The 105,338-nt window shown below is 39.5% G+C and overlaps 3 protein-coding genes and 3 non-coding genes across 13 annotated transcripts; 5 read left to right on the forward strand and 1 right to left on the reverse strand.

Annotated features, from left to right (window-relative positions):
• Positions 1-7,384: 7,384 nt before the first annotated feature.
• Positions 7,385-7,491, forward strand: LOC119732734. The gene has a single exon (XR_005271596.1). It is a non-coding gene; the product is annotated as a U6 spliceosomal RNA (small nuclear RNA).
• A 17,058-nt stretch (positions 7,492-24,549) lies between these two features.
• LOC119732729 lies at positions 24,550-24,656 on the forward strand. Its single transcript, XR_005271591.1, has one exon. It is a non-coding gene; the product is annotated as a U6 spliceosomal RNA (small nuclear RNA).
• Positions 24,657-37,124: 12,468 nt separating this feature from the next.
• On the forward strand, positions 37,125-37,231 carry LOC119732730. The gene has a single exon (XR_005271592.1). It is a non-coding gene; the product is annotated as a U6 spliceosomal RNA (small nuclear RNA).
• Positions 37,232-47,651: 10,420 nt separating this feature from the next.
• Positions 47,652-64,289, forward strand: LOC119732609. 8 transcript variants are annotated; one of them, XM_038206184.1, is made up of 7 exons: positions 47,652-47,823; positions 50,910-50,988; positions 55,574-56,267; positions 57,435-57,630; positions 59,070-59,209; positions 59,902-60,037; positions 63,368-64,289. In XM_038206184.1, exons 2-7 carry the CDS (start codon positions 50,926-50,928, stop codon positions 63,492-63,494), a joined length of 1,356 nt encoding a protein of 451 aa, XP_038062112.1. In that variant the 5' UTR covers positions 47,652-47,823; positions 50,910-50,925; the 3' UTR covers positions 63,495-64,289. The 8 variants fall into 8 exon arrangements, with proteins under 8 accessions (XP_038062112.1, XP_038062113.1, XP_038062114.1 ...); XM_038206185.1 differs by lacking the exon at positions 50,910-50,988 and having other exon boundaries at positions 47,653-47,874; positions 55,557-56,267; XM_038206186.1 differs by lacking the exon at positions 50,910-50,988 and having other exon boundaries at positions 47,653-47,874.
• A 4,229-nt stretch (positions 64,290-68,518) lies between these two features.
• On the reverse strand, positions 68,519-89,812 carry LOC119732612 (putative oxidoreductase YteT). The gene is made up of 13 exons (XM_038206192.1): positions 89,678-89,812; positions 87,459-87,639; positions 84,433-84,517; positions 84,121-84,194; positions 83,310-83,369; positions 82,092-82,256; positions 80,913-81,043; positions 79,312-79,366; positions 77,082-77,174; positions 75,853-75,981; positions 73,530-73,631; positions 71,163-71,336; positions 68,519-70,104 (listed from the first exon to the last, which is right to left on the reverse strand). Exons 2-13 carry the CDS (start codon positions 87,546-87,548, stop codon positions 69,985-69,987), a joined length of 1,278 nt encoding a protein of 425 aa, XP_038062120.1. The 5' UTR covers positions 87,549-87,639; positions 89,678-89,812; the 3' UTR covers positions 68,519-69,984.
• Positions 89,813-93,705: 3,893 nt separating this feature from the next.
• On the forward strand, positions 93,706-100,988 carry LOC119732144 (histone H2A.Z-specific chaperone CHZ1-like). Its single transcript, XM_038205544.1, has 5 exons — positions 93,706-93,886; positions 96,391-96,495; positions 96,994-97,143; positions 97,684-97,887; positions 99,485-100,988. The coding sequence occupies exons 1-5, from the start codon at positions 93,830-93,832 to the stop codon at positions 99,557-99,559; spliced, it is 591 nt and encodes a 196-aa protein (XP_038061472.1). The 5' UTR covers positions 93,706-93,829; the 3' UTR covers positions 99,560-100,988.
• Positions 100,989-105,338: the final 4,350 nt, after the last annotated feature.

A 105,338-nucleotide genomic window follows, 5' to 3' on the forward strand; every position in this document is an offset into this window, starting at 1 on the left:
GGACCTTTTACTCAAATCTCATCGATGGAACGTGGTAAATTTAAAATTCTTTTTGTAACATGTTTGTTAGGTGAAAGATAGATGCACACAATTTCATAAAATGTGTGACGTCATCATGACGTCATCAAAAACGTGATTTTGTGATTCACATATAAGGGTATGTCTGATCGTTATGAAACTTGGTGGGTAGGTAGGTATAGATAAAAGCATTCAAAATCTGAAGTGACGTGATCATGACGACATCGTCTGAATTTTTATGAATTTTTCAAATTTTAATATTTTCTTCAAATTTTGCAAAAAATATATGAAATACGGTCCGATCGACTTCAAACCTGGCACACACTTAGACCACCATCTGAAGATTCAGGACGAATCATGACGTCATCACGTGTCACTTGACATCATCCTAACACTGCATAGTTTAAGTCACTATATCTAGAGAACCTGAGGTCCGATTGGGTTCAATCTCGGTATGCAGATATTCCAGGAGGTGTTATAGACAAAAATTGCAGTGACGTCTCGATGACGTCATCATAAGATTTTATATGAATTATTCAATTTTTGGACCTTTTAGTCATATCTCATCGATAGAACGTAGTTAATTCGAAATTCTTTTTTGGCAAAAGATTTCTTAGGTCGTAGATAGATACAGGAAATTTAAAAAAATGTGTGCCGTCATCATGACGTCATGAAAAATTGGGTTTTTTTACATAGGATGGACACTTTTTGTATATAGAATACGCATGTACATGTTCATTCGACCTGGATGAAACTCCTTTACGGCAGTCATTACTAAAACGGTCGAAACAGCTCAGTGTTTGTCCACAAACACATTTCTAGTTCTCTTTTTTTTTTTTTTCTTCCACTTTTTTTCCCATAGGATAACACATGTTTTCGTTCTACAAGGCACTTTTGGACTTTCTTCAAATCCAATCGACTTCAAACCTGGCACACACTTAGACCACCATCTGAAGATGTATGACGAAACTTTTCGTCATCATGACGTCATCACATGTCACGTGACGTCATCCTAAAAGAGCATACTTTAAGGCCCTATATCTACAGAACCGGAAGTCCGATTTGGTTCAAACTTGGTATGCAAATTTCCGGGACGTGTTATAGACAAAAATTGCAGTGACGTCATGATGACGTCATCGTGTGATTTTATATAAATTATTCAATTTTTGGACCTTTTACTCATATCTCATAAACGGAATGTGGTAAATTTGAAATTCTTTTTGTAACAGGTTCGTCAGGTGAAAGATAGATGCAAAAAATTTCATAAAATGTGTGACGTCATCATGACATCATCAAAAACATGATTTTGTGATTCGCGTATAAGGGTATGTCCAATCGTTATAAAACTTGGTGGGTAGGTAGGTATAGATAAAAGCATTCAAACTCTGAAGTGACGTCATCGTGACGTCATCGTCTGATTTTTTATGAATTTTTCAAAATTAATATTTTCTTCAAATTTTGCAAAAATTATATAAAATACGGTCCGATCAACCTCCGAGAACCTGATGTCCGATTGGGTTCAATGTCGGTATGCAGATTTTCCAGGAAGTGTTATAGACAAAAATTGCAGTGACATCACGATGACGTCGTCATGTGATTTTAGATGAATTATTCAATTTTTGGACCTTTTCCTCATATCTCATCAATGGAACGTGGTTAATTCGAAATTCTCTTTTGCAAAAGGTTTGTTAGGTCGTAGATAGATACAGAAAATTTCAAAAAATTTGTGCTGTCATCATGACGTCATGATTTTTTTTTTTTTTTTTTTGCATAGGATGGACACTTTTTTGTATAGAATACGCATACATGTTCATTCAACTTGGATGAAACTCCTTTACGGCAGTCATTATTAAAACGGTCGAAACAGCTCAGTGTTTGTCCACAAACACATTTCTAGTTTTTTTTTCTTTTTCCACTTTTCCCCATAGGTTTTGTACACGTTTTTATTCTACAAGCCACTTTGGCAATTATTTTAAATCCGATCAACTTTAAACTCAGCATAGTTATTAACCATCATCTGAGGATGTATGCCGAAACTTTTCGTCATGCTGACGTCATCACGTGATTTATTATATAATTTTGAATATTTAATTTTTCCCATTGACTTTGTACACAGAAATTTAAAAAAAAATGTCAATTTTCAGAGGGCATTTTCGACTCTTTGCCCGTCATCAGACCGTAAGTTATAATGAAAAGACCCTTTTTCCTTAGAAAATTCCTGAAAAATCAACCATGGCAGTTTTTATATTAGTTTTTTACTTTAATTGTCTATTTAAGGGTAGGTCTAAAATATTTCAAAGCTTCGAGGCAATAAGCAAACTCGGACATGCCCCGCGCACGCTTAAAACTTCAGGTTGACAATACCTCTGCTTTAAAACATGCACAGGACGTCCACAATGTACAGTACATGTACATGCACGTACATTGTACGTTGTACATATCGTATGTCAGTCAGCCCGCGCGCAGCGCACGTGTTGCTGAGGTCAAATCCTGTCCACAGTGACCGTTTTAGCCGATTTCCGGCTAACTTTGACAGATTTTATCTTCATGCATAGTGATAGTCAGAGACGTTGATAAAAACAAATCATAATGCGGAAAGCCCTATCTTCTGTTGCAAACAGACAGAGATTTCTACTTATATGTCTATGGGTCCAACAGATAATCAATATTGGGAACAGCTCTGTGGTTGTTCACAACCACAATTTCTAGTTTTACTTTGTTTTTCTTCAAATCTCGGCTGATGACTACAGATGGTGCCCGACTAAAATTAGTGCAAAATATATGCAGTGGCGTATCCAGCGGGGGGGGGGGGGGGGGGGGACTTTGCCCACCCCCCCCCCGATTTTTTTTGACAAATTTTTTTGTCATCGATGTTTGAAATAAATGTTTATAGAGTTCGTCTGACATCAATCCCACCAAAGGAAACCTGCTCAACAACCATTACAATGCGGCTTGATAATGTCTGTATAGTATGCATGATAAGTTTTGAAGAGCGCCCCCATTTGAAAGATAAGTACCAGCCCCCCCCCCCCCCCACCCCACCCCTTTGTAAAAACAAGAGTTTGTAAACAAGCGCAGTGATAATGTCTTTATAGCATGCATAATAATGTTCATTTTTGAAGAGCGCCCCCATTTGGTAGATGGGTACCCTCCCCACCCCGCTTTTTTGATATTAATACGGCAAGTGTCCGGAGAACATGTCTACATTTCGGCGCAGATGTGTGGTTGCCCCCTGACATCAAAAGCTGGATACGCTGCTGAATGTATGAGAGCCCAGACAGGCCATATAAAGCTTATACTCGATCATAACCCCATCTAAAAACACGTTAAAATTGTGCAGCAGCAGGATTCAAGTCAAACCATTGAGTTCGGCGGTTTTGAGACATCATCTCGCGCATGGCTACGGCGACGCGCGCGCATACCAGAAACCGGAGACTTTGGGGGGGGGGGGGCTTTAGTAATGCTTGTTTATTTGGTATTGGTTTAGTGTCGTTCGGTGGGTATAGGCCCAAATTCGGGCATGGAGCTCTGTTCGTATATTTACCATGATTATTAGAACCAGAAATTGTGTTATCGATGTGTTCACGGTATTCCGCAGTCACGGATCATCATCTTGCAGTATACGGTTTGACTTTGATTCATGAACAGGCCGTATAGTTTATGATTAATAATAATACCGATTTCTTAAATAGCGCACGTATCTACCAACAATTAGGTACTCAAGGCGCTAGTTATTGTCTATTTTTAAAGACAGTTCAATGAAGTTTTATGAGAAATCCGAGACCAATTATGTAGAACCTTTTATAGGGTTTTACAAGGTGTTGCGGCGCATATTGCAGCCACTGCCAGAAATCCTTAAACAAACCACTTCCTTTAGCGATAAGTGTTGCTGGGTTATTTTAGCGTGCATTACAATAATGGTAAAGTGCCTTGCTCAAGAGCACGAGCACCATGTTCCCACCGTCAGGATTCGAATCCTTACCACGGCAACGAGTCAAACACCAAACCATTGGACCACAGCGCCCCAAATTGACATCACTGAGCAGCGGACCGCCGAACCAGGTATTATTCCTTTTTAAATTAATTTTGAATGTTTGATGATATGCTATAGAGTTGAATACTATAGACTAGGCCTATTTAAAATAAATATCTAACTCTATTCCGGTTGAAATGCAGGAATAGCAGAATCATGTTGGCTGTGAATTGTACAAATTGCAGAGAATGGAGACATTTCTCCTCTAATCAGTTCCCAGTTCATGCTTTATAAGTCCAAAGCAATCGATGGAGATCAGCAAACTAAACGACACTGAAGTAACATCGCTCAGGCGCAGAATGAGTGGCGATGTTCAGCCACCCAAACTTGCCTTGCAATTTTTGCATGCACTGCACCACACTCAAATCTGTGATAATTTGTTATCAGAACAAGTATGTTGCCAATCAAAAATATTTGTGTCAGTTCACATATTAAGGCAAAATAAACAATGAAAAGATGTTTAGCATCCCCACCTGCTTCCTTTTTGGAGGCTGCCAAGTCAAAAGTGCATGGCAGATTTTGAAAGAGTATTGGCATTTAAGTCTCACCCTCTTGCACCAATTAATGAAACTCGCTCAATTAAATTTTTCATGCGTTTTTTACATGATCTGAAATTTTGATTTGATTCCATCGGTAAACAGAGTTATTTTGGATCAAAAGAAGGGCATGTTATTCTTTGTACAAGAGAAAGACTGACATTTTCCCCACGGTTTGCTCAATGCTCATGGTGTTATTGTGATTATCACTGTGTGTAAATATAAATCCCAAGCGTCAAATTTCATTCTCCATCATGTATCGTGTGAATATATAGTTGGGATTAATAGTAGCAACTGTGTTTGTATACATCTACATGTAATTGCAACTATAGTCCAAGAATGCATATAGAAACAAAACACGTACGTGTGGTTTTATTGCCTTAATATAAATCTGTTAACACCCCCAGACTTAAAGACACCCGGGTGTATAAACGTTGTCTCATGGAGTTGATAAACAACACAAATCGGATGGGTAGCTAAGGTCGTCGACCTTTTGCAATCACATCAGGGCCGGCTCCACTGCTCTGATCATTAAATTATTCCAAGAAGCCAACTGCAGTCCATTGATTTCTTTCTTACTTAGGTAGGGGGTTGCCCTTGGGTACAGTCAAGTTAAGGTTGGTTTTGGGGTCAAAGGTCAAGGTCACCATGTTGACTTAAACTTAATGGTTTCCGGATGATAACTTGACTCCGGCTGAGGGGATTTTCTCTGTGTTGCTTCCATTTACTTATGAGGTTTCGTTTTCGTTGTGAATATTTTGGTTTTGGGGTTTTTTTTAACGATTTCTTCAGAGGTCGTAATGCAAAAAGCTATTCCAGCAAGCTGTCAGCTAGGATTCAAATGCAGTGGCGTAGCCGTGGGGGGGGGGGGGGGGGGGGACACCTTGCCGCCCCCCGAGTCGCCCCCCCCCCCCCCCTGAGATTTTGAGTTTCTAAAAAAAAATACATTGATCTACATGACGTCCCCCCATGAAATGTTCCAGCGCCCCCCCCCCCCCCCCCCCCCCCCCCCTGAAAAAATTACTGGCTACGCCACTGTTCAAATGGAACTTTTGAAAAGCGCCCTTGCATATAATTTTACCCATATGGCCTCTAACTGAAATATGCCTTCCTTCTCGAACCATTGCTGTGATTACATGAACAGTGTTGTTGTCTTGTGTATCGTTGTCACAACTTACTGATTGTAAAGTGTGACAAGAAAACACATATGTGGAGGATCCAGCTGTTCAAGATTTACAAAATTAGTCGACCCATTGCTCTACTTTGGTCGACCGAAGGTCACAACGCTATGGTTTCACTGCCGTAATACTACATTACGTTCATATGTGATGTTGATGTTCGATATATTATATTATCTTTCATTAACATTTCATTACACGCTCACAATAAAAAAAACAATATACTCATAATGAACTGTATGTCAATATTGTACATTGTGTGTACATATTGCAAATTATGCGCTGGGATCGTGCACGGAATTCTTTTGTGGTTAAGTTTATTTATTCATTTATTTATGTCTGAAATAATGTTGGTTTTCAGGCCTATTTTTCCGGTTGCTTATCATTTATTATTACTTGTATTTATTTTGTTATTGATACTTTTGTTGTTGCTTTTCTTGTTCATTGGATGGATATTTTTTTTTGACGTAGTTTTTCTCGCATGTCAACTGTATTTTTTACTTTTCTCTATCAGGTTTTTATTGCTTATTATTTATTTTTTATTTCATTTTAAATTATTTTGTTTACTGTATCAATCTTTCGTTCTGTGTTTTTATGTTGTTGTGTGGTTGTTGTTGTCTTGTCTTGTCTGTTTGTTTGTTTGTTTGTTTTGTTTCGTCTTGTCTTGTTTTGTTTCGTTTTGTCTTGTCTTGTCTTGTCTCTTGTCTTGACTTGTTTTGTTACATTTTGTTTAGTCTTATCCTGTCTTGTTTTGTTTCTTAGTTTGTTGGGGTGTTTGTTAGTTTTGTTTTGGCTTGTTTGTCTGTTTTTTCCCAGTCTTGTATAATCAGCAGTTGTTAGGTTTTTATGCCAATTATTCTTGCCTTTGAGAAAACTGTTGTAACTGTAATCTTTTAAATCTATTTATCTTTTTAAGTATTATTTTTAAGGCGGTCTTATTTTTCATTGAATTCTATACCTAATTTTTAATATATTTTGTTGTACCATTCAAGTTAGGATTGACAGGCTTTCGAGTCACAGTGTTTTATTATACTTTTGTCAATCCTGGCCAGCTTGGATTGGAGTGTTTTTGTTTAGTTTTGTTTAGTTTTGTGAATTGCTTGTTGTACCTTGTAATTTGGCCGAATAAATAATAATAAAGAATAATAACAATGCATGCATACATGTACAATGCACGCACATGTGTACATTACATACGAGCACGTGCACGTATTATGCACGTATTGTGTACACATATCTTACGTAGACCTGTGCATCGCACCTACGTTGTCGCACCGCATTGTATGCGAACTCGTACTCTGTATATGCGTAGTATCAATACGCGTGGACTCAGTGCGCATGCGTCGAAGCATTAAGTGATGTTTTGTTAAAGCGGAGCGCAAATTCGCGAAACGTTGGAGATTCGTTTTCAATTTTTTTCGTTTTTCCCCCTCGACTTTTAAACTTTTTCTACATATGTAAGACTGTTCGTGATAGAAATTATACCTTAAAGTATTTGATTGTTAATGCACGCTTCTTTAGCTAACATGTACAATTTTTATCGATTTTGCAGACATACTGTGACTTAAGAATGTGATGAATGGTGGCACATATAAGGAAGGTGAGCACACTAGTAAGTCGTGCTAGCTTCGGCTGCACATATACTAAAATTGGAACGATACAGAGAAGATTAGCATGGCCCCTGCGCAAGGATGACACGCAAAATCGTGAAGCGTTCCATATTTTTTTCTTCTCAAAATTGTCATTTTGTATTCCCACATATCAAAATTCTAAAAAAAATCATATTTTATCGTAGAATCAATGAAAAAGTTAAGGTAAAGTCAAATGTCAGCCTTCTCCTTTACAGTTTGCATTATTATCATCATCCCTGTCATCCTTATCTCAATATCACCCCATTTCTCTACATACAAAAAAATTAAATTATCACGCGTACATGATGACGTCATGACCACGTCGCCCTTCGAGACACCACTTAACTTTGGGGTCTTTCAATTCTTTGTATAAACTTTTATTGGAATTCGACTTTGTTTCATGTCAAAAGTGGCTGTTGTCGAAACTTTGTACCATTTGGGATACGAGATTTTAAAAAAGGTCTTACGAAAAAAATGCTTAAAGCCCAAAGAAGAAAAATCAGAGGAAAAAAACTAAGTTTTTTTCATGATGTCCAGGAAATCTAAAAAATCGTAACAAAAAATAATGGCCCCTTTTAATTAATTACCTTGAACAGCCCAAAAGAATAAATATATAAAAAGAAAAACAAAGTGAGAACAAAGACTACAGGTCACGGCGTAAACGCAGAGTGGTCGGGCCGGCAACTTTTCATTATGCCCAGTTAGGTCATGAATAATTTAATGTCGGAATAAGGGATCACGAAAAACGAACCTTTCCAGCACATGCATTACCAGAAATGTATCAAATTTCAGTTAACATTTTATGTATGTACAACTTATTTCTGGTTTGATGACGTCATCAGTCAAAAAAGGGAAAGTAAATACTGATTTAGTTCGGAGAGGACACATGTTCATTATGAAGTAAAAATAACATGAACATATGGAAAATACAAGTGCATGTATTAATAACATCTAACTTCCGGTTTGATGACGTCACAGCATTAAAGGTCTAAAGGTCAACATTTTAACGGACGTCATTAGTTGAGCTACGGAGAAAGTCATAAGACAGGAATCAAATGATAAAATAAAAAAGAAATATCAGGTTCAAATTCTCCCTACAGTAACTTCTGGTCTTATGACGTCATTATTTTTAAAGTTATATGTACATGACTAGTTGATAAAAAAAGTGAGGGGCGATTTGGTTAAATTTGGACGGATGGTTTTAAATTTAAAAAAAGAAAACCCTATTTGGTGTACCGCCAGAGGGCGCCCTTTCAAATGATGACGTGAGAATGCTGTTTTTGTGTCCTTAATTCCGTTCTAAACACTTCCATAATTTATTTGCTTGTAGGAAAGAGCTTCCGCTTTTGAGTTATATTAAATTTTTATTCTACTTCCGGTAACACCAGAAGTGAAGGTCAAGTGGTTTTGTGCCCGAGAATACGAATTATTGCCCGAGGCATTTCACAACCTCACGCAAAAACGAACACGATACTGTATTTAGTTCTTAAGATATGGCTGAAACTATTTTCACAAATTTGGCCCTTAAATTGCTTGTTATTCAATACCCGATTATGTCATGATGACGCAACAAAATTTTAATATCTTAGTAACATGGTATAAGTTCATACTATGTGTTATGAATATCCCGTAAATCGTTCGGAAGAAAGTTTGCTTTTTTATTTCAGGCTAATGTCTTAATTTTGAATTCACCTAACTGTGACCTTTCGGTTGTCCCGGAAGTAAAGGTCAAGCGAGTTCACATACACGACCAAAAAATGTGAATCAATTCATGGTCTATCTGATTGCAAGATGTGGAAATAGTCGATCGTTTTGTTCAAGAGTTATACGTGAAAAAGACGGTCATTCGTTTCAACGAAAATCGCTTGTAATTTGACACCCGATGACGTCATCATGAGGTCACGGTAATATGCACTACTCGGGATGAGGGTCGGTAGGTATATGTTGAAAGTTCATACCATTAACCGTTTAGGAGAAAATATACGGAGAAAAGTATCGTCCAGAACAAAAACAAAGAAACAAAGAACATTTATCAGAACAATTTTGAACAGTGGTTGGGTTGTGCCCGACCACTCAACAAATATTGTTTTGCAACTGGGGCCTGTTCGGAAAAGCCAAAAAATCCAAACAGAAACAATGTATTTCCCAACAATGGGGAAAAGTCAAAGAAGAAGAAATAAAGAAAGAAATTTCAAAACAAAAACAAAGAAGACTTTTTCGCACAAATTGCGGAATTCCGAATATCAAGTAGCCAAAATCTACACAAGACCTGCCAAAAGTGGGGCACTATAAAATAATAAAGGATAAAATACATCATACACTCTGCCGGGGTCACATGTCATGCAAATGAGAACATAATTATACAAATCGGGGAAACCCTGTACTCTCTACCTGATTCTGAACCTAAGGCCAAAAAAAAGTCTCCGGTTTCTGGTATGGAGCTTGTCCAAAAAGTGGTGCGGCGACGCGGTTTTTTTTTTTTTTTACCCGACTTTTTTGCTTCAAATGTCGGCTGATGACTGCAAATGGTGCCCGACTAAACTTAGTGCAAATATATGGGAGTCCAGAGAGGCCACATAAAGCTTATTCTCGATCATAAACCCATCTAAAAACACGTTAAAATTGTGTAGCAGCAGGATTCCAGTCAAACCAGTGAGTTTGGCGGTTTTGAGACATCATGTTTCATTGAAAAAAAAAACTTTTTCATTTTGCCGACGCGCATGGCTACGGCGACGCGCGCGCATACCAGAAACCGGAGACTTTTTTTTGGCCTAACCATGCGCCCTCGAATTATTTTCCAGATTAAAACATATCATTTATCAAAAAAATCTTAACATTATTTTGATCGAGATAAGAAATGTATTAAAGTCTTGTTAAATAAGATTCAGAGTAATGAACGTAGGCGTACTAAACTTATGGGGGGGTTATTACAATTTCTTGGAAAAGGGCAACCGCACAACCGTACTGAAATCTAAACGGGTCTTTCCCCCGGACACTTGGCGTTCGTAAAATCAAATTGGGGGGGGGGGGGGGGGTGTTTAGTACCATCTTTCAATGAGGGCGCTGTTCAAAGTGGACGATCATACACACATTTAAAGGGGCCGTTCAAAATTTTCATTTTTTTTTTAATTTTGAATTTTTTTCCCAGTTCTTTTGACCCTCCCTCTCACCCCTATTTTCGATTTGAAAAATTGATTTGTCATTAAAGTGGTGCGGCGACGCGGCTTTTTTTTGTACCTGTTTTTTGCTTCAAAAATGGCTGATGACTGCAAATGGTGCCCGACTAAACTTAGTGCAAATATATGGGAGTCCAGAGAGGCCACATAAAGCTTATTCTCGAACATAACCCCATCTAAAAACACGTTAAAATTGTGCAGCAGCAGGATTCCAGTCAAACCAGTGAGTTTGGCGGTTTTGAGACATCATCTTTCATTGAAAAAAAAAAAACTTTTTTCATTTTGTCAACGCGCATGGCTATGGCGCATACCAGAAACCAGAGACCTATTTTTTGGCCTAACTGTCAAGCAAAGCTTTTATAACCAGAACCAACAAAAACAAAACAGATTGTACTCTGATTGTACAGTAGTTCTCCATCAATATGGCCCGAACTATACGCCAGGTGTTTATTTATAAATGAATCATCTTTCTGTTTTTATCTTTTCAGGATTTCCACTGGCTCCCTCATACAGTGTCGGGATCACCTGTATACATCCTGTGCATCGGTTGTAATGGTCCAGTTTGGTGTGGTGCCTGGGATATTGTCTGTACCCCTGCATCCACTTGTCAGTCAGCCGATCGTACATGCTGCACTTATTGAGTATCAGTTGTGTTTGTTAATAGCAGCATTAGCCTATGAGCTCTTTGCATTGAGGAAAGAGAGTATCGACACCGTATTCAATTGTTTAGAGATGGCAAATTTGTGACCGATTGGAAAAGTGGCCTTTTTGGCCCCCCTTCAGAAAAAAATGAGTTTTTCATGTCATTTATTACACTACTATTTAAACTACTGTTTTTATGTAACATGTAAATCATCTCCTTTTTAAACTGTCAGCGGGTGAAACTTTGTGTACACCAGGCGTGTTTATTGACGGCAGCAGTACTATACAGTACAGTATTTTGAAACATTATGCAATCCCTTCTTTATATAGTAATGATGTCATGTTTTTAATTAAAAACCAACCTGAGAACCAACATTTCAAAGTTTAAATATGACTTGGAAATGGTTTCCATTATTTCATTTTTGGTGTAAACCAAATCATTATTGATAATAAAATCAATGCACAATTGATTTCAATTGTGTTAATAAGGGAATAAATGTGTGCTCTGGTTTTTATCACTCTGTTTAAGACCGCTTAGAGTCTGGGTGCTGTAATTACCCGAGCCGGAAGCGAGGGTAATTATCAGCACCAAGACTCTAAGCGGTCTTAAACAGAGTGATAAATACCGACCGAGCACATATTTATTCCCATTCATAAATACCTTTTCGGTAAAAAAAATATCAAATAATTCGTTCAAAAAATACCGATTTTGTTCAACAAGTTCCCTTCATGCTCTTTGAAACGTCCCTCTAGCAAATAATGGAGTGTTCAGCTGGCGAGTAAGATGTAAACAACCCTCTTATGGAGATTGACGCGCGCGTAGCATGTTCTGCGCGATGTCGCGAAGAACGCGCCTTGGGCGTTGCGTTTTGAATTTAGAACCGTAGATATAGAATAAAAAGACTTATCAAATTCTGACTCGCTGGTAGTGTTGCGCATGCCTACGTGAGGACTGTGAACGTTCAACCAATGAAACGGGGAGAGGCACTGGATATTAAGGAGTCCACATTTTATGTGACACTGGAAAAGTGTTAAAAGATATAGTCCATCATTTGTAATTTGTGCATTTTGTTCGTTTGAAGCAACAAAAGTGTTCAAAATCTAATGAAGATATTGAATAACTAACCTGATGAAGTTTCAGCTCAGCTTCAGCTGTATATTCCAAGAAAAACAGCATTCTAGGATCTCAATTTCAAATCAAAAGTTGCCGAATCATGTTTTGAATTGCAGCTATAGACCGCTTGCAGACGCGATCGATTATTGACGCGCGAAAGTGCGCGACGCCATGTTGTGGGACAAAATGTGCATGGATAGATATACGCTTGTCCCACAACATGGCGTTGCGCGCCTTCGCGCGTCGATTATCGAACACATCTGCAAGCGGTCTATACGCGATGTCGCGCACTGCTCCGACGAATTATAGCCACCGAGGGCGCCTTTGCGTCGTGCCAAAGCTTGCGCGCGCTGCGTCAAATAACAAAACGAACTACTAATTTAAATTTTCCTACCGTGCGTCTTAAGACGAACCGTTGGAAAGGCCTTCTTTCGTTGATTACTTCAAAATGACAGCTTGCCAGAAAGATTAATTTCACAGGGAGTTTAGTCCACCTACTATCTTTCAACCAAGTACGTTTTTTTCAAAAAATAAATGATGGACTATAGCTTTAAGACCAGCTAGCCATGTCTTTATCATCCGTTTAAGACCGGCCACGTGACGGTCTCTCGACCAATAGGAATGGCTAAACTGTCTGAGGTATTTATAAATTTGGTTTTAAAGACAACTCAATTACTCTTTATGTTGAGAAAAACATTATCATTTCATTTCGTCTGAACAACAGAAGCATGTTAAGCCAGATATTAAGCTATCAATCTGTTAACTTAATAAAGATCTAATAAAGATTATTAAAGTAATTTCCCACTGAAGTAATCTGTCTCTTTAATCACCGTAATTGCGTTTTAAAGCATAAAGATTTTTTTTACCTGTAGGACAAATCCCATACAAATGCCATTTTGAGTATCTGCTGGTACATTGTAAAAATGACCCCGTATTTCAAAGCTTTAAATAATTAATAGTAATGCAGTTCCAGCTGTCACAATGAAAAATATAATAGAAAAGGCGGTCAGAGATAATTGCAATCTAAAACATTGGTGTAGTAAAGTTCTGTATACATGTATACACATGGAAGCAAAATAGAGGCTCGGGGGGCAGCAAATAGTGTCAACGCCGATAGTCTACGCGTACATATACTGCATGCGTACAAGTTCGCTCGTACCCCCCGCCTTGCAAACAGGACACTGGGATACTCTGATGAGCTTCACAGAATCTTGTGAAGGAAGTGGCCTATGACCTATGTATAAAGCATCTGGCTGCAGCTGTTCAAGACCGCAGTTAGACAATGTGCGCAAATGCTATCCGAAAACTTCCTATAGAATTGCGCACATTCCATACCGGATGTGATTTCTGTTTCATTGCGGACCATGTGGACAACATTTTGAGCGTCGCATAATGCAATCCGACCGTTGGTGATTCGAAACGGAGCCTGAGCGAGTGACGGGAATTGTAAATTTACAACACAGATAAGTTTTACAGAATTTCCTACATTATTACGCTTTTCAACCAGAAAAAAACATCTCTATTAAAGCTATACATGTAGTCCATCATTTGTAATTAGTGCATTTTGTTCGTTTGAAGCAACAAAAGTGTTCACAATTTAATGAAGGATACTGAACAACTTACTTGATGAAGTTTCAGCTCAGCTTCAGCTTCATATTCCGAGAAAAACAGCATTCTAGGATCTCACTTTAAAATCAAAAGTCGCTAAATCATGTTTCGAATTGTTTTGAATTGCAGCTTTACGCGATGTTGCGCACTGATCCAACGAATTATAGCAACCGCGCCCGCCTGTGCGTCGTTCCAATGCTTGTGCGCGTTGCGCCGAATAACAAAACGAACAACTTTTCCTACGGTGCGGCTTCTTAAAGCTATAGTCAATCATTTGCAGCCATCCGAAAAGTAACTGGCGTAATTACTGTTGAAAAACAAACTTAGTTGAAAGATAGTAAGGGAACTAAACTCCCTGTGAAATTATTCTTCTGGGAAGCTGTCATTTTGAAATAATCAACGAAAGAAGGCATTTCCAACGGTGATTCTTCAGAAGCACCGTAGGAAAATTTAAATTAGTAGTTGTTTTGTTATTCAGCGCAGCGCGCACAAGTATTGGAACGACGCACACGCGCGCGCGGTTGTTATAATTCGTCGGATCAGTGCGCGACGCCGCGTAAAACTGCAATTCAAAACAATTCAAAACATGATTCAGTAACTTTTGATTTGAAATTGAGATCTTAGAATGCTGCTTTTCTCGGAATGTACAGCTGAAGCTTAGCTGAAACTTCATCAGGTTAGTTGTTCAGTATCCTTCATTAGATTTTGAACACTTTTGTTGCTTCAAACGAACAAATGCACTAATTACAAATGATGGACTATAGCTTTAAGAAGCACGGTCGGAAATGCCTTCTTTCGTTGATTCCCCTTACTATCTTTCAACCAGTATGTTTTTCAACAATAATTACGCCGATTACTTTTTTGGATAGCTGCAAATGATGGACTCGGGCTTTAAACTGGAATACAAGAGTAATGAATCGGTCTTAACGGCCGTTTCAAACCTTGCAGAGTCGTGACCTTGATGACGCGCAGGTCACTTGCGACGTAAAATCCAACCAATCAGAGCGTGAATTCATCAGAGTATCCCAGCGTCCTGTTTGCAGGGCGAGGGGTACGAGCGAAGCGTACAAGATGTAATTGACCTTTACCAGTAGATGGCAGCAGATACATGTTATGGTCACTGTTCATTCGTTGCCGGTGTCATAAGAAAATCGGGCTCGTATGAAAAGCCCCCCCCCCCCAAAAAAAAGTCTCCGGTTTCTGGTATGCGCGCGCGTCGCCGAAGCCATGCGCGTCGGCGAAATGAAAAAGTTTTTTTTTCAATGAAAGATGATGTCTCAAAACCGTCAAACTTACTGGTTTGACTGGAATCCTGCTGCTGCACAATTTTAACGTGTTTTTAGATGGGGTTATGATCGAGAATAAGCTTTATGTGGCCTCTCTGGACTCCCATTATACTTGCACTAAGTTTAGTCGGGCACCATTTACAGTCATCAGCCGACATTTGAAGCAAAAAAGTCAGGTAAAAAAAAAAGCCGCGTCGCCGCACCACTTTTTGGACAAGCTTCATACCAGAAACTGGAGCCTTTTTTTTTTGGCCAAATCGGACTCCTTTTTTCCCCCTTTTATTGGACCTCTCACGTTACCGGTCCCTGTCCTAATTATCTATGCATGAACATGCGCAATACCACCAATGAGTCCGTATTTCATAAAACCTAAATTCGTGCTACACCTGTGTATGCTAGTCTTGCAGAGTAGTTGTGCAACCATTAAATGTATCTGCTGCCCTCTGTAGACGAAACATTTTCGATGTTTTAGACAAAGTTTTCAGGAGACCCGAGTAAAAATCGGGCTTCAGTTTTGTTGTTTCAATCCTGTTTTGCAGATTGTAGTTGAGTGCATAATGCTGAACTTGGCAATGTATTTAGTACATAGGCGTATATAGTTATAATATTACTTCAGTCTTCCACAGAGGCTAACGTGTACTGAATAAACGATGTGAGACTTCACCTGCCACTGTGTGCATAAGGAGGATATTCGTTCACGTGGGTAGCGAAGCTTTGAGCGAGTTGCGTAGAATGTTCCCATCGCCAAGGACGTGCGATTGTATGTTGCATAAACTGCGCGCGCGCGTGTGCATCCGGTAATTTTGTAGAGGATAATTAATAACGGCAAGTAAGGATCAGGAATACTATTTCATTTAACACATTGAACACAAATTGTACAAAAGTTTGGAAATCATAAAATGCCTTCTAATATGTGTAATAACCACCGATCTGCAGAAGATTCTCATGCTTAAAAATCGATTAAATGATCGATATTTTGGGTATCAAATTAAATCTGATTTAATATCAAATTAGTGGTTTTTAATGACTTTGGGTTAATTTCCCTCCATTACATGGGTTAAATCAATCGGATAGATTTCTCAATAGAAAACTTGAATATGTACATTCGTGATCATCGAAACATTCCTCATACACATTATTCGAGTGTGGTCTTAGTTTGCACCAAGTTTGATGTCAATCAGATGAATAAAAATGTACAATTTTGTATGCGGAATAACATTTTGAATTTTCAAAAAATCATTTTAAGAAAATAACCAATGAAGTCATCATGACGAAATTTCGGATTTTGTGTACCACATTGTACAGTACTACCATTACCTACCTACCCACCAAGTTTCACGACGATCGGACTATCCCTTAGGCCAAGTAAAAACATGTTTAGCGTCCTGCTTTTATGAAAAAAGGGAGGAGGATGCCTTTTTTTGGTTTTCCAAAATGGCCGCCCGACCCATTTTCCAAAACGATCGGCCAGGCTATTTTTTAAGATGGCCGCCAGCTTTTTTAGTTTAACTTGGACACTTGGACTCAAGAGGAGTTAGATGAAACAGACGGAGAAGCCAAAATGATGTCACTGTTTAAAATTTATCATTTCTTTCGGGGTTATTGTTTCAATTTAAAAAAGAAAAATTAAAGGAGGCGGACTCCGAAAAGGAAGCGCGCGGGGACGCTGGACATGTTTGTTGTTTTGTTTGGCCTTGTATGTGTAAAAAAATATTTTAAAAAACGGGTTTTTTTATGACGTCATCATGACGTCACACATTCTGCAAAATAACTAACCTAAAGTTAAAAGAATTTTTGAATTTAGCATATTGCGTCCGTGAGATATGGCAAAAGTCTTAAAAACTTCAAGAAACAGAGAAAATCATACGATGACGTCAGAAGTGGAGTTATCTTTTTTTATTTAGCAAACAAACTCTTTATCCTGTAAACTTCAATAACAGTGAACAGTGAATAAACGAACGCTTAATAACACAAATAGACATGTACCATATCTTTGGTTTCATTCTAATTCTTTCCCTACTAATATAGCCAGAGACAAGAGTTCCTCAAAAGGATCATCTGTTTCCACGGTTCACCAGTTCAAGAGCTGTAAAGTGTTCGTGTGTGATCAAAGTTAAAACTGTAGTTGGGATCCACGCGTTGAACTAAGGTCCAAACGACAAGCTGGGGTCCACAACTGGTCCGGTTGACGGGCTTGAATCCAATCGATAGGCTAGTGACCAATCAGCAGGCTTGCAACCCACTGAACAGCTAGCAGAGATCCAGTCCAAGGGCTTGGACACTAAACCCGAGAGATAACATGACAAGTCATGGGTACATAATAATGTGTAGCACATTTGCCTTACTCAACAAGAGGTATGCCAATGCAGGAAATATCAAATGATTCAACTTTGCATGGCAAATGCATTACGATTTCCTAAAGCCTCAATGAAGCAGTTAACATTGTATTCACATTTAACTTGGGCTGCAAAACATTTCCTTACAATTTGACTTACAACTAGATTAAGAAACTTAAGACATTATAGTTTGATAGTCAAACTACTGGAAAACTTAACCCTGATAACTTCTTTTCCTGACATCTCACATCACTAATTGTACATACTTGCGTTAATAATACTAAACACATTTGCAGCCAGAAAACTATCAGATAGTACAAACGACGAGGGGGAAAAACAGTTTAAAAATGAGCTTTGGCATACGTGTATGACAACGTCTGTGTTTGGCTAAAAAAAGGAACATTAGCAAAAATCAACATCCAAAATATCAACTCTCCTACAATTAAAAACTGCAAAAAATGGTAGTACCAGGTTCAATTTAAACAATTTACACAAAAATTCAGTGAAGATGCTAACAATGACCACGGCCTTTGGCATGGTGTCATTAACCACGATTAATGTGGACACTGTACTTGAAACAATGTTTGCCCGTATAATGGCATGATATCTGTGGCATGACTTAATATATAACCATTTTTTAACATGACAACAACAAATGGAGATGGTTATAACATACTTGTAAATGGTGTATACACAACGCAATACATGTAAAGGCCGTTTCATACTCTGCAAATGCAATTGTTGACAAACGGCAAGTTTTGCACTGCACTTTCCCAAAAGTTGAGCACGGTTCAATTCCGGCGAATTTAGAAGAGAATGTTTCATGACGTCAAATTCGTTTTCCATTGGCCAGAAATACAAACCGGCCTTTACACTGAAATACAAAATCCTAAAATCATCACACAGGAAGTGAATGCTACATGAAGGAGTACGACGGTGGGGAGGGGCTTTTCCGGAAAAGCCAAATAAATAAAGTTGGGTTGCGAACAAATTGTTACAATTACAAAATTGCTCTACAAAATACAAAACCACGTGAAGAATTTCAACAATTTATATGATCATTGGATCAGTAACCCCATGTGCTGAATCTACATTTAGTGTGCAGGTACGTGTCACTTGGACCGTGAGATTTGGAAGGTCTAATTTGATCCCTTCATCAAACTGAAATCACGGATAACATGAAATCGATTTTCAACCCCATCAACATTTGGAATAAAAGCCACAATTAAATCCTCATCATATAAGCTCCCACTCCAATCATTGAAATAAGAACTATCCTCGCTGATACAAGGTGAGCAAGAATGTTGGCAATCATCAACGGAACTTTCTCACCCTGTGAATCACACTCATCACCCTGAGGCCGAGCTTGGTTTACAGTGCTCGAGTCATCGACCTCATCAAGAGGGAAAACATGCTCACGATAACGAGTTCCCTACTTTTTTCTCTGCCCTGAGTTTATGCATGAAATTTATCTTAGATTGCAGAATATTAACCTGGTCACTTATTTGTTTCAGCTGCAAGACCAACGTATTAACCAACTCAATTAAGTAATTCTGATTTTGGTTAGTAGATCTAACAATATCATTGTCATTTGAACTAACTTGATATACAACACCGTCCCAATCAGGAACAATCACGGGGTTACATGGTCTACAATGTACTCTTTCTGGGTCACCTACCAAACGTGACGGATCAAGTCCAGTTGGTTCAGACACAGGACAACTGAAATATTTATTTTCTTCAACAATATTATCAATAAAGGCTCTCAGGGATTCAACATTATTTACCAAGACTTCATATTGTGGCTATCCAAACCAAAGTAATACCTTCAAAGCTGAGTTAAAGAATCTCAGTTAATGTAAACACTGTGAATAACTGACAAATTCAAAATACAACTAGAGGTTGTAGGAACAACCACACGTTGTTGGGCCATGGATTACCGTAAACTTTGCCACACACAACTCAAAATATGCATGTTTAAATCCATGTTTGACCTTTTCGACATACCGCCAGAGGGCGGTTTAACAATTGATGACGTCACCTGTAATTTTTTTGCACAGTACTGCCTAGGCCAACCTCGTCCCCCAGTGCTTACTTTATTTCCAACCGTGTTTCCAATAGTAAACCCTGGATAGTAAACTTTCTTCCTGTATCCTGATTCGATATCGCAATTGGCTAGTAATGGACTTTTATCGTGTACTTGGTGTTGTTATTCACAACGTGCAGTACGTGTTTTCACGATCATTCGTCCACGCCTTCTCAGAAACATTCCTTTCCTTTTCCAATTTGTTCATATTAATATGAAATGTGATACTGCATGTTGTCTCGATAAGATCGTAACAGTTTAATTAAATAAATCGCGTTTTCGTAACACACGCTGTGCTCGCGCTGCGACAAATTGACTCTGTTTTTACCCCAGACACCGCATACAAAAACGAACGATAATGTAACGCACGTGCAGGCACCAGACTATTCCTCATTTGCATACGTGTTCAAAAATCTTGCACCTGCAAATGATCCAATACCAGGGTGAGAGAGCAGGTAGTGATGGGCGCGTACTGCTCGACACCCTGGGGACGAGGTTGTGCCTAGGCAGACACATCGTTGAAAGCAAGTTCGCATCTTCTGCCAATTTCAAATAATAAGGCACTTCCGGTTTCGACCGGAAGGAAGGGTCATGTGATTGTGCACTTAATATCAAAACTAAAGACCCTGCAGTATTGTATCGATTGCCATAAATAACAAAATCAAATCTGTAGCAGTTGATTTTATATTGATTTTCATAAAATAAATCTAGAAATCTTTGATTGCTTGTAATATGATACCTGATGAGTCATTGTGACGGCATTACCAGAAAGCTCAAGAGCTATGTTAACTGTGCTATATTATAGCTAAATCTTGATTAAATATCTTACGGTTGATTTTTAAGCAATTTTTTTAAGGTTTAAAGGCCTTTTCATTCTAACTTCTGGTCTGATGACGTAATCAATTATTTTTGCGCATAGGTCTTGTCTGCATTAAGGTCATCATGTGTATTAATTTTGAAGCGATTACCGCAAATTTCGCCACAGACATCTACTGAAAATGCATTTGGACATTTTTAAACCTGCCGCTAGACTAGTGGGTGCACCAAGTTTTCATGACGTCAACGATCTTTTTTTGGCAAGGTCAACCCAGCCAGACACTAATATCGTTGAAAGCAAGTTCATATCTTTTTTCACTTTCAAAATATGAGGCAATTCCAGTTTCGGCCGGAAGGAAGGGTCATGTGATTTTACACGCACAAGATAAATTGAAGATCATGTATTATCATGTTGATTTCCACAAAATTCAAGTTCCGGTCTCCCACGGTTGATTTTATATTGAATTTCAAAGATTAAATTTTTTTTTTTTGAATTGACGTCACGTGAACCATGATGACGTCATGATGACGTAATTGCAAAAAAGCACATCTTCAGTGGGTTGTGCATTCATGTATTGACAATTGCCGTTCATATATGTTTTCATTTTGACAAACAGTTCTGGAGAAGAATTTGCTGAGAATTTGCTGAGGACAACAAAAATAGTAAATTCTTACAATAACAATAGGTGTTGGGCTCAGGCTCAATACCTAAAAAGTTATATGTCCATGTATATAAGGCCAAAACAAAGAAAAATTTCGGTCTCTGGTCAGACCAAAGTTCCGGAATTGACGCGGGGACGCGGCTTTTTTTTTTTTTTTTTTTTTTTTTTCTCCTTCAAGCTGGGATTGTACAGACAAGGTGGGGTACTATTTTGCTTTTTTGGTGTCCTCATGTACATTGGTGTCCTCCATAATTTGCCTTGGTGCTCTTGATCATTTGCCTTGGTGCAATTTCCCATTCCTTGGTGCTCTTTGGTAAAAAAAATTGAGGAGGTGCGGCAATAGAGGACGCTGTTGGAGCTACCGCGGAACATTTTGGAAAAAAAAAATTGACGCGCATGAATAAAATCGACGCGACATGAATAAAATCTGATCAGAGACCTAACTAGATACATGCAGTGAAATGTGTATTCTCAACAATAACAATCCAGAGAAGGTGGAAAAACATGGCCACGAACTACTCACTAATCACAAAATGTCTCTTTAATGTACCAAATTGGTACCAAGTGGGTTAAAAAATATACAAATGACAGTTAACAGTAGGCCCATATGGTGTGGCAGGATACCAAGTCTACTTTTGCACCGATAAGATGTCGAGTTCCTCAAGGTCCAATAGTTGGTCCTGATTACTTTTTCTGATTAAATTCACCCAAAATTAAAACAATATAGATTAAAACAGACAGTGTATAGATAAAAAGATACAAAATGGAACATTAATCCCAAATTTAAGAAAAATTGCATTATCTTGTTTGAAAATGAAAATTGCTAAAATAATTAAGAAAACACAATGTATTTTGTTTTTCATTGGTAAGTAAGGCAGGTTCTTCAATGGTAAGTAAGGCAGACAGCAATATAAAAGTTTACTTACATTTTTACAAATACAAGTATATCAAGTTGATACAAAGGCCCTATGCTTGTACATTTCTAAGTGTAGTTATTAATAGTAAACTTCTTGGAAGCAGCATTGCCTGAAAGTCATTATGTCACTTAAGACCACTTAAAACCAAAACATGAACTACCTTCAGGTATCTTTAATATTTTCAATTTATAAAACCCTATCCCTTCCTTACCTTTAATATGGTATTTAAGCACCTACCCTTCCTACATTAATAAATGATATATTATTCAAGGAAAACACTTCAGATAATACATTACTCCACATGTACAGAATATTTGGCACCACTGACTAGTAAATATGAACCCTAGTCTGTTTTGACTTGTATAAATACAATCTTGGTGTATTAATGTATGAATTTCAATCAAACAATCTACCAAAACTATAGTCAATATTTTACAAAAACTCGGATATTCATTCTCATAAAACAAGGTCAGCCTCAAACCTCCATCTCCTTAAAACTAGAACATCTCTTTACTTATCGACTATCAGAAACCAAGGACCTCTTTTGTGGAACCACCTCAAACCAATGCCTATCTTTAGATCAATGAAACATTTCAAAACTGTCTTGAAACGTTGCTGTTGACAAATTCTAAATAAATACCCAATTTAATGTCCACAGACCAATTGTTGAAAAGGTATCATTATTTAGTTCCTGCAGCTTTTTTTTGCTCCTTTCCTTCTTTTTTTCTCTAATAAGTTATTCCCTTCTTTGTAATTTATGGACAAAAAAATATGTATGTATGTGTTTTTATACCATTGTAAATAGTTTTTGTTCATTGTCTTTTCAACTTAATAAGGATATTTACTTGATATAATTCAGCTTAGCGTATGTACATAATTATTCATTTATCAACTTATTTTGGATTTACTGGGTTCCAGATCTGAACATGTGTTTTATTTTTACTTGGACCCCTCGTTATTTGTGTTAATTATGTCTTTTTTGTTTGATATGAGTATAAACAATTACCATAACACAACCAAATATTATAGAGACATTGCCAAGCTGTATCACAGCTGATTCACAAAAACATCTCAACAGTGAGTACAGATGTAGTTCTACGAATTTAGATTTGCCTTGCACACAAAGCAGGAAAGCAAAATGTTGACAAATTCCACTTTGAACAAAATGGACAGAAGAGTATACATGTATTTCCTCATTGAATAACTCTTATTATTATTTAGATAAAATAACCCAGTTAATTACGAATCAGTTCGCGAAATACCCTGAGCGTTCAGGAGGTAAATCTTGTCTCTGTTGCAATCCCTACACATCCCTACAAAATGTTGATTTATTTTTAAAATTTCCGTCATGGAATATTATAGACTGCTACATGTAGGCCCAAAAGTTGGAGCCTCATCATGCACTCACATGGCAACAGTGAGTGGTAACTGGTAAGAGTGCGTGAATTTATTGCTGGAAAATCAGGTAGGAAAATGTACTCTTTCTCCAAAATACTGTCCTAAATTAGAGAGAAGATTAGGGTCAAAAATGTCACTATTTTGGAGCACCTCATTTATTTCAAAAATAACAAAAATTACTGAAGTTAACGCCCACAGGGGTGAGCTAAACTACACAATCCCCGAAAATGGTTGGCCCTTATTGCATAAATTGGTACTTACAGTACATGTACTTTGCTTTATGTGCCCGACTCAAATGTCGACATTTTGGCCGGTCTCGACTGGAGACCGGCCAAAATATCGAGACCAAAGGGTACCGAGACCACAGCTCCCTAGACCAGCAAAAAGTGGTCTTGAGAATTAGACCGAGACGGTCTCGAGATCTACAACACTGGTTCGAATGGTGGTCACACGTGTAGGAACCACTACCAGTCACATGAATGACTAGAAGCAAATAGTGATACGGGCAACTCAAAATAACTTGTTCAAATAATATGAAATACTCACAGAGACTTACCAACAGCAGCCACATTATGTCACTCATTATATAAATAGAATGGTGGGGTGGGAAAGATCCACCATCATGTCAAAAGTGTGTCGAAAGGCCAGTCACATCGCAGCGTAGCAACATGGCTACCCACAGCAAGTTCAAGTGTGCATTGGGCTTTGGACCAAGCATGGAGGCACGATGAAGAGCCTTCTGAAACGGGTTTTAATATTACAACTCCTCAGCTGGAAATCTTACCTATATTCCTACATTATACCTTATTAAACCATACTCATTAATCCGTTTTAATAACGGTCAAAAAGTGAATTACAGCATAAGGATAGCCTACTTCCAAAATTGTTTGATTATTGGGTCACATGCAAATGAGGGCATATGCAAATTATATGCAATAGGGGAAAACCCTTGCCCTTATTAGGTGTAGCCTTGCCCTTATTAGGTGTAGCGTGAAAACGTTTGAGATTCGTTATCATTTATCATACAATTGATATGTTTCTTCAAGCATACTGTGATTCCAAAATGTGATGAATGGTGGCACATATAAGGAAGGTGAGCACCTAAGTAAGTCGTGCTAGCTTCGGCTGCACATATACTAAAATTGGGACGATACAGAGAAGACATAGCTTGGCTCCTGCGCAAGGATGACTCGCTAATCGTGAAGCGTTCCACATTTTTTCCTCTTATTGATGTAATTTTTTGTCATTCCTATATGTCAAAATTCTGAAATGTACATATTTTATCTTAGTATCAATGAAATAGTTAAGGAAAAGTAAAAATCCTGCCTTATTCTTCTCGATTTGGAGGTGCAGACAATGAGTAGAAATTTCGAGCATGACTCGCATAAAGCGGCTATTTATGAAATGAAATTTGCGTGCAAGGGCGGATCCAGGGGGGCCAAAGGGGGCCTTGCCCCCCCCCCCCCAAAAAAAACGAAACCATTTTTTTTTATGTGACATCGCAATAAAGGCAGGCAATGAGTACACCACCATCTTTTCCTAAAAAAACATTGGTTAAAGTGGTCAGAAATTGCCTCAGATCGCACCACAGAGCATCTAAAATCCAACAATTTTTCGGGGCCCTTAAGCGGGCCACTTTTTTGGGAGACCAAATGTTTTTTGGCCCCCCCCCCCCCCCCCCAAGTTGTGTTCTGGATCCGCCCTTGTTTGCGTGGCGGTGATGTACATGTCAAACATTAGATTTTGCCCCTCACCAATTTATAAACACTGTATACTCTGTGTGTTACGTACCGAGTGAAAGTTGGACAAATCACTTGGGTGGGATTCGAACCCACGACCTCCTGCTTTCTGACCACTCGACCACCGAGCTTGTTGGGATGGTTGGCTATTTAAACTATTTAAGAGATGGAATTGGCGTCGGGGTGATGTTAATCAATATTTAAAGTTTGCCCTTCACCGACGTAAAACACTGTGAACTCAGTGTGTTACCTCTCGCGTGAGAGTTGGAAAAATCACTCAGGTGGGACTCGAACCCGCGACCTCCTGCTTTCTAGTGCAGACGCCTGACCACTCGACCACCGAGCTTGGCTGGTACGACTTTGATAAGCAGCGGGTATTACAATTAAATCATTTTTGAGAAGGGATTCGCGTCGGGGTGGTGTAGATCAATATTAGGTTTTGCCTTTCACCGACATATACACACTGAATACTCAGTATGTTACTTCCCGAGAAAAGAAATAACTCGAACCCAAGACCTCCTGCTTTCTAGTGCAGACGTCTTACCACTCGACCACCAAGCTAACGGGATCGGTTGGCTGGTTCGAATCTGATGGAGCAGCGAGTACCGCAATGAAACTATTCTTGAGATGCTTTTGCCCTTCACCGACGCATAAACACTCTACACACATTGATTTAACTCCTGAGTGAAAACTGGATAAAAGTCACTCGGGTAGGACTCGAACCAACGACCTGCTGCTTTCTAGTGCAGACGACTCCGTCACCGAGCATGTGGGCTCGATAGGCTGCAGTGGCGTAAATTGGGGGAAATGAGGGATGCCCAAAATTCAAAAATTGCCCGGCCATGGAAATTCGAAGGGGGGGAACTTACATTACACTAGGGGAACTCTTAAGGACACACAATTAGGCCGTTTTTTTTAATTACTTGGATTACGGAATCGCCGCCGGAAAAAATCGGAATTTTGAAAAAAATTAAAAAAATCGCCGCCGGAAATTGTCGATTCTGACTACCCCAAAAAAAAAAAAAAAAAAAAAAATGTGCCTATTGTACAAAAAACTCTAGATTGCGCGCTGTCCAGGCCTGTAAACCATAGTATTAGTACTGGTTTGATCGAACGACATGACATTTAGACTGGCGACGACTACAGACTGTGCCGTGCGGGCCGCGCGCAGCCATGTATGGTGCACATGGTGAGTCCGTGCACAGACCACACGTGGCCGTAAATAGTGTGCATGGCCAGTCGTACCTTTGCACCTTTTGTGTAAAATGTGTATTTCTATTGTTCTAAAGGAGATGTTTGGAAAGGCGTTGTTAGAAATATATACTTTAGATATTCTGAAATTACGGGTCACGTTCTGTTCAACAGTACATGTACAGTGAAACTATACCGCTCCCCCGTAGTGAATAGTGGTCTAGTCCTCTGACCTGTTTGGTGCATGCATGGAATCGGACAACCTAGCTAGCTATGCACTGTACTGGGTCACGTCATGTACGTTCACGATGCCACAGAACCCGGAACCTACAGTCTACGCGTTTGTTATGAGCCACGGTTTTTCATTTAGTTGCTGCCATTCTTTGTACACAGAGCATTACAAAACTCATAAAATATACGCCAGTACCAATTATTGCACAGGTTTGAAGAAATAAAGAAAGGAAAGGGCCGTTGGTCACTCCATGGTCACTATTTCTTTGAAACCGTGGTTTTGAAAATGCAGTGACTGTTCATTCTCGTGCCCGTTTTTGTTTCTTCATGTCTCTATGGGCGCCGCCATGTTGGATGATAGGGCGCCCCCATTTTTTTTTTTTTTTTTTTTTTTCATTTCCCGCTCGCCGCCGGAAATGGGGACCCAAAAATTCCGTAATCCAAGTAATTAAAAAAAAACGGCCTTATGTACACTCTGCTTTATTAAAGCGGCGCATTTTAAAAGCTTTTGTTCTTTATATCTTCAGTTTTCAGTGCTATTTTTGTTGTTGGAATGTCGAAAAATAATGACTACAGATTTTCTCATTACGAAAAAGTGAGAGGGATTCACTAGCCCATTCCCCCTGGTCAAAAAGTGTGGGGGATATATACCCCCCCCCCACACACACACACACACACACACACACACACACCCCCCCCCCCCCCCCACACACACACACACACATACTTGTTTCACATACCTTGTGTGGACTTTCCTTTCTTTTCGTGTAGTTAAGGAACACCAGTGGAAAAACTCATTTTTCTCAAACTGTGAAAACTCTTACAACCCAATTTTTTTTCAATGATTCCCTTTAGTGTTTCTCTTCATTCTGCTACAGATAAACCTAACCCAAAAATGCCTCTAAACCTGTTTTCCAGAAATGGGGAAACACTGTGTGGACGTGGGCAAGTCCACACAACGTCGGTGCTACCTACATTATGTGGACGTCTTTTGTTCGGAAGTCCACACTGCGTATGTAAGACAAGCTCACCCACACACACATACACACAGACCGGATTGACGCCCCTGGTAGGCTGGTTTGAATGTGATGTAGCAGAAGGTACTGCATTTAAACTAGGAATCGGAATTAGCGTAAAGGAGTGAAAAAGTTGGGGAAAAAATCACTTTGGTAGGATGTCATGAACCCACTGCTGAACATGTATACATCATATTCGAACCAGCCGGCCGATCCCGCAAACTCATTGGTCCAGTGGTACGACGTCTGCAATAAAAAGCAGGAGGTCGTGGGTTCGAGTCCCACCGAGATACTTGCACTAAGTTTAGTCGGGCACCATTTACAGTCATCAGCCGACATTTGAAGCAAAAAAGTCTGGTAAAAAAAAAAAGCCGCGTCGCCGCACCACTTTTTGGACAAGCTTCATACCAGAAACTGGAGCCTTTTTTTTTTGGCCAAATCTGACTCTTTTTTCCCCCCTTTTATTGGACCTCTCACGTTACCGGTCCCTGTCCTAATTATCTATGCATGAACATGCGCAATACCACCAATGAGTCCGTATTTCAAAAAACCTAAATTCGTGCTACACCTGTGTATGCTAGTCTTGCAGAGTAGTTGTGCAACCATTAAATGTATCTGCTGCCCTCTGTAGACGAAACATTCTCGATGTTTTAGACAAAGTTTTCAGGAGACCCGAGTAAAAATCGGGCTTCAGTTTTGCTGTTTCAATCCTGTTTTGCAGATTGTAGTTGAGTGCATAATGCTGAACTTGGCAATGTATTTAGTATATAGGCGTATATAGTTATAATATCACTTCAGTCTTCCACAGAGGCTAACGTGTACTGAATAAACGATGTGAGACTTCACCTGCCACTGTGTGCATAAGGAGGATATTCGTTCACGTGGTTAGCGAAGCTTTGAGCGAGTTGCGTAGAATGTTCCGATCGCCAAGGACGTGCGATTATATGTTGCATAAACTGCGCGCGCGCGTGTGCATCCGGTAATTTTGTAGAGGATAATTAATAACGGCAAGTAAGGATCAGGAATACTATTTCATTTAACACATTGAACACAAATTGTACAAAAGTTTGGAAATCATAAAATGCCTTCTAATATGTGTAATAACCACCGATCTGCAGAAGATTCTCATGCTTAAAAATCGATTAAATGATCGATATTTTGGGTATCAAATTAAATCTGATTTAATATCAAATTAGTGGTTTTTAATGACTTTGGGTTAATTTCCCTCCATTACATGGGTTAAATCAATCGGATAGATTTCTCAATAGAAAACTTGAATATGTACATTCGTGATCATCGAAACATTCCTCATACACATTATTCGAGTGTGGTCTTAGTTTGCACCAAGTTTGATGTCAATCAGATGAATAAAAATGTACAATTTTGTATGCGGAATAACATTTTGAATTTTCAAAAAATCATTTTAAGAAAATAACCAATGAAGTCATCATGACGAAATTTCGGATTTTGTGTACGACATTGTACAGTACTACCATTACCTACCTACCCACCAAGTTTCACGACGATCGGACTATCCCTTAGGCCAAGTAAAAACATGTTTAGCGTCCTGCTTTTATGAAAAAAGGGAGGAGGATGCCTTTTTTTGGTTTTCCAAAATGGCCGCCCGACCCATTTTCCAAAACGATCGGCCAGGCTATTTTTTAAGATGGCCGCCAGTTTTTTTAGTTTAACTTGGACACTTGGACTCAAGAGGAGTTAGATGAAACAGACGGAGAAACCAAAATGATGTCACTGTTTAAAATTTATCATTTCTTTCGGGGTTATTGTTTCAATTTAAAAAAGAAAAATTAAAGGAGGCGGACTCCGAAAAGGAAGCGCGCGGGGACGCTGGACATGTTTGTTGTTTTGTTTGGCCTTGTATGTGTAAAAAAATATTTTTAAAAACGGGGTTTTTTTATGACGTCATCATGACGTCACACATTCTGCAAAATAACTAACCTAAAGTTAAAAGAATTTTTGAATTTAGCATATTGCGTCCGTGAGATATGGCAAAAGTCTTAAAAACTTCAAAAAACAGAGAAAATCATACGATGACGTCAGAAGTGGAGTTATCTTTTTTTATTTAGCAAACAAACTCTTTATCCTGTAAACTTCAATAACAGTGAACAGTGAATAAACGAACGCTTAATAACACAAATAGACATGTACCATATCTTTGGTTTCATTCTAATTCTTTCCCTACTAATATAGCCAGAGACAAGAGTTCCTCAAAAGGATCATCTGTTTCCACGGTTCACCAGTTCAAGAGCTGTAAATTGTTCGTGTGTGATCAAAGTTAAAACTGTAGTTGGGATCCACGCGTTGAACTAAGGTCCAAACGACAAGCTGGGGTCCACAACTGGTCCGGTTGACGGGCTTGAATCCAATCGATAGGCTAGTGACCAATCGGCAGGCTTGCATCCCACTGAACAGCAAGCAGAGATCCAGTCCAAGGGCTTGGACACTAAACCCGAGAGATAACATGACAAGTCATGGGTACATAATAATGTGTAGCACATTTGCCTTACTCAACAAGAGGTATGCCAATGCAGGAAATATCAAATGATTCAACTTTGCATGGCAAATGCATTACGATTTCCTAAAGCCTCAATGAAGCAGTTAACATTGTATTCACATTTAACTTGGGCTGCAAAACATTTCCTTACAATTTGACTTACAACTAGATTAAGAAACTTAAGACATTATAGTTTGATAGTCAAACTACTGGAAAACTTAACCCTGATAACTTCTTTTCATGACATCTCACATCACTAATTGTACATACTTGCGTTAATAATACTAAACACATTTGCAGCCAGAAAACTATCAGATAGTACAAACGACGAGGGGGAAAAACAGTTTAAAAATGAGCTTTGGCATACGTGTATGACAACGTCTGTGTTTGGCTAAAAAAAGGAACATTAGCAAAAATCAACATCCAAAATATCAACTCTCCTACAATTAAAAACTGCAAAAAATGGTAGTACCAGGTTCAATTTAAACAATTTACACAAAAATTCAGTGAAGATGCTAACAATGACCACGGCCTTTGGCATGGTGTCATTAACCACGATTAATGTGGACACTGTACTTGAAACAATGTTTGCCCGTATAATGGCATGATATCTGTGGCATGACTTAATATATAACCATTTTTTAACATGACAACAACAAATGGAGATGGTTATAACATACTTGTAAATGGTGTATACACAACGCAATACATGTAAAGGCCGTTTCATACTCTGCAAATGCAATTGTTGACAAACGGCAAGTTTTGCACTGCACTTTCCCAAAAGTTGAGCACGGTTCAATTCCGGCGAATTTAGAAGAGAATGTTTCATGACGTCAAATTCGTTTTCCATTGGCCAGAAATACAAACCGGCCTTTACACTGAAATACAAAATCCTAAAATCATCACACAGGAAGTGAATGCTACATGAAGGAGTACGACGGTGGGGAGGGGCTTTTCCGGAAAAGCCAAATAAATAAAGTTGGGTTGCGAACAAATTGTTACAATTACAAAATTGCTCTACAAAATACAAAACCACGTGAAGAATTTCAACAATTTATATGATCATTGGATCAGTAACCCCATGTGCTGAATCTACATTTAGTGTGCAGGTACGTGTCACTTGGACCGTGAGATTTGGAAGGTCTAATTTGATCCCTTCATCAAACTGAAATCACGGATAACATGAAATCGATTTTCAACCCCATCAACATTTGGAATAAAAGCCACAATTAAATCCTCATCATATAAGCTCCCACTCCAATCATTGAAATAAGAACTGTCCTCGCTGATACAAGGTGAGCAAGAATGTTGGCAATCATCAACGGAACTTTCTCACCCTGTGAATCACACTCATCACCCTGAGGCCGAGCTTGGTTTACAGTGCTTGAGTCATCGACCTCATCAAGAGGGAAAACATGCTCACGATAACGAGTTCCCTACTTTTTTCTCTGCCCTGAGTTTATGCATGAAATTTATCTTAGATTGCAGAATATTAACCTGATCACTTATTTGTTTCAGCTGCAAGACCAACGTATTAACCAACTCAATTAAGTAATTCTGATTTTGGTTAGTAGATCTAACAATATCATTGTCATTTGAACTAACTTGATATACAACACCGTCCCAATCAGGAACAATCACGGGGTTACATGGTCTACAATGTACTCTTTCTGGGTCACCTACCAAACGTGACGGATCAAGTCCAGTTGGTTCAGACACAGGACAACTGAAATATTTATTTTCTTCAACAATATTATCAATAAAGGCTCTCTGGGATTCAACATTATTTACCAAGACTTCATATTGTGGCTATCCAAACCAAAGTAATACCTTCAAAGCTGAGTTAAAGAATCTCAGTTAATGTAAACACTGTGAATAACTGACAAATTCAAAATACAACTAGAGGTTGTAGGAACAACCACACGTTGTTGGGCCATGGATTACCGTAAACTTTGCCACACACAACTCAAAATATGCATGTTTAAATCCATGTTTGACCTTTTCGACATACCGCCAGAGGGCGGTTTAACAATTGATGACGTCACCTGTAATTTTTTTGCACAGTACTGCCTAGGCCAACCTCGTCCCCCAGTGCTTACTTTATTTCCAACCGTGTTTCCAATAGTAAACCCTGGATAGTAAACTTTCTTCCTGTATCCTGATTCGATATCGCAATTGGCTAGTAATGGATTTTTATCGTGTACTTGGTGTTGTTATTCACAACGTGCAGTACGTGTTTTCACGATCATTCGTCCACGCCTTCTCAGAAACATTCCTTTCCTTTTCCAATTTGTTCATATTAATATGAAATGTGATACTGCATGTTGTCTCGATAAGATCGTAACAGTTTAATTAAATAAATCGCGTTTTCGTAACACACGCTGTGCTCGCGCTGCGACAAATTGACTCTGTTTTTACCCCAGACACCGCATACAAAAACGAACGATAATGTAACGCACGTGCAGGCACCAGACTATTCCTCATTTGCATACGTGTTCAAAAATCTTGCACCTGCAAATGATCCAATACCAGGGTGAGAGAGCAGGTAGTGATGGGCGCGTACTGCTCGACACCCTGGGGACGAGGTTGTGCCTAGGCAGACACATCGTTGAAAGCAAGTTCGCATCTTCTGCCAATTTCAAATAATAAGGCACTTCCGGTTTCGACCGGAAGGAAGGGTCATGTGATTGTGCACTTAATATCAAAACTAAAGACCCTGCAGTATTGTATCGATTGCCATAAATAACAAAATCAAATCTGTAGCAGTTGATTTTATATTGATTTTCATAAAATAAATCTAGAAATCTTTGATTGCTTGTAATATGATACCTGATGAGTCATTGTGACGGCATTACCAGAAAGCTCAAGAGCTATGTTAACTGTGCTATATTATAGCTAAATCTTGATTAAATATCTTACGGTTGATTTTTAAGCAATTTTTTTAAGGTTTAAAGGCCTTTTCATTCTAACTTCTGGTCTGATGACGTAATCAATTATTTTTGCGCATAGGTCTTGTCTGCATTAAGGTCATCATGTGTATTAATTTTGAAGCGATTACCGCAAATTTCGCCACAGACATCTACTGAAAATGCATTTGGACATTTTTAAACCTGCCGCTAGACTAGTGGGTGCACCAAGTTTTCATGACGTCAACGATCTTTTTTTGGCAAGGTCAACCCAGCCAGACACTAATATCGTTGAAAGCAAGTTCATATCTTTTTTCACTTTCAAAATATGAGGCACTTCCAGTTTCGGCCGGAAGAAAGGGTCATGTGATTTTACACGCACAAGATAAATTGAAGATCATGTATTATCATGTTGATTTCCACAAAATTCAAGTTCCGGTCTCCCACGGTTGATTTTATATTGAATTTCAAAGATTAAATTTTTTTTTTTTGAATTGACGTCACGTGAACCATGATGACGTCATGATGACGTAATTGCAAAAAAGCACATCTTCAGTGGGTTGTGCATTCATGTATTGACAATTGCAGTTCATATATGTTTTCATTTTGACAAACAGTTCTGGAGAAGAATTTGCTGAGAATTTGCTGAGGACAACAAAAATAGTAAATTCTTACAATAACAATAGGTGTTGGGCTCAGGCTCAATACCTAAAAAGTTATATGTCCATGTATATAAGGCCAAAACAAAGAAAAATTTCGGTCTCTGGTCAGACCAAAGTTCCGGAATTGATGCGGGGACGCGGCTTTTTTTTTTTTTTTTTTTTTTCTCCCTCAAGCTGGGATTGTACAGACAAGGTGGGGTACTATTTTGCTTTTTTGGTGTCCTCATGTACATTGGTGTCCTCCATAATTTGCCTTGGTGCTCTTGATCATTTGCCTTGCTGCAATTTCCCATTCCTTGGTGCTCTTTGGTAAAAAAAATTGAGGAGGTGCGGCAATAGAGGACGCTGTTGGAGCTACCGCGGAACATTTTGGAAAAAAAAAATTGACGCGCATGAATAAAATCGACGCGACATGAATAAAATCTGATCAGAGACCTAACTAGATACATGCAGTGAAATGTGTATTCTCACCAATAACAATCCAGAGAAGGTGGAAAAACATGGCCACGAACTACTCACTAATCACAAAATGTCTCTGTAATGTACCAAATTGGTACCAAGTGGGTTAAAAAATATACAAATGACAGTTAACAGTAGGCCCATATGGTGTGGCTGGATACCAAGTCTACTTTTGCACCGATCAGATGTCGAGTTCCTCAAGGTCCAATAGTTGGTCCTGATTACTTTTTCTGATTAAATTCACCCAAAATTAAAACAATATAGATTAAAACAGACGGTGTATAGATAAAAAGATACAAAATGGAACATTAATCCCAAATTTAAGAAAAATTGCATTATCTTGTTTGAAAATGAAAATTGCTAAAATAATTAAGAAAACACAATGTATTTTGTTTTTCATTGTTAAGTAAGGCAGGTTCTTCAATGGTAAGTAAGGCAGACAGCAATATAAAAGTTTACTTACATTTTTACAAATACAAGTATATCAAGTTGATACAAAGGCCCTATGCTTGTACATTTCTAAGTGTAGTTATTAATAGTAAACTTCTTGGAAGCAGCATTGCCTGAAAGTCATTATGTCACTTAAGACCACTTAAAACCAAAACACGAACTACCTTCAGGTATCTTAAATATTTTCAATTTATAAAACCCTATCCCTTCCTTACCTTTAATATGGTATTTAAGCACCTACCCTTCCTACATTAATAAATGATATATTATTCAAGGAAAACACTTCAGATAATACATTACTCCACATGTACAGAATATTTGGCACCACTGACTAGTAAATATGAACCCTAGTCTGTTTTGACTTGTATAAATACAATCTTGGTGTATTAATGTATGAATTTCAATCAAACAATCTACCAAAAACTATACAGTCAATATTTTACAAAAACTCGGATATTCATTCTCATAAAACAAGGTCAGCCTCAAACCTCCATCTCCTTAAAACTAGAACATCTCTTTACTTATCGACTATCAGAAACCAAGGACCTCTTTTGTGGAACCACCTCAAACCAATGCCTATCTTTAGATCAATGAAACATTTCAAAACTGTCTTGAAACGTTGCTGTTGACAAATTCTAAATAAATACCCAATTTAATGTCCACAGACCAATTGTTGAAAAGGTATCATTATTTAGTTCCTGCAGCTTTTTTTTTGCTCCTTTCCTTCTTTTTTTCTCTAATAAGTTATTCCCTTCTTTGTAATTTATGGACAAAAAAATATGTATGTATGTGTTTTTATACCATTGTAAATAGTTTTTGTTCATTGTCTTTTCAACTTAATAAGGATATTTACTTGATATAATTCAGCTTAGCGTATGTACATAATTATTCATTTATCAACTTATTTTGGATTTACTGGGTTCCAGATCTGAACATGTGTTTTATTTTTACTTGGACCCCTCGTTATTTGTGTTAATTATGTCTTTTTTGTTTGATATGAGTATAAACAATTACCATAACACAACCAAATATTATAGAGACATTGCCAAGCTGTATCACAGCTGATTCACAAAAACATCTCAACAGTGAGTACAGATGTAGTTCTACGAATTTAGATTTGCCTTGCACACAAAGCAGGAAAGCAAAATGTTGACAAATTCCACTTTGAACAAAATGGACAGAAGAGTATACATGTATTTCCTCATTGAATAACTCTTATTATTATTTAGATAAAATAACCCAGTTAATTACGAATCAGTTCGCGAAATACCCTGAGCGTTCAGGAGGTAAATCTTGTCTCTGTTGCAATCCCTACACATCCCTACAAAATGTTGATTTATTTTTAAAATTTCCGTCATGGAATATTATAGACTGCTACATGTAGGCCCAAAAGTTGGAGCCTCATCATGCACTCACATGGCAACAGTGAGTGGTAACTGGTAAGAGTGCGTGAATTTATTGCTGGAAAATCAGGTAGGAAAATGTACTCTTTCTCCAAAATACTGTCCTAAATTAGAGAGAAGATTAGGGTCAAAAATGTCACTATTTTGGAGCACCTCATTTATTTCAAAAATAACAAAAATTACTGAAGTTAACGCCCACAGGGGTGAGCTAAACTACACAATCCCCGAAAATGGTTGACCCTTATTGCATAAATTGGTACTTACAGTACATGTACTTTGCTTTATGTGCCCGACTCAAATGTCGACATTTTGGCCGGTCTCGACTGGAGACCGGCCAAAATATCGAGACCAAAGGGTACCGAGACCACAGCTCCCTAGACCAGCAAAAAGTGGTCTTGAGAATTAGACCGAGACGGTCTCGAGATCTACAACACTGGTTCGAATGGTGGTCACACGTGTAGGAACCACTACCAGTCACATGAATGACTAGAAGCAAATAGTGATACGGGCAACTCAAAATAACTTGTTCAAATAATATGAAATACTCACAGAGACTTACCAACAGCAGCCACATTATGTCACTCATTATATAAATAGAATGGTGGGGTGGGAAAGATCCACCATCATGTCAAAAGTGTGTCGAAAGGCCAGTCACATCGCAGCGTAGCAACATGGCTACCCACAGCAAGTTCAAGTGTGCATTGGGCTTTGGACCAAGCATGGAGGCACGATGAAGAGCCTTCTGAAACGGGTTTTAATATTACAACTCCTCAGCTGGAAATCTTACCTATATTCCTACATTATACCTTATTAAACCATACTCATTAATCCGTTTTAATAACGGTCAAAAAGTGAATTACAGCATAAGGATAGCCTACTTCCAAAATTGTTTGATTATTGGGTCACATGCAAATGAGGGCATATGCAAATTATATGCAATAGGGGAAAACCCTTGCCCTTATTAGGTGTAGCCTTGCCCTTATTAGGTGTAGCGTGAAAACGTTTGAGATTCGTTATCATTTATCATACAATTGATATGTTTCTTCAAGCATACTGTGATTCCAAAATGTGATGAATGGTGGCACATATAAGGAAGGTGAGCACCTAAGTAAGTCGTGCTAGCTTCGGCTGCACATATACTAAAATTGGGACGATACAGAGAAGACATAGCTTGGCTCCTGCGCAAGGATGACTCGCTAATCGTGAAGCGTTCCACATTTTTTCCTCTTATTGATGTAATTTTTTGTCATTCCTATATGTCAAAATTCTGAAATGTACATATTTTATCTTAGTATCAATGAAATAGTTAAGGAAAAGTAAAAATGCCTGCCTTATTCTTCTCGATTTGGAGGTGCAGACAATGAGTAGAAATTTCGAGCATGACTCGCATAAAGCGGCTATTTATGAAATGAAATTTGCGTGCAAGGGCGGATCCAGGGGGGGCCAAAGGGGGCCTTGCCCCCCCCCCCCCCCCCCCCAAAAAAACGAAACCATTTTTTTTTTTTTTATGTGACATCGCAATAAAGGCAGGCAATGAGTACACCACCATCTTTTCCTAAAAAAACATTGGTTAAAGTGGTCAGAAATTGCCTCAGATCGCACCACAGAGCATCTAGAATCCAACAATTTTTCGGGGCCCTTAAGCGGGCCACTTTTTTGGGAGACCAAATGTTTTTTGCCCCCCCCCCCCCCCCCAAAGTTGTGTTCTGGATCCGCCCTTGTTTACGTGGCGGTGATGTACATGTCAAACATTAGATTTTGCCCTTCACCAATTTATAAACACTGTATACTCAGTGTGTTACGTACCGAGTGAAAGTTGGACAAATCACTCGGGTGGGATTCGAACCCACGACCTCCTGCTTTCTGACCACTCGACCACCGAGCTTGTTGGGATGGTTGGCTGGTTCGAATCTGATCAGCAGCGCGTACTGCAATTAAACTATTTAAGAGATGGAATTGGCGTCGGGGTGATGTTAATCAATATTTAAAGTTTGCCCTTCACCGACGTAAAACACTGTGAACTCAGTGTGTTACCTCTCGCGTGAGAGTTGGAAAAATCACTCAGGTGGGACTCGAACCCGCGACCTCCTGCTTTCTCGTGCAGACGCCTGACCACTCGACCACCGAGCTTGGCTGGTACGACTCTGATAAGCAGCGGGTATTACAATTAAATCATTTTTGAGAAGGGATTCGCGTCGGGGTGGTGTAGATCAATATTAGGTTTTGCCTTTCACCGACATATACACACTGAATACTCAGTATGTTACTTCCCGAGTGAAAGTTGAAAAGAAATCACTCGAACCCAAGACCTCCTGCTTTCTAGTGCAGACGTCTTACCACTCGACCACCGAGCTGACGGGATCGGCTGGCTGGTTCGAATCTGATGGAGCAGCGAGTACCGCAATGAAACTATTCTTGAGATGCTTTTGCCCTTCACCGACGCATAAACACTCTACACACATTGATTTAACACCTGAGTGAAAACTGGATAAAAGTCACTCGGGTAGGACTCGAACCAACGACCTGCTGCTTTCTAGTGCAGACGACTCCGTCACCGAGCATGTGGGCTCGATAGGCTGCAGTGGCGTAAATTGGGGGAAATGAGGGATGCCCAAAATTCAAAAATTGCCCGGCCATGGAAATTCGAAGGGGGGGGGGACATTACATTACACTAGGGGAACTCTTAAGGACACACAATTATGTACACTCTGCTTACATTAAAGCGGCGCATTTTAAAAGCTTTTGTTCTTTATATCTTCGGTTTTCAGTGCTATTTTTGTTGTTGGAATGTCGAAAAATAATGAATACATATTTTCTCATTACGAAAAAGTGAGAGGGATTCACTAGCCCATTCCCCCTGGTCAAAAAGTGTGGGGGATATATACCCCACACACACACACACACACCCATTCTGGAATTTGTATTCTTGTGGAGACATTTCTTTGTTCTCTTGTAGTAAAGTTTTCGAGTTTGAAATTGAAGTTTCAAAATGCTCTTATTTTAACCAGAATTAATTTCCTGGGCTGAAATTTTGACTAAATATCCCTTTTGTAAAACTCTTCCATTTGCGACAGATCAACCTACCTTGGAAATTCCTAGTTTTTGAGTGAAAAATCTATTTCGTGAAATTCTTGTGGAGACGTATTCATCTATAGAAATATTCTTGTGGAGACGTATACAATCTTTTGTTCCCTATTGTGTGCATGTCTCCGTAAGGTAGTCAATTCCAGCACACGTTGGCGGGTGTATCTTTGAAAATTATTTTCTCTAGTTTGGAAGACCGTATCTTCATGCAACTTTCAGGATTTATTTCCCTTATAATGATCCAAGTATGTGCTAAAAATTGTTGTGATATGTTCATTACTTTTCGTTGAAATTGGAAGAATTGAATCCTCACGAATATTAATAAGGTTCCTATCCATTATGGTGTGCTGTAAAAAGTTGGCGAAAAACCTCCTTCACGAGTTATTAATTGATAAATAACACCCTTTTTGCCGGCATCCATTGGTCAATACCGAGACCCACGCCAAAAACACGCCGAATGACGATAATGAATATGCTAATACCTAACGTTATTGTGTCGCTTGGCCGGAATCGGTCAACCGTAGCGCCTACGGCGCTTTGCTGAATAATGCACCTGGGTTGGGTCGGCAGAATATCCTCTTCGAAATTTTCCTTGGAGATGGTTCACGATGTAACGCTAGCGTTTACAACAACAGATTAAGCTGAAATTCGGAATATACTTAAATAATATAAGTGGTCAACTACTCGTGAAATAAGAATTTGGAGAAATTCTTAGAAATTGATATAAATGCATAGATTTGGGGCATGGGCGTCGCCAGGATTTTTTCTAGAGGGGGGCAAAAAAAATTTTTGCCAAAAAATGCTTGTATTTCTCAACACATTCTCAATTTATCAGTTTTAGAGGGGGGGGGGGGCAGGGACATTTTGCCCCCCCCCAACTCATTAGATTTACACCACTTTGTCTTTGCGCCTCCTTTTTTTTTTTTTTTTTTTTGCTTTTCCAGGGGGGAGCAAGTGGCCCCCCCCCCCTTGCCCCCCCCCCCCCCCCCTCGCGACGCCCATGATTTTGGCAACTTTTCGAACGATTTCTTCCAGATTCGAAGGTTGGCTATACCTGTACCCAGTATTGACGTTTCGGCATTGATGACCGCGATTTTTCACTGACAAAAAGTTTAAAATTTCTTCTTCCGATATATTTTAACACTTCAATCATACTGAGCATACTTCCTGAGAAACACAACGTTCAAATTGCCATGTTTTTGGGTGCATACATTTCATTGCTCCACTATAGCATCTAAGTACGTAATCGGATTAGCTTTGCTTATCAACGGCAGACGCTTTGCCTTCAACCACATGACTGTGATGTAAGTCGAGTATATTCCATAGTTATAGCGCCCTCCAGCGATTGGATGTTTTCTGCCCGCCTAAGATCACATTTCACACGTAGAGACTGAGAAAGGTTAGTCAGCAAATTCAAGGCCAAATTTCCTGACTAGACTATGAGGCATGGGAGTCGGGGCGTAGCAAGGAAATTTTTATTTATTTTTTTTAATTTTTTTTTTTTTTTTTTGGGGGGGGGGGACATTTCTTGAAAAGGGCACTTACCTCACCTCAATTTTCATCTATTGGAGTTTTCTTATCCCATACCTTGAGATAAACCGTTTTATATGTGTCGCTTGTTCGCCAATATCAAATGAAGTGGAATACAAATTTTGTGTGTGCTACGATTTCTGCCAAATGTATTATTTTGTTTGACCAGACTGAAACTTTCACAATGTTTAAAAAAAGTTGTGTTTGTGTTCTTTGATTCCTTTCTCTTCTCTTTCAGATACACATCATCCACACATATTGGCGTGCCTTTCTGCGTGAATGTATCAGCAACAGCCCCCCCCCCCCCAGCCCCCAGCCCGCTCCCCGAGTATGGCATTATAAAACGGAGATATTAATGAAATTCCCATGTATAAATTCCGAGTACACAATGAGTAGTTTGTTTGAAACTTGATTGCTCGTTTTACAGACATTGTGTCCTAGTGCATGTAAATTAGTTGCAGTTGTGTAGTATTCTTTGTTTTGACCTGTTTTAAAGCTCGTCTTTAACTCAAGCTTGTCCTTTTTTCACATGATAAGACATTAATATAAAATTTTTAACTAATTGTTATTTCTAATTAGTAGTTTCTTTAATATGCAATCTGAACATCTGACATGTGTTCACGACCATTATGTCCGTTTTGTCGATTACGTCTGACAACAGATTTTGACGATAATGCTACGTCGGACACAATGGGTCGAACATAATCGGCCGTCGGACACAATGGGTCGGACATAATCAGACGTCGGGCATATGGGTCGGACATAATCGCTGTCGGACTCAATGGGTCGGACATAATCGGCCGTCGGACTCAACGGATCGGATATAATCGGCTGTCTGACATAATGGGTCGGACACAATCGGTCGTCGCTCGTCAAAATCTGTTGTCGGACGTAATCGACCATACGGACGTAATGGACGTGAACACACGTGTAAATTGACCATGGTCGAGGCACTGTTAAGTTTTGTTGAATTCCATTCCATTTCTTATATGGCCTTATTTAGTTGTCATTTGATTCTCCAAGGGGTGCTTGTCAGAAGCCATGGACCCGTATCCCACAGTCATGATTCCGATCTGGAAAATAGCAAATGGGTACATACCACACAGAGAGGATAGGCCTACGGCTTTTTAATTATAATTATTCACTCTTTTTTTAGAACTAATTTACATTTCATAGGCCTACATGATCGTAAGAAAAAGAACGATCTGACAATGATACAAAAAGCTTAGTCGAAATTGAGTATAATTAAGTTTAAGGGGGGTCAATACATTTCGTACATACATCCCCTAAAACTGGAATGTTGGAATGTTCGGACTGTGATGACCGGCCTCTACAAAAACCTTACAGACATCAGCGACGTTAGGAAGTCATCACAGACAAAGGCCAGGAGATGGAGAGATGGGTGGAACATCACTCCGAACTCTACTCCAGAGAGAGCACTGTTTCCCCTTCAGTCCTTGATGTCATTGAGTGTCTTTCGACCATGGAAGAACTCGACGCTGAGCCGACTGCACAGGAGCTGAGCAAGGCCATTGACAGCTTGGCCGCTAGGCGCCAGGCAGCGACGGGATTCCCCCGGACCTTGTCAAGCACTCCAAAACTGGCCTGCTGCTCCCACTGCATGAAGTCCTCTGCCACAGGACATGAGGGATTCTAAGATCATCACTCTCTACAAGAACAAGAGCGAAAAGAGCGATTGCAACAACTACAGAGGTATTTCCCTCCTCAGCATTGTTGGTAAAGTCTACGCCCGGATTAATCTTATTCGTCTACAAAAGCTAGCCAAACGCGCCTGCCCAGAGTCCAAGCGTGGCTTTCGTGCCATGATCTTCTCACTCCGCCAACTTCAAGAGAAGTGCAGAGAACAGCCAATGTCCCTGTACGTCACATTCATCGATCTCACCAAGGCGTTTCATTTGGTCAGCAATAAAGGCCTTTTCAAGATCTTGCCAAAGATAGGCTGCCCATCAAAGCTGCAGAGCTTGATCGAATCCTTCCACACCAACACACTAACATGAAGGGGACTCACACGCAGCAGGAGCTTTAGACACTGATGGACCGCTTCCTTCTCCCAGGCCTGCAAGGACTTTGGACTGATCATCAGCCTAAAGAAGACTAACGTCCTGGGACAGAATATAGAGGCACCGCCAGCTGTCTCTATCGACAACTATGAACTGGACGTTGTCCATCAGTTCACCTACGTTTGGTCCACCATCACCGACAACCTTTCCCTGGACACCGACATTGACAAGAGAATTGAGAAGGCAGCAACTACATTCGCTCGCCTAACAGCACGAGTGTGGGAAATGACAAGCTGACGACGAAAACCAAGATGGCAGTGTACAACGCCTGTTTCGTAAGTATACTGCTCTACGGCAGCGAATCGTGGACAACATATGCCAAACAGGAGAGAAGACTCAACACTTTCCATCTCAGAAGCCTTCGCCGCATTCTAGGCATAACTTGGCAAGACAGAGTGACAAACGTCGAAGTTCTGTCCCGCGCTGGCCTTCCTAGCATGTACACCCTGCGAAGACATCGCCGACTGCGCTGGTTGGGCCACGTTCACCGCATGCAGGATGGTCGCATTCCAAAAGACATTCTCTATGGCGAATTGGCGACTGGGACATTTAACCAAGAGCCGCCCGCAACTCAAGTAAAGATGTCTGCAAGAGAGACATGAAGGCCCTTGACATCGACCCTGACTCCTGGGAGGGACTTGCAGTTTGCTGCAAGAGATGAAAAAGTGCCCTGAACTAACACCTCAAGAAAGGGGAAGAGAAACTGCTGAGTGCAGCGGAAGACAAGCGGGCCCGCAGAAAGGAGCACAGCAACTCTGACAGAGCTGGGACCATCCACAGATGTGACCTGTGCGGTAGAGACTGCCACTCTCGCATTGGTCTCTACAGTCACAGATGATGCTGCTCCAATAGGACAGAAAACTAGGATACATCACCCATGGTCATTTTCGACCGACGGAGACCTACTAAGAATACCGATTATAGACAATTTTCAACAACTGAAAACGGAGGACTCTTAAAAATTAATTACTGGTAAGGAGAAACGTGTTGCCAATTTCCACAAACGGAAGGCACTATTTCAACGGTTACTAAAGCGGAATCTGAGTTTTAGAGAATTCATTGCATTTCACTTCATCGTAAAAAAAAACATATCTTGACAATTTCCAAGATCAAAGCTTTAAGAGACCTCGTATTTCGCAACATCATAAGAAAGAATCCATTAGAGGATTTTGAAGAAAAATAACACGAAATCTGAATCTAAACTCAAGAGAACTCATTTCGTATAATTACATTGAAAGACAGGAACAATTTGACAATTCCTAAAAACCTAGATCAGAGTCTAAGTGTGACCAGTCATGTTTTTGCAACATACCGTCACCGACACCATGCACGAAGTAACACTCTACCGTGTTAAACCATATTTTTTTCGATTTTCATTTTTTTTTTTTTTTTAAACATTATTCATCAAGGCCTACCATTGCACGAAGTTTCAAAGCTTCAAGAGCTTTACTTTAATAATTGTGCTAAGTATCCATGGCAACTTTTGCGCAAAAGTGACAATTTTCGTTTTTACGAAGTAACACTCAAGTTCCATTTACCACTGCAATGCATGGCGCGCACTCTGCTCATAAGTGAGCAAAAACGTTTTCACGAAGTAACACTCTTCTTGTAATAAGTTGTATGAGCGCGCGCGCGCTGACCTGAAGTTTTACTTTCCTCGTGTTGTATACATTAAAGAGTGTTACTTCGTGAAAACGAAAATTTACAGTTTCGCAGCTTTTTCTGTTTCACGAACTATAAACACTCATCTTTTTTCTCTTATTTCTTGTTTATTTAATACACAAACGGGTGAAAAACAGCAGATTTAATAAATTCAATTCATCAAGTGTCCACAACGAGAAACCCAACTGAAAATACTCTTTCGTTTTGACGCAAAGTGTTGTTTTAGAAGGAGTTCAACTTTAGGCCAAAAAAAAAAGTCTCCGGTTTCTGGTACGGAGCTTGCCCAAAAAGTGGTGCGGCGACGCGGCTTTTTTTTTTCCTGACATTTTTGCTTCAAATGTCGGCTGATGACTGCAAATGGTGCCCAACTAAACTTAGTGCAAATATTTGGGAGTCCAGAGAGGCCACATAAATCTTATTCTCGATCTTAACCCCATCTAAAAACACGTTACAATTGTGCAGCAGCAGGATTCCAGTCAAACCAGTGAGTTTGGCGGTTTTGAGACATCATCTTTCATTGAAAAAAAAACTTTTTCATTTTGCCGACGCGCATGGCTACGGCGACGCGCGCGCATACTAGAAACCGGAGACTTTTTTGTTTTGGCCTTAGTTGCCTTTTTCTCCAATTGCTAGTTTTTACTGGTATGTAGATGGGTGTTACTTCGTGGTGTTGGTGATGATACAGGTCTCGGGAACATTTTTGTATGTAATCGTAATAATGCGTACATGTATACTGGGCGCATAGGCTGTACATTAGGATGAGCCCATGAGCCAAATCAGCCAATACATGTGAAAAGCATAAGTACCGCCCTCTGTTGTTACAGAAAACTTTTACAACAATAATCATTAACCACAGACTATTTACAGCAGTACACACCGGCCGGCCGCGAATTATGTTTTTTCCCAAACGAAATATGTTTCCCATCCTCTGATTGGCCCATTACATGCACATCTAATGTATTGTTCTCCACAACACAAATCCAAGATAGGCTTTACGTCTTGTGAGAAATGTTCCTTCCTCACTTCAGTTATTTCAAAGGTAAAATTCGAAGAAGTGAAAGAAAAACACGCTCACTGGAATTCGAACTCGGATCACCTGACTAGAAGGCAGGACTACATGTACTTCCAACCAGTCCACGAATCAGCTGTCAATCGTCAGTAATTTAAACACCATCATTTCTTATTGTATAACTTATTCTCCGAAGCCCTGGACATCATATATATGCATTACGCAGAGAGAGCGCCCTCTTTTGACATTGTCCGATCTCGTTTGGGAAAAACAATATTTCGCCGCCGGGCCGCGCTTGGTATAATCTGAATAGCATCTGATATCTCCTGACATGCAAATTTATGCAAGCCGCTCGCCAGCCAATCGGAGTCGACTTTACTAAATCATGACGTCATTTCATTCCCTAATCAGGACTAAAACTTTTGATTGGTCAAGTAAGTCAAATTTAGTGTTTTGTAATATAACAACAGTGCAGCCGGGAGCTCATTCGCTTTTAATGATATACAGAGCGCGCGCCGTGTCAGTATTTTTTTCCATGTCTATGACGCGCAACGGGTGAAGACCCGATAGGTCTATAGAGGGCGCCCGCTGATTGATCAAAATCTAGGAGCTCAAGAGGCGGGGTCTTGCCTAATTAATCAGCAAATCTGTTCACGCGATATAGTTAAGCAACCGATACCAAGCGTATATAGCACGGCGAATACGCTTGGTATCGGTTGCCCATACATCCGGCCAGCAAGCACATTATGACATTCTGGTATGGCTAGATGCATTCAACAGGCATACCCGAAATCCGTATGTTCTGACCTGCATTGCGTGTTGATACATAGCAAACTTTCGTGTTGCAACGAGGCATATTGCATTGCTGGAGGTTTGTACAGGTGCTACTCTGCTTGTGGCGGCATTTGTACTGGATGGTACTTCTATTCCCTTGAGGGCTTTTCCAAGGTCATGATTTCAACCAACGATCCTTTTGAGTGTTAGATTTGGGACATTAATTGGGTTCTCCCTCCAGGCAATCTTCGTCCGCCGGTTTGGGTTCAATGTCTTTCGACAGCTTTCCCGCTAGTTTACCTCTGGGTCCTAAGGTAACAGCCGACTCGCTATTAACTGCTCGACCAATGTCATAGAACCACGAGAGCCTGTTAGCATAAGCAGTGGCGTCGCCAAGGGGGGGCCAGGGGGGGCACGTGCCCCCCCCCCCTGGAAAACCTAGTGCCCCCCCGAGTGCCCCCCCCCCCCCCCCATCTGAGATTTGGGTTGGTAAAAAAAAATTCTGCGCGTTGTTAAAATCATAACCTCGAAAATAGCAATTTCTTGAGATATCTTCAGATCTAATTTAGCATCAAATGTGGCACCATTTTGCATCTAGCCCATCCTCCGTATGCGAAAATTTTCCAAAGGGGAGGGGGGCACCCCCTCCCCTTAGACCCCTCCCCCAGGACGGCGATCCGTATCCACCTAAGTGTCCCCCCATCAAATGCTGGTGCCCCCCCCCCCCCTGTGCCCCCCCAGACTGAAAAGTCTGGTGACGCCACTGAGCATAAGTAGTCGGGCATGTCCCACCTAGGAGTAGCCTACGAGGGGAGGTTCCTCGTCTAATATCCTGCTTTAAACATCCCAAAGGCCCTAAACCACCAAACTTACAACGGTAATATTGACGTCATGTTTGCAAGCTTGGGGGGTACGAGCAAACTGACTAGTTGCCCAAAAGTTTGATAAGGGTGCACACCGGTAAATAGGCCTAAATCCATCCGCCGAGCTCATGAATACAAGTTATACCCTCAAAATATTCTATATATTAGAGAGTTCTGAGCGCCGCAAAATGGGGAATTGAAGATATATTGTAATGAACCTCTGGCCCGGACTTGGGGCTTCCAATTTTGAGCATTTTGGATGCTATTGGGCTCGAAAGTGGCGCTAGTTTTGCCATGTTGTGGAGGGATCGTTTTTCTAGATAGCTACTTTTCCGCTTTGGGGAAAATAGGGGTCATCTTCTTTGGGTGAGAATATCTCGAAAAGTCAATGGTCAACCCACCAAAAAATGAAAAGAAAACGAAAGATGACATGTTGATCATCATTTTTCTGTGCAGCTTGAATACCTGTGAGAGTTCTGAGTATTTTTAAAAGAATTTAGAAGTGTGGGCATTTAGCACGAGTGTCTATGGGAATTTATTTGCAGGGTTGCATCCATAAGGTGGCGCTGTTTGTCACTGGTATCCACGTTTCTGCCCACTTTCTTCCACCCCATGGACTGGTATCCCGACGGCGATTTTTGCGCAATAATAATGGTACTGTCGTAGTCGCAGGTGCTTGCATGCTATTTTGCTGTGCATAAACACGTGTTCGTGCATGCAGCGCAGTGCATTCATAAAGCCAGTACTACTAGTTTTTAGTCGAAACAGTTGATTATTAGCTTCAAGAACGCGTTTCAAATCGATATTTTCAGTAAGTGTATGAAGAGTATTCGGAAGAATAAGATCTTCACAGACATTCAAGGTAACTGCAATATTTACAATAATTGTAGGGCTTATTTTAAGAATAAGACTGAAGAGTACAATTCTCGGGGTAATCATGGAGGCCATGGGGTACATGGCCTAATCATTACGGCGGCCGTTACTGTCTGGTTCCCAGACCTTATTGTATTCTACGTCAAAATCGTTGGCCGTTGGAACCAGACTATCAATTTTTTCTCGGATAATTTTTTCCTTAAAAAAAACCTCCTAAGCTACGGCGTACGGGTTATGAAGAAGAAAATAAAATCTAGTGTTAAATAAAAACAACTACTAGGAGATTGACGTGGATGGTTTTTGAACTGCCAAAAACTTGCCTTAAAATTGGATTTAAGGCGAAGTAAAAAAAACAACATGTTTAGCGTCCCCGCCCGCTTCCTTTTTAGAGGCCACCTCCTTTTTTTTTTTTTTTTTTTTTTTTTAAGACAAAAATTGATAAATTTTAACGATCTCTGACGAAAGAAATCGTATTTTTAGACTTTTATACCGTGCATAAAGCTGTGGAAATAGTCAATTAGCACGTGCGTCTGCACGAGAGTCTAATCATACATGTTCGGTTCTGCATTGTTACATCATTTTGGTCTCATTTTCTGTTGCATCGGTAACAGGTCATCTCGTACCTTGGGCAACTCGTACCTTGGACAACTCGTACCTTCAACTCGACGTCATTATACCGAGTCGTACCTTGGACAACTCGTACCTTCGGCAAGTCGTACCTTCAGTTAAGACGACTCGTACCATCACGCGTAAGACAAGTCGTACCGTCAATCTGGATAATGATCCGAGGCTGAATAAAGTGGACCGTAACTCATTGGAAGTGGACTGCTTATTAAAATAAAGGTGAATCTCTTTTTGGTATGGGCTCTCTTTTTCCAAAAAAGAGGAATTTATTTAGCGCGAAGCCGGCCGCGGCAGCTTACACGCACTGTGTGCGCGGCATGCACAGGCCCACGCGGCATCCGTGCAAAGTGACACGGTTCTTGCGCCGCGCTGACCGGTCAATATGGACGTCTGTGCACGGTGACATTGATGCAGTCTGCCGTTACGTTTAGAGACTTTAGGCTACGTGAAAATATTATGGAACTGATGTTTTTATCCAAGATAAAACCTTACCTTACCAACCTTACCATCATTTCTGCAATGAATGACCATCATTGAGATGATATATATATATATGAAGAAAAAAGTGGCGTCAGGTTGCAACATTTTTCCTATTATTGATCCCTAAAATCGCCTGAACTACTTTTTTCTTTTTTTCCCGCAAAAATGATAAGACGTGAATCTTGGACTGACAAATATTTCCAATTTTGTTAGGAAATACTAATTTTCATCCTAAACTATGTGTTCGCCGCAATTTTTTTTTTTTTTACAGATGAACCTGCGGTTTTCTGATGAACCACTGCACTGCTCGAAAGACAATTGCTGCTAGTCCACCATTATTAATTGATTTCATTTTAACAAGTCGGACCGTCCGTGCACGGTGACATTGTTCCAGTTTGCCGTTTTTCAACGGCATTTAGAGCCTAAGGCCTACTTAAAAATACATGTATTACGGAATCGATATATTTTCATCCCAAAACTATGTGTTTTACCGCTATTTTTTTTTTCAGATGATCTTGCAGGTTTCTGATGAACCATTGCGCTGCTCAAGAGACGATTGCTTGTCTGCTGTTCATCGATTTCATTTCAACAAGTCGGACTATGACGAAACATCTGGCCAAACCCCCGCCCCCAATTTGTAAATGTTTCGAATAAACCAGTTGATGAATAAACCAACTGTGAAATTTTTTTTACATTTGAGACTTTCAGACTTATAGCTAGGAAAGGACTGAATCATTTAAAAGTACTGACTGCTCTTGTATACTTTGGTTATTAGACTTCACAAGAAAACGCAGAAATTACTTTATTTAGACACATTAAATGTTTAAATTTGATTTTTATAAATTTTGTCGGTTGGTTTTAATAGAGTTTAATAAAGCTCGCTCTGGAAACAGGATGTTACGGTGGTTGGGCTGTATTGCATAATTAAACCACATCAAATCCGCATCTGAAGTTTCTCCACTATAAAATTCAATAGATGAGTGACACTTCTATAGATGAGTGACACTTCTATAGATGAGCGACGCTTCAATAGATGAGCGACACTTTGGGTGTACTTGTTAAACTAAAGGCCCCAGCATGAGAACATCATAAGCTTTGAACTCGCCGCATCGGTACTGGAGAGCGCAGAATGTGGAAGCGTTATACGGGGTCCTTTTTTTTGTCAACGGCCGTTGTGAATAGGACTTAAGTTACTATGATCTTGCCGTGCTCCCCAAGTACATGTACATGTAATTCCATTAAAAACAGAATGGCACTGCCGCGCACGCCGCGCAGCTTGCCCGCCGGCCACTTCCGAGTCACCGGCATCGGTACCGCGCACGACCAACCGCTGCTCGCGCCCTCGAAGACCGGCCCGCCAGGCCCAATGCGTAAAATAATGCTGCCTGACAAAGCCATTAGATCTTGAATGTGGTTCTGTGAGAAGGAAATTAACTTTGACTTGAAAAGAATCGTATCGTTTCGGAGTCAAGGAACCACACACTAAGTCGCGCACGTACAGTACTCTACTTTTTATTCTGATGGTACGAGTCGTCTTAATTGAAGGTACGAGTTGTCCAAGGTACGAGTTATCCAAGGTACGAGATGTCCAAGGTACGAGTTGTCCAAGGTACGAGTTGTCCAAGGTACGAGTTGTCCAAGGTACGAGTTGTCCAAGGTACGAGTCGCCCAAGGTACGAGTTGACTCGAAAGCGTTGCATCTTGCCCATAAGAAGCCAATAAGTCATTTCCTGAGTCCAAGTGGCGGCCATTTTGAAAAAAGCTGGTAACCATCTTGAAAAATAGCCTGGCCGCATTGTCTTGAAAAATGTGTCGGGCGGCCATTTTGAAAAGAAAAAAAAAAAAAAAAAGGGCGTCCTCCTTCCTTTTTGTCAAAGAGGCAGGACGCTAAACATGTTTTTTTTTTTTTTTTTGCCTAAGGTCTCAAATTTCGCAGATGACATGCTTGCAACTTTATCATTTTGATGTATGTGTTGTGTGGGCATTAATTAGCCTAATGGTGAGTAAAAATTTTGCACCTTTTTAATGCACTCACGGTCCCAGTCTGGTTGCCCAGCTGCTGCGTAATTTACAATATTTTCTGGAGCCTTCTTGGCAACTTTTCGGTCCAACTGAACAATGGCCTCGCGCAATACCTGACGGGATACAAACCAATATGCAGGGATCGTTCACCTGTCAATCACGCGCGCATGAGGCACGCCGCAGGCCCGGTGGTAGTCTGGTTCCCAGGCCTGACAATTATTCCCGATGCTCACGTCTAAATAAGGCTGCATCCGAATTAGCTGGAGTTACCCAGCCCTGAGTTTTATCATTGGGTTGTCATTTAGGGCTGGAGCGAGTTTTTCTCGAAAACGATAGTATAGGCAAACATTTTTGGAAAATGTTCAATTTTGTCCCCGTTACACACTAATTGCAACTGCAACTCACCCCAAACTTGCCTGGAATAACCATTACACAGGTCCTTGAAGTAAAAAACGATCCACGATGAAGATTCAGCCTACAATTGCAGTGAAAACAGGAGGAATAACCGCTAACCTGACAACCTTGCTGGCATGGCCAGGACCGCAATTGGTTTGTGCACACAAAAAATTGTGTACAATGAATGGCGGTCGATTAACAGGCACAGAGAGCGATCGCTGTCAACTACTCGTTTTGCCGGCTGCACTGGCTGTTGGCGCATGACGTCACGCGGAAGCGTAACACCCGATGACTGTTTCATGCACTATTGGTTGCGGTTCCAGTACCAAAGCTGTGATGCGAGTGGTAAACCTCATATTAGTGCATGAATCAGTCAACGGGTGTTACGCTTCCGCGTGACGTCATGCGCCAACAGCCAGCGCAGCCGGCAAAACGAGTAGTTGACAGCGATCGCTCTCTGTGCCTGTTAATCGACCGCCATTCATTGTACACAATTTTTTTTTGTGCACAAACCAATTGCGGTCCTGGCCATGCCAGCAAGATTGTCAGGTTAGCGGTTATTCCTCCTGTTTTCACTGCAATTGTAGGCTGAATCTTCATCGTGGATTGTTTTTTACTTCAAGGACCTGTGTAATGGTTATTCCAGGCAAGTTTGGGGTGAGTTGCAGTTGCAATTAGTGTGTAACGGGGACAAAATTGAACATTTTCCAAAAAATTTTGCCTATACTATCGTTTTCGAGAAAAATTCGCTCCAGCCCTAAATGAGAACCCAATGATAAAACTCAGGGCTGGGTAACTCCAGCTACATCCGAATCAACTGTCTAGAGCTACAATGTAGGTCTAGGTCCACGCCCATTGAAAATACGTGAGAATGCGCTGACAATAGACCTAGCCGTAGCTCTGAAGCCCGTTTCGGACACGGCCTCATCAGGAATAGTCAGAATCTTTTGGTCTGGGAACCAGACTACCACCGGGCCTGCGGCGTGCCTCGTGCATGTGTGATTGACAGGTGCACAATCCCTGCATATTGGTTCGTATCCCGTCAGGTATTGCGCGACGTTATTGTTCAGTTGGACCAAAAAGTTGCCAAGAAGGCTCCAGTAATAATCGTAAATTATGTAGCAGCTGGGCAACTGACACTGGAAGCAGGTTCAAACTTTGTTATTAAGAGGGTGAGTGTATTTTTAAAGCATAAATGAACTGGGTCTGAAGTCGCAATGTGGAAGTCACTTTGAAAACTTCGCCGAGTAGGTTCAGTGATGGCGGATGTGTGGCCTATGTTTACGGAGGCAGTCCAGTAAACTGGCCACATTTGGGGCTAAGTATAAATGTGACTCAAAAACTGGACTACCTCCGTATATTGAGTCACAGTGCCACATACAGCCTGTGCACTGATGGTCCCGTTGCTAGGGATGCCGAAAATCAATTAATAGATTGAAATTATTTTGTCTGCAGAAAATCAACCCAGCTATAGTATGACTACTTAATAGCACAATTCGATACCTTCAGGGGTCTAGATATCCAGATAAAATCATGGTAATTCAGCAAAGAATTCAGATGGTTTTGAAAAAGCATGGCGTCTCTGATATTAACCAGACTGTTTCCCGGCCACCCTAATAATAGTAAAAACTCAAAAGGCCAAGGGTCGGGGAACCAGACAAGAGCTTTAATTATCTACTGAGCGTGCGTCAACTTTGGCAAAATGCACCGCGGCTGTTGCATGTCATTCCAAAATATCTTTGAACTCTCTGCAGTGAAGCACGCTCTCTTATGTGAGCTCTTCATCCGCAGCCGCGTATTGCATCAGGGTACTTCATAGAGCTCCAAAGATTTCAGGCCCCAGTTAGTGGGTCTACACCACATCCAACGTCGTTTCTTGGCCACATACATGTACATGTAGATGAAGATTTCTAGATAAAGAAATGTGTTTTTGAACAGTTACGGGTTCCTCTATGACTATGTAGGCCTACCCTAACTTTTGGAATTTGTGTCGAGGATGAGAAGTACCCCTAGAACTATGTGTAATACCCATAGTTCTAGGCGTAGATGAGAAGATAATCTTGATCAAAATCGGTACCTAAATTGCTACGTCACTTTTTAGTGTGGGGGGGGGGGGGGAGAGAGTAACGCCAGGCCCGTCGCCCGTCAGTGGGGTGCTGTGGTTCAATGGTTGCGGTGTTTGACTCATGTGCCGTGGAACATGGGTTCGAATCCTGACCTTGGGAACATGGTGCTTGTGCTCTGGAGCAAGGCACTTTTCCATTATTGCTTTGTCCCTTGGACGGGACGCAAAGCCGTAGGTCCCGTGTGTTGTGTAATGCACGTTAAAGAACCCAGTAACACTTATCGCTAAGAGAAGGGGTTTGCCCCGGTGTTTCTGGCAGTGGCTGCAATATGCGCCGCAGCACCTTGTAACCCTTAAAGGTGCTACTGTACATAATGGGTCTCATATTTCTCATAAACTTTATTTACCTTTCTTTAATAATTGACATAATTTCCAGTTTCCACCGCATTGAGTACTTAATTGTTGGTAGAAACATGAGACTCGGGTAGTAGTAGTATTATTATTAAGGTGGAGGGGGCATGGTGGGGCTGGGCCCCACCAGGGTAAGTTGACCCCCTCAACGGCAAAAGCCAGTCTGGCTAGCCGCTACATGTACATTGTTAATTTTTTTCAGCCTCAGTATGGTGGTCAGTTAGTCCAGATGGACTCCCTTACTGAACTACCCCACAAGTATGGCCTCTGTATTGCTGCGCTGTTTTTTGTGTATTAAGATCCTATGGCGGTGTTTGCCTGTAGTCAAGGGTAAAAGGTAGTAAATGATGGTTTTCAGGTTTTTTCCCCACATTTTTCACAAAACAAATTAGGGTAGGGGTTGTCAAAATAGGGTTGGTAGGGTAACCGGAAGCAGAAGTATTTCTTTCTTTTTACTTTAAGTGTCCTTATATCCAATTGTTCAAGAAATTTAAGCAATGTTTCTGGAGTAATGCACACGTAAAACATCTGTAATGGCAGCCATTTGAATGTTAGAAGCAATGACCTCAAAGTTGTGACATTGTGTTTGTGGAAATCGATCTTATCAATCAGGTGCATAAGGTGCAATGCCACGGCTGTTTCTTGTAAAATGGATTTGCCCAGACTGTTTGGTTGCGCGCTTCTATCGGTTTAGAGATTGTAAAAGAAACAGCCGTCAGAAAGACAATATCGATTTGCATTTAACGTGACGTCACAGTTTTGGGGTCATTATATTAAAAATGGCTGCCATCAACAGACGTTATGTATGCATATGGACTCCAGAAAGATGCTTAAATTTCTCGAAAAATTGGATTTAAGGACAACTAAACAACCCGGAGGAAAGCTGAAACATAGAATACAAATAACCGTATGTATAAAAATGGAAACGCAGGTGTGTGGCGGAATGTGCTGTGCAGCAATACTGAGGCCACACTCGTGGGGCTACGTTACTGAGGGAGTGAAGTGCTCACCAGGCAATGTCCGGAAATTGGGCACCGAATTGACAGAATGTTACCTAGAACTGCATTTACAATGTACTTTAATGACCACTTACTAGTACTAGACTAGTATTAAAGTCTGTGCATCGGCCATACTGAGTAGACAACAACAAAAATTACTGAAATTAGGTTCTTTTTTCACCTGAATGATTGATTTCCTCTGAATGCAAAAATTAAATGCTTTGGTGAGTGAACCTGTATGCCATAAATCAGGCAAGTGGGCCTGATATTTGTCATGGGAGTTCACTCACCTAAGCATGGTTTTCTTCTTTTTTTGTGCTTATTTTACAACTCTGCTATGATACATTCCTTGTGGTGAAATCTGTCTCTTGATTTGTGGTATGAAGCGGCAGACGGCAGTTTTGTCATCAATTGTGATTCGTTTCAATATAATGTTAGTCTAACTGGCCTTCAATGAGCTTACTTCTTGCCATTTAACTTGCAGATATGCAACATTGAAAAGATTGACTTTGCAAGTTTTGAATCAGTGACATTATTAAATCTAGAAATGTTGTATTCGAGTAGTGTAAAATGGATTTCATCCTTACTTGATTTGATATATGTGATATATTTATACATGTACCCATCAATTTGCAATTTCTAAATCGCACATATGTATGCGTTTATTATTTCAAGGGTTCTTGCTTGTGTAGGAAACAGTTGTTTTAACTGTCATCACGATGCCCAGAGCAGGAAACAGAAAGGCACAAAAGAAGGAAGGTCACCAAAGCAGGGATAAAACGTCCTCCAAGATATCCGAGTCGCCTGAAGAACTCAAAGATGTGGGGATCTCTGGAAATAAAAACAGCCCTGGGAATACTGATGAACAAAACTCCCCTTCAGTAACAAAGCCTGTAGTCAAACAATCACAAAAGAATAGTAACACCAAGTTAAGGAGAAAGATTCTAAAGAAAAAGGAATCTGGTGTAAACTTTGTCAACCAAGAGATGGATGATAGTGAGGATGGTGAGATTAGTTTTAACTTCAAAGCTGGAAACATCAAGGAAGCTGAAGCATCGACAAAGACTGATTCAGTTGAGCTGGCAAACGTTACCGGTACTAGTGTAGAGAAACCAGTACAAATGTTGAGCAAGACAAGGAGTGCTAAAGGGAATCAGGAAGCACACAGTAAGTCACATGAGGTCTCAATGGGTCCTGTATCCAATCAGGAACTAGTTGATGTCACCATGGATACCAACCAGGTACAAGAAGAGACAACAGTGAAAAAACAACCCCATGCAGATTCAAATGAAGGAAAGAAGCAATCTGGTGTCAAACAGAAATCAAGGAAGAGGAAAGCTTCTCGTCAAGAAAATGATATCCCCATGAAGAAGGCACCTAAAATAGGTGAGTTGTTTAAGTTGTGCTGGAAGAATGGAACATGCATGCATTCCCATGCAAAAAATAATTGGAGAAGCTTAACACTCAGAATTCAAGCATTTTTAGAAGGAAGGTTAAGGAGTTGACAGAGTATTGTCAATTCCAGTGCCAGATCACTTTAAAGCTCAGTCATTTTAAAACCCTCCCTCTCTGGCTGGCAATTTCAACAAGGCCATCCCAGCAGGCAAAATAAATCAGGTGACTGCTTTATCAGTTGAGTGCTCACTTCTCTCAGCCAACCTTGGTGACACAATAATCTTTAGGTTGAAAAACTTGAGATGACTTCAGACATTTTAGGTCAAAGGTCGTCATGGGGTTATTTTTTATTTTAGTTAGGTCAATTGAAAAATGTAAAGGCAAAAAAATAGTGCTGCTTATGATTACATGGCATTTGGAAATAGGGTAGGAAGATAGGGAACTTCATGGGGGGGGGGCAAATTTTTTTTGCGTACTATCATATGAAGGCGTCTGCATATAAATGAGGGTAAAACGTAAAAATTATGGTTCGGGTGTTTTTTCTCATTTTTCCATAAAAAAATTAGGGTATTATGGTTTGGGTGTTTTTTTTCATTTTCCCATAAAAAAAGTTGGGGTAGAGGCTGTCAAAATAGGGTAGGTAAGGAAAATCAAAAGCAGAACTTTTTTGGGGGGGGGGGGACAAACTGTTTAAATACTGCCAGCACGCCAGGTGGATCACATGTACAATACTTGCAGTACATTTGTGTACTTGGAATGTATTCACTCCATCAGCCGTTCCCTTTTCATCACAGTCGTTTGCTTCCTTTTTTGTAAACTATCGTTTTTTATAAACTACCGTTTGTAAATCCTAATTTGATTTTACATCACCCTGACGCAAAAATTCCATCTTATGACTTTTTAATCCGGTAACCCCTGCTATATACATCAGATTCAAACCAGCCAACCAATCCTGTTAGCTCGATGGTTGAGTGGTAAGACATCTGCAATAGAAAGCAGGAGGACGTGGGTTCGGGAGGTAACACACTGAGTATACAGTGTTTATACGCCGGTGAAGGGAAAACCTAATTTGATTTACATCACCCTGATGCAAAATTCCGTCTTATAAATTATTAATTCTTCATGTTCAACGTGCATGCCTTTGTTATTATCCAACAGAAGATATTTTTTTCTATTGTGGAAACCTGCCACCTGGTGTGACCAGAGAGACACTCAAGTACTTCCTTCAAGAGGAAGGCATCCACCCACGAGTCTTCATTAAACGCATGAAAGGATTGAAACATGCACCGACTGATACACTGACTCCCAAGCAGAAACTGTACAAGAAGAATCAGCTGAAAGCAGCCAAGTCTCTGTACGTATTCAACTGTACAACCCATTGTATGTCATTTCTTGTGCGAGTCATCAGACTTTAAGGCAATGATGACATTGCAATTGGTAGTAAAGGCTTCTTTAGCTAGCTGAAGATCCAGCACCAAGATTCATTAGCATGATTAGGAGACATTACCTTGGCTTATGTTGCATGCGTAGTCTATGTAATAGACCATGGCATTCACCGTGGTCTGTTACATGTGAGCAGATTCACTGATTAATTAGGCAAGACAACTGCCTTTTGACCTCTAGATTTTGACCAATCGGCAGGCGCTTTCTATATGGGGTCTTCGTTCATTCACACGTCGCGCGTCATACACAATGGATAGGGAAAAAACCTGGGTCATTCGCTCTGTATCGTGTTATGCACATAACTGCGCCCCACTGTCGTATTACAAAACACTGCATTCGAACTGACCAATCAAACCATTTAGTCCTGATTTGGGAATGCAATGACGTAATGATTTTGTAAAGTCACCAATTTCACCAAATTTAACTTTTCTTGTGAATCAACTTGGGACTTTAAGTCTTAAAGACATGTTCCCGCTGTAAGATCGAACTTAGCTAAGATGAGTTATAAGATCAATTTAAAACCTGACTGTAGCAAGAGGCATCAAAACTATAAATTTGATGGCTGTTTTACATTTGTTTTTACTGCTTGACAAGCAGTTGTTAAAAAGAAACGAGCAAATTGGCCAATTTTCCGCACGCGCACACGTGTACAGAAGACAAAGTTTTGCCAGAAACATTATGCTATATTCAATCAGTTTGACATACAGGGTACGATGGAGTTATTCTTGCTCCTACTTTTTTCACTCAATTTTAAATGATTACTAGGTGTTGGCATACTGTTAAATTTTGTAAACAAGCTACTTTTTATTAAACCAATGATTTCCAGATGATACAAATAAATGCACACGTTAATGGGATAAGACGACCCTCAGACCAATCTTAAGTTAAGACGAGTTCAGTCGTTATGACGTTTTGAACACATTTTAAGTTAAGTTAAGATAAATTGATTCTAGGACGAGTTGCAAGTTAAGACGAGTAACCCTTCCTAACACGTGTCTTAGTGTTTCATGAAAGTGGCTCCTGGCCTACTAAAGTCAGTGTTGGCTAGAGCTTACCCTCCTAAAACAATATTTGTGCTGTGATAGATAATCTGAATACATACATGTTCCATTATAGTTTCAGTATGCCAAATATTACCAAACAAATTAACACTTAAGTAACAATTTTAAAAGCTTAAATGCTAAAAAGAAAAGTGAGCAAAAGCTGGAAAATGTTTGTGAGAAAAAGCAAATAAGCAACAGGCATATTTCTCTAAAGTAAAAACTAACCATTCTGGCTTTGAAAAAAAATTTAAATACAATGTAAGCACCAGAGGGTACAAACAAATCCAAACTATTATCTTTTGTTCAGCTTTGCAACGGTGATTGTTAAGACAGAAGAAGAAGCCAAGAAGATGATGCTTCTGAATGGAATCACGATGCCCTCTCCTTCTAGCAACGACTGGGAGACGGAGCTCAAGATAGTCAGACGCCTTCCAAGACCGCGCAAGTGTGAGTAGCTCTCCTATTTCAATGACACCCCAAAGGGCACAAATGTAGAATATACTTGGGATGGCTCACCATGCCTCTAGTCTTAAAGGATAGCTCAGTTGTGAGCGCCCCTTACATGGCAACTTTCTTGTTCAGCAAATGACTCCATACATTGTGCACATCAAATTAAAACCCAATATTAAACAATTGACATCTCTCTGATTCCACCTTGTTTAAATAATAATTATAATGTGTATTTACAAAGTGCACATATTCAGCATTATTGGTACCCAGAGTGTGACACCTTAATTACCCCTGTCCTTAAGGCCAATACAGCAATTATCTCACCAGCCTTGTAGATGGTGCTTCAGACCACTTGTGTGTGGGACTCTGTGTAAGGCATGCAAGTATCTGCAGCTTGCCACAGCAGTCAACACTCAAGAGATTGTTTATAAAATTTAAGAATTTGTTTGTCTATTTTGATATAGCCTTGTTTTGACTGGATCTGATTGATATAACCGTTGTATGCACCAGTTACCTTTTTTGGAATTAGACTAGTCACAGTGTTCACACAAAATCACGAACTTCATCTGTTTTTTACAAGTCTGTACACAAATGCATGGTAGGGGCAGTGAAAGAAATTCTTGATTGTCTGTGACTGCTCAACAATAGGAGGGTTAAACTTGTTTCTTTCTCTACTGTTATTAATGCAGTCCCTTACAAAGTCCATGTTGGAGGTTTGCATCCAGGGATCAATGAGGATGAATTGAGACAGTACCTGGAGAGTTGTGGTATCACACCAGGACACGTTGTCATCATCCGCACTCATAGGACTCAGAAATCAAGAAGGTATTGTCTAAGATGTGTCTTAATAAGCTACATGTTGAGAGCTCTAAGGCCTGATTGCAGCTTGTTCTTGCAGTGCATTGCCATACATGTAATCTACTACAACTACAACATTAACAATGTGACTGTATATGTGGTCATTCATTTGTGTTCATCAAAATAAGTTGTCTTTAACCCTAACCCCCTAGGCCCTTGTTGCTTACAACCATCCTCAATCCTCCAAAATCCTCCAAAATTTTGCAACTCCGCCTAAATTTTTCAAAATTGTCAGACAGTCCTGCCTCAAAATGCATTCATCCTCAATCCTCCAAAATCCTCCTCATCCCAAAACTTTGCACTCGTGTTTAAATGAAGGATAACCAACGCCAAATCCTTCAAAATCATCAGACAGTCCTGCCTCAAAATGCATTCATCCTCAATCCTCCAAAATCCTCTTGTGCTTCATTCACCATTCATCCTCAATCCTCCAAAATCCTCATGTGCTTCAATCACCATTCATCCTCAATCCTCCAGAATCCTCATTTGATTCAATCACCATTCATCCTCAATCCTCTAGAATCCTCCAAAACCGCCAGGAGGATTTTGGAGGAGTGAGGTGGGTTAGGGTTAAGGCCAAAAAAAAAAGTGTCCGGTTTCTGGTATGGAGCTTGTCCAAAAAGTGGTGCGGCGACGCGGCTTTTTTTTTTTTTTTTTACCCGACTTTTTTGCTTCAAATGTCGGCAGATGACTGCAAATGGTGCCCGACTAAACTTAGTGCAAATAACAAATATAAACAAATATATGGGAGTCCAGAGAGGCCACATAAAGCTTATTCTTGATCATAACCCCATCTAAAAACACGTTGAAATTGCGCAGCAGCAGAATTCCAGTCAAACCAGTGAGTTTGGCGGTTTTGAGACATCATCTTTCATTGAAAAAAAAACTTTTTCATTTTGCCGACACGCATGGCTACGGCGACTTTTTTTTTTTGGCCTAAGCATCAGGGATGTGATTTCTCCGTTTTTTTCCGGAAATCCGTTTTTTTGGGCCTCAAAAGTCCACCAACGTGAATCGTGTGAATCCGTTGAGAAAATAGGGGGATAGAATGTGCTAATTAATTATTCATAATAAGTTTTGCTTGCCGAAATATCCGAAATTTACTAACAGACATAAACTTTGTATCGATATGTATGCCGCACCACATATTGAACACCCAATGTGAGAACGAAGTTGGAGACCATGCGTTGCCATTAGTGCGATTATGTGATTTTTCGCTCGGGGCCGAGGTTGTGGTTATGTAGGTCTAGTTCCTGTGTCGGTACTTGTGATGCACGTGTTGCGCTGGTCAGGTGTGCAGTCGAGTGCAGCATGGTACACTGGTACCCTTCGCGTACTAACAGAATCAATGCTATGATGAAGGATCGGAACCAGTGACTACTGCAAGTACTCGCAGGTTCGTTTTCCGTGCGTAATCGGCCGAAATTGGATCGTTAAAATACCAAACAACCATCGATGGAAAAAGAGGATTTCTGCATATTTATTCACAGAACGTGATCTTCATTTTCTGTGTATGTATTTTCCATTGACATGACGAGATTGCAAAACTCAATTCTGTGGAGAAACATCGTAGCGTGTTTCTGCAGTCCTGCAGAATTTTCGGCCATGTGGGATGGGCCGTACACAGTGCAGCAGTGCACACTGATACTGCGCCGGGCCGGCCGCGAATATTTTATTTACACAACTATCTGGGGTACGGAAGCTTGAATTGCCACTGGGGGTATCCATTTTTCAGGCGACTTGAATCACGGTTACAGGATTGTAGAGCGCCGCGTAGCGGCGCTCTACAATCCTGTAACATTTTACCTACGCGCGCGCACGTATACTCTCTCCACATGTGTGAAAGTATATAATTTATGAATTGCACGGAAATTTCGAGAACCGCCGTTGCCTAGTGGTTAGGCATGCTGGCTAATGATCGGAGGTCTCGAGTTCGATTCCTCGCTCTGCCTACAAAGATTTTGCTCTTTTTTTCAACAATTTTAAGTTGAATCTTAAAAACGTTATTTTTCAGTCGGATACTACTTGTATAGCAGCAATTTCCTTTTTCTTTTCCTGATCTGAGGCTCTGGAGGATTTTTTTAAAAAGGGAAATAAAGTCCGAAATCCGTACCAAGTTGAAAAATAGTAGCCTCCGCTCAAGCCTGGTTATAAAAACCAAGCCCCATAGGAAAGCGCACAAAGTACCCCAGATAGTTGTGTAAAAAAAAATATCGCGGGCCGGCAGTGTGTACGGCGTGATGTACGGCCGGCCAGAGTGAATGTTTGCGGCGCTAGCGGCCGTGATGTACGTTAAGCATAATTGTGGAATGACCCCCCTCAAATATATTTTTAATTAGGTGAGGCAAGTTTTGATCACTTTTGATGGCTAGTCTTGATAATTTTTGTGGCGCAAATGAGAATAATCCAGGCACAAAATACATGAAATATAAACGATTCCTTGCTTTACTACATAGAAATGGTGAAATAATTGTTTTCCAACAATACTACCGACGCTATTTTGAAAGGCATGTTATTGGAAGCAGAAGTGATTTAAGTTTACAATTTTTTTTTTTTTTTTTACAAAAATATTACAAGATCTCCTCTGAAATGCTCTAAAATGCACCAGAAAGCTTCTAAAGTTCACAATTTTTCCGGGCCCTTAAGCGGGCCCCGAACCCACGCCGTGGCTTCGCAGGTTGTTGTATCACAACAAAAATTCCCCCACAGGTTTGAAACAATCCTGGGGAGAACAGCATGGTTCTCAACTTTGAGTACAGAAAAAACTTTATTAGAACAAGAGTACATTTTAACAAATAAAGGAAAATTCTTCATAAAATTAAAACAAATTCTGCTTCAGAATTTCAGAGGAAAGTGCCCAGTAATTGCCTCAGATTGCACCACAGAGCATCTAAAATCAAAATTTTTCAAACCCCACGCCGTAATGGCTTCGCGCTTCGCGCTCGCCGGAGTTTGCACTTCATGAATACAATTTTCAGGGTTTTTTGGCACAGACCAATCACATCCCTGAAGCATTGACAGACTCCAGCCCGTCCCAACAAAACACACTCCCCAAGCATCTTTAAAACAGAGAAGCCGAAGGAAAGGCCAGGTGGCAGAGGGCAGAACACATTGATTAATATCACTGATTGCCATTTCTGCTGTACTTGCAGAACAATCTTTTACTACACTGTATGAACCTATGCAGTTTTAACAAGTGATACAAGTTTTATCAAGTCATACTTCAAAGAAGCGATGTGACTGATTATCTGATGCTCTAGGAACTCATTCAGACTTCTTGTTGATTTGTCATGGCAGGTATGGCTTTGTCTGGTTTGAGTCTGTACCCGATGCGGATAAAGCTGTTGATCTTCCTGAACCATCCATGCGTGACCGTCCCCTTGTCATCCAACATAGTTTCAAGAAGACCTTCAAAAACTTTTAAATAGATTGTCTGATACATTATAACTTGATGTTTAAAAGAAAGCTACGTAGACGCTACACATTCATGTCACTTCTGTTTTGTCATTTGCGTGGTGAGTCCGCCTTTGTGTAAAATGAAAGAAGAAACCATTGTAATGAATTGTGAAAACATTGTCCAAATCTTGTGTAAATTAAGCCAGTTTTCAGCACTTTCTTTTCTTATCTTTAAAAGAGAGCTAACTAAAGTCTGCAACTATTTTATTCTTGAAAGCCTTCCAGTTTTGCGCTTTTTATTATGAATGTACTTAAGGCACTGATTGCAAGACCCTGTGAGATATTCCAGTGTTAAGTATGTGTGTACTTCACTCTTCCAATACTTTTGTGAGTTCAAGTAACCAGTGCATTCAACTTGGTGCAATCTCACTTACAATGTACTCACACATTGTTGGGACATTTCTTAAGTAAACTTCAAAAGTATTATGTTAATGTCATTAGCATAGTGCAAATTAGGACTTACAATTTAACACGCATCAATGATTGTTTCTGAGTACTTTTTTTTATGATATGCACGCTTGTGTTTTACATGTTCCATCAAATATGTATCTGTATAATAATCCCTTTTAAAATTTCATTTTAAGAGTCTAAAATTGTCAGAATTAACTATCTTTCTTTATGTATTAGTTTGTTAGTTAATACTAAGAATTTCTTGTATTTCATAAATTCTGACCTTTATTTTAAATTACTAAACATGTCCATTCTTTCAATTTGAATCACCTTCAAAAATTGCAATAAAATTCTGATAATTTTTCTACTTGAACATACAGTTTCATGAACACACAAACAGTTTAAGTCAATAAGTCCAATTTGAACTTTGAAAACAGCATGCCTTTTGATAAATAGTGGGGTAGTTCCTAATTCTTTACAGAAGAATGTGATGTGGATAGTCAATGTGCTTGTTTTCCCTTCAAATCCGACTTATGAAGACATGAATGTGGCATTGTTGTCATATTTTAGGATTCACACATCACTAGTGACCCCAGTCTGAATCCATTGGTATACCATGTGCAATGGGTTATCCATACCCATCTTTGCCCAAAAGGCATTTCCTCAGTAGTTTCAGCATATTCCTCCCATACAATTCTTCCATTGACTTCATTCAGTGGATTTTTAGGTACTCAGTTACATGGGCGTCGCGAGGGGAGGAAGGGGGGGCATTTCCTCGGTAGTTTCAGCATATTCCTCCCATACAATTCTTCCATTGACTTCATTCAGTGGATTTTTAGGTACTCAGTTACATGGGCGTCGCGAGGGGAGGAGTTTGCACTTCATGAATACAATTTTCAGGGTTTTTTGGCACAGACCAATCACATCCCTGAAGCATTGACAGACTCCAGCCCGTCCCAACAAAACACACTCCCCAAGCATCTTTAAAACAGAGAAGCCGAAGGAAAGGCCAGGTGGCAGAGGGCAGAACACATTGATTAATATCACTGATTGCCATTTCTGCTGTACTTGCAGAACAATCTTTTACTACACTGTATGAACCTATGCAGTTTTAACAAGTGATACAAGTTTTATCAAGTCATACTTCAAAGAAGCGATGTGACTGATTATCTGATGCTCTAGGAACTCATTCAGACTTCTTGTTGATTTGTCATGGCAGGTATGGCTTTGTCTGGTTTGAGTCTGTACCCGATGCGGATAAAGCTGTTGATCTTCCTGAACCATCCATGCGTGACCGTCCCCTTGTCATCCAACATAGTTTCAAGAAGACCTTCAAAAACTTTTAAATAGATTGTCTGATACATTATAACTTGATGTTTAAAAGAAAGCTACGTAGACGCTACACATTCATGTCACTTCTGTTTTGTCATTTGCGTGGTGAGTCCGCCTTTGTGTAAAATGAAAGAAGAAACCATTGTAATGAATTGTGAAAACATTGTCCAAATCTTGTGTAAATTAAGCCAGTTTTCAGCACTTTCTTTTCTTATCTTTAAAAGAGAGCTAACTAAAGTCTGCAACTATTTTATTCTTGAAAGCCTTCCAGTTTTGCGCTTTTTATTATGAATGTACTTAAGGCACTGATTGCAAGACCCTGTGAGATATTCCAGTGTTAAGTATGTGTGTACTTCACTCTTCCAATACTTTTGTGAGTTCAAGTAACCAGTGCATTCAACTTGGTGCAATCTCACTTACAATGTACTCACACATTGTTGGGACATTTCTTAAGTAAACTTCAAAAGTATTATGTTAATGTCATTAGCATAGTGCAAATTAGGACTTACAATTTAACACGCATCAATGATTGTTTCTGAGTACTTTTTTTTATGATATGCACGCTTGTGTTTTACATGTTCCATCAAATATGTATCTGTATAATAATCCCTTTTAAAATTTCATTTTAAGAGTCTAAAATTGTCAGAATTAACTATCTTTCTTTATGTATTAGTTTGTTAGTTAATACTAAGAATTTCTTGTATTTCATAAATTCTGACCTTTATTTTAAATTACTAAACATGTCCATTCTTTCAATTTGAATCACCTTCAAAAATTGCAATAAAATTCTGATAATTTTTCTACTTGAACATACAGTTTCATGAACACACAAACAGTTTAAGTCAATAAGTCCAATTTGAACTTTGAAAACAGCATGCCTTTTGATAAATAGTGGGGTAGTTCCTAATTCTTTACAGAAGAATGTGATGTGGATAGTCAATGTGCTTGTTTTCCCTTCAAATCCGACTTATGAAGACATGAATGTGGCATTGTTGTCATATTTTAGGATTCACACATCACTAGTGACCCCAGTCTGAATCCATTGGTATACCATGTGCAATGGGTTATCCATACCCATCTTTGCCCAAAAGGCATTTCCTCAGTAGTTTCAGCATATTCCTCCCATACAATTCTTCCATTGACTTCATTCAGTGGATTTTTAGGTACTCAGTTACATGGGCGTCGCGAGGGGAGGAAGGGGGGGCACTTGCCCCCCCCCCCCCCCCCCCCCCCCCCGGAAAACCAACCAAAAAAAAAGGAAAAAAGAGAAGAAAAAGAGGCGCGAAGTCATAGTGGTTTAAATTTAATGAGTTGGGGGGGGGGGCAAAATGTCCCTCCCCCAAAAAACTGATAAATCAAGAATTTGGTGAGAAATACAAGAATTTTTGGGGGGGAAATATGTTTTGCCCCCTCTAGAAAAAAATCCTGGCTGCGCCCATGCTCAGTTATATTGATTTAATTGATGTTTTAGTGTACAGTGTACATTTTAGATAGTATTCAAGTATTAATTGACTGCTTCAAGTTGCATAGTAAGACTAGCCCCAATGGTGATCCATGGAGCATTCTATTTTGTCCAAGGCAAAAGCAGTCAACTTTTTTTTTTAACACCTCGCCTACAAATTCTGCTTGATTTTAAGAGATAACTGATTTATTTGAGCTAAATACAATTAAAATGTAGTAGTTTGATTGCTTTGTGTTAAGTTAGGCCATGCACAGCAAGATAAGATGGCAAAAATAGCGAATACCGTCTTGTGTGTGAGTAACAACCCATATGACTCGCTCTCAAGTGGCGAATCAAGATACAGAATCTGTGGGTGAGGTGTTATCAAAACGAATATTTCTATATCAATCAGTTCAATGACCATAAGAACATTGTGCAGTCAAGGGTAGTCACATTTCAATATTCCTTTGGCAGAGGTGTGGACAGTTTGTTTCTATTTTGATCAAGTTTTAACATGGTACATGTATTACAAGTCGTACACATGTACTAGATTTGACATGAAGTAACAATAAACCACCTAGGAGAAGATGTGTCATGCTACCATGTGCATATATACATTACATGTAGTGGAAGGTATGCAGTCCGGCAGCCCAGGAGAGTGACCCCTGATTCTCTGCTATACATGTAGTGTTTTTCTGCTGATCATCTTTGGGGTGTATCGAATGAGATCTAGGGTGGTGTAGACCTGTTATTCTTAAACAATTTTAAATATTCAAGATGGCGTCCGAGATGGCTGCCGTGTAGGACTAAAATTGAAAAATTCAAATTATTTCAATGGTTTCTGTCACAAGGCGAGTGATATTTTAGCCGTGGCTAAGCTAGCAATATGGCAACCATTAAGCCGGTACAGGGCGGTAAAATATATGAATTTCTTTGTTTGTACACGTACATGTACATCCTAGATATACCGGTTTGTATATCCTAGATTTACCGGTGTCCGGTAAAAACAATGTCAACCTTTCAGCATGGATGAAAATTTTGGGTGCCCCTCCATTGTAACTCAAGTTACGAATCATCACTGCATCAGGCCACAAATGTACCTTTGAGTGTTCAGGCATGCAACTGGGAAATCACCAAAAAAGAGGAAATTCAAATTTTCCCCAGACTTTGTACAGTGTTTTTGTATTTTCAATGGCACACATGGGAAGTAAAAAGAGAGGAAATCAGCTGATCCGAGGAAAAGTTGTATGCCTGAGTGTTGCTGAGTACATCATTTTGTTTTATTCCACCAGGCATGATACATCTCATGGATTTGATGCAAGATGCACGTTGCTGTTACTAGTCTGAATATGACCCGTTATCCCCGGAGCCAAGTCTCCTGTACAACGTCTCATATGTCTAGACATGTAGATATATGCAAGCCATGCGCCAGCCAATCGGAGCCGACTTCACTAAATCGTGACATCATTTCATTCTCAAATCAGGACCGAAGACCCGATATAGAAAGCACCTGCTGATTGGTCAAAACCAAGATGCGGTTGTCTTGAATAATTAATCAGCAAATCTGCTCAAATGTAATAGATTACATAGACTATGTTGCTGTACTGTAGGGCCCAAACAAATTGTGTTGTAAACTTGGGTATCATAAACAAAAAATGTCACTGAATTTTCTCCACGGATAGAATAAGATCTCCAATTGGACATCTAGCTAAAAAATTGGATGATTTTTGCTTCAGGATAAAAATAACAGCAGAGACCAACATACAGAAAGCATTCATCAAGCTTCTTCCCCACTTGTAAGTATTGTTATCAACACTGAAGACGAGACAATAATTCCAAAACATTTAATTTTTTTTATTCATGCATATTTTATTTGTCGCATATTTTCTCCTATTTTATACAAGGTAAATCATATCCACCACCGTATTTAATGTCATATATTTATATTTTATTTCTGATATTTTATACAGGGTAAATCACATCCCTGTGAAATATATGCAAAATATAACGTTTAATCAATGGAAATACGATGTACAAAATATTGTCAAGATAGATATTTAATTTTGTTTCATTACTTTATTTGCAGCATGTAAACATGTACTAATAAGATTACTAAAAAACAGACATCAATATATAACAATAATCATACATAAAATACAATCGCAAGAATAACACCTAACAAATACACATTTTTGCAGAACTGTTCAAAAGTGACGCATTGGCAGTCATCTTGGGAAAGATAAAAACATCACAGGAACACGTCTCTGGGAGACAAATTGCAATTACATGTACATTTAAATGGTGATTGGATCCCACAAACGAGTCTTGAAGGCAATGTTGTACTCAAAGATTTGGTCACTATGTAGTAGGAAGGACATCATTGGCTATGCATTTTGATATGTACATGTACATGTAACTCACTTTACGAGCAGAGCATCCTGTTTGAAACGTCGAGTTAAATCAACTGGTTCTTCTCGGAACCACACAACTCATTAAGAGATATCTTTCATTCATATGGTGTTACTGCAAACCTCCCATTCAACAACTCAATTTGGTATCTTGATATACATGTACAAGTATTTCATTTTCGACAAGGTCACACATTTTTAAATGTCCATGTTTATGGGACTCACACAAAAATGCTTATTTCTGTAGAAAACAGCCAAATTTTACCATTACCGGTGTTTTAAATTGATTCTCATGGTATCCATAGATATCCTACATAATTTGAACCATGATGTTATTAGTTATCCTGCAAGCACAAGTGGAACATGGAATAACGTAGTGCGTTTGTATCCAACAACCCATGAGGCCGGAGGCCGAGTGGTGTGTGGGACACAGGCCAGTAGCATACTGTAGGATCATGTTTAACGTCGGTTGGTTAGGATTGGGCATTTTTACAAACTTTGATAAATTTTAAATAGAATCCATTTGCACTTATTTTTATAAGTGAACAAGTAACTTAAAATGCAAATGAAATTATGACTTCTAAACCCGAACTACGCATACTCCGCATCTAAGGTAATCATAGCTCAACATTTTGTTGGTTCAGTACTGTGGGGGACCAGTCATTGTGTTGTTAGATTTGGTACTTTTAATATGTGTTTGAATTCAATTAGCATTTCAGAGCCTTTTACTTGTTTATGTAAATGCCAATTTCCTTTAATACTTGTCAGTAAAATGGCTGTGTCATGTTAAAGAGTTCTTAGGTCATCACATGATCCTGTCAATGCTCATCACATGATCCTGTCAATGCTCATCACATGATCCTGTCAATGCTCATCACATGATCTTGTCAATGCTCCTCAAAGGAAATGACTCTGGATTGCCGCCGAGCCTTCTCTGCCTCAAACACTAGCAGGTGACTCGTCAGTATGTCCTCTGCTGAAGCTGGAATAATAGATGGGTCCTTCATCTGAAACACCAAAAGAGTTCTTCAATTATAATTATATCATATTCACAAGCAGTTTTTCTATGTATGAAATTGACTTATAAAATGCACTAGTGCTCATGTAATTTTTATCTAACAGAGGCAAATTGTTTTTAATGGAGAACCCAACTTGCCTTTTCTACGCCTTTGTTTCAAACAAACGGTCAGGAACAAAGTTTGGCACAAATGAACAAATAAATTGTCTACTGCATATGAAAGACTTGTCAACAAACCCAAGGAGTCTTTCTGTTAAAAGAGCACACCTACTAATTAAAGTTGGGGCACACAACAGAAATGACACAAAAGTGTCCGTCGACAACATCATCTCGCATATTCATCATTTACTCCACTGTAATTGCAAGGAGTACATGCCTTAGAAATTGACCAATCTCAAACCTTTGTTTTTTGCTGTCTTAGTTATTACGTACCAGCACCTCATCTTTTTGTTGAAACAAAAAAATGATAATTGCATAAACAAATATGCACATCTTATGAACGGCTTTCTCAAACCTGAGACACTGCAAAGATGATTTTTATCTAATTTCTATAAAATGTTTTTTGAAGGTGAAGAACAATGACAGACCCTGCATTACAAGGCAGACTTTGTTTTCTTGTTGATTGCTTGTCATCATCATGACCACCAGTAAACTCTATACAAATAGTTGGACCTTTCTTTCAGTCAATTCTGACATCACTATTCTCTGCAATATTTCGGGCCATTCTCAAGACTATTGTTCTGATCTGACCATGAGCCAGAAGTTAAAAATAGCATTGAAATCCCTTTCATCTGAAGAAATACCTGGAACATGTTGAGTGTAATTTGTGTTTAATGCAGGATTTAAAAAGAATACTAATATAAGCTGTAGATATTATATTTTTGCACATGTCTGTGTCGAAGACAAAGTGGGAATCCGTGCAAAGTTGGAATTCCCACTTTGTCTGGTTGGGCAATGTTGGAATTCCAAAGTTTAACATTTTTTACGCATTTTTTACGTATTGCTCCCTTGATTTTCTTTAAAGAAATGTGTGAAAACTGCACATACCGCTAGTGCATGAACAAAATTGTCCATTAGGTAGAAATCAGCCAAATCATGGCCTAGCGAGCTAGACCGCACCCTAGCTGATGATGCAGGGAAGTCAACAGTCACATCCACCGTCTGCTGACTCAGAAAGTCATAGTGTCGGACATCACCAGCAGCACTGAGGTTAATCTCACCCTGCAGTTAAGACATCAACATCTGTGGGTCAAATTTCAATATCATGCTTGCCTGATAGTGTCAAATAAGAACTTGATCAAGTTGATCTTTCTCAAAAGCTAATACATGTATGAAACAACCAACTGTTCTCTATCCTCTGTCAATCAAATACAGTAGATACCACAAGCATTGAAACAAATTAAACAAGAAAAATAGTGTTAAAAACACAAATGCCCCGCAACCATGCCTATTTCCATGACATAACACCACTCTATTCACATCAACTTACCTGGGTCACATGGAACGTTCATTGACATCGTTATTGTTTTCTTTAGGTTATATATGTAATGTATTGATGCCTATGATCCTGTAATGAATTTTTGTTTTTATGCTTTTCTGTTGGGAAGTCATTGTATGTGATTTAAGCAAACTGACTGGATATTTTCAGTCTTAAGCGAGACATTTCTCAAAGGCAAATCCTTTGAGCATTTACAAGACCTACATGGAAATATTTTTTTTTAAATAATCAAAAGAAAACATGGTTATTTGAATAAGCTTGAGTTAATTTCATGACATCATTTCTTTGGTTTTTAATAATGAGAACAGTTAGCCTATGGGGTCCGAAAGTGACTCAAAATCCTAAGAACAACCCAGGGAGCTACATAACATGTTCATGTACATGTACTACGGTGCAAGTCTCAAGTTTTAGTGTTACATGTACATGTACATGTGTTTGTTGAGAAACTTTTTTGTTGTTGTTTCAATTAAAAATATGACTGTCCAAGAAAAAAGGGCGGAGAAGCCACATTGATTATACAAAAACATGTATAAACAGTGTACAGGCCCCCCTACTATTTTAGTGAGTGATTACAATTGCATACTGGTTTGGTAAAAAAAAAAAATTCAAATAAAATAAAATCCTATTGTTTTAATTCTGGCCTTTGTCTGATGGGGTCCAAACTTATTCATTTTCTATACATTATACTAGCAAGCTACCTTCATTGTATCAAGGTATACATGGACATACAATCCAGATATCCCTGTGGAACCAAATGCACACACACACGCATTCTTGTTCCGTAATTGTGGGGACTTACACTCGTCTGTGCAAGGTATTTGTGGGGACCGATAATGCTATGGGGACAGCAGAAAGTCCCCATAACTCGGTCCTAATTTGCCTAACAATAAAATAAACTATCATTGAAACAGTGGTGAAGGGCAATACCTAATTTGAGTTATATCACCCGACGCAAAATTCCATCTTTTAATAGTTTATGCGGTACCCGCTGCTATGTACATCAGATTCGAACCGGCCAACCGATCCCGTTAGCTCGGTGGTCGAGTGGTAAGACATCTGCACTAGAAAGCAGGAGGTCGTGGGTTCGAGTCCCACCCGAGTGATTTTTTCCAACTTTCACTCGGGAGGTAACACACTAAGTATACAGTGTTTGAAAACAACGTCGGTGAAGGGCAAAACCTAATTTGATTTATATCACCCCGACGCAAAATTCCATCTTTTAATAGTTTATGCGGTACCCGCTGCTATGTACATCAGATTCGAACCGGCCAACCGATCCCGTTAGCTCGGTGGTCGAGTGGTAAGACATCTGCACTAGAAAGCAGGAGGTCGTGGGTTCGAGTCCCACCCGTGCATTAAAAAGACCCATGGAGAGAGATAATAAAGGCAATTAATAAGGCCTGTATTGTACACAGTGCATGGATACTTTGTGCTGATCGACCAATCCATCAGGCCCTGCTCACTGCGCATGTGTACAACAATACATGTTCCCAATCTACACTTTGTGACCAGTGTAACAAATTCGTTGTTCCGAATCCACACTTTGAACAATAGTGTGACTTCATAGCAGTGGTTTAATGAAGTATATATTTTTTTTCAAATAAACCAGAGAGAAACTGACTGGAAGAATAGGGTTAGGTAAGACCAAATAACCATATTGAGGATGAAACAAAGTCGTAAAAATAATTTAAGAAACTACAATCTTTTCAAAAGTACATGTAGCTGCCTAAAAAGATTGCAGGTCGGGCCATTTTAGATTGCTAAGTTGAACTGACATTTACTAATTTTACTGGTTACGTAAAAGTTTGGGTAGAAAATATAATTACAGAGCCTAACTCAATGATCCTTGGCAAGGATTGTATGAAAAGGACTACAATGACACAAACCATACGTGGTTTATGGTTGAATATATTCACCTTTGTCCCAAAGACTCTGACAATTCTTTGACCAACGCTTTCTGTAAATGCCACCATTGTAAGTGTTGCCGTCCGTCCTCCGCTGAAACGCATACTAACAACCTATAAATACAGTAAGAGACACGTGACATTAAGGCAGGCAGTTCTCCATCATGATAATTACAATACGCTCCACTAACAGAGAGTAAACACGAGAAGATAAATGCAGAACAATACAGATAAGTGACGCACTGTGAAAGACATAGTAGATTCAGGAGAGCTAGAGGCCATAATAGAAATGAGAGGAGAGAACAAGGGAATGTCTTGAAACATGCCCTATGTGCCATAAGGCCAAAGACTGTGCGAGTACAAGTGGAACACGGCATAATGTAGTGCATCTGTGCACATGTGGGACACATGGGAAACTACATTTTCCGTGTTCCACGAGCGCAATCGAGCGTGATAACAAATTTATCTTCAAGCAAATTTGACGCACTAAATAGATTGAACATGCACGCTGTACATAAACTTTTAAGCGGTTATCCTATTACAAGTGCATGTTTGTACAGAATGGCGAGCGCATCTTGGAATAGCGCAATACGCGGAGTGTGGTATGGACCGTGGCCGTGCTATATGAAGCTCGGCTTGTTGCCATGGATCGACCAATCAGGATCGAGGATTCACATTTACTTGAAGATAATTGAACATAGACACAATACATTTTTTAAGTGCAAGTGGGATAATGAATTTATGTTCAAGCAACCGTGACACACAGTAAAGATGCAACGTGTGAGCTGTGGTCACTTTTCAGCAGTCATTCTAGTTGCTGTATATGAGCAGTGGGCACACATTAAACTTGCATAACTTAGTATACAAATATTGAGTGGCTCAGCGTGGAATGGGAGGAATATTATCGCAAGGTAAAATCTGGACTTTTCCGTTTCACGAGGCGAAGCCGAGTGCAATGGAAAAGTCCTGATTTGACCGAGCGATAATATTCCTCCCATTTCACAATTTAAAGCCACTCAATATTTGTTTTATATAACTGACATACATGTATAGATCCTTGTCATTTGATATATTTGAACTTTTATTTCAACACAAAACTCAAGGAAAATGTATTTCTCTCTTTGAAACCACCCCTTCATGAAAATGTTTGAACCCAACGCTGTAGCGCTTGCTCTTTGGAACAATACGCGCAACGCTGAACGCACACACCAGCATGCATTTGCACACAAATACCGCATCATGATATTAACTGTTGAATAGTATTTCCCATTCCCCATGGGCGGATAGTACTTTTTGAGCCGCGGCGTGAATGGGAGCAATAACAAATGTCACGTGATGTGAGTTCCAGCAATCAAATAACAAGGATCTGTATGTCGGTTTTATATAAAATATCATATGATACACGCTATGCCCTATAGACAGTGCAATATGAGATATTATAGCACACCTCTTGCTAATTCCATGGTCACAAGTGGTTTTTTATATACGCTAGTAGATGAAATTTGCGTCAAGAGTGAAATAGACTAGCTGTTATAAACTCCAGGCACAGCATTTGTGGTTGCAGTGCCCAGTGGAGGTTATACCTCGTTAAGTCTCGTTATAACTGGAAAGTGGCACCTTCCAGATTGCTGGCATTACTCTGCCATTATTTGGGCCGTGAATGACTACATGAGAGTCCCATTTCCCCCACCTTTGACCCTCTGGTGGTCACTCCAAGTCCTTCAGGCCGGTGCATAAACATACACTACTGGGGCCATATTCGCTAAACAACTTAGTCGTAAATAAGTAAGCACCCCACTTCAATACGCAACTTAAGACTAGTCTTACAACTTGAGCAGTATTCACGAAACCTTTCCTTGAGTGCCCTTCTTATTTTCGTGACTCAAATCTGAGTGTGGTCAGACATGTCTTAAGACAAGTTACATGTGAGTGGGGCACTAGGGTGTCACGGCGGCTTTATTTCAGTCCGTCAAATTCAAGTCAAATTGTACATGACACATTTGTTGGGCATCCTAATTGATATGCCATAATGCAATTTTGCTTTGTTTTGTCTGTTTGGTCCTTCACTGTGGGACATTCCATACAGCCTCAGGGTGGAGCTTTATGATCGCATGATAACATTACAGCAGCATGCTACAAATCATCTTGTTATATCACGTCTTGGATATTGTAATTTTATTGGTCTACAATGGCAAAGTGTCCAGTCTATAAAAATGACTCGGGTGGGGGGTGTGTCATAGCATTCGTCTCGGGTGCTATGCATCTTTTGGGGTGTTACAAAGGCCATATCCCACATCACAGCATTGAATAATTGTTAATGAAATGATCCATCTACCTGATTATCGCACACGTCATTGTCACAGTCATACACACATCGTCCATATGGCCCATGTTGTAATGCCTCAGTGATGGATTCAATAGAAGGATTGTTACAAATGACTGAAACTGGCCAATCAGAGTTACCCTGCAAACACATCAAAGTAAAAACAAAACAGGTCAAACAGATATTGTCAAGCTTGTCATTGCCAATCAACACTTGTCTAACAAAATTTGGACATTGTTTGGCCCCTTTGGATCAGATTCCTCAATGCACTTCACAATAAAAACAATGATACAAAAATTGAATTGAAAGTTTAATTAAGAAATGCTATTCCACCTGTGGAGGTTTGTTCTAAGTGTTGCTGTCAAATTCTGTGAACAATGAAGCTGATTCAACGACTGTTTTGTAACTGATACTAACAGCACACATATAGCTGTCATGAAAGGTCTGCATGAAAGGCGGCACTATGTGGACAGAGACGTCACATACAGCTCACATTCATAGATACCTACGACAGTTTACGCATTCCTGTTGGTCGACAGCCCCGTCACCTGGCTGGTCTTAAATGGTTGATAGAACACCAGTTGGCTGGTCATCAGCACTTTTCCAGTGTCACATGAAATTTGGACTCCTATGAAATGATGTCCTTTTTACCGTTTTTTTTGTTGAACGTTAACAATCCTCACTTTATAGGCATGCGCAATACTACTAGTGAGTCAGTAGTTCTGGTCAGCTTAAACACTCCAAACTGGTCTTAAACATAGTTTTTAATACTGGCCAAGCACACATTTATTCCTTTATTAAATCCACTTCTTTTAACCTTAGGCATCCACTGTTATCGCTCCATAAGTTGATTTTTTTTTTAGATAGTTATGTCTCCATTGTATTCCACTGTCCAACGTTCTGTACTTGTATTTGATGTAAACATTTTGTTATTGTAACAGTGTACATGACCAACGGTCACTTCACAGAGGTTTTGCAATGTGCTAATAACAACCTTTAGATTTTGTAATGCTGTTTAATCACCTTGTTGCATACGAACAATTCACTTTTACCCAGAATATGCAGGGACTGGAACAACTGTTCAGATTCTGTTGTTTCAACATTCACCACTAAGGCTTTTTCTTAGTAGAACTACACATAGCTGATCAGTGTTGGTAGCAGTCAGCTTTGAAGACAATACCAGAGTAAGCAAAGCTACATACTGCATTAGATGTCACTGTGGCCATCCTTGTATTGCTTACCATCTTATATATGTCTATGTAGAGTTTCTTGGCTGAGTAACAGCACTTCGTCTCAACCTTGCAATCTAGACATCTTGAGGATGAACCAGGTGGCTGCAAACAAATCAAACCATTCAAACCAGGTTATCATCTCACATTTCTAGAAGTTAATGCAACACCTTGGTGGTCCATACCAAGCATCATCAGCACATGCTTACCTTACCCCAGCACCCCATTGTGCTTTTTAGCAAACCACTGAGGCTGACTGACACCCAGACAGTAGGGAATGGTTTGGGGACCTTCATTCAAACTCATACTGACTGGATAGCTCATGCAACCAACTCCATATGAATTAGTGATCTTTGCCAGTCACTTATGAACTTCAAATAGCTGCTGCTCATGGAAAGCCCTACTGGATAGAAAGGGAATACCTTGATGCAGGACATTATTTGCACGATTACAAGATGTTGGCTGATGCAAAGTGAAGGGACTTGTTGCCTATGTACACTATCCAGTCAGTGTATAGGAAACAGTGTTCGTCATTCCAGTACACTCAATGTCAACCTCAATATGGTCACAAAGATTAAAGTTACCACAACACAAATTGACATGGATTCTTCTTATCACGCAAGAGAGCATCATGTGTATCTATCATTATGTGCAAGTACATGCCACACTTGGCAGAGATTTCAATGTTGGTATAAGCCCCCTGCACTACTGGTTCAATTCCAGCAACAGATCATCACTCCAGTCAACAGTGGTAAACAATTACATCACCTTCTTTATTGCTCTTATAGACAACTTCTTTGTCAGCTTTGTCTTTGTCCAAACAAATCTAGTGATAACCAGTGGACTCTTCTTTTCTTGGTAAATATTAGCAACCCTCCTAGCATCAAAATTGTTCCTATAACTAAAGCCTAACAAGTCGTTAACTTGGGGCCGTATCATAAGTCTGACGCCTCATAAGTCCGACGCCTCATAAGTCCGACAACGGAAAAACGAGGCATTTAATTTGGCGGACTTACGAGGCGTCGGAGCTATGAGGCGTCGGACTTATGAGGCGTCGGACCTATGAGGCGTCGGACTTATGGGCCTTTATTTGTTTAGGGGATGCGATTTTGTCGGACCTATGAGGCGTCGGACCTATGAGGCGTCGGACTTATGAGCGGACCCCGTTAACTTCCCAGATTACTGCCACAACATGTACATTGGTCCCGGGTACATGTACGTAAGTGTGTATATGTGCCATTTTGATGACCACCTTAAACTTGTATCTCTTGTACATCGGGCCAATACCTCACTTCAAGACACACACTGTACTCCATTCCACAACTGCACAAAAGATAATACTTGTTGGCTGTTTACAATATTCCTGGCTTGCTTCGTTCCATCCCTCCAAACAAAAAGAGTTACAGTAAACTCCGGCTAAACCGACATCGTACAACTCGTCGAATCGCTAAGTCGGCCGTCCGACTAAAGCCCCGATTGTCCATAATGCATTTCCATTGAATTCTTTTATTTCTAATTCTAAGTCGGCTTTTATAAGTCGCCATTTCGCTCAAGTCATCGTGTTACTCTCAGTCCCCTTTCCATAAAAAGCATTACAAAATCCTTTGTGTAAGTCGACATTCAACAAATCACGCATTGGCATTGACTTCCTGTACTGCGGTTGGCAAAGTGTCGAGTGAAAAATGCTTTCGCACGGCCCGTGATCGCTGCATGCATCGGTGTCGAAAAAGGGTGTCCTACTGCATACATCGCATGCATCGTGAGCATATCAATACCAGTACCCCTCTAGGCTGTATGCATGCGCTCTGTCCATTTTGGGGATCGTCTTATTGAATGACTACTGCTGCGTGTGTGGTATATACCGGACCACGCACGCATTTATAATTCGTTACTGTGCACATACATGTATGTATCGTGGTCTCCACTAGCAGTACCCCAAACGTGATGATACAATTCGAGGATTAATTTGCTGGATTCAACTCAAGCATTAAGGAGATAATCCAGGGTAAATCAAAGCCAATTAGTGCAATGAATCATGTGTGCAAATGTAAGTCAGCAAAATGACGACTTACAGCAGATATCGGCATTCGCGTACATGTAAGTCGTCACAAATTCTCAGGTCCGGAGAGTGCCGATTTAGCCGAAGTTTACTGTATACTCTGAAGGAAGTTTATTTGCTTCCCAAAGGTCCCTTCACCAACATAAATCGTGTCGAGATAGATTTTATAAAATGCTGACCAACCTTATTTTCCTTCCTAAAGTGAAAGAGTGACCCAAATGATGATACCCCAGTACATCTGTAGGTTTAGAGACACAGACAAGAAACTTGAAATATATTCTAAACCAATATGGTGACTTTAACTACAGATCTTAAGATCCATGCTTTAACGTAATATACATCAATACTGTAATGACCAAAACACATGCTGCTGCAGGCAACAATCACTCTGAAATCAGTTCTTTATCAAGCTGTGCATATTCAAATAGTTTTGCTAATATTTGAAAATTCTAACTTGGACTCATCAGATATTCAAATTTTGGAAATGCACTGATCTAGTGTAACATGCGCAAGCCCACACTGGCCACCGATTGGGATTTGCATGTTCCTATACTTAAGAACTAATTGTAAAATAGAAGAGCTGACAAATTGGCAGATATTTGACTGATTTTAAAGAAGACATCCAAGCTAATATTTCTCTTGGAAACTCTCAAATCATGCACTGAAGTAGATTTAGATAATAGTGTGTCATTTGACAAAGAATACAACAATACAACTTACTTAATAAAAAGATCATCATGCACGATTTTCATCTTCTTGAGCCTGTCATATTTTTCAAATAGTTGAATTGAAAAACTGCTATTGGGATATTCGGTTGATGATCGGCTATTCAAATATTGAAGAGATGTTTATTAACACAACCTTTGTGTAAATATTGTTTCACCTCCGTTACATCTCCTGATGCAGTCATCAGATTTCTGTCTACTTTGATGTAAATTTTCAAGCAATAAACAGAGGGGGGAAATGGGATGGCTGTCGACTATATTTTACGAGAAACTTTTAGTACCAAAAATAGCTGTGAAAAGATACAATAGGTCACTTTACTTAAAACTAAAAATGTGTAAAAGGAATGTACAACATTTGCTTTTACTGCAATTTTTAGAAATAATTGATTTGGAGGATCAGTATGTTATAGCAAATATTGTTAAAATGACTTGTTTCACGTTTTGGGCTTGTAGATAATGGAAAAACCAAGAAAACCAATCATGTTCTTGTAGTCTGTTTCCCTGACCCAACTTAAGATGAATCAGAGCAATTTATAGACTTTGGGGAATTGTAAGGTCAGAGAATCAGTCTAGAAGGCTTGTACCCCTTTACAGGTGTGTTATCAATTGCAAAGAAAATGCAGAACAACTAATTAGGAACAATTTGGAACAGTTTTTGAAAAACACCAGTTTTCTTCAACGCTGGTCGGCCGACCAGCATTGGAAAAATATCATTTTTCTTGAAAATATCTGCACACCAGGAGCCTCTATTTTACAGGATGCTTTAGACTGTCATTCCCTAACAATCCAGTATTTCATGACCATGTGATCATTCCGTTTTGTGATGTTTGCAAATGTTGAATCTTCCCTTTAAAATGATAAGCTTCTGAGGACAGTCCTGTTTTACAACTAGTCCTTGGATTGGCTACATGTACACTAGTGTGCCATCCATCCAGTCAGTCATAACGAGTCGCTCTACTGATCAAAATTCATTCCAAGCTGGGCCATTACATGAGCGAGTGTTTTGAAATGTCTTGTAGAGAGAATACTGGCCTCAATAGACGAGATAATATAGCTCACCTGTACTTGCTCATCCACCATGATAAAAGGTCAACATCATGGCAACATTTGGCAAGTAGAGAGAATGTAGAGGTATCTTCCCGACACCAGTTGCCACGTACAAAGGCATGTGCAAAGTGCCAATAACCAACCTGTGAAAATTGTATCAGCAATCAGAACCAGGATTACTTCTATCAAACCTGTCAACCTGTCACTCAGCAAGTAATTCATTTTATACTTCAAATCTAAATGTCATGAAAAAAACAGCAACATGAAATTTTAAAGTACACTTTTGTCCAGAGATTGCCAAAAAAATGTAGTATTCGACTTGTTTACAACCATAATTTCAAACGTGTGGGTCACAAAAAATCCACATTATGTCTTACATTTACAAAGGAAATGTTAAAATGAAATGCCTTTTGTTGATATCTGGTGCTGCAGTGAATTGCCTTGCCTATAGATACGTTCCTGCAGTGAAATAAAGCCATCTCATTTCAGGCACATCTGTCAACATAAGACTAGCGCAGTCTGGTGCCACATTTTACACATCATAGGAGTGACAATTCCTTGTTTGATATCAGGTTCCACGCTAGTTTCAGACTTACACACATAACAATGAAAATGCACAGGTTTGAGGCATCTTTTTAAAAAGAAACGTGTGACTGGAGTAGCCACTAACACTCTAGGCCACCATAAGATAAGGATCTTTGTTTCATATACCATGCAACAGGCATGATATTGAACATAGTGGGGCCAAGTTGTCAACTGCAGTGTGATAACTGCACTTTTTACATGCACAATTGTGAGGAACACGTCACTTTGTAGGAATTCAAATGGCACAAGAACTCAACAAAAAGGACTAGACTTTCAGTCTAGACTAGAATATGTCAGAACCCGAAAGTTTTCTCACTATTGTATTTTGGAAGATGATAACAGAAATGGAAAAAGAGACACATTTAAATCCACAAAACAATTACTTGAAGGTACTTAAGAAAGTGGGTTATGTAACTATGCAGTTATTCATACAAGTACAACTTAAAATAAGCATGTAGTTGATCGCCAGTAAGCATGACAAATTTTCTGAACCTATATTAAATAAAATACAGAAAATACAAGAAAGTAACTAATTTGGAGGTCATTGTTCATCTTTTTAAAGATTAAACTGAGTCCAAATGAATGAAAAGAAAACTTAGTATTTACCTGTTCAGTGTGTTGTATATTGACTATGTCACCCACCAAACCACTGTCAATTAATTCCTTAATCTTACGCATGGGAGGATAATGACGCAGAACATGGCAGACCGAGAGAATGATGTTATTACGTTTACAAGCCTCCACTATATCACGACATCCTTGCTCTGTCGTCTGGAATCATAAAAAAATAGACTGATTTAGTTAAAGGTACATCATTTGTATTTTGTGCATTTGTTTCGTTTGAAGCAACAAAAGTGCTCAAAATCTAAAAACGGGTGCTTAACAACTAACCTGATTAAGTTTTAGCTCTGTGAATGCTGAACATTTTGAGAAAACAATATTCTACATGTTCTAGGATCTCAATTTCAACTCAACAGTTGCTGAGTCATATAGAATTGCGCTCGAAATCAGCATCCGGAACACGTTCTCTTTCAGTCAATTGCAGCTACGCGATGTCATAAACTGAATCGACGAATAAAAGCAACTGTGCACACCTGTGCGTCGTGTCAATGCTTGTGCACATCCATTCACGGATTTGCCCAATTACAAATAAACTACTCAACGGAAATTTCCAAAAAGTCATCATTTGACTCATATTTGGAAATGACATTCTTTTATTGTTTTCTTCAAAATGACAGCATGCCAGAAGGAATAATTTTACAGTGAGTTTAGTGCCATCACTATCTTTAAACCAATAATTTGGTCAGTTACTTTTTAGCTGCAAATGATCAACTCAACCTTGAAATATTACACAGCATTTTGTGTCATACTTTAAGAAGATCAAGTGGGATTTTATTAACACATTTCTTTAAGCGTTTTTTTTTTTTTACATTCATCACCAACTACTTGGACAAATGCACATCAAAAAGCTGTCTGCATTAAATCTTTCATTATCATTTTTTTGTGTTTCTGTTATCAAATGTTCTGGAAGTTTCCTTTTTGGTTCAAGGAACACTGGTGTGGAGGTTTTATAAGATTTTATAAGAAGTTGAAAATCACATAAAAAATTAATCTGATAAAAATATATTCCATGCTGTACTAACAAAGAAAAGAGCATATCTTTGGATAATTGTCTTCTATCCGTTACCCAGGCTCAACACTTCCATGTCAGCACAGAACTAGATCGTTACAGCTAACTACCCATAATGCTTTGAGTTTCCTACACAAAATGTGTAGGGATGCTCTTCTTCTTTTGTGACATGTATTTACCCAGTTGATACTTACTGCCATAGGTTTCTCCAACAAGATGTGGTATCCTGCATTGGCACATGCTACAGCCGGATCCTTCATCAAAGCAAAGAGAACATTTGAGACATCAATATAAAAGTTGGGTTTTTTAACCTGGAGTAACACTGAGTAAAGTATTTACATTATCACATTTCAGATATGCTAGACTTTTGGTAATTTTAATGTTTGCTTTCAATTCAATTTAAATATTTGATGAAATCTTCTTTTTTTTTTAGTTCACAAAAACAAACTGTTCTATTAATCATGAAAATTTGAACACATTTATTTAATTCCCTTTTCTCGCACTGAAAACAAAACAGGATGTTAAATTAAAACAATTAAAATAAAAAAAAAACCAATGAAATCAATCTGAGTGGTATATTGTGCAACAAAGTAACCACTTGTACACAAGTATTCTACAAAAGTACATGCTGGTAGATTGAATGCCTCCTACTGTGACTGAACAGTCTGCTTTCATTTCTGGTACGTAAGATGGAGTTCTGTGTCTGCGAGATGTGGAATTTTAGTTTAGCGTTTTGCACTTGAACATAATTTGATATACCCTGTATTCTGTTGAAGCGATGCAAAGAGCATGTGAAAAAAGTTCACAAACTGGCTGAGGTGGGACTCAAACCCACAACCACCTGCTTACTAGTGCAGTTGTAATATAGGGTCAATTGGTGACAGCTGTCTTATTGTATTCTTGTATCATTTAATTTGGTTGATGAATTTAAACCTATTGGCAGGATATTCAACCCTCAGAAGGCCAGTGTGGATTGATATAAACCAAAAACAATTTTGCCTAAACCTTATGAAGCTGGTCAGGAGTTGAGATAATGACAGCATCAGCAAACTTGTCTTGCGCTAACACTTTGGTCCAATCTGCAAATTAAGAAAAACAAAATAAGACATCATGAGAGGTGCATTCTACACTGTACTGAATGATAATGTTGCCTGCTGTTTCGTAGAATGCAGTCATCATCAGGCCCCTATTAACATTGTACTGGGGGATTTGGGAATGGGTGATGGAGGATTGCTAGGGTGGTTGGGGTGTGTATATGTAGATGATATCCACTGAAAAAAAGCTCTATATATCTGATTATGACCCACAAGAGTTTACCATCAAACAGTCTGTCTTCAGGAACGTTGTGAAGCTTCTGCAGCTGCCTACATGCTACTGTGTTGGGATCCGCAACCCCTACAACCTACACAGATATCATAGAGACAAAACAATTAATAACACTCATGGAGTAACGTTAAGCATAGGTGTTAACAGCCAAATGTTCTGATACAGGCATAAAGATCTTCATTTCACAAATGTTTAAATAGAATATTAGAACGGCAAAGTCAGGCAATGTCACTTTCTCTAAGCTTCCAGTCATAGACCAATTGATGAGCATACAAACACATAAGTACTACGTGTCAAAAAGTCCTACTTTTCATCCTAATAACTTTGTTGTTTATGAATGGAATTAAACCAAAATTTCAGATCACATAAACAAGGCATTATGAAAACAAATACTCACTTTCAGAATTTGCGTCTTTCGACTTGGCGTCCTCCACTGTCGATACAGCGCTGGAGACAATGGCGGAAGGCGTGTGCTGCGGCAGAAAGATTCTGAAGGAAAGCAGGATCACTCCTGATGTGACTCACTGCACACCTCCTCAATCATTTGGCACAACACATCAAGAGTTGCAAAGGGACCTCTGATCAGAATGAGCCTTCCGCCATCGTCTCCAGCGCTGTATTGACATCGGAGGATGCCAAGTCGAAAGTGGCAGATTCTGGAGGGAGTATTTTTTATGGCTTTAAATCTCACCCTCTCGCACAAAGCTGAGTTATTAAGGATCAAAAGTAAGCATTTTTTTTATACATAGTACATGCAGATATTGTGCCGTACATTACAATGTTTTTGTACAAAGTACACGTAAAATTTCGCATGGACGCATATATTAAATGCGGCTGGTCAAATATATGGAGGTAAAAAGAGAGAACCAAAAATGACTTTTTGACACAAGTGCTGTATTAGAAACTTCCAAGTGATTCAGCTTTATGTAATGTGCGTGTATGTACATTTGTGTACAGTGTCCGCTACATTGAGTCACAGTTAAAACCAATGCTGAATGTTTGCCATGTCAGTCACTCATGGCTGCAGGTGAACATAATGTTGAATGTTTGCCATGTCAGTCAGTCAGTCATGCCTGCAGGTGAACATAATGCTGAATGTTTGCCATGTCAGTCAGTCAGTTATGGCTGCAGGTGAACATAATGTTGAATGTTTGCCATGTCAGTCAGTCACTCATGGCTGCAGGTGCACATAATGCTGAATGTTTGCCATGTCAGTCAGTCAGTTATGGCTGCAGGTGAACATAATGCTGAATGTTTGCCATGTCAGTCAGTCAGTTGGCTGCAGGTGAACATAATGCTGACTGTTTGCCATGTCAGTCAGTCAGTCATGGCTGCAGGTGAACATAATGCTGAATGTTTGCCATGTCAGTCAGTCACTCATGGCTGCAGGTGAACATAATGTTGAATGTTTGCCATGTCAGTCAGTCAGTCATGGCTGCAAGTGAACATAATGGTGAATGTTTGCCATGTCATTCAGTCACTCATGGCTGCAGGTGAACATAATGTTGAATGTTTGCCATGTCAGTCAGTCAGTCATGGCTGCAGGTGAACATAATGGTGAATGTTTGCCATGTCAGTCAGTCAGTCATGGCTGCAGGTGAACATAATGCTGAATGTTTGCCATGTCAGTCAGTCAGTCATGGCTGCAGGTGAACATAATGGTGAATGTTTGCCATGTCAGTCAGTCAGTCATGGCTGCAGGTGAACATAATGTTGAATGTTTGCCATGTCAGTCAGTCAGTCATGGCTGCAGGTGAACATAATGCTGAATGTTTGCCATGTCAGTCAGTCACTCATGGCTGCAGGTGAACATAATGTTGAATGTTTGCCATGTCAGTCAGTCAGTCATGGCTGCAGGTAAACATAATGGTGAATGTTTGCCATGTCAGTCAGTCACTCATGGCTGCAGGTGAACATAATGTTGAATGATTGCCATGTCAGTCAGTCAGTCATGCCTGCAGGTGAACATAATGCTGAATGTTTGCCATGTCAGTCAGTCAGTCATGGCTGCAGGTGAACATAATGCTGAATGTTTGCCATGTCAGTCAGTCAGTCATGGCTGCAGGTGAACATAATGGTGAATGTTTGCCATGTCAGTCAGTCAGTCATGGCTGCAGGTGAACATAATGGTGAATGTTTGCCATGTCAGTCAGTCAGTCATGGCTGCAGGTGAACATAATGCTGAATGTTTGCCATGTCAGTCAGTCAGTCATGGCTGCAGGTGAACATAATGCTGAATGTTTGCCATGTCAGTCAGTCAGTCATGGCTGCAGGTGAACATAATGCTGAATGTTTGCCATGTCAGTCAGTCAGTCATGGCTGCAGGTGAACATAATGCTGAATGTTTGCCATATCAGTCAGTCAGTCATGGCTGCAGGTGAACATAATGGTGAATGTTTGCCATGTCAGTCAGTCAGTTATGCCTGCAGGTGAACATAATGCTGAATGTTTGCCATGTCAGTCAGTCAGTCATGCCTGCAGGTGAACATAATGGTGAATGTTTGCCATGTCAGTCAGTCAGTCATGGCTGCAGGTGAACATAATGGTGAATGTTTGCCATGTCAGTCAGTCAGTTATGGCTGCAGGTGAACATAATGTTGAATGTTTGCCATGTCAGTCAGTCAATCATGGCTGCAGGTGAACATAATGGTGAATGTTTGCCATGTCAGTCAGTCATGGCTGCAGGTGAACATAATGCTGAATGTTTGCCATGTCAGTCAGTCAGTTATGGCTGCAGGTGAATGTATTTGTTTGTCTTGATTTTGACAAGAAGAATAGTAAATGCATCAATACGTCCTATATTGTCATGGAAACCAATATTACCCTTTCTGATAAGGATTTGTCAGTTGTTTTATTTACTGAAACCTTACTACTAGGGGTTTAGATAAATATAATGTGTTGTTTTATGCAAATTGGAAAAATGATCCAATGATCCAAAAATTCAGTCTTTTACATATGATAACAATTTATTAAAAACCATGAAAACTTATCATTTCAATCATGTTTAGGTAGCTTACCTTTAGTTTTTCTGGATAGTCCAATGCATAGTTACTGTAGGTCTTCCCCCTTTGCCCTGCACCAATAACAATGACTGTCACCTGTTGCATTCTGCTCTCTGGCCATCCACACTTGTATCTCTTGCAGCCCAAATCCTTGTTCACACTGTCCAACTTATGCACGAACGAAAGTTGATGATTGCTGTTCACACAAAATGTCAAATATAAGTATCTGTAAAATGTGTATTTTTTAATAATGAGTTCTCATTTTTTAATACATTTATTGCAAAACAAATCAACCATGTAAATGCTCAAAAAATTGTGTGCACTTATAAACATTTGGTTTAAAATCAGACAGAGCCACTGTCTATTTCATTGAGACCGCAAGCATAAGCACATCAAAAGGAACGCTTACTTCAGAGGGAAATTTGCTTAAATTAGTGACGTAACAATAGAAATCCCCATGCACGCACATCCACGCCGTAAAATAGTGTTTCAGGTTAGCAAATTTGTCTGCTATGCTAAGTACAACTTTTCTGCGGGCTGTTAAGCAGCACCATGAAATTGGGCCCTGGTCCCTGACAATGACCTGAGCTGACAGTGAGGGCTATTACCAATTACTGGCCCCTTATTTCTCAATCCTCACCGCCTCTTAAGAAACAAAAGGTTTGAATTGTAGGCCTATAATCTTTATTCCCTAGTACTTGTTACAAAATTCATCAGAATTGAAACCTATCCCTCAGGACAGCGACATAACTACATGTATGTCAATGTAGTCATGTCAGGGTTCTGGGGGCTAGTTAAAACCCAAAACAGCACATCAAAGATAAAAGGGCTCCTTTTCCGTGTTACACTACAGAAATGTACGTGTATGTGTATATACTTGTTATTCATACCAGTTGAGCAAGTTTAAAGCCAGTATACCCATCAATATAATAAAAAGGATTACATACACTTATCATACTCATCAAGGATGTCTTTTTTTCTTTCTTTTTTTCAACTCCCACATTTCTCATGTTAGCATTAGTTACTTTTGAGGACTGCTCTAATTTTTTTTGCCATTGTTATTTTTACGGATGTCAACCGGGAGGGCATGGAACAGAATTCAGTTTTTCCTGGTTATTAACATATTGTGAGTATCAATTTTGATTTCCTCAAATCAACTTTTCCTCATATGGTGCTATGACTGCTGGGTGGCTCACAATATGAAGGAAGTCCAGTATGTAAGTCACATTTATGGGGCTGCAAAGTGTTCCCCAACGTGGCGCACTTGAACAAATACAGGACATTTCCAAGTGAACATTTAGAAATTTCACTAAAGTTGACAAGTTCTGATCAACCATTATTATCCCTCCACCAACATTCATCCAACTAAATGTTTGTCAGGAAATTAGTTTCATACTTATGGTTATTAAAGACGAACAGCTTAGGTTAAAGACGAAAAATCAAAGAAGTGGCTATCATTGTAACACTTGACTGTCTGGTTCCCAGACCTGAAAACATTTAACATCAGGTTCTTAGGTATCTAATTAAAGGGACTTTATTTCCCTTTAAAAATAATACTCCACAGCCAAGGATTACTAAGATTATTTATAAGGAAAAAAGTACGATCTGATTAAAAAAAACCATAAAAGTAACGTTTAGGGGATTTAAGACTAACCCTTCCCCCTCTCAGTGACAACATGAGATACCCTATCCGTAAAGTTTATCAGTTCACAGGTTTTAACAGTTGTAAATTGGATTCATATTGATACATATTGTCGCAGAGCTGACATACCGGCGAATCGACCATTTTGGCGATTTTGAGACGCGCACCGATAGAGGGCGCAATTCTCGGAGATATCGACTGCGGCTCCACGGTACGACTCCACGATCGATTTTCGGAGGTAGGTCGGCTCCACGCCTCCACGCCTCCACGCAGCCGTACGGAGGCGCGGATGTAGAGTAAAGTGGCCCTGCATTCTATAGTTGTACCGAACAATTTATGAGAGGCCCTTTTTTTAGGGTCTCTTGCTACCACATTCTAACGAACAGGTTATGCCTCCAGCGTTACATGTGAATGAATATGACTATTTATTATGAGCATGTCAGCTGGAGTTAGTCAAGCCATTCCTCCATGGTCAAGCTAAGGCTGAAACTAGTGAAACTGAAAGGTCACTGAAGGGAAAAATTAATGGTGGCCAGAGACATGGGAATATTTCCAAAATGCTCTACATGTCAAACAAAACTGTGAAACTTACCAGAATTCTGCTCACCAGCATCGATCACAAGATCAAGAGTCTCGAGTCGCTCGGGTAGCTCAGTCATGTGTCAGTCGAGCATGCAACACAGCACGTCACGCATGCATGCACGGCTGGTGCGCTGTCGACTGAGGGCGCTTTATCTATAAATAGAACTCGCCGAACTCGCCCTCGGGCAAGTTCGCGCAAGAACCTTGGGCCAAACTAGTATTCGCCGTGGTCTACAGAATCACTGATTGATTAGACAAGACAACCGCCTCTTAAACTCTAGATTTTGACCAATCAGCGGGCGCTTTCTATATCGGTCTTCGATTTTTTCCGGTGGATAACAAAAACCTGCCACACGCGCTCCGTATCATATTAAGGGAATAAATGTGTGCTCCGGAGGTTTTTATCACTCTGTTTAATACCACTTAGAGTCTGGGTGCTGATAATTACCCGAGCCGGAGGCGAGGGTAATTATCAGCACCCAGACTCTAAGTGGTCTTAAACAGAGTGATAAATACCGACGGAGTACATATTTATTCCCATTCATAAATACCTTTTCGGCCAAAAAAAATCATATAATTCGTTCAAAACATCCCGATTTGTTCAACAAATTCACTTTAAGCTTTTTGAAACATCCCTCCTGCAAAATAATGGAGTGTTCAGCTGGCGAGTAAGATGAAAACAACCCTTTTATGGAGATTGACGCGCGCGTATCATGTTCTACGCGATGTCGCGCAGAACGCACCTGGCGCGTTGCGTTTTGAATTTAGAATTATAAAATTCTAACTCGCTTGTAGTGTTGCGCATGCCTACGTGAGGATTGTGAACGCGGCGACATATCAGAAGGCCCTGTCACACTGTCTGCGATCTATTATGCGCTCTCACTGCGTCCTTGAAAAATAGCTGGGGCGCAACAACTACTAGATCGCAACGACAACTACATAGGTCGCCAGATGGGCGCCAGAGAGTATGGTCTCCGATGAGCGCAAAGGTCTTTGAACATGCTCAAAACAATCGCAACACCTCTACGCTCTGGCCAAGGCGCCGTAATGACGCAACTCGGTCGCTGTGCGAGCGTGAATCGTGCGACATTGAAGTGGCATTGAGGCAGCTTATAGGCGCAAGGCAGTCGATGTAGTCTCTATGAGAAAGTAACTTGACTGCGATGAACTTGTATAATATTTTTTGAAACTGGACTGTGTAGTGACCATTTTGTCGTGGTACTTATACAGCGCAAGTGACGTCACATGAGCGTATATTGGTCGAATAGAGAGCGCGACGCTATAGCTACTAGGCCAGGACGCAGAGCGCGTAGTGTGGGCGCAGTGACAGCGGAGCGGCAGCGACTGAGATCGAGTAATTGGGCTTGACAGGGGCGCATAGAGAGCGAGTTGAACGCATCGTAAGCGCGGATAGAGCACAGTATCAGCGTAGCTTGAGCTTCTTTGAGACAGAAAGTTGTCAGAATGTTCCCTAACCCTAACCCTAACTCTAATCCTTTGGCACTTCGGACTAGTGGGGGTATCCAGCGGGGGGGGGGGGGGGCAGCCGGGGGGCACTTTGCCCCCCCCCCCCCCCCCCCCACCGGCGAATTTTTTTGACTCAAATTTTTTTGTCAGCATGATTTAATTAAATAAATGTTTGTAGAGTTCTTCTGACATCAATCCCACCAAAGAAAACCCGCTCAACAACCACAGTGCGCCGTGAAAATGTCCAATATGTAGTATGCATAATAATGGTCAGTTTTGAAGAGCGGCCCCATTCGAAAGATGTACCAGATAATATCTCCCCCGCACGACATATATCTCGTGCGTACGACATAATTATCTCCTTCGCAAAAAAAAGAAGGAAAAAAAAGGAGAAACTTGGTGCGAAGTCATAGTTGCTATTATAATACAACAAAGTGGACGTCTCTGTAGGGGTGTCAATGGGGGTGGGTGGGCAAAAATTCCCCGCCCTCCCTCGAAAAAAAAACAATTAATTGGGAATATGCTATCGAAAGTACAACTATGTGGGGGAATGTGCTTTAACCCCCCCCCCCCCCCCCCGAAAAAAAACCCTGGCGACTCCTACTGATTATGATTGTGGGAAGGCATCAGCCTACTCCGCGACAACGGAATTATTGTCTGGAAGCCAATCATTCGAGATTGTAAAGATCAAATACAACAAACTTAAACATGTGCCGATTTTTCAAGTCGATCAGCGCCATTTCATTCAAAAGTGAATAACTTCTGTAACGCTAGAAAAATAGCAATTTAGAAAAGGAATATTTTGGGGGATGAAACTGTTAAAAAAAGCTCGGAGTAGGCAACTTTAAAAGCATGACTAGAAATGACCGACAGCTCCGCAGGATAGCATGATGTTAGACGAAGATGAATGTACTGGGGGGATGTGCTTTAACCCCCCCCCCCCCAAAAAAAAAAAAATCCTGGCGACTCCGCATGAGTCGTATGAATAAAAACAACAATTGCTTTTACTATATACCAGTATCAATTTTTAAGCATTTATTCGCATTTGTATTAAAATAAAGCAAACGCTTTTGCTGGAAAGCTATGAACTGAAAGTATTGACTTTTTACTGTTTTAGTTTTGTAAGTGACAGGTTACTTTATTTTGTGTGAATAAAAATAAGTGGGACTAAACGCTTCAAATGTCGACTATTCACTGTGTATTATTAAAGGTTGGGTAGGGGCAGCCTTGAAAATATAAAGCAAGTGCGTCCGCGCAAAATGAAGAAAAAATACAAATGATACCATAGACTTTATTTCCAATCACATTTGTTTGGGAGTTATGGAGTTTTCTTATTATTCATTTCGTTAATAGACGAAACGATAATTTCGCGTTTGATTATAGATCTGAGCAGTGTATTTCGGCGCAGTACAGAAGGTTAAGGAGACTTTCATTTTTTTTTATCCAACTGCAATCAGGGAACCCGAATGGTAATTCAATTCAATTTTCAATTCAATTCTGGTTTATTTCATTAAAAAGACATCACCAAATATAAGTCAAAGATTTAAATAATTTGATCTACAAAAATAACGATAAAAATTACAAGTTCATAAATACCCTATTAAAATTGAGCACTCCGGAATAATATACCTCAAATTAAAAATTACTCAAACAATAAACAAACAAACTCTGGTTTAGTGAGTACTAGTTCTTTTCAAACGTTTAATTTTTTTAATACATGTACTTAGATATTATTTTTTTAACAACTTTATATTGAATGTTTAAGTGGTATGATTTTACCTGCTGAAACATGTGTCTGGATGTTTTAGGAAACTAAAAAATATCCAGACTTCATTTACAGTAGGACCTACGGTGCGCTTTAAACTTTTTTTTTGCATTTTTCAGCATTTCTGCAACAGGCGATTTCCTTTTTCGTCATTTGAGTAAATTCAAATAAAAATGTGCATCACCTAGATGATTTGGATATTGTTACTGTTACTCTACGCATAATAGCAAGGAACTTTTTCTACATCAGATATTGTGTAATACCTTGCATGCTCGTGCCATTCATACACACAAAAGAGACACCCACGTTGACAAGCATTTGTCGTGCAATCAATCCAACATAATATTCAGAAGCTTGGCTATCATGCTGTCTGAATGCTGAACAGTAAAATAAAACTTTTGTTCGTACGGATTCAAGCATTTGCTTTACTCCAAAGTAAATGCTTTCAGCATTTACTACTTTTTTATTCATAGTTACGACCATGGGGCTTTTACGTTTTATACCTCAAGATACGACCCAAAGACGCGCCTTCGCCGTTTCGAACCGTGTGCGTCTGTGGTCTAGCCTCGTCCGTTCGGAAGTTCCCCGGGGCGCTTTCTGCTCCTGGCTTGTTGTCACTTGTTCGCGTAAAAGCGGTGGTCAATTAAGATAAATAACCTGCTGAAGCCCGCCAACGGATACGTAGAGTAGTTTCGTTTCGATTTTAACCAATGAATGAACAGCAGCTACAGATAGTGTCCAATGAGAATACGCCAATAATGAACGTCATCACTATATTAACATACAGCTGTGACCTACGCCGCATTGTTGCCTCAATTTTACGCACACACTTCCTTCTTTGTGGTTTGCAAGCGTGTGACATTTCGAGCACCAAATCGATTTGTGTTTGTACCATTTTTCAAATCTTTTACGACGAAAAGCCCATCTAAAATGGCAGACAGTGCACCGAAGCTTGCTAGAGACAGCACGATGCAGGTCACAGCTAAGGTATGTGGCATTTTATAACATGATTCGGGGTAGTTTTAGAGGGTTGTTTCATGTTTGTGATGCGCGGTTTGACCGCGCCGAAAACACGTAGGTTAACTGCTTATGTACAAACTCTCTGCGCATACACGGACATGTTCATGCACAATGCACATGCAGACTCTGTGCTACAGACAGTTCATTCTTTGTTCCACTTGACTTGTTAGTGTGTCGGCACAGAGCAACTTGCTATACATGTACCCCTACCGATAATGATATCGCTCTTCGGCCCTAGCGCTAGCGTCGGGTTGTGTGAAAAGAGCTTTGTCTGGTGGCCTTAAATTAGGTTAGGTCCTACCTCCATGGTTTGGTGAACCATATATCGTGCTTTGTCTATAGTAGTAGCTTATGTGCTGATCTGACGTGCCCCTTTTCTTTGTTTTAAATATCACCTTAACAAGTGATTTTAAATAACAAGTTTTGGTCGATCATGGTCGATAGGTTGATAACTGATTTTGTTTTGAAAAGAACATGAAGAATATTATTGCATCCTGCAAAAATGTTGAAAAGACAGGAATCTGGGACTGAGAAACAGTTCCAATTTTGTTGAGAATATTCTGAAAATGCACTCAACTCTCCATAGACTTTGCACAAGACAAAAGAAGTGTCGTAAGGATACTAAATTCTTTCCGTCTCTGGGATATACAGGTCATTGTACACTTGACCTTCTGTCCATTCTGATTTTTCCTGGTTATTAACCAGGTAAGAAACTGTCATACTGAATAGTCGATAATTAACTGGAAAAAAATCTGATTTTGATTGCCTCAAAGGCATTTTTTCTGAAACAAACCTATAACATTAACAGTTACTTACTTGGTTTATAACCAGGAAAATCAAATTCTGCAACTCTAGAAATCTATAGTTATCCTGTAATTTATGAGGAAATTTGAAGAGTGTCCAAAATAATCGCACAATTTTTTCTCAAGGTCATGGTAAGGACAGATTTCCATACCTGGCCATCACTTATTTTTCCCTACAGTCACCTATCAGCCATCAGAAAGTGATAATATGTATTTAGCAGGGAAAATGGTGTTTTCAATAAGCATTTTGACTGAGAAAACACTTTGTGTTCAGACCAGTCTCATAGGGCTTGTGCATGTCCATGTATGGAAATCTTTCCCATGGGGGTCTCCCCCCCCCCCCCCCTCCCCCACCTTTTGATTTTCTGTGGTTAACCGCAGGTACTTATATACATGTATCTGCCATAGCAAATATCAAGTGAAAACAGTCTAGATTTCAAGTTCAGGGAACAACTTGCCATGAAATTTATCACAATGCAAAATTGTGCACATGCATGCACAGACTACACCCCTTTCAGCCACAAGGTTCATGATGTCAAACGGGTAGCATTAAATATTGTCATGAATATCCTCTGGGTTTCTAAAACAATTTGTTTATTAGTGGATTCATGCCTTGCAATTAAATTATACTCAAACATTTTGTTTGATCAGGTCAGAAGATTTAAATGGTTTTTTTTTTAAATTAGGATTCAGAGGCTTATTAATGACAAACTCTGTAAGCATCCATTTCACTTCTCAGTTCATCAATGAGCTCAATCACTGAACTCATTTCTAGAAAATGCTATGCAAGTTTTCATTTGGTAATGTTCAGTTTTGCAATTTATGACTTTTGAGTTATCAATGTGTTGAAATAGATACATATGCAGGAATGCAAAAAGCACAATTTTTGTCTCCACACAGCACACAGCTACTGTGTAGTGTAAGGGCTAAAATTTTGCTGACCAATCACGTGAATTGTCAAATCTAGATTTCTTCATCTAATCATATATCATCTTAGCTTTAAATACTGAGCCACTCAAAGACTCCATTTTTCATTGAATGTACATTACCAGTGTATGAAATAATAGCAAGAGAAGTGTGTTTTCAAAATCGTAGTCGGCATGTAGGACTTCAATTTTGGCCGATATCATAAATGGTCCATTTTAGTTTTAACCCACATACATGCATTGAATAAACATCGAGTCCCTTTGGCAATTAATTTATTTAATGGGTTAATACTGGCCTGATAAGTTAATGTGCCCTTTTGTGTGCATGTATTGTACAGGTTGTAGGGGAACCGGGTACCTGATTGAAATAAACGTGGGTACCTGAGTACCTGTTAAAGAAACTCAACCCCATGATGTTTTTAAATAATTATGAAGGTTCACCTTTGGCACAATTATTCCATGCGTCTTATTATGTTCCTAGTCATGACTCCAATGAACTTAAAGCTACATGCCTGAGTACCATATCCCAGTTGATTTAGTGCTTTAAAGTTTGCCGTTTTTTTTAGAACTCCTTATGTATGTAATGTCTCATTGGCAAGCTAATAACAAAGGTAATATTTCAAAGAGGAAGTGGTTCGATTTGAAATTTGAAATTTCTTTTGGGAGTATCACACCCAAAAAGTAAAGAGAATATCAGTTTGATGTTGAAGTAATGTCTACACTTGTGTTTGTTCTTTTGCAGGAGGGAGCGGAGTTTCTGAAATCACAAGGGGCTCATGACCTCTTGCCAGAAGACTCTGATAAGCCTGGGGTGCAGAGAGACTCCACTATGCAAGCCACAGTCAAGGTATGAGTACACATGTACATGTGCGAGTTAAGTCAGAGTCCTTCAGAACCAACTCAGCTGGAACTGGCCTAATGTAACAAACATGGTGTGGAACATGTTGTGCATGTGCAATACACATATCCAGTACATGAAGGTTCAAAAAGATAATACACTGCACAGTATTGTTGTTGGGGGAGAGTTGTCAACTTTCTGTGGGTGGTCTTTTGTCCATGAGGTATGTTAAAGGACCATTTTCAGGTTATTTGGGTCAGTAGTTATTGTTTAATTTCGACAGAAACCAGCCCCTTAGTTTTTGTTTCACTTGCAGGACTTGAACACCCTTTGCCAGAGTCCAGTGGTACAATGGAATCAATTTATTTTATTGTGAACCAAAACTATAATTGTAGAAACTTGGGAATGGTTGATAAAATGTTTACATGTGTTGATAGCTAAATTTACACCACTTTTTTCTCTCTTTTTTTTTTGTTTTTTTGTTTTTTTGGTTTTTGGTTTTTGCAGGATAGTGAAGCAATCCTGAAGGATGCTAACATTGACCAGGATGGTAGGACAAGAGGTGACCAGCAACGTCTCCAAGAGATTTCACAAGAAAGTGATGTTGCTGAACCACCACGGGTGCCACGAGATCATACTATGAAGGAAACAGCAAAGGTAAGTTTTAATTTCATTGAATCATTTTTTGGGGAGGGATGTGATGTTATATAAGTATTTTTTTCTCAAATGAAAGCTTTTTGTATGTGAAATGACTATTTCCAAATCTCATAAGCACATGTTGTTAATTTTAGGCGTTTAATAGATACCTCAAATAATCATAAACCTTTTGTGTTTTATAACAGTTGCTTTTTTAAAAGTATTTAATCAATTAATAATTTTGGGGGTAACATCATTCAAAACTACCTTTGCTTTTCTTTGGGTGCTTCCCAAATCTACCAAAATTCAAACTGCAAACTTGTCCAGAAAAGAATGAAACATTCTTTATACCTGAAAACAAACTTTGGGACATTCATGTAATAGTAGCTTGGCTATTCAGTATAGTCGTAATGTCAATCCACTTAAATTCTGCCAAATATGATGTTGTATTCCAAAGTTATGATGATAAATAGTGTAAAAATGTTATTAACAGTATTTTTCAAAGAAAGAGTTAAAGGAGAGTTTTTGGACAGTATGAAGTTACTTTACTTATACAAACAGGAAGCACAGGAGCTACTTGGTGATGCACCCATTGGTGAGACTCGCTCACAGACACGAGATATCTCAAAGGCAGCAGAAGAAGAGGAGGAGGAAGAGGAAGAGGAGGATGAAGAAGATGAAGATGACGGTGTCGAAGATGGCGATGAAGGGGAAGAAGATGTCGCCAGTTTGAAAAGAACTCATACCATGGCAGAAACACTGCAGGTAAGATGAACTCTCTAAAGTCAATTCATTGAATACTTGAAGCTGTACTGAGTGCTCGATATGTTGGAGACAATCTGTTTGCCAACCTGTTTGCCAACCATATTTCACCACAATTTAATTATCCATGAAGGTCTTTTTATGTTTTCCTTTATGAGCACTGCACCAAAATGTTGAACAATTAGAACTTTATCTTAATGTGCAATGGCAAAGTGCTTATCAAAGTAAACATTTAGGTTAGAGAAAATGATACAACATTCATGAGAACTTTTTCTTGACAACTAACATTTTCAAATAATTGGGGAAGTGAAAGCATGATGTTTGAACCAATAATGACTTCTTGATTTGTATTTGTAGTGTCTGAGATATCTTAAAACAAATACCAAAATACAAGCTCTATACTATTACTCTATGCACTATGTACAGCAACATTCATGTGGCATATTTAAAAAGGATACTATTGTGAGATATAAAGAAACAAAGTTCATGGCAATGTTTCTGTTAACTAGTGCTGTGTGTTTTCAAATAATTTAGTATTTGATTTTTGGAACTTTGATATGATCAGATAATTTTGTTTTATGTATATCATGATTATGTATCGATATAATTTTTGGAGATAGCTGACCAGCTGATATTTGACAGATTTTAAAGATGCAACTTCGGGCTAATATTGCTCAAGGTAGCTATCAAATCATGCATGTAAAATGGCTGTCCACAAGAATGTGACAAGACAAGCAATAAACCATGCAATTTATAGGAATAAAGTTACATGACAGACATATTTCGCTATCATATCTTCTCGAGATGGCTGTCATTTTTTTGTCCCCCTGGCTTTAAAACCAAAAAAGGGGGATGTTGTGATTGTATTCCTGCCGTCTGTCTGTGTACATGTGTGTCCGTGCTTGTGTTCCATTTTAGTTAGGTTAACTGTGAAGTGCTGTCATTTGAAAAGTCAGACATCAATCTCAACCAAACTTGGTGACAATAATCTTTGGGTAGGGGGACTTCAGATGACCCAACACATTTGAGGTCAAAGGTCATCTAGGGGTCAAATGACGTTATTGTTGGTTTTGCTTAGGCAAACTAAAAAGTGCTGTCATGAAAAAGTCAGACTTCACTCCGATCTTTGGGTAGGGGAACGTAAGATGACTTGAGACATTTAAGGTCATCTAGGGTCAAATGAGGTCATTGTTGATTTTGGTTAGGTCATTTGAAAAATGTACCTGATTGTATAAATACTGCCAGCATGCCAGAGGGATCGCGCAAGTTTAATTTGCAAGATTTTCAAATATTCTTTTGGGTAAAATGCTATTGAGATATTCAATAGATGATTGAATATTCGGATATTTGGTACATGTATATGCGGCACAGTCAAATGTTATCGTACATGTAGTTCAAGGTTGGTTTAAGGTTGAAGATACATGTACATACACTTTCAACTTAAAAAGTCCACTTTTATACCCATTTTGGAGTGACAAAATCACTTTACATGTAGGTTTAAGAATGGAGAAACAGTAAATCAATGTTCATAAAGTTCAGCACAATTCATTTTTTAGAAGACTTCTACATATAATTGGACTTGTTTTGTTTCTTCTCTTAGGAGGGACAAGAGTTTTTGAAAAGACAAAAGACCAATGGAGATGTTGCCGAAAAAGATGGTGCAGAGGAGGCCTAAGATATGACATCCTGAGAGGATTGTAGCAGCCTTCATTCTTTACAAGACTCGACGCAAGGATGGATGTGTAGAAAAATAAACACATTTTATTTGGAATATTCCTGTTCATGGTTTGTAGATGTGACCTATAGATCGGTTATCTTAAGCTTGTAGATTTCTTTAGTATATGTTCGCTTTGTTTATCTGCATTTCTGTAATTGTAAAATATGTTTAGATAAATCAAGTGCATCATGTTTTGGCAATTCGTAATTTCTATGAAGTGCATCAAACTTGTTAGCAGTACCAACCTGGCTTGCCATCGAGTACCTATGTGCATTGCTTGTTGAACTGTTCTCCCACACTTGATAACTCATATTCAGTTTCATTTCAGCAAATGTAAGACATTTTCATCTATATTGAAATTATAAGTTGATCTGATGAACAACCACTGACTTTTATCCAATATGTTTATTTTTAGTTACCCCCATTTTTTTTTTATCAATATCAATATTTGTATAATTTGTATGAAATAATTTTCATAAAAGGTCAACATGACAATTCTTTAAATTATGGGGTTTTGCTTGTAAATATTATCCTAAATATTAAGTTAAAAAAATCACCCAATACATTGTGAACATGTAATTGATCAAGACTCTCCAAATGAGAGAAATATCATTCGAATGCCTAATGAAGCTCATGGAGTCAGCGAACTCGACACTGTAATTGTGTAATTTGAAGTGATTTGTGCTGGTCGCAACTCCGAAGATCAAAAACTGTAATAATTAGGCCGACTTGATGCGAAGGGAATCAGTAAAAACTTCAACTGAAATAGTTTAATCTAGTTGGAACCCTCCTGTCAAATGTACTTTATATGATCCTAATAATTATACAGCATTGTATACATGGGGAAAAGCCAGTGGTTCAGGATATCATAACACGAAATGGGTAGATGAGTTAGCTTGGTTGGATTTGGTATTGTCGCTTCAAGCCCGGCCATCCATGCCTAAGTTTAGTCCATGTATAGGAGTTCAATTTATTTTAATTCTATCAGCGTACATTACAGCTCGAATTATGAATCGTAAAATAATTAGAATCGTAAAAAAAAATAGGTGCTGCCGCGTTTGTTCACGTGCTACTTGTTTGTCATGTATTTTGAATGATAGATTCGTTTGTAATGTTCATTGCTATGACGAGTAATATATTTTCTGTATAAAAACTCATTCGTGTGTTTAAAGAACCGTTTATTCCAGACAATCACAAAACAATTATATTATGAACTAGACATCGGGTAATATACATAAAAGTAAAAACCTTTTTCATGTTTTAAATCTTTTAAAAACTCAGTGCTGATTTTAGCGGCAAACAATGTTTGAAATCGATTTGTAACTGAATTTTATTTGAAAATGAGAAACGAAATAAATTGTTCATGCCTTTCTTACCCTAAATGGAATTATTGCTCTTTGTGGTGCTCAAACATTACTTGAGGTGACGGAACTAGGCGTCATACGTAGGGAGGGTACATCATGGATACATCTCTTCGTGAGGAAGTGTTAGCTGTCAAGACAGCTGGCATCTAATACACTTTTAAGTCGTAAGACGTGTAATGTGTATCCCAATTTATCGTAATTATTGTTGCTTCATTTAAAAAACTATACACATTTTTACAATTTCAATTTCAGGTTTGGTTAACGGTTGTGTACATTGTATTTTATTTTATTAGTTTTTTGCAGCATACATCGTTTTTTTAACCAATCACACCACGCACCCTAACATGAATATTTACCATGCTGTGTGGATCGCAGACACTTAAGTTCTCGTACTGTTTTCCCTTCTAATCCCAACCAACAAAAATATTCCATGAAAATGGACATGGGTTCGAACCACAGATCTTGCTTTCTACTGTGATATTTGACACTTATGATACATTCCACAGATATTTCATTCCACTCGACGAAAGCCGTTCTTTGAAATGCTTTAATGTACATGCATGACTGAGTAATAGCAATGTTGTAACGTCTTTGTTATTTTCTTATGAATAAACATCGAATAGCTGAATAACCATGATCCGATGACGATGTGCGCTTACCGCGTGGTGGGAGTGCAAAGCGCCCTCTGGTGGTGACAAAGTAGTCCATAGCCCATCGCCACTTTGAAAAACGATTTCTCCACTCAAAAATAAAAATCGATACCATTTGATACTATGATAGCAAACGAAAGGTCATCAGTGTAATTAAATTGGGCGGTTGTACAAGCCACTATTATAGTCTTGAACCAAGACGACTGCAAGCTATAAACCAGATCATAGAGAAGACGAACAAATGCAATCTACCATTATGTATCGGCTTTGTGGACTTTGAAAAAAGCCTTCGATTCCATAGAACACCCGGTCATATGTTCAGATCATTATGAAATATAGGAATAAACGAAACATACATCAACATTCTGGAAGATATATACACAGATGCAGCAGCTAAAATTCACGTAGATAGTGAAATATCAACCGAGATCAAGATACTAGAGGTACAGTTCGACATTGTCCCCCAAACTCATTAACGCATCTCTTGAAGAAGTTTCAAGAAAGCAGAGATGGAAGAGGAGGGAATCAACATCAATGGAGAATCACTATCGAACCTTAGATTCGCTGATGATGTGGCCATAGTCAGACTCCATTGAAAGCCTAAAAAGACAGCTGAGCTGCTGCAAGAATGCAACCGATTGGGGCTTATAGGAAAGACAACATAATGACAAAGATTGATTCTCGAGTCAATGTCAAAATTGAGAGTGAAATAATAGAAAAAGTAAAGGAATACAAATACCTTGGTCAAACCCTACAGATGCAAGACACAACTGAAGAAGAGGTACTCACAAGAATAAAGGCAGGACGGGGTCTATTCGGAAGACATAAAGAAATCTTACATGACAGAAAACTACCAATATCATTGATTAGAAGAAGAGAGTATTCGACCAATGCATACTTCCAACAATTATGGATGCCTAACATTGACAGTTTTCAAGCAAATCTACAATATTGTCGACCACCAAGAGAGCAATGATAAGAAAGATGCCATAGGCCTAAATTAAACTACAAGACCGGATACCCAATCAAACATTCAGGGGGGTTGAAAAAGTAAAATACATCGCCAAATATGTCAACACAATGAAATGGACATGGGCAGGACATATAGCCAGGATGACAGACAACAGATGGACAATAAGAAAGAATGGCAACCCAGAACAGGAAAAAGATCTAGAGGTAGACCACATAAAAGATGGAGAGATGACATAACAAAGTTGGTTGGGGGCATGGACATGGACAGCAAAGGAAAAAAACAACCTGGAGGGGTCTGACAGAGGCGGGGCTACATCCTGCAGTGGATGGACGCCGCCTAGGTAAAGGTGAAGACTACTGCGCCATTAGGCTACTCCACGTACGACCTTCGAATAATAACATAAAATAGTGTCAAATAAAATTGCCTCCAAAGTTATTGATATTAAAAAGCCAGGGACGGTATAGGAAGTCGTATTCACGAAAATATAATATATTTTAAATTATGAACACTGCCGTGCCTATAAGTCATTTGCATATTATGTAAATAAATTCCCGAGAGCAACCACCGGCAATACATACAATCTAAACGCAGGGTGTATATATAGTGCGAACAGCTACAAATGTACCTTGATGAGGTATACAATTGTACCTTGATGAGGTCATTTTCTTTTTTCAATACAGGGATAAAATTACACGATTCACTTCAGCTGTTACACGGTAATATAATGTCACCTAGCTACATACCACCCTACAAGGAGAACAGTTCTTCGACAACTGATGGGGCTACACTGGTAATATAAAGCGTAAATAAACATGCACGTGCGTCGTGTCCAAACCAGCCCGGGTCAGGAACGATCGAAGCCATGATTTTCCTCAGGTAACCCGTACGCTGCAAATCGTTAATTAAGCCTGGTCGGACAAATGTTGGCGCTTTTCAAGACGCCGACGGTCAGGCTCTGCAGTTCGTATCGGACCATCTGGCAATAGTTGACGCCTGTGATCACATGATCACACGAGCAGTGCCGTTGTAGTGAAGTTCAAGTTGGTGTCCATGAAACGCGGAGTCATGGGTTGTATTGCGCGTGCCTTAGTGAAATTAATTAGTTGTTGAAAGGAGAACGTGTGCAGGTTAGAAATGAGAGACCGTAAGATTTCACAGAAATCCAACACATGCGATACCTGTTATATTGCAGTTTGGATTCGATTTGCAGTGATTACCTTGTAAATGTTGTGCGCCCCCATGTGTCCGCTTTGTACCACATATTTCTGGCCTGGCCTTATTTTGCACCAGCGAGCTATATCACGCGGAGAAGTTTTGCACGGTCTACAGGGTAAGTTTAAGCAGAAACAAAACATGCCATAGCCAGACTACACTGTAAAACCGAGTGTTTAAAACTCATGAACGCTTTTTGCAACACTCTTTAACAGGGGCGTAAATCGGGGGGGGGGGGGGGGTATATATCCCCCCGCACTTTTTGACCAGGGGGGAAGGGCTATTGAATCATCCCCCCCCCATGTTTTCGTGATGCGAAAAAAATGCGGATTTCGAGGTATTTTTCGAACATCCCAACAACCAAATGTATTCAATAGCACTGAAAAGTGGAGAAACAAAGTTCAAAAGCTTCTAAAATGCGCCGTTTTGATGTAGGCCTAAGCGCGATACATATTGATATACATCCTATATCCTGAAGAGCGCCCCCAGTGTAATGTGGTGTCCAGCCCCCCCCCCCCCTTCGAATTTCCACAGTCGGGCAATTTGTGGATTTTGGCTACCCCATCCCCCCCCCCCCCCCCCCCCCACTCGCCCGCACAGATTTACGCCACTGGTTTTTAAACATTGTAACGCGTTTAAGGGGCTCAATTCGAGTCGGATTTATTATGCAGCTATCCATGTACCAAAAACAAAGCCTCAGAGTTTCAAACAGCCGGGAGAAGTGTTGCAGCTGTTTGTAACTGAAATTTAACTTTCAGGAAACAAATTACACACATTCTGATTACATGTAAACGCCTCGTGTTTACACTGTAAACGCCTCGTGTTTACATATAAACGGGAGTATGTTGTTACAGTATTTAAAAATTCAATGTCATAACATTCATTCCACTTTTAAACACTGTAAAACATAAGCGTTTGTAATTTAAACACGTTGTTTAGGGTGCCTATAAGAACCGTCCACGAAGCGTTTAAAAAGTAAACACGATTGAGTTAAACACGAGGCGTTAAATTGTGTAATCGGAATAAAGATTAAACAGCGTTTGAGACAAAATTCAAAAGCAGGACTCCCATAAATTTACCAAAATACATGCTTTTTGCTTTTTTGAACACAGAAAATGTTCAGTTCACCTCTCTTTCCTATAGGAAAAACGTTGCTATAAGTTTGATCATCTTAATAAATCACGAGGAAGATTATTTAACGAAAATGGTTATTTGTTTTTCAGATACCATTTCAATCAGCTTACAAAAACGACATTTATTTAAAAGGAAAATGCATTTGATCAGAGTTATATTGTGCCAACGGCAGAAATACCTTAGCCGTCTGGGCATGTGGGAATCGACAACTTACATTCCATGGCGCCGATCAATTGTCATCACGTAGTCAATTTGCCATGGTTCACTGTCGAGGCGTAATGTTAATGTCTATAGCCTGCATGGCACTGGGCAGTCAAGCCAAAATTATATAGAGGATGTCTTCAAGCTACAATTACTCCATGACCGAAGCCACGAATACGGCACATTTGAGTCAAGATGCCTGA

The sequence above is a fragment of the Patiria miniata genome, unplaced genomic scaffold (genome assembly GCF_015706575.1).
Source record: "Patiria miniata isolate m_02_andy unplaced genomic scaffold, ASM1570657v1 HiC_scaffold_24, whole genome shotgun sequence".
Taxonomy (NCBI): Eukaryota; Metazoa; Echinodermata; class Asteroidea; order Valvatida; family Asterinidae; genus Patiria; species Patiria miniata.

What these genes read in the sequence shown, in the direction of transcription:
- LOC119732609 (XM_038206184.1), top strand. Translation starts at nt 50,926, where the DNA reads ATGACATGCTTGCAACTTTATCATTTTGATGTATGTGTTGTGTGGGCA. An exon ending in GAAGAAGGCACCTAAAATAG is followed by an intron (nt 56,268 to 57,434) that starts GTGAGTTGTTTA and finishes ATTATCCAACAG; the next exon opens with AAGATATTTTTTTCTATTGT. An exon ending in CTGAAAGCAGCCAAGTCTCT is followed by an intron (nt 57,631 to 59,069) that starts GTACGTATTCAA and finishes TCTTTTGTTCAG; the next exon opens with CTTTGCAACGGTGATTGTTA.
- LOC119732144 (XM_038205544.1), top strand. Translation starts at nt 93,830, where the DNA reads ATGGCAGACAGTGCACCGAAGCTTGCTAGAGACAGCACGATGCAGGTC. An exon ending in CTATGCAAGCCACAGTCAAG is followed by an intron (nt 96,496 to 96,993) that starts GTATGAGTACAC and finishes TGGTTTTTGCAG; the next exon opens with GATAGTGAAGCAATCCTGAA. An exon ending in CCATGGCAGAAACACTGCAG is followed by an intron (nt 97,888 to 99,484) that starts GTAAGATGAACT and finishes TTCTTCTCTTAG; the next exon opens with GAGGGACAAGAGTTTTTGAA.
- LOC119732612 (XM_038206192.1), bottom strand. Translation starts at nt 87,548, where the DNA reads ATGCAACAGGTGACAGTCATTGTTATTGGTGCAGGGCAAAGGGGGAAG. An exon ending in ACTTTAGGAAGGAAAATAAG is followed by an intron (nt 77,175 to 79,311) that starts GTTGGTCAGCAT and finishes ATTTGTTTGCAG; the next exon opens with CCACCTGGTTCATCCTCAAG. An exon ending in TCAGAGTCTTTGGGACAAAG is followed by an intron (nt 71,337 to 73,529) that starts GTGAATATATTC and finishes TCTTAACTGCAG; the next exon opens with GGTGAGATTAACCTCAGTGC.